This window comes from Sabethes cyaneus, chromosome 1, assembly GCF_943734655.1.
Source record: "Sabethes cyaneus chromosome 1, idSabCyanKW18_F2, whole genome shotgun sequence".
Taxonomy (NCBI): domain Eukaryota; kingdom Metazoa; phylum Arthropoda; class Insecta; order Diptera; family Culicidae; genus Sabethes; species Sabethes cyaneus.
In genome coordinates, this window is record NC_071353.1 from 51,925,877 (window position 1) to 52,032,505 (window position 106,629).

Genomic DNA, 106,629 nt, shown 5'->3' on the forward strand with positions numbered 1-106,629 from the left:
CGAGCAGTTAAGTCGAACAGTTGAGTCGAGCTGTTGAATCAAGTTGTTAGTTGCGTCGAGCAATCAAATCGAGTAGTCTAGTCGAGCAATTGAATCGAGCAATCGGGTTGAGCAGTTAATTCAAATAGTCCAAACGAGTAGTTGAGTCAAGCAGTTCATTCGAGCAGTCGAGTCGAGCAGTTAAGTCGAGCGTCGATTCGAACAGTTGAGTCGAACAGTCTACTCGAACAGATGAATCATGCTGTCCAGTCAAGCAGTCCAGTTGAGCAGTCGATTCGAACTGTCCAGTCGAGCGATTCAGTTAAGCAGTTGAGCAATCCAGCAGTCCAGCAGTCGACCAATGAGGTGACTGAGAATAGAACCCATTGCTACGAAAGCATGATATCCTGTCAGGGACCTGTTTTTAGTTACCGATAAGCCTCTTATGATGTCTTGTCAGAGACCTGGTTTTCGGTACAGACATAAGCTTTTTATATAAATAGATTATATGAATAGATTGTACTAAGAGACGTAAAAAAAATTAAAATAAGCAATGTTTATTTCAATCAACCACGGAGTTAGATATAGACTGGTGTGACATTGCTTAATTATTTTCGATTATTTGAAAAATTCCAATCAACTGATAGAAATATCTCCGATATCAATTGAGGATAGAGTGTATACAATGTTACTATTTTCATACATATTGCATACAACACAAATTAGCAAGGCTCATCAAGCAGGAAGCGAATATTTCTATTTCGACAATGCATAATTATTTTTCAATTTCTCAACAACACGCACTTTAAAATCAATAGTATTGTTTATTGGTGTTGATGCGTAGAAGATTTTCCGATCGTTTGGCAAAAATATTGAAAATCGATCGGGAAACCGCAAAGTTAAACCACGAAACTACAATTCTCCTCCCCTAGCAAGCCGAAGAAAGTCCGCTTAAAACAGACACAGTTGCGAAAAGGCAATGGAGGAGCTCGGAAAACATACACGCGCCGTCCGCAATGGCGGTGTTTGATCTTTGCTTTATCACCGATGTTTCTGGTGCCATTATGATTTTTCAATGATTGCTTAAAGGCTCGCCGCGGGTGGTGCTATGCTATGGAGTCGGTCTGGCCGCTATGCTCGCGAGAAGAAGCGTGTGTTCTGTTGATTCGCAAATTGCTGATGATCGCGTGCCCGGTTGCGGCAGAGAATGCAGGGTGATCATCACGATCCGGACCTCCGGTCCGCCGAGTGTTCAGCGTTGGCGACTCCGATGATGGTCAATGGAACGGCACCGATGACGACGCGGAGATGATGTTACCTGCGATTGCTGGCGTCAGTCGCGCATTGGTTGAGATTGGCAGAGATACATTCTCATTAAATCGCGCAAGAGGTACATTAAAAACAGGAACTGATACCCGAGCGCCGATGGAGAAATAAGTGGAGAGGTATCGTTGAATGGAAATTGGATGCTGTGGGTCAGTTACTTCGCAGCCAAAGTCAAGTTCAAACGCGTCAAGTAACGAAGCTTGGCTCGTGTTGTGCAGAAATCGGTCGTTAAACTTTTATGAGAGCTTCTGCATATTTATACGTTCTCTAACAAGTGTTAAGTGATGAAGTTTGCTTAGAATATAATAGTGGTGTTTATAGATTGTGCAACTGAAAGTTGCGATAGCCAGTAACAATGGCAAACTTCCGGTAAATTAGTATGCCGTTTAATCAATTTCATTACTTCCTCACAAATTAGATTTGCGAAAGTACCATACCTACATGCCATTCGTAAGACAGCAATTGCAATAATGGGTGAGAGTTTCAAGGAAATGATTGATGAAAGCTATTTTACTGTCACCGGTGACCAACTTGCTTATATGCAGTGTTCGAGGATTGAGAGTACTACATTGGGATATTTTTCGTGGCGTTGGTTATACTTCAATAACTTTAAGAGATGCTTACAGAGATCGATTGTGTTTGGTGAAAGTTAAGCTGAATAATTAAAGTTCAACGTATATTTCTTTGTATTATTTCTAACGGTACAGTTTTGACCTCAGCGAATCCAGAGACAAACGCAGCTGCTGTGCTAAGAAGACGATAATGAAGATCTGAAGTGACCAGAGCAGTCTTATAATAATGCACTAGCATAGACTAGCCTGGTTGGTTTTTGCGAACCGTACAAGTGGTTCTGTGATAAATTTTGTGGGCTAAAATGCCCCAAAGTGATGGTGGAAGGAGTTGGAGCAAAATCGCTCATATAATCAAGAATCAATTTAGAAATGTTTCTCCGAAGAAGCCGCTGAAGAAACACATAAAGCAATATAAAGCAGCAGGCCACCTTTGGACGTTAGCAGCGACAGCGTCAAATTGCGTTGGTGCAAAAGAGAAAGATGATACTTGGAAAAATTTGAATATTTTTTAATTTACTCTAGAAAATAGAAAACAAAAGACATTCTTGCCTGTATGAACCATATCTGATGTGATATATCATTACAATTAGGTATTCTAAATTATCTAATCGATTGCATTTTCATTGAACATTTTCCTCGCATTTTTATTGACAAATTGACAAATTTTCTGCTATTTGTATAATAAAATTACTTACCAATCACGGGTCTCAGACTTCCATGATACTTTGTACATGAGCACAGTTAGGGGACTTATCAAAGAAAACAGTATTTAAAAAATTCAAGGTCACCAATTTTATCAGAAAACTTCCAGGAAAATTTCTCTAACTTCTCGGTCATCGCTTATTTCAAATATGCATAACTCTTGAACCGGTTACCTGGTTGGGGCCAACCAATTCTCATATGAAAATATTACTACGGACTATAGAACAAAAATGTTCATACGAAAATAAATACTTACTTCCTTATGTGTCCAGGTCCGTCGGTCCGACAGAACAAAGGGATGAAATCAGAGATCTCCACTGCTGACGATTACCCACCATGGCTTTTATCTGTCGCCAGGACAGGGTCTTGTCTATAGCCCGGATGTCGTTGGCTAAGTTGCGTCGCCATAAGCCTCTGGGTCTGCGTCTTCTAGGCTGGCCTTCTGGATTCCAGTCGAGTGCTTCGCTGCAGACCTCGTTCGCTCCTTTCCTCAAGGTGTGTCTGAACCACTTTCACCTACGTTCACGAATTTCTGTGGCTATCGGTCGTTGATGACAACGACGATGGCGTTCCTCATTGGATATCCAGTTGTCAGGCCACCAGGCACGATTGATATATCGCAGGCACCGGTTAATAAATACCTGCAGTTTTTGCAATGTCTCCGCTGAGACGCACCACGTTTTGCAGGCAAACAGCAATACGGTTTTCACGTTTGAATTAAAGATTCGGGTTTTCGTATGTAGAGTGATCTGGTTTGAGCGCCAAATGTTTCGCAGACCCGCAAAGGCTGTATCAGTCTCGGTATCACCATCGGGCGTTGTCTGGCTACCAAGATATTGAAAGGTGTCTACCTCCTCAACTTGTTGTCCCGCTACTGTGAAGTTGGTGGGATTGTCAGTGTTCACTATCATAGACTTAGTTTTTGCTACATTGACTGTGAGACCTGCTGCGTGGGAGCTCTCGGAGAGGTCATCGAACTTGCTCTGCATATAGTTTCGGCGTTGTGCGGGCAAGACAGTGTCGTCGGTTAGGTCGAGGTCATTTAGCTGCTTCATCGTTAGAGGATTCCAAGGCAATCCTCGATTTGGTCCACTGTCAATTGCTCCAACTAATATCTCATCCATAACGATAAGAAAATGCAGCCCTATCTCACGCCAGCAGTAACCTTCATCGAGTTGCTGCCGCCGGAGAGTAGCGTCGATGTTCTCCTGGATCCGGTTGAGGATCACCTTACAGAGTACTTAGAGAGTAATACAGCAACGTGATGCCACGCCAGTTATCGCATTTAATTAGGTCTTCTTTCTTAGGGACTTTGACCAATATCCCCTGACTCCAGTCCACCAGAAAAGTTGTGGTTTCCCAAATATTACTGAAAAGCTGATGCATCATCTGGACTGACAAAGATGGGTCAGATTTGAGTATTTCGGCTGAAATACAGTCTATCCCTGGTACTCTATTGGATTTCATATTCTTGATGGCTGTTACAATTTCATCCAGCGATGACACCTCCAAGTTAAATACTACCTACTAAAAAATCTCCTGCTCTAGCAAAAACAGGGTAGAAGGGTGACCCTACTCGTCCACACCTATGTAAGTACTTCTCAAAATACCCATGGCCTAACAAAAATTTTGTGAGGTAAAAATTTTCCTCACCATGCCTTCTGCCGTTCCAAGACGAGATGTTTTGGTTCAGCCTATGGGACCATCTTCCATCAATTATTGCACATAAGATTGCTGAATTAAGTATTGCAAGATTACGGCGCAGTGCAGGACGACCAATGAGTGATGGTTTGGCCGTACGGTGTCGGAGGCTATGCCACTGGATCGTGCTGCGGGAACAACCCTTCCACGGGATTTCGTGCTACGTCTAATCTCTTTGTTCAGCGCCAACCTGGTCGCTCTAAACTCAACCCTACGCGGTTTGGAGCGAAGGAAACCGATGGTCTCGCTTCACCAGTATACCGAGCGACAATTGTTCGTTGGCTGCACGTTTCTAGGCATGGTTGTTTCACATGCTATCGTTAGGACGTTTGTCAGCTTATTAGTCGTCAGGTTCGAGCGGTTGCTGTCTGCACTGAGTGCTTCAACAAATAAGTCTTTATCGAAGGCTTTCACCATCGACCTGCCTCTTAACCCTAGCGACGATGGCTTCCGTCAGTCAATCTTATACCGTATAGCCTGATGGTCGCTATGCGTTTACTCATCGGACACCCTCCAGCCCATGTTGTCTAGCAAACGTTGAGCTACAGAAGGTGATATTTATACTCGATTATTGTATCCCTCTGCAGAAGGTACTAACAGAACCCTTGTTTGTCAGTTTCACGTCCAGCTTGGAGAGCTTCTAGCAATCTTTACCCCCTAGGGTGGTTATTAAGCCTGCCCAGGCATTGAAGTCGCCTATCAATGACAATCGGTTTGCGGTCCGCGAATTTGTCCGTAAGCTTATCAAGTATCTGGTCAAACTGCTCTGGTAACCACCTAAGCGGAACGTAGCAGCTACAGATATAGACGCCATCGACCGTCATACCGCGATCACGTAACTTTCTTGGTCAGTCGATTCCACCTCTTGAATCTACCCATGACGACTCTAGGTATCTGCCCATGACGATAATCGCTGCCATCCCACCCTTGTCCGTTACCAAGTTACCATTACCCCGAGGGACACGGTAAGGATCTGCGATCATGGCGGTATCGCAATTCGATTCAGCTACCGATTGCCAAAGCAACTACTGCGCCGTATAACAGTGATTAAGGTTAATCTGCGTAACCTCCACTCTATTTCTTTAGAGCCAGCTTAAAGGCCGGACGCATCTGTTCGCCTGTTGTGTGTGTGTTGTCCGCTTCTGCTGTGCAAAACAGGAATCTGGGTGGTTTGGTTCACCTATTTTCGAAGTGGTCTTATTCGCCACATCGCCTGAGATTGGATCAATCGGGGACTTTGCACTTAAAACAGCGCTCCATTCGCGTATTGCGAGCTCTGGACCGTCGGGTCTTTTTTGAGCTCGATGAGCATTTTGTATGCCTTCACCGCAGTAGGTCCACGTAGGACAGTTTGTCTGTCAACTTGATCACAATCGCATCGCACTTGTGGGCCTTTTTCGGTTTTACAACCGCGGCCTCTTTGGGCTTGTTGGTAGGCTTACGTCTAACCGCCCGCCGCTTCTAGAGGGATCGCTTTCGTTACTGCCTCGATAGAAAGCAAGCTCTGTTGCTTCTTACTATCGCTGTCTCTTGCCTTTTCGGCGGAGTCCTCAACGTTAAACGCCTGCAATCTAACAGGAGTGCTAGATTTTGGCGGTGTCTTTTAAAGCAACACACCTGATTTCGGAGGCTACCTTTCTTGGGTTGCGCCCCCAATTTCGTGGATGTAATCTCCTTTATGATCCCCTGATTATCTATGCATGCAGTGAGGCCATACAAGGCTGTACCATATTCTTCATGACGATAGTCAGGAATTTTGCATCTGAGCCTACAACCACTGACTCTGACGTAAGTGACTAGATTTGAACGTACATAGAGACCCGCAACGATTTTATTAGGATGGAAGGCAGCCGTCCCATTTGCCTACTCGCCGTTTCAGGAGGGTATCACCCTTTCTTATCTAAGGTAGTAGAATGACATAGCTGTCAGCCTTATAGCGTCTTATCCAAATATATCCCACATTTCCAGTACACCATACTTAGGATCTTCCTGGCACTGATCCTAACGTGCCAGTGGCACCCCTGACTTAACTTTTTAGTTTTCATTTCTGAGCTCTGACAGGACATTACGACGTCTACAACTGGCTTGTGGGAGTTGAGCTACGCTCACCTCTTTATACCATTGTACTACACCCCCGCAGGCGAAGTGCCCCCCTCTCCCTGTTAACACACAACCAAAGGCACGACCAACGACTGGTTTTTGGTCGACTGGTTAGGGCGTCCCAACCGGTACCACGTGGAGGTAAGGATAAGAGTTCCCCTAATCTCGTAATAGAAGCTATCTGGTTGGTACAAGGTCAAACTGGCTCTGGGTAACCCACAACAAATTGGTTTGGGGCATTCACCGACCAGCTTCATCCAGACTAGCTCGTACGATCAATCAGTAATTGGTCAGTTCCATCTTTGAGCGGTAACTTAGCATTGGTCCTAACACCACTGAAGCAGCTGGCAATGTCGTACAATAAGCGGACGTCTGCATTGGCGGCGGCGTTGTCTCTCTCCTCAGCTAGGAAGTTGACCCAGGCTCTCGTGTTCCGTCAACAAGGTTTTTCAACAACTATGTAGGTCGGCATATCGTTGGCGGACATCGCTCTGACCTGGGTTTTACATGAAATCCATTTCCATTCCATTCCGGCCACTTCGAACTCTTCCGAGGTTTTCATCTCTTGTTGTAACGAAGGAGTTCTTAATGCCGGTCCATTGTTTTTAAACAGTTCCGAATATATCGTAATGTATGTCATTTTCGCACATCAAAACCATCACCACAATTATTGGTGATAATTTCGTTATACATGCATCAATTTGTTAAAGCAAAGTTATCGGTGTTGGGGCTTCTCAAAAGAGTTATAAGTGCTAATGTTAGATCGCCGTAGGTCATAAGTCCGGTTCTGGTTCGTGGAAAGGTTTATTCGAAGCCTCCACAGGTGGGCAAAACGGCTCTTTTCTGTGAGCGACTCTGAACCGTTCATTCACTGTTGCGAACCGATTCAAATGAGCGGCTCGTGGTTCACGGTTCGTTGGTTCGCTACATTGACATTTGTGTCGGTAAACTACGACTCACGAACCAAACTTCGTGTTACCTTCGGGCACATCCAAGGAACAGTGATAATTTTTCATGAGCTATTCGTTTGAATAGCACACCGACACGAACGATAACGGCCAGAGATGCATCAACTTTGCATCTTCCCGAGGCTTAATGATCAGAAGGACTTTCTTTCCCCACAAAGATATTCACAAACTCACCTGGAGATCACCTGCCCAACGAATTTCGAATCAAATCGACCATATTCTCATCGAAAACCGATTTTTCTCGAACATCATCAGCGTACGCTTTCTACGGGGTGCGAATATCGACTAGGACCATTACCTACTGATGTCCGAAGTTTTCAATTATTCGATTACCGATTAATCGGTGAGCGTTGTCTGTACTAATCGATTAAATCAACTATTCGTGTCAGTGGTGTTCGATTACAAATATTCGAATATTTCTTTGATTAATTCAATTAATCGAACGATTATGGAGCATTATTCGGGCATTATTCGTACTCATTGAACTATTCGATTAATTCAACTACTCGTGCTGGCAGTTTTCGATTAAAAATTATTCCAATATTCCATGTGTTATTCGATTAGTTAAATTAATCGAACGATTAACGGACATCACTACCATTACCTAGTAGCAGTATACGTGCGCTCAAAACTATCGACGGTCACCGCGACAAAGCCGCCCTCCTCAGTTAAACATTTGGCAGCTAAACAACCCGCCAGTTGCCGAAAATTACGCGCGCGTACTGGATTAAGCGCTGCCTTCTCTGTGGAGCTAGATGCTTCGACCCTCGAAAACGGATGCGGAAAAAGAGCTTGGAAAAACTATCTAAGCATATCCACGATAGAGAATTTGGCCAAGTAGCGACGAGCGCGGAATGTGATGGCCACGATCTTGAGGAGGAAAAAACGCCAGAAGGAGGACAGAGATCGTGAGGAGCTGGAACAACTATTCCGGGCTAATGACACACGCGTGAGTCACGTTACGAGAAGGCGAATCAAACTCGTAAGGGCTACACACCTAAACCTAGCATGTGTAGGGACGAGGGAGAGGATCTAATCCAAACGAGCGCGAGGTGGTCGACAGGTGGAAGCAGTATTTCGATGAGCACCCCAACGGCGATATAGCAGTAGGCGACGCAACGGAAGTTAACTTCAGTGTGCCTACAAACGACAACAGCGTGCCGGCTCCTGATCTAGAAGAGATTCGACGAGAAATTCGTCAGCTGAAGAATAATAGAGCCACAGGAAACTACCAAGTAGTGGATGGAAGGTGTAGTCTGTCCCATCTACAAAAAGGGCAACCGGCTAGATTGCTGTAAGCACTACAAGGAGCTCTCCTAGATTTTGTTGCGTTGTCTATCCCCAATATCAAGAGAATTCATAGGGCAGCATCATGCGGGCTTTATGGGGGCCCGTGCTATTACGGATCAAACTTTTACTCTCCGACAAATCCTTCAGAAATGTCGAGAATACAATGTGCCCACGCATCGCATTTTCGTGGACTTCAGAGCAGCATACGATACTGTTATGTATGATTAATCGGGGGAATCTTCAACGTGAAGAGTAATATAAAAGATATGCAGCAGTTACGGTAACACTAACTGGAATAAACTACCAGTTCTTTATTCGAACTCGTTTTATACAATAGAAACTCTCCAATGAGATCTAACATAGATTGAGTACCGTCAAGCGGTGAGTTATACAATTTATATTAAAGGGTTTGGCTAACTGATCGAAAGAATATATAACAATTCTCCCCCTTTTAGTTGATGACAACCTTTCTATCTTCTCTATAGTAAGAATTAACATAACGTAATTATTTTTCCAATTACAATTAATATTAACGCAGAGTATATTCTGATTCAGCTAATCGTACAATAATAATCGAAAATTTAACATTTTTAAATTAAATATTTTGCACATACAATATTCCGAAAATTTAACATTTCATATTAAATTATTTTGCTTGTATAATATTCCGTAAATTCACTGTACAACTGGATAATTCGATCGCGATTTAGATCGCGTGACGATAGGACTCCGAGGACGTCGTAATCTGCGCTTTAAACGCTTGCGGTTGTTAGTAATTTCACCGTCCATGCCTCGAGCATTGGAAGCTTCTGCTTCTGTATCAGAAATTTCTCGTAGACGTTTACTGCGCTGCATTGGTATACTTATCGCCGTACTAGGTTTGTTCCTCTCCACCAATTTAAGTTGACTTCTGTGCGCGTTAACAGTTGATCTTGAAAGAGATATTGAGAAAACATTAACAGAGATCCTTTTCACAAATTTAGCTTCGATCCATCTTTGACTGTCTGTTTTGTTAGGATTTTTGTACAATATTTTATCACCTAAAGTTAAATTAGAAAATGGATCGTTAACAGGCGCATCGTAAACTGGACCTAAATTTGTGGATTTGCTCTTATCATGAGGCTTTTCTAAAAAATACCTAAAATTACTCTTTGGATGTAGCAAGTCTAGCAGTATTTTGGGTTTGTAACTTAAAATTTTCTCCGAAGGTAAACCGTCCTTGGAAGTTGAGTAAGTATTACGGTAATTAATCAAAAAATATGTTATTCTATCTTCAATCGGTAATGATTTCGTCTGAGAGTCTAAAATAAACTTTTTAAATACCTCCTTTACTACCCTTACCATTCGTTCTGCTTGTCCGTTACTATTAGGATTATAAGCAGGACTTTTCATAACCTGAATTCCCTGCCTTTCCATAAATGAAATAAAGATTCCTGAATTAAACGGGGGTCCTCCGTCCGAGACTAATACGTCCGGAAGACCAAACCTTGCGAAAATCATTGTAAATTTCCTAATTACCTTGCTTGCATCAGTGCCATATTTCATCAAATCAATCTCAAGCCATTTGGAATAACTGTCAACCACAAGTAAAAAATGCTTATGGTCGAAATAAAAAAAAATCCGCATGAATCCTGCTAAAAGGACGTGTTGTAGGTATCCAAGAAGAAGGTGTGCACTTTCTTGGGTTTACAGTCGTTGTCATACAAACTTGACATTGTTTTACGAATTTCTCTATATCACCGTTAATCCCTAACCAAAACAAACATCGTCTGGCCATCTGCTTCATCTTCACGATGCCGCTATGATTGGCATGGAGAAGATTGAGAACACAATTGCGCATAGAAAATGGTATGAAAACTCTATCTTGGTATAACAAACACCCATTCAATAACTCTAAACCATCTTTTAGAGAATAAATAGTCTTCCAACGTTTATCAGGTTTATCCGACCAACCATTTTCTATGAAATGCTTAATTTTCGCAAGAAGCTCGTCATTCGTCGTCTCTTTAGCAATAGCTAAATAATCCAAAGGAATTTCATTAAAGAAATTAATGTTGTTTATTTCACAAAAATCTAAGCCTTTTGGAACAGGGTCGCTCAGGGGAAAACGGGAGCAAAAGTCTGCGTTTCCCATCTGAGATGCAGGTCTGTATTTTATATCAAATTGGTAAATAGATAATTCCATTGTGTACCTTTGCAATCTAGTTACACACAATTGATTTTTGCCCTCTTTTCCGAAAATCCCTAGTAACGGTTTATGGTCAGTAAATACAGTAAACTTCTGACCGAACAAATATTTATGAAATTTCTTTACCGTCGACACTAAAGCTAAGGCCTCAAGGTGTAAAATGGGATACGATTTTTGTGCATTGTTTAAGGAGAATGATGTGAAACTAATAGGTCGTTCTTTGCCATCAATGACATGGGCTAAAACTCCACCCAAGCCATAATTGCAAGCATCAGAAACGACTATTAACGGCTTTAAAGGATCGTAATATTCCAATAGATTTGCTTTCAGTAAAGACTCTTTGCTATCCTCAAAACATTTTTGGCAACTATCGTCCCACACGAATTTAACATTCTTTTTCAATAGTCTATACAATGGAACTAGCTTGGTAGATAAGTGAGGCACAAATTTTCCATAAAAATTAATTAACCCTAGATATGCCTTAAGTTCAGAAGTATTGTTTGGAGTTTTTGCTTCTTTAATTGTTTGTAATTTATCAGGTGAAGGTAAAATACCTTTGTCAGTTAATAAATAACCCAAATAAGGTAGTATATTTACAAAAAATTTGCATTTCATAAAATTAACTTTTATGTTTGCTTGATTCAACCTATCAAGAACTAGCATCAGTTTTTCTTCACATTCCTTCCTTGATTTTCCTGCAATTAAAACGTCGTCAAGATAGCAACATACACAATCTAACCCCACCAAAATTTGATCCATAATCTGCTGGAATATTGAGGCGCTAGAGGAGGCCCCCTGAGGCAACCTGTTATAGGTATATAAGCCTTTTATGGTATTTATTACCATAAACCTCCTCGAACGCTCTGAAAGTTTCAGCTGGGTATACGCTCCTGTCAGGTCAAGCGAACAGAATACTTTGCAACCTGCTAACGATGCAAAAATATCCTGAACCACGGGTAGTGGATAGGTATTGGGTATAATGACTTTATTAACAGAGACTTTACAGTCAATCACAAGCCTAATCTCACTATCTTTTTTGATGACAATAACAACCGGAGAAGCCCATTCGCTTACCTCGATTGGAGTTATGATTTGCTGTTTCTCTAATTGATCTAAGTGCATCAACACTTTTTGCTTCAATTTGTATGGTACATCGTATGCCTTCCTAAATATCGGTTGTTCATCTTTCATTTTCAAGTCTGCTTCGAAACCTATAATGGGTTTGGTTAAGTCTCTCTCGAATACGTTACGAAAAGTGGACTTAATCATACCTAAGTCTTTTCCGTCAGATTTGGTAATATCCACGTTGTTTACCGAAAAAGCTCCCCGGAACATACCTCTCCAGTTAGGATAAAAGGTATCTAGCCAATTCCTTCCAAACAGCGGTGTGAAAGAGTTTTTACCATCCAAAATCACCAACGATGTATTTTCTTCTACCCCATTTACTCTAACGCAAACAGAAATTTTCCCAAAAATATTCAATGGTTCACCGTTCACTACCACAAGTTTGCTTTGATAGTTCGAAACAGGTAACTTAGAGAATAGGGCTAAGTAAGTAGATTTGCTAATAACTGTAACTGTCGCACCGCAATCAATTTCCATCCTAAGACTTACATTGTTAACCAAAGCGTTTACTAGGCATGGCTCACTGACATGATTGATTGCTGAAATCATCATGCAGGGATAAACTTCATCTTCTTCGCGATCACTAATTTGAAGCCTCTTAAAATCATAAGTTTCAAGGGAATCATTTATCTGTTCAACAAAATTTACCGATTTGCGATCTCTCATGAGCCAGCAATTTTTCTTTATATGACCTCTTTTCTTACACCAATTGCAAATTAAGCGAAAATGATTATTTCTGGACTGAGGATTTGAATCATTATTTTTGCGAGAAAAACTATTGTTACTAGCGCGATTCCTCTCCGAATGTCGGTTGAAAGTATAATTCCTATTACCACTGCGACTACGACTCCGACTTCGATCCCGAAACCTAACATACGGTCTGCATCGTTGACCGCCGTTATTGCGATACTCAGTCGATCTGCCGCCCAATCTATGCCTCACAGACAAAACTCGCCCAGCATCATCGCCTAGAAATCTTGCTCTCATATTAGCCAATTCGGTTCTCACTACCACTTGTTCAACCTCTTCCAACGTTAAGCCATCTTTCATAAGTAGTTTTTTCTTTAACTCTTTATTACGCAAACCTAATATAATTCTATCTTTTATCGCCTCTGTTTTATGTTCCCCAAAGCCACAATTTTCACCAAGAAGCTTAATAGCAAGGATATAGTTTTCCGCCGATTCCTCGATGCCCTGATCTCTATTGTGAAACTTATATCGATACATCATATTCGGCTCCGTCTTATCAAAACGCTCTTTGAGCCGGTTGACCATTTCATCATAGCTGATTGTGTTTAAATCTTGTCCGGGATAAAGCAATTTAAGTTCATCGAATACCACTGTTCCACTAAGAGTAATGAACAAACTACGTTTCCTTTCTTCTGGCACATTGTTTAATTGATAAAGAAAACCTAAACGCTCTAAGTAGCTACTGAAGCTTGATCCTCTGATATAGTGATCAACAGACCCAATCAAAGACATTTTATAGCGAAATATTAACTTATGTGAGAGGTGAAAAGGAAAAAAACAATTAATAAAATTGGAACGACTTACGTGACCTTGATTGCTTACTGTTCTGTGCTGTTGGCTCTTTCCTCTGGCGAATATTGATAGCAATCTGCTGCCTCTCCAACTGCTGCTTATCCAACGAAAACGAATGCCAAAAATGCTGGTGAGCGATTTCACCTCCTTTGCGGATTCACTATATCGGCTTATAGAATTATACTGTACTTGGCGATGGCGTTAAAAAAAATCTTGCCGCGTGTCACTGTAATGATCTGCTCTTCTAAAATTTTCACTGCGTTTTTACCAGATTTCACTACTTTTTTTTTTTTTTTTACTAGCTTTCACTCGGAATTATTGGCCACCGGAATTACATATAGCTACTCAGCACGCTACCTTTCGCACTGTGAATAAATTTCACGCGATTATTTTCGATTTTCGGTATTACTCAAGTAGCGAATTAACTTTCGGGGTGAGATCGAACTAAATGATGACTATTAAACCTTTAAAAGCGACTATACAAAGCTTAGTCAACCCACGCTTTAGTACAAAATGTATTTTACTTAACAAAGGTTAATAAATGTTTAAACAAAGCGCAATTATTAATCTCTATTGTATTATTGAATAAAAACGCTTTGTTTTATATCACACAATATCGTTGAATTCACGCAACCCAGACAATAACCGCTTTTGATAAAAATCTCACTGGGCGCGAATTAGCTTTTCTACAAAATTTTGCCGGTATCACTTTTTCTTTGCACGCACTTTTGTAATCACTTTTAAAAAAATTTTATCCTTATCGTCGCCACTGTTATGTATGATTAATCGGGGGAATCTTCAACGTGAAGAGTAATATAAAAGATATGCAGCAGTTACGGTAACACTAACTGGAATAAACTACCAGTTCTTTATTCGAACTCGTTTTATACAATAGAAACTCTCCAATGAGATCTAACATAGATTGAGTACCGTCAAGCGGTGAGTTATACAATTTATATTAAAGGGTTTGGCTAACTGATCGAAAGAATATATAACAGATACAATTGAACGCGAACAGCTATGGCAGATAATGCACGAGTACGGTTTACCGAACAAACTACTGACGCGGCTGATCAAAGCTACCCTGGAGCGAGTGATGTGCTAAGTGCGCGTTTCGGGGACACTCTGGAGTCCTTTAGAATGGCGCAGAGGGTTACGGCGAGGGAATGGACTGTCCAGTATGTTATCAATATCGCTATTGAAGGTGTGATCCGGCAAGCGGGCATCGAAACGAGACACACGTAGTCTTCAACAAGAGTAGTCAACTCCTAGCGTTCACAGACGACCTCGACATCATTACTAGAAACCTTGGGACGGCGCAGGCAATCCACGCCAGACTAAAGCTAGGACGGAGGCTAGGAGGATACTGCGATGCAATGTGGCGAGTTCGTATATTTGCGCTCTCTTGTCACCGCTGACAATAATACGAGTAAGGGGATTCAACTGCGTATTCAAACTGGAAATCGTGCCTACTTTTCCCTCCGAAAGATGCTTCGATTAAGGAGAATACGCCGCCGCACAAAGCTGCCGATGTACAAAACGCTAATCAGACCGGCAATCCTCTACGGACTTGAGACAGTAGCTTTGCTAACGGAAGCCATACGTGCACTTGCAGTATTTGAACGAAATGAGTTGCGGACTATTTTTGGCGGAATACACACGGAAAGCGAAGAGTAGCGGAGGCGTATGAATCACGAGCTACAGGCACTACTTGGAGAGATTTCCACCGTATACTTAGTGAAAATTGGGAGACTACGGTGGGCCGGCCACGTCGCAAGGATGCCGGACGACTGTGCAGTGAAATTCGTTCTCTTCAAAAACCCCACCGGCATCAGGAATAGAAGGGCCCACCGTGCTACATGGCTCGACCAGGTTGAAGCCGGCTTGCGTGTGTTGAGACGCGCAGCGAATTGGCGACGAGTAACCCAGGACCGAGTACAATGGAGAGGAATTCTTGATACGGCAAGAGCCACCCCGGCTCTCAGCTGCTAAAGTAAGTAAGTCAGTATTCGTTTGAATGCTCCTTACTATGAACCGGAGAGGTGGAAGCAGTATTATGGCGAGCACCTTAACAGCGAGGTAGCTGAACATGAAGGTGACGATATGGCAACAGATCTTGGAGCACGTGCAGAAGACGACAGAATACCAGCCGCCGACCTCCAGGAGGTAGCAGAAGAGATCGGTCGGCCGAAGAACAATAAAGCGGCTGAGGCTGATCAGCTACCCGGCGAGCTGCTGAAATACGGTGGGAACGCACTGGCTAGAGCGCTGCACTGGGTCATTGTCAAGATTTGGGAGGAGGAGCTACTACCGGAGGAGTGGACGGAAGGCATCGTGTGTCCGATCTACAAAAAGGGCGACAAGTTGGATTGTTGTAATTACCGCGCAATCACACTGTTGAACGCCGCCTACAAGGTACTCTCCCAACTTTTATGTCGTCGATTATCACAGTTTGCAAAGGAGTTCGCGGGGCAATATCAAGCGGGATTCATGGGTGCCCGTGCCACCACGGACCAGATTTTCGCGCTTCGGCAAGTGTTGCAGAAATGTCGCGAATACAACGTGCCCACGCATTTTATTTATTCATTTCACATTTATTCATCGACTTCAAATCGGCGTACGACACAATCGATCGAGATCAGCTATGGCAGATTATGCATTACTACGGATTTCCGGATAAACTAACGCGATTGGTCAAGGCGACGAAGGATCGAGTAATGTGTGTTGTTCGAGTATCAGGGGCAGTCTCGAGTCCCTTTGGATCTAGAAGAGAGTTACGGCAGAATTATGGGCTTTCAGGTTTGCTGTTCGACATCACTTTGGAGGGTGTGGTAAGAAGAGCGGGGATAGATACGAGTGGCACGATATTCACGAAGTCCGTCCAGCTTCTTGGTTTCGCTGACGACGTTGACATCATTACACGTACCTTTGAGAGGATGGCGGAAACGTACATCGGACTGAAAGCTGAAGCTAAATGGATTGGACTTGTCATTAATGTATCGAAAACAAAATACATGAAAGGAAGAGGTTCTAGAGAAGTGAATGCTGACCTCCCTCCCCGGATTCATTTAGACGGTAACGAAATCGAGGTGGTAGAAGAGTTCATGTATCTAGGCTCACTGGTTACCGCAGACAACGAAACCAGCAGAGAAATACAAAGACGCATTATGGCAGGAAATCGTGCTCATTTTGGACTCCGTAGGACGCTGCGATCGGACAAAATTCGCCACCGCACGAAGTTAACAATCTACAAGACGCTGATTAGACCGGTAGTCCTGTGCGGCCATGAAACATGGACTATGCTTGTGAAGGACCAACGCGCCCTTAGTGTTTTCGAACGGAAGGTGTTGCGCACCATCTACGGCGGAGTGCACTTCCATCTGCACTCCGCTGTAGATGGTGCGCAACACCTTCCTCATCGGAACGATGAGGAGGCGAATGAGCCATGAATTGCATCAGCTGCTTAGGGAACCGCCCATCGCTCACACCGCAAAAATCGGTCGCCTGCGATGGGCTGGGCATGTCGTGAGGATGTCGGACGACTGCTCGGTTAAAAAAGTTCTCAATAACGATCCGACTGGAAGGAGACGGCGGGGCACGCAGCGAGCAAGATGGATTGATCAAGTGGAAGACGACCTGCGGACCCTACGTAGACTACGTGGCTAGCGAATTGCGGCCATGGACCGAGTAGAATGGAGACGACTTCTTCGTACAGCAGACGAAACCACGGCCTGGAGCTGATGAACCGGTTCTTGAACCGTTCGTCCATCCTTACTCCACATAATTTGTATTTATTTCTGTTTTGATCCAAGCTCGGAACGGATTTCGAAGGAACCTGTCCGGAGCCTGGAGCCCGCCATATTATCTTTGGGCGAGGCATGAGATAATCACCAATCATTTTTCTGTAACGTACTGATATTTTTGATGAGCCACATGACATACATTACGGATATTGAAATGCCCCTTTTTGGGAACCGGTTCCGGATTCCTAGTGTTCCACTGAGTCCAGGTGGCGCAACCTTACTAAAATGGTCATAGTCGACGACTCATTTGAAAAAATCAACGTGTTTCAAATAAATTTAAAGCATTGATTAAACTAAACAGAAATGTATTGAATTGTTCTATCGAGCCCGCAAATTCTCGATTGCCGATCAAGTGTGACCTTTACACCACCGATGCACCCTTTTATTGGGTAGTCTAATATATGAAGCCTGGGTGCTAATTCCGTTATGCTAATTCCGTTATCGAACCTTCTGTTTTTATACGACAGACTTCGCAACCAGCTGTTAGAATACAGGAGGCCAGTGCGGGGTTTGTGCTAATATATCTAATCCAGTCTAATATATGTAGATAAAAAAAAGTTCTATATGTGCCACAATTTTCCCTAATTTAGTTTGGCGGAGATGGTACGGCCAAATAAGTATATAAGGAAACACAAAGATCAGGACAGCCCTGTGGTTGATTTGCTAAATATACTGGTACCAATAAAAATTTAATATCGATAAATCGGAAACATTTAATCCAGTTGTTAAAACCATAGCGAATAAAAATTGAAATGCGTTTTTACTTTCAGCTGGTTAAATAAACTTTTAACGACTCACGTCAGCACACAGTCAACTGGCCGTCTATCAACGATTGGCTACCCCTCAGCATGATCACCACACGTAGAAAGAGAGAAAGGAGCCCATACTCGTTTGGCTCTAAAACCTTTGAAAGCACTTAAAAGAAGCAAGCAAAAACAAATGAAAATGTAATAATCAATGCTTTACGACTTGACGCCAGGCCGGACAGGGTGTTTACAAACAATCGCGCAGTCGGTCAGTGTAGACAGTAATTCCCGGTTCCCCGCGGCAGAGCCGCAATTATCCAACACTTTTATTTGTTTTAATTAGCTTCTTGCGCCAGCATCTCTTGTCATGCGTGCGATGACGATTTACGGGCTAGGGTGGTCTGAAGGTAAAATGAGTTATCATTGGACTTTCGAATTTCTTGCCAAAATTCTTCCGTTATTCTTGTCAACCCGAATGCATAAATACGTTTTCGTAAACCGAATTCGAATTCAAATACTCGTTGACAAATTAGTCATTTTAAAAACTTTTGAAAACTGATTGGGTATATAATTATATATGTAATAACTTTAAATTCAATTATTCAGTGTTCGCCATTGAATGCCATTTGCAATCGTCTACAAACTAGAATTTCATCGAAATGCTCCACCCTAGTTGGAGTTGCGTATAACAAATTGGTCTGCTGAGTAAAGAGCCAACGTGGGTGGAGTGTAAGGCCTGTAATTAGCTAATTGAAAACGGTGTTTCAATTGTACTTTCGCTGATTCGCTCGCATATCGGCGCGTCATGGGAAAATGGGCGCGAACAGCAACACAAGAGGAAAAAAAACTATTACCTACATAGAGCAGAACTAAAATGTGGATGACTCAACATGTTCACTCCGCAATCACTAATTCGACCGTTGATTTCAGAGAAAAGCACTAATTTTAACTAATCAATTGAATGCTGAAAGTAAAGCTAAGGATTGAGCATTTCTTTTTTTAGCTGCTATTCTGTATGATTGGCTTTGAAGATCTCTATATTTTGGTTACGCTTAACAATTGCAATGTTTGTTATGTCATGAGGCAATTTGTTATTCAATTTTCCACGCTATTTGCTGCTAGGGTTGCTTACAGGCTTTCCCATCAAGATAGAAAGCGAAAGCGGAGGGCTTTGTTTTCATTCCTGGTGCACCCAAGCTATAGCAATAGTATATAAGGCAAAAATAAGTCAACCAGTACACTCGCATGAATAAATTACCGCTCTGCTAATTTCTGTTTCGTTTCTCTTAATACCCGCAGTTGTGTCATTCTCCTGACCTCAATCACCGTATTCATCTATGCCATTATCCTCGGACCGCGTTACAGTACGGAAGCTCTGACCACTTCCAACACCAACATCATTCGCAATGACAACGACGGTGACCACAGCGACGACGACGACCGACTGATAACTCCAGTGCAGCTAATTAGCCCTGAATCCATCAGCCAAAACGACGAACACGGTGCAAGCCCCCCACGTCCTCTCACAGACCAATTGGACTTTGGCGGTCAGCAGCCGGAACCGAAGCGTATGAAATTAAAAGTGTCCACCAAACGACGCAAGGCAGGCCACGGTAGTCACAAATCGAACCGGAACAGTACCGCGACTGGTAAAAACTCCTCCTCCAAACGCAAACGAAAGCCGACGATGCAGAGCGCCTTGCAGTCAGCCGCTCGTAAGGGTCTCGAAGCTATGACGGAGCTGTTCGACCAACGTGAGCCGGAAATCATTAAACGGGGTACGTTGTTTACAGGGAAGTGTTCTTTTCAAGCAATGCCGTTATTGAAATCCTGCTTTTATTTTAGGTGACGTCCTTGACCCTAACGAACCCGGTGCACTGCTATCGAAATTTAGCTCGTCGGACGATTCGCCGCAGGATGTCACCAAGGCAGGTTACGCTGCACTGGTGGCTGCTAAGCAGTTGAAAGAAAGGTAGTAAATAGTTTGTTTATTGTATTTGCGAAGGAAATGATTGCAGCGACAAGCATGACACGAATGAATCTAAGATTTAACGATTGAGGCGTACATAAACAAGAAATCGTGATTGAACAAATTTTGCACAACTAGTTAAATAGCTGCTCTAAAGATTACTTTTTGTCAGTCCTCGTAGCTCAACGGTTACGCAATACCGACAAATCATGTGGGACCAGGTAAAGTTCAGTGAGTTTAAAGCCGATATTAATTCGGATCGAATAAAAATATAAGCCGGTTCAACCCGCAGTTCTCGTAACTTAGTAAGAAGTTACAAACTGGTAATATAAGTATACGGGATGTTAGCCAGCTTGGGATGTTAGTGTAGATATTTTAGGGGATGACAGAGGACCACATATGACGAAAACAAATGCTTCTACGCATATGGTCAAATCTTAATCTTTACAGTGTTATAAAACATTTTTAGTTTTCGGTGCTGTTGTCCCTAAACTAGTTCTGGTTCTAATTAAAGTTAGTTCTAGTTCAAAACTATGCCAGCTAGCTCAATTCTGTTACTTTCATTCGAAAGCTGAGAAAATTTTGTACTGAAAATTGGTACCTCCTACTTCATGAAATTTAGTAACTTTTTAGTAGCAAACAGCTAAATTAGTGTTTCTCAAGGCGTTTTTATCGAATTTTTCCTGTAAAGGTCTGATAAAACTGATTGCTTTTATTCACTAACTTAAAGCGCTGGTATCGTTCTCCAATTCGCTTTTTGACGTAAAACGCCTATCTCTATTGGTTTCGCTTCAATTTAATGTTAAAAGTATAGTGTTAAGTGTTGAATTAGTATATGAAAACTGCAAGAATTCATACATTACGCTTAGCACACTAGGTTATCGCGTGCGACAAACACAGTCTGATAACAATGTTTTTCATAAATTGAGGGTTCGGCTCCACTTTTGCTTGCATGATCTTGCAACGCTCAAACCGCTTAGGTTTATTAGCAAGCAGCAGCTCTTCAACATGTAGCGTAGAAAGAATGCATTTTACCCGGTTCAGCACGCTCTACACCTACAGCAATTTTCCTTGTGCTTACCTTTAGATCATTTCCCTCGATCCGCAAAATTTTATAGTCAATCGCTGACACCACTTGCTGATGATGCTCCCCTCGAAGCCTTATTGAAAACAACGTTCCTTCTCGGAAGCGACGGTGCATTGTTGTACACGTTCCTAAATTAATTTGTGTTCGATTACTTGCATTAGGTAGCCGATGATCAATATATCTACAACCAAACCATACTCCCGCTGGGCTGTCGTTGCTGTACAATTATCAAAGTCATAACAAAGCTGAATGTCCGCGAGTTCTTCAGGAGAATACATTTTAATACTATAATCGTTTTCAGAAACGGTGAAGAGAGACCCGAGAAACCAGTTTCGTTAATTAACAATATTGTTTTCCATGTGCGTCTAATTATGTCCATCGCACGCGGTGATCTAGTGTGCTATGCGTGATGTATGAGGTCGTGCAGTTTTCAGATACTATTTCAACACACAAAACCACACGTTGAAAATGAAATTGCAACGAACCTAAAAGGCAGTTTCACGTTAGAGAACGAATTGTATAACTGTATTAGACACATTCCAGCGTTACGGGACACAATTAGCACTCTTTGTTATCGTGTGAATCGCCTCCTGTTTCACCATTTTTTTGGCAAATACCTTGTAAAATAGTTGTTTAAAGAGTACTTCATTTTCTACTAGAATGCCAGGGATTTGATGAAACAGGAACCGATCTGCATAGTAGGGATAGTCTCCCGTAACGCTGGAATGTGCCATTAGAGCTTTAAATTGGTAAATAAAATCAATCAGTTTCATCGCACCTTTTTAGGATAAATTTGAGAAACACTTATTTCAAAGCTTTTGCTTCTAAACAGATACTAAATTTCATAATTTCATAACACAGGAGGTTTAAAACCAATTTTCAGTACAAAATTTTTTCAGCTTTCGAATAAAAGTAATAGAATTAAGCAAGAGTTTTCGTACTACAGTAAATTTAAGGCAAACAGAACCGAAAACTAAAAATGTCTAATAACTCTGTAACGATTGAGATTTGACAGGATTTTTTCATCAAATATGGTCCTCTATTACCCCCTGAAATATGTGCACTAAGGTACCTAACACCCTGTATATGGACTCTTACCATTCCTTAATTTTTCCACTCTTTACCCATAACACTGCGTTCTATTCTACGAGTTCTGTTAACGAACCAGCTCAGAATTTCCCTGTAAATTCAGTTCAATCATTAATTTTGAGATGGTAGCACTACCGTACAAAGCTCAATTACTTAATGTGATTTTTTCTTAAAAATGGTCTATTGTTCTTTGACAAGTGTTGCTGAATGATAGAAAATTTTAATTTCTGGCGAGAAACATACAATGTGTCAATTGATAGAAATGTAAACGATTGCTATCTGCCCATAGTAGACGAAAAAATCTTGCGGATGACGAAGTGCGGTATGCCGAACTCCAGTTGAAACATGAAAAATTGTTTTTCATGCATGTATCGAAAGAAGAGTGTCCCAGTGATAAACCACTAGAGTATAGTGAGGATATCAGCCGTGTGGTTAAATATCAATAGTCATGAAATTGAAAATATGGGTCCGTTTTTCATATATCGAAGTAAATCAGTCACTAAAAGTTGGAACTGCCATTTCGGAATCGGCTCTTGAAGGTTCATGGATGGCCCGTGGGGAATCTGAGACCAAATTAAAATTAGTTTAACGGGAAATTAGCAGTCATTAACTTTTCGTCGCAGAGCTCAATTTCGGAAGCAGTTTTTGGGCCCTAAAGCTGGATTCTGTTTATAAAAATGTAAATACTGCATTCTTCTTGCCAATCTGAACACTGCGAATATATTTTCATGAGCAGAATTTTCGTTTCAAACAAAAAAACTGCTTTTGAAATTGGCAGAATCGATGACGACTAATTTCACCTTAATGAATCTGGTGAGGTAGTGGAATTAAACGATAGCATTGACGTTTTAATGATTTTTTGAACTTTTTAGTGAATCTTTCTGGTCATTTCTAACTGACATGGCTAGTTTAGTTCCGATTGATCATTTCGAAACTGGTCTGGTTTGATTATTAGACTTTATCTTGGATTCTAAACTACCGTCCCTGATTCTCTGCGAACCAGTTCCATTACATTACAAAACAATTCGAAACGTAACGCCCGCTAAACCATCTACAAGAACTTTGATACCAATCCATATTGCTAGATCCCAAAGGGCCATTTTTGACCTCACAGGAAACTACAGTATTCGTTCGCTAATTGCACGAATGAGGAGATGCGACTAGCGAATTTCGTTTTTTAATTGCACGATGGCTGCCAATATTTATTGTAAAACGTGATGCGTTATCACCGTAAAGAACTCTTCAGAGGCATTCACAAGTGCACTAGATTTTGGGAGAAACATTTAAATCTTTACAAACGAACCAAAAACTTAATGAATAGGTGTCCAATTCGTCAAAGTTTAGCAAAATTTTAATACAAATTTGTTTGTAATATATCTACGTAATGCAGAGAGAGAGTTTTTATTCGGCAACGCTGCATTTTTGTTTATAGCAACCACCTAGGAAACCACTTGTAGTTTGACAGATAACTGTTTTTTAATTGCACGATCGTGCAACTAGCAGACAGTGCGATTAGAGGACGTGCAATCAGCGCATGAGTGCTGTACTCCATTTCATCTCTTTATATGAAAAAAGTCCACAAAATCGATAGTTTTCGAGATGTATTGAAAGATTGTATCTCGAAAACTATCGATTTTACAAAAATTATGTGTAAGCAAAAGTTGTAGAAAATTGATTTCTGAACATGAAAAAAATATGCACTATAAAAAATATTTTACCAATTATTCAAAAATTTGAAAATATAACTTAAAATCAAGTTATCAAAAATATAATATTTTTGAAAATCTTTAATTTTTTTTGAAAAAATAGAAGTAATTTGCAGTCTTTTAAAATTCATTCTGAGATGGAGCAACTTTCATGGACGGACATCGTAGAACAACGACTTTCATGATTTTTTTCCAACTTGGGATTTTTCAAGTAATAGGGTTTATTTCTAATTCTCGTCATAGTAAGTAAAGCCATTCTAATTTTCATCATTTGTTGGATGGATTTAATAAATACTCCAAAAGTTGTTGTGCTGATATGACTAAAACACATTTACCTTCCGATCCGTAAACTTTGAAATCACTGAAAAGCGATTATGAAAGCATGTTATTGAAATTACGCAACTGACTTTATTTCTTAAATTCGTCGTACCGTTTTAAAATCCGTCCATCAAAATTTTTCATTGTCCGAACTAAAAATCACAACAATGTTTACGAAGCTAACGCGCATGTATTTATGTAGGACGCCATGACAAATGTTATTCTGCAAAATTTCTGCAGGTCAGGCAAGTTTTCCTGGCTGTAAAATAACGACACAGCCTTGCGTGAGTTATTTTCATTTGAATGTCGGAAATTAAAACGATTAGTCGACATTTTCTTTTTTCATTACTTTCCCCTACCGTCCCTCCATCAATTGTAAAAACCATTATTTCAAAAAATATTAATATTAATGCCTGACCGCATTTCAAGGTCCAAGACTAAAACACGAGTTTGGTCAAAGATATCACTGTAAGCTCTTAAACTATTTTGGTAAAACTCTACCGATATAAACAATACTTTCAACTATTTTTAGTCAAAGTTTCCGTTATGTTTACTCACGTGGTAAAAAGTTACTGTCCAGTTTTTTCGAATACAGTTTTCAAAATACCCACAACTCAAAAGCGAAAGGTTGAATCAAAAAGGTGTTCGGATAAGTTGTAGGAAATTTAATGTAGTTATTGGTAATTCTATAGAAACAGTGGAGCAACTGGAGTAACATATGAAATATGAATATTTCGAAAGCGGCTGCATTGTTATTTGTATTATAAATTCATATATTACTTGAAAAATCCCAAGTTGGAAAAAAAGTCGAAAGTCGTTGTTCTACGAAGTCCGTTCATGAAAGTTGCTCCATCATAGAATAACCTTTAAAAGGTTGCAAAGTACTTCTATTTTTTCCAAAACAAATTTCAAAATATTCATAAATGGTATATTTTCAAATTCTTGAAAAATTGTTAAAATATTTTTTTTAGTGCATATTTTTTTCTTGTTCAGAAATCAATTTTCTACAACTTTTGCTTACACATAATTTTTGTAAAATCGACAGTTTTCGAGATAAAATCTTTCAAGCATAATACACATGAAAATAAATACGCCGTTTTTAAAAATGAGTTTTGAATCAAAATGGTGCCAAAACCTGTGAAAGGTGCATATATCCTCATATCCTAACACGTTTGTAAAGTTTCATCTGTATCAGAAAGGTTCCAATTTTGTCATTTACCTATTTCACGTGGAACTGCTCCATACTTCATACTTCTTAGTGAAACCACCATAAGAAATAGTTACGATATAACAACCGAAACGCTGTAGAGTAAGGAGGGGTAAATGTGCGATGCGGGTAAGAGTGCGATTCAGTGATTTATCGGTGCAGATTCTGAGTAAATTTCCTACATTGGCATGGATGGGTGACTACTTTGACAGCTTGAATCTAACGTAAACTTTGGTTGCTTACGATGCATAGTTGCTGAGTTATGTGCAAATGTTATTTTAGGGCGGTTTTGATGTAATTTTTTGTTATACGGCAAATACAATATCAACAGGAGGATATTACTTCTTGAAAATTTGTAGCAGCGTTTTACATCACTCACATATCTGTTTTGAAAATACGGTGAAAATAATCAAAATATATTTCGCTTTTCCGTAATTTAATCTAACCCCGTCAAGCGCCTAGCGGGGTAAAAGTTCGATTCACGGGTGGAGCAAAAGTACGATTCTTGGGCAAAAATGTATTGCTAATTATATACAGCATAAGGCACTATATTACAGATACTAGAAATGAAAAATCTGCAGAAAACTGTGTGCTCTACAGATGTTGGCCGAAGAAAAACAATGTGTTTCCACTGATGAAACAAAAAACAAACGTTTTAAAAAGTTTCGATCTAATGGAGGCTGCAATACATCAGCGTAAAATAGAAAAGGTGCAAATTGAGAATATCCCTTACCGAAACATAACGCATATTGAAGATAATATGGTTTTGTTAGCTACTGCTGGGCTAATTTCATGGATTCTAGCTTCGAACTTTTGCCCCGTGGTATTCGCGCTTTTGCCCCGTTAGTGGGGTAAAAGTGCGAATCAGCACTTGATCAGAAGAAAGAAGAATTTATTTTGCAAAACATTATTACCGCAGATGATTTATAGTTGAATGTGAAGACATTGAGTTACTGCATCACTATAAAATATATTATGTTGTTGTCCTTCTTTATATCTCACGAAAATTAACTACAAACATCGCACTTTTGCCCCGCCCTACTCTACTGTTTCACTTCCAGTTGCAGATTAGCTTAATTATATCAACTTTGCCTTCCCAGGTTTAATTTTTATATGTCACCAGAATGTGACTAGACTGCTTGCTCTCTCATGGGTTATGTAAATGGACTTCTTTTTTGGGGTTAGTCTTTCTCTATTTTATTTTAAAGCTTTACTGATTTAAATATTATGTAATTGAACTATGTTCGATACGACGTGCACGCGTTTTACTTGGTTTTCCGAAATACTGAAAGCACAGAGAAATGCTGAAGGGCTATGGGCCCAGAACTTTTATATAACTTAGACAACGAAGTAATAAAACGCGAAGAGCGAAAAACGAGAGAGCTTTATTTGACATTTTAATACACGTTTAATGTGAAAGTTCAATTGCGTTACACTTTAAATTTATTTTGACAAACAGAAAGTGCTCGGTAGTACATCAAAAAAGGGTTAGTACCGAATGGCCGAAACGCAAATAGCCGAATTTCAATAACTATCACAGAAGCTTGAAATTGTATTCGGCCGAATCCCTATTTCCCTTTATTATTTAATGGAAAAATCATTTAATGGATAAGTTAGTTGACAAATAAGCCGCGAGTGTTCGCAGGTGACCTACCGTCGGAAGTGCAGGCCATTGCGGGGGTCAGCCCCCCCCCCATCCGCAGAAGCCACTTCTATTTAGGTGCATGCATTTTCCTACACTGGGAAAATTTTTCGTATAGTTTCTATGTGGGACACATATAGATTTTTGCAATGTGCCCAGTAAATGATCTTTATGTGCCAAACAGTTATCATTTATGTGCAAGCGAAAAATTATAATTTTTATGTGTGTAATTGCACATACTATTCATAGGGTAGATGATCCATTAGTTGCGCCACTAAGCACAATATAACTTCATTTTGCTTGTTTATTGAGGTATACGCTTCAATTAATGCTTGTGGGATATAAATTTATCAAATACAAGGTATTTATCACAAGGCAAGACAATTGCTTTCGTTGTACGAGAAGCTTTATAAAGAAAAAATGAATTTTCCGATTCAATTATTGTTGTACCATTGATTGATTTCGTACCAACAGTTGCGCTAATGTTTCCTTAATTAAGTTTGATGTTCCTTTAATTGTGTTATTCCATATACATTGCTAGGTTGCTAAGTGAAAAAACATCGTAGCAAAACTATAGATGAGCGCCTATAGTCTTGCGCTCCAACTGCGCATTAGATTTGGGAAAATTGGCATTTTAGCAAATAATGCTTTAATTTTAAATGGTGTAATCTAACTACCAATACTTCTAAAAGCCTGTTTTATATAAAGAATGTAATTGTTTTATCTAAAATGCTACGGTGACGAAAATATGCATTAATAATGAATAGTAGCGCAACTATTGGTACTACCACAACTATTGGATCAACTACCCTACGCGTATAATTTTTATGTTCATTTCTGGTAGGATCGTGTTTATATGCGGCTCACGATAATCATATGGAATTTCATATGGAAATTTACTATTAGTTATGCGCAGAATGTTTTGAGTGTAGGTTTACTGACTAGTAGGGATTATCCCTTAGTAGAATCCGAACGAGCGGCTGTGAGTAAGGACAGCATTAGTTCTATCCTGAATTGTTACGTAGCTGTTTTGGAACATTCGAAATATTATTAAAATGACGGCCATTTTTTCAAAATAAAGGTATTTTTCATCAAAAATCAGAAATTGAGAGCTGAAAACATATTTTAGCCAAAACGGTCCTCTAGATTCTGAAATACACGTACCGCCACTGAAAAAACATGGTTTCGAGAAAAGCGCGTTTAAAGTATTGTACAGTAATGACTTCCCTTGAGGTAGGGTCTTTTTCTAATTCCCGTCGTAATAAGGAAAGCCATTCTAATTTTCATCATTTGCTGGATGGATTTAGTGAATACACCAAAAGTTCTTGTACTGATTTGACTAAAACACACTTACCTTCTGATCCGTGAACTTTGAAATCACTGAAAAGCGACTATTAAAGCATATTATTGAAATTACGCAAATAACTTTATTGCTAAAATTCGTCGTACCGTTTTAAAATCCGTCCAACAAAATTTTTAATCGTCCGAACTAAAAATCACAACAATGTTTACGAAGATAACGCGCATGTATTTGTGTAGGACGGCATGACAAATGTTATTCTACAAAATTTCTGCAGGTCAGGCAAGTTTTTCTGGTTGTAGAATAACGACAATGCCTTGCGTGAGTTATTTTCATTTATGAATGACGGAAATTAGCACGATTAGTCGACATTGTCTTCTTCGTCGCACGAAAAAACGTAGGAAATTTGGCTGGTAGGACTTCTTTAATGATAAAAAGCATTTAAATAGATCTCAGCTCACTTTGATTGATTGCGTATGATAGACAACTAACTAAAATATTAGGGAATAACTAGTTTTGCATTGTGTGTCATAAAAAATGCTGATATTTTTAATAATTTGTGTTCGATAGGACGGGAATAGGCAATTACGACGATGTAGCAACATACCCTAACTCCACAATTATTTTCAACGAGATTGGATAGCGAAAATTTCTTTGAACGCAACATGAGGTATGAGCCTCCCGAAAATGAAAAAAATCGAATGTAGGGTTCTAATAAATTGTTGATTGCGTTCAAATGCTCTACAAATTTCTTCAGTATAAATAAATACACATGCATATTGATGATAACTAACACAGTGTTATCAAAGGGTTGAATTATGTTTCGAAGACCTGTTATTTCTATAATGACATATAAGATGGTATAACAAAGGTTAAAGAAAACCAATAGATGGATTGAATCGGGTGTTTAACAGTTAATGTCGTTCTAACCGACCGGTGCGTCATGTATAATTCTCCTTCGCTACAGTTTCGAACCTTAGGAGGTTCGAATATAGGAGAAACGAACCCTGATCCGATGTGGGGACCACACCTCATCCCTTTACTAATTCCTTTATGTCAAGGAACATGGTTGCCAAGTTTGATGAAGAACCTGCCAGGCGTTCCGTAGTTATGGCAGTGTACACACATTCACTTTTATGTACCAGATGAAGAAGATAATATCCCCCGTAGTACAATAATAATCTAATTTCGAACTACATTTTTAACCATTATTTAACAATAGTTTAACGTGTTTGTGTATTAAGCTTAGGATGGCAGACCCACTTATTCTTGTCTAAACACAACTGTCATGTTTTTGTCACAATTATATCTGCAACATGTCAAATTTTTGGTACGAAACAAATGTTCACCTATTTAGTCAGATAAAATACCGTCATCCGGGGATACTTGCAACACTTTTGAACTCTAACTTGGCATAACTTTCGAAGTTTACAGCTTGTGCCAACATTTGCATAGTGGTTGGTACTTTTGAATTATGATTATGAGAAAAAGTGACTCTGTAGAAAGAACGGAAAACAGGGGTGTTGCAAGTTACCCTGTACACGGGGTTACTTAAAACACTATTCTGATTTTGCGTTCTTCATGAATATAAAAGTGCTTTAAAACGCGAATGGCTATTTTTAGATATTTTGATGGTGCAGGCAGTAATACAAGAGACACTAGAGGCACGTTTACCTTCCCAACTTCATCTTTCGCATTTTTAAAGATATGCGGAGAAAATGTAGCATGTACGCGATGTACCGAATCGCCTGAAGGCAAATTAAATTTTACACAATTTTCGATTTTTCTGTAGATGACGGAAGAAAAAATAATATCGTACAGATTTGCAAACTTACCTGGTGCATACAGTCTATTAAGATAATTACAGGGGCTAGACAAAATGATCGGGACAGGCAAAATTTTGACGAAATTCTACAAAATAAGACATTTTTAAATGAAACGTTCAGATTAATCGTTCCAAAAATAGCAGGACAATCGATTCTTCCCTGCAACATATCAGCAGCAAATAATGCTCTTACGACGTTCCTTCGCACCTGAAGTGTCTCCAAATGGATCAATTGGCATCGTCTCTCGTAACTCGGCAATCGGAACGGATCTAGCCAAGGTAGAGCGCACAACGTAAAAAGCGGCGTTGAATCGACTCAATTCTGGCCATTCCGTTTCGATAATACGGATGCCAGATAATGGATCGTAACAACCGGCCCTGTAAATGTCCTGTATTCTAACAGCTGGCTGCGAAGTCTGTCGTATAAAAAACAGAAGGTCAAGTTTCGGTAACGGAATGTAGTACCTAGGCTTTGCTTTGCCGGACAATGGAACCGTATTCGAGAGTCGAACGTATGAGCGAGCAGTATAAATACCTTGAGACAATATACGTTGGTGAAACCTTTAGCAATACGAAAACGAATCCTAGAGTTCTGGATGCTTTGTCCACAATGTAGAAAATGTGCCGTCTAAACGATAACTGACTGTCCAAGGCAACGCCGAGATCCTTCACTTGGTCGACACATTGGATTTCAGTACCATTGAGCTTGTAGTTGGAAATCACAGGTTGACGGATTCAGGCGAAAGAAATAATGGAGCATTTTTCAGGATTCACGAGCATGCAGTTCAAGTTACACCTATCCATAAAGGTGTCAAGCTATCGTTGAAGATGGATCGCATCGACCTTGGAGTGAATCCTCATGCATTCAGATCATCGGCGTAGGATAAACGAGGGCCTATACGAACGTGGTTGACACCATTGAAGTATAGCCAGGAAGATTAACGGTCCCAAATGACTGCCTTGTGGGATTCCAGACGAGGCCGAAAATTCATTAGATTGCCTTCAACCGTCACAATCAATTTACGACCTGCGAGATAGGAGTTAAACCAATGCAACACACTTCCGCCGATACCGAGTCTTTCCAATTTCGCAATTGCAATAGCATGATTGATTTTGTCGAACGCCGCAGATAAATCAGTATAGATGACGTCCGTTCGCGCACGATCCGCTAAGTTTTCCGCAATGTATGATGTGAGACACAGGAGATTTGCAGTGGTTGATCTACCTGCGATGAATCCATGCTGATCATCACTTAGGTAATGTTTGCAGTGGGACAGCAGCGGAGTCATGATTACAAGCTCGAATAACTTCGAAGTGGCGCTCAATGATGAGATTCCACGGTAGTTATTGATGTCTTTCCGATCCTCTTTTTTATGAACAGGAAACATATGGGCAGTCTTCTATATAGACGGAAATACCCCGCTTGAGACGGAGAGGCTGTACACCAGCCGAAGGGTGATAAGTAGGTCAGCGATGTGCTTCCTCAAAAACTCAGACGAGATACCATCTGGGCTGGCTTTAGTCGAGGATTTTAACGTTGAGGCGGTTCTAGAGGTCATTGTTTCGTCGATGTTGAGAGTACTCAGCGTATTCCCAGTCATTAGCGTAACATTGTAAACAGCCTGAGAACCAAGATTTACTGTTTGAAGTTTGGCGAATGTACTATCTTAGGTGCAAGACGATCGATTGCGTGCCCAATTAAGTGCGGAAGAGTCAGTCCTGTGTTTTCGGCGTCGTTACAGTCGAGAACACCAATCCAGTCGATAGTAGCGAAGAATTCGGCAATGCTTCGGTGATCAGAATTCCGAAAGTCGTACGAAACAGGCGAGATGATTTTCAATTGATCAGAATGGTGATCGTGAAGGGCTAGGATGAGTTGAGGGTGGTACAGTTTTTGACATATCCCCGCTTACTAGCTTAAGCAGAGGCGATTGGCAACATTTCCAGCAGTTGATTTACTGAAATGGCCATATCTCGGTAATTTTTCGACGAATGTCTGTTCTCTTATCATCAATCGACTGGAAATGAAGTCTAGTTTTGGGATAGTCTAGTTTTTCAATCAAGCCTGATACTAGGCTATATACCAGCAGCATGGCGACTAGTACGGGTCACGTTCATTCCGAAGGCTAATAAGAAGGATAAAACTTCACCAAAATCCTTCAGGTCGATAAGCTTTCCTCTGTTGTGTTAAAAGCAATGGAAAAAATAATTGATGAGCATAATGAAGTCATCATATTTAGCCCAAGATCCTTTGAGCAAATATGAATTCGCAAATCAAGAAGGCAAATCTTCGATAACAGCAGTACAAACTGTTGTAAAAAAATTAGAAAAGTCTTTTGAAGCGAAGCAAATTTCACTAGCTGCCTTCCTAGACCTAGAAGGCGCATTTGATAATTCATCTCATAATTCAATGATTACGGCTATGACGAAACGTGGTTTCGATATATCCATTATCCACTGGATTAGCGAAATGTTATCAAAAAGAGAGATATCAGCAAACCTTGGAAGCTCATCTATAAGCATTAGAGCAGCAAAAGGGTGCCCATAAGGAGGCGTAATATCACCTTTATTGTGGTCTTTAATAGTTGACGATCTTCTTCAAAAGTTGACAGCGCTAGGCTTTGAAATAATTGGCTTCGCAGATAATATAGTCATAATTCTTCGAGGAAAATTTGATTCTATTATCGCTGACCGAATGCAAATGGCTTTAAATTCGATTTCATCATGGTGTGATAGGCAGGACCTCAGCATAAATGAATGCCTATAAAACTACTATCCTACCATTTAAGAGAAGGAGAAAATTTACATTAAACAACATCAGATTGAAAGGAACACTTTTAAAACTTTTAGCAGTAAACAAAGCTACAAATGCTCTATGGATATGTAAAAGAACTTTTGGTATGCAATGGGGACTGAAACCGAAGATGATCCATTGGATCTATTCGGCTATTGTCAGACCCAGGATTACCTATGCCTCGTTGGTCTGGTGGCCAAAAACGAAAGAGAAAGCTACCCAAAGAAAGCTGGAAAGACTTCAAAGGCTAGCCACTCTCTCAATAACAGGTGCAATGAGCTAATGATGAGGTGCTATATACTTCCATTGCATCAGTTTATACAATTAGAAGCTGAAAAGAGTGCTCTAAGGATCAAAAGATCAATGAACCTCTTTGAAGGTGATCTAACAGGTCATCTCAATACTCTAAAAACTATTAGTAGTAATCCTATTGTAACTAATAATGAAGATTGGATCGAGGAAAAATACAACTTTAATCGAATATTTCGTGTATTTGAGCCTAGACGTGATTCTTGGGAAGATGGTGGTCCCGATCTTCGTCCAGGCTCGACAGTTTTCTATACAGACGGTTCAAAAATGGACAATCAAGTTGGAGCAGGAGTGACTGGCCCAGGAATAGACATGTCAATTTCTATGGGCAGATGGCCAACTGTATTCCAAGCTGAAATACAAGAATGTACGATTGTGTGCTTGCGCAGGAACTACAGACAGTCAATATATATATTGATTTTATGTGCAACGTAAGAACCATAATTGTTGTGTCTAGTATTCGCGTTATAGACATTCAAATATATGCATCATGTCCGACAGCCAAGCAGCTCTAAACGCTCTCAAGTCGGCAACATGCGCATCAAAACTTGTCTGGGAATGTATTCAATCACTCCAAAAATTGTCTTGTCGTAACCAAGTCAACCTGTACTGGGTCCCAGGCCACTGTGGAATCGATGGAAATGAAAGAGCTGATGCGCTTGCAAGACTCGGATCATCTCATCAATTAGTAGGACCAGAGCCCTTCTGTGGTTTATCTGCTTCTGCTTTAAAAATGGAGCTAAAATCATGGGAATGTACGAAAGTGGAATCAAATTGGAATAACACTTTCAATGCTAGGCAGTCGAAACGTTTCATCTCTCCAAACGTTTCAATGGCTCGCAAAATTCTGGAGCTCTTAGCATTTATACTGGTCTTATAACAGGACATTGTCCGAGTCGATATCATCTGAAGCTAATGGGAAAACTTCAAGATGATATATGTCGCTTCTGTGGCATAGATAAAGAAGACTCGGAACACCTGTTATGCCGATGTCCGGCAATTCTCAATAAAAGATTAAGGTTCTTCGAAAGAGGGCTGTTAGAGATCACCTCTATCTAGGTTTATTTATTTTCCTAGATCTACTGACCTCTACGACTTTCCTTCAGTTGGGTCACCCCTGCGAAATGGTACTTTCTACGAAAAGATTTTCCGTGAAATGGTACATCCCACGTAAGGTCTATATTCCGCGTTATGGTCAACCGAGAATTGATGTTCCGCAAAATGGTATTCGGCGAACGGTGTCGAATATTTAAATGCTATCAGCTTTATTTTATCAGGCTAAGCAACGGGGGGAGTTGTTTTCCACTTTACTGTGAGGAAAATTTGTATATTAAAACACCCATGAACTCCCGAGAAACTTGCAAAACTCGAGATTGTGACAAAAGCCATCCGAGATTTACGATTTATGTACAACACAGATTAATTTGTGGCAATTCGAAGTTTGTCGGGTCAGCTAGTTATGTATAAAATTGTTAATTTCTTGTTAATGAACTGCACAGAACTTTGCACTTGTCTCTATGACGTAGCCGTAGCCGAAGATGTGTCGTACAGCAGCCTACGCAATTTTCAAGGCAAGTGAGATCTATCGCGCTAATTTATAATATAGTTTTTAGATTCATTTCATGTGAAAACATAGTCTTTTTTGTAGAATAAACTATGTGGATACTTTCAAATAGGTATGTAGTTCGGATTAAATTATATCAAAGGTTCAAATAAGTAAATATTTTTGTATCCTTCACTGACCTTTGGTTTTCAATTAAACCCACGCAGTTCGGTGGTGAAATTTCCATTTTATGCGTTTTTGTAATAGCAACGCAAATAGCAATAAAGAGCATGATAATAATAGGGACGACATTTGCATACAGTATTGAACAATATTTAATCCGCGTGAGGCGCAAGGGAAAACTTGTATTAGATATGTCTGCCCATTGTCGACGATACGACTAACAATCGACAGTGTGCTTCTCGATGGATTGTTCGTCGTGCTTCGTCATGAGAAATCCTCCGTCGAAACATTAGCCGATACGGGCTAGGCAATAGTACCTACTGCTGCATTTGCATAGTGATTATGGTGCCGTGGTATTAAAGTATATTGAAGAAATGAATGCGTTCGTGTCTTCTTGAATGGTCAAAACGACCACGTAGCGGTTGCGTTATTCATGCTTTATGTTTCGAAATTTGAAAAACTGCGCACATTGAGGGATGTGATAAGCATGCGAATGCGTTTTGCATCCTACAAGGGCGCTGTTAGTAAATATTGTAACCGCGGATGATGAAAACAACATTTACGTGTTCGAATTTGTCCTAATTCACAGGCAAATGTCTGCGGACGTTCGTTGATCTGGCCATCGGGGACAGAACGTTTACTAGAGCCGATCTATCAAGTGAATGTAAGACGAATCGTGTCCGTGTGCTACATGAGAATGTTTACCTAGACCATTTTATCGTCGTTTTCAGATTCTCATTGCATAACGCCCAGCTGAAAGAAGATGCACCTTTCACCTTTTCTACTTTCGCCTTTCTTTACCACAAAGTCGGATCGGGCGAATTACTTATGATGGTTGCGCAACCGATTGTTTCGTTGGTTGGTAATCTGTCGGTGAATCACTGTATTGCCCCTCGCCGCTTTTCCGAAACCCGATCGGCAGATGTCTGCGATGGCTCAGTGCTTCGTCGAGTTCACATAACTACTTGCTGGGCTTCACGTCATCACGCTCGGTATGTTACAGCATATCCACATCTTGCTCCTCTTTCCACGGGTACAAACTGCTTCCTATAGTGCTGCTTTTCTGGCGAAACTGAATCATCGAAGCCGCTTTATTTGCCACGAGCAGCGCCTCACTCGATCGTAAACCTACAACAATAGGTTTAAGCTAATGACACCGAATTCGGAGATTTCTTGTTTCTTTTCAAACTCATAAACTTGAATAACGCAGTCATATACAATAATTTTCACTGCGCACATTGCCTTAATTCGTAATCGTACAACAAGCTGATGTTTCGAATGTCGAAAGCGAAGTAATCGGAAATAACTTTGAAAATGAGTCGCTAAAATTATTGGTTTCAAAACTACTAATGGAGATAGTGATGCTTTGTTCAAACATTGTAATCATAGAGGCCCAATTTTCAACGAATTAGAAATCCAATATCAGTTCTGGGAATTTAGATTGAGAGCCTGCAAATAAAAACTGAGTTTAACGACGACTGGTTGTATACATTTTGCTGTTAGTACTTTTTGCAACCAACCTACCAATAAACGCAACATAAAACGGATCATACCCTAACCGTGGCCCACGAGCAACACATTTTATTGTCGCAAAAAAAAGTTTAATCGAATGCATCCATATCGGGAAGCACACATAACGGATGCGAATCCAACTTTCTCTTCCTTGTGGTAAGAAACCAGTGAATCCTGGCGACCTGGCATCTCATGGGCCCGCACTATCTGCAAAAGTACCGAAAGCCGCACGCGTTCATACGCAATCGGTATCCATTTCATTCGTGGGACGTATAACATGGTGACATATCGACCGAAAGACGAAGGGTGCTGGCCCGGCCTGCGTTGGAAGAGTTCAAGCTTGTTACATAACCTAACATGAAATATGAGGAGGGGCAACCTAAACGGCTAACTTCCAATCAAAAGGCCACAGGCCGAATTACGTCACATATAACCGACAATGGTTGACTCTGCTACTACACTTCCCAAATTTTGTACACAGCTTTAATAACCAGCGAAACTTTGCCGCCTAATGATGATTCGTTTGGTACAAAAGCCACACAACTTGGAGTACAATGCACACTGGGAAGGCATATGGTTGTAATTAGTCAATGTGCCACACCCCAGAAAGACCCGTCAAGACTTTTCGAAATTTTCCATCTTGCATCGGGTGGTTAGATCCCACGCCCTGTGGCTTTCTTATGAGCCTCTTTTTTCTCTCTTAACAGTAGAAACAAGCGCGCATTTATCGAATTGAAAGAAATTACACGAAAGAAGATACATGTTGATTCTCATCGCAGTTGTAGCAATTTTACTTCACCGGCGCTCATATCTACAACAATGTTATTTAATCGGCCAAATCTCACACGCTGCAGACCGACTATGCGATGAATACTATGTTTTAATTGCACCTGGTTTGCCAAACAATATCCAGCGGAGGCAAATTCCGTGTAGTAACTTTTGATCATACATATAATTATTGCCGGCGAATAGATTTTCCACCGTGGAAAAATGGTTGTCGTGGTTGGTAAACCTTACAGGATGGGTTAGGAAAGGTTAAGATGCAGTACCGAGTGGATTCCGTAAAGCAAGAATAAGCGCTGTGCAACCTTGCAGAGTTCGACTCAATAGGTACTTTACCCAGCAAACCACAAATCGTATATCAATTTATGAAAATCATCTTAAATGTCTCTAAATAAAATCGAAATCGTACACAAAGCTTATTAAATCGCACTCTAGTTTATATTCAATCGTACAAAATGATGACGACTGATTTACATACGATTTTCATCACAGAATTGTATAGCATTATGGAACTAATCATGTTGAGTCGGATCTCATCGTATACAAATACTTATGAATGTGATTTGTTTACGAATAATCTGCAGTAGGGGAAGGACGGTAAAGACGGACACTGCGGGAAAGACGGACACTTGTCATATTTCATAAACAATAATTTTTTGAAGCAAATCAATGATGGGAAACGTTTCTATAGACTGAATTAACACTTTTGAATTAAACTGCCGATTTTTAGCAGCGCAGCTGTCAAATTTATAAGCAAAACAAAGAAAAAATGCGTATATACGCTAACCGATGTAATTTTGTGTGTGAAGAAAATAGCTGGTAAATCGTTTAAAAACAACATATTCATGCTAAACCGACGGCATTGCGTTAGTTTGATCCTTCACTGAATATCCATTGGAAACCTAAGGAATTTTTGAATATTCAGTAAAAAGTTATTGAAGTTTGAAAAAATGGTATCCAAGTCGGTTAAGACGGACACCCAATGGTAGGGAATGACGGACACACAGATTTTGAATCCACTTTGCCCAACAACTATTTAACATTGCAAATACTTACATATTATATATGTAAAAGTAACCAGAAGTCATATAGCAGTTGGAATAGGCCAACTTTTAGAAACGATTAATTCGTCACCAATTAAAATATTGAAGGGAACCATTTTATTTTCTCGCTCAAAGGGGGGGGATCGGGAAGGGTGTTTTCCCAAACCAATTATTTCCTAAATACATGATGAAATATGTTAATCTTGCTCAATACTGATAATTCGACGACGCGTGACACCTTTTCGCGAGTGTCCGTCTTTCCCATATCAAGTGTCCGTCTTTCCCGCCCACGCGCAGAAACTTTGATTTATACATGCTGTTTATAATATTAAAAAAAGTTTAAATTTTGGAAGAAATTTTCCAGCACACGTTGTAACTTTATTAGACAGAGACTTAAAGGTTCAGTTTGCGCGAAAATTGCGATCAATACAGTTATATTTGAGTAGATATTGAGTCTTTACCTTAAGGTGTCCGTCTTTACCGCCCTTCCCCTACGTATATCGCCTCCAAACGCATATGCTGGTTTCATGCATCTAGTGCGTTTTTTCAAGATATATATCGGTACATATTTCTCATTTTTCACTTTGATATACGTACGAAAATGTTAGCTGGGTAGGAACTGTACTACGTGATAAAAAATTTAAAAAACAGATATTCAAACACAAAAAACAGTAATTTATTCCGATACAATGAATATTATTTACGTATGCTCCGATAAGAATACTGCCCACTTCAACATAAAGTGCTGCAAAAAAATTGTATACTTACACCGAGGATTTACAGTTGTTTTGTTCGTTTAGTAGCAGACTCCAAAATTATTGTAGCCATTTTGAGCGATCAACTCGAGCTCCGCTTATGTCGGAAGCTTTGTTCCACTTTCTCTCTGTTCCAGTTACCGACAACTCTTCCAAATTCTGTGTATACGTCCTGTTACACATTTCAGGCAAACCTTTTAATGTAGCATAAACATCAGCATATTATATATGCCTGACCGCATTTCAAGGTCAAGACTAAAAACACGAGGTTGGTCTATTTCATAGGAACGGTGCCTTTTCCCGAAATCCCGCGCTGAGAATCGCGGCTAACACGCTAACAGACGAACAGCGTCACGCGCAGCACCTTGTAAGTCGCAAGGGCCTGCATAGTGTTGTCGTTCTGCCAGTAAAAACAAGTTAGATTAAAACTTCTCGGTCGGTGGTTTCTACAGCAGACGGAGGAAGAGGAGCAATTAGTGTCTAAAATAACCCAACCAGATACGTCGCTACCTTAATAAGGGGGTTGTGCAGACTCCTTTTGTCCAGCGACTATGTGGTTCAAAAGTACATGAGTACCAGCGAGCCACATGCCCTGGCGGGTCTTCCCCACCATTCCCAAAAATTTTCATTATTTTCCCCTACCGTCTCCTCTTTAACTGTAGAACTACCATTTCAAAAAATATTAATATAGATGCCTGACCGCATTTCTATGTCAAGACTAAAAACACGAGGTTGGTCTGTCAGTATACCACATTTTTCCCAAACGTAAAATAAACAATTCAATACATTCTTTCACAGGTTAATTATAGAAATTTTTGCATTATTTATATATTTTGTGCAATCGTTAAATTTGTTTTTGGTTTACTCACATATTTTCTCATATGAAGAGAAACAGCTATTCGTTCTGTCATCTACTTACTTACTTTAGCAGCGGAGAGCCGGGGTGGCTTTTGCCGTTACAAGAATTGCTCGCCATTATACTCGGTCCTGGGCTACTCGTTGCCAATTCGTTGCGCGTCTCGCCACACGCAAATCGGCTTCAACCTGGTCGAGTCATCTAGCACGTTGGGCCTCTCTATTCCTGGTGCCGGTGGGGTTCTTGAAGAGAACGGATTTCACTGCACAGTCGTCCGGCCGCCTTGCGACGTGGCCGGTCCACCGTAGTCTCCCAAGTTCCACCAGGTGTACGATGGACATCTCTCCAAGTAGTGCCTGCAACTCGTGATTCATACGCCTACGAAACTCTCCGCTATCCGTTTGTACTCCGCCAAAAATAATGCGCAACATTTTTCGTTCAAATACGGCTAGTGCACGTATGTCCTTCGTAAGCAAAGTTACTGTCTCAAGTCCGTAGAGGACTACCGGTCTGATTAGCATTTTGTACATCGCCAGCTTTGTGCTGCGGCGTATGCTCCCAGATCAAAGCATCCTGCGGAGGGCTCGATTTCCAGCTTGAATGCGTCGTTGGATCTCCTTACTCGTATTATTGTCGGCGGTGACCAGAGATCTCAAATATTCGAACTCATCAACCACTTCCAGTTCATCACCATCAATAGTCACTGTCTGTGGAAGGCAAACGTTGCTTTCTCTGGAGCCTCTTCCTACCATATATTTGGTTTTCGACGCATTTATTTGTAACCCTATCCTCCTCCTAGCGTTCGTTTTTAGTCTGGCGTAGATTGCCTGCGCCGTTCCAAGTTTTCTAGTAATGATGTCGAGGTCGTCTGCGAAGGCTAGGAGTTGGCTACTATTGCTGAAGATCGTTGACTTTCTCGTAAAACTTGCGCGTGTCATTAACCCGGAATAGTTGTTCCAGCTCCTCACGATCTCTGTCCTCCTTCTGGCGCTTTTTCCTCCTCAGGATCGTGGTCAAATCATTCCGCGCTCGTCGATACTCTCGTTGATATGCTTAGATAGTTTTTCCAAGCTCTTTGTTTCTTCTCTATACCTCTTGTTGGCACTCCCCGTCAAACCAATCATTTCGTGCACTCGAGGTTCCCACTCCTAGCACCGCGGTTGGGGTCTCGTTGACGGTCGAGCGTATCATACTCCATCCATTTTCGAGGGTCGAAGCATCTGGCTCCACAGAGGAAGACAGCGCTTAATGGAGTACTTACTTATGTGTCCATGTCCGCCGGTCCGGCAGAACAAAGGGATGAAATCAGAGATCTCCACTGCTGACGGTTACCCGCCATGGCTTTTACCTGTCGCCAGGACAGGTTCTCGTCTACAGCCCGGATGTCGTTGGCTAAGCTCCGTCGCCATGAGCCTCTGGGTCTGCCTCTTCTACGCTGTCCTTGTGGATTCCAGTCGAGTGCTGCTCTGCAAACCTCGTTCGCTCCTTTCCTCAAGGTGTGTCCGATCCACTTCCACCTACGCTCACGAATTTCTGTGGCTATCGGCCGTTGATGACACCGACGATGGAGTTCCTCATTGGATATCCAATTATCAGGCCACCAGGCACGAATAATATATCGCAGGCACCGGTTAATGAATACCTGCAGTTTTTGCGTTGTCTCCGCTGAGACGCACCACGTTTCGCAGGCATACAGCAGTACGGATTTAACGTTTGAATTAAAGATTCGGGTTTTCGTACGTAGAGTGATCTGGTTTGAGCGCCAAATGTTTCGCAGACCTGCAAAGGCACCCCTGGCCTTCCTGATCCGTGTGGCTATATCAGTCTTGGTACCACCATCGGGCGTTGTTTGGCTACCAAGATATTGAAAGACGGCTACCTGCTCAACTTGTTGTCCCGCTACTGTAAAGTTGGTGGAATTGTCAGTGTTCACTACCATAGACTTAGTTTTCGCTACATTGACTGTGAGACCTGCTGCCTGGGAGCTCTCGGAGAGGTCGTCTAACTTGCTCTGCATATCGTTTCGGCGGAGGAGGAGTATTCTTAATGGAGTACGCGCGCGTAATTTTCAGAAACTGGCGGGTTGTTTAACTACCGAATGTTTAACCGAGGAGGGCGACTTTGTCGCGAGGTATAAACCGTCGATAGTTTTGAGCGCACGTATACTGCTACTAGGTAATGGTCCGAGTCGATATTCGCATCCCGTAGGAAGCGGTGATGTTCGAGAAAAACCGACCCTCGATGAGAATATGGTCGATTTGGTTCGAAGTTCGTTGGTCAGGTGATCTCCAGGTTGCTTTGTGGGGAAAGAACGTGCTTCTGACCAGGGGCGGACTGGCCCACCGGGCAACCGGGCAAATGCCCGGTGGGCCCCAGTCAAAATTTCGTCGTTACACAAAACGAGATGTTCCAAAATTTTTATTTCGGTTAAACTCCTTCTACGACTCACGTATGTTCAATTGCTGGGCCCCCATGATTTATGAAATCAACCGATTTGATGATTGAAAATTCAGCTTCAAATGGGACTGTTGGGGCCCCGAACTTTAAACCAAAATTTCTCTTTCAATTAAACTTTTTCTACGACTCACAAATGTTCGATTGCTGGGGCCCCATGATTCATGAATTGATGATTTAAAATTCAGCTTCAAATGGGACTGTTGGGGCTCCGAACTTTAAACCAAAATTTCTCTTTCAATCAAACTTTTTCTACGACTCACAAATGTTCGATTGCTGGGGCCCCATGATTCATGAATTGATGATTTAAAATTCAGCTTCAAATGGGACTGTTGGGGCTTCGAACTTTCAACCAAAATTTCTCTTTCAATCAAACTTTTTCTACGACTCACGAATGTTCGATCGCTGGGGCCCCATGATTTATGAAATCAACCGATTTGATGATTTAAAATTCAGCTTCAAATGGGACTGTTGGGGCCCCGAACTTTAATCCAAAATTTCTCTTTCAATCAAACTTTTTCTACGTCTCACGAATGTTCGATCGCTGGGGCCCCATGATTTATGAAATCAACCGATTTGATGATTGAAAATTCAGCTTCAAATGGGACTGTTGGGGCCCCGAACTTTAATCCAAAATTTCTCTTTCAATCAAACTTTTTCTACGTCTCACGAATGTTCGATCGCTGGGGCCCCATGATTTATGAAATCAACCGATTTGATGATTGAAAATTCAGCTTCAAATGGGACTGTTGGGGCCCCGAACTTTAAACCAAAATTTCTCTTTCAATTAAACTTTTTCTACGACTCACAAATGTTCGATTGCTGGGGCCCCATGATTCATGAATTGATGATTTAAAATTCAGCTTCAAATGGGACTGTTGGGGCCCCGAACTTTAAACCAAAATTTCTCTTTCAATTAAACTTTTTCTACGACTCACAAATGTTCGATTGCTGGGGCCCCATGATTCATGAATTGATGATTTAAAATTCAGCTTCAAATGGGACTGTTGGGGCTCCGAACTTTAAACCAAAATTTCTCTTTCAATCAAACTTTTTCTACGACTCACGAATGTTCGATCGCTGGGGCCCCATGATTTATGAAATCAACCGATTTGATGATTGAAAATTCAGCTTCAAATGGGACTGTTGGGGCCCCGAACTTTAAACCAAAATTTCTCTTTCAATTAAACTTTTTCTACGACTCACAAATGTTCGATTGCTGGGGCCCCATGATTCATGAATTGATGATTTAAAATTCAGCTTCAAATGGGACTGTTGGGGCCCCGAACTTTAAACCAAAATTTCTCTTTCAATTAAACTTTTTCTACGACTCACAAATGTTCGATTGCTGGGGCCCCATGATTCATGAATTGATGATTTAAAATTCAGCTTCAAATGGGACTGTTGGGGCTCCGAACTTTAAACCAAAATTTCTCTTTCAATCAAACTTTTTCTACGACTCACGAATGTTCGATCGCTGGGGCCCCATGATTTATGAAATCAACCGATTTGATGATTTAAAATTCAGCTTCAAATGGAACTATTGGGGCCCCGAACTTTAAACCAAAATTTCTCTTTCAATTAAACTTTTTCTACGACTCACGAATATTCAATTGCTGGGGCCCCGTGATTCATGAAATCATATAAGTTGAGCTGTTGGGGTCCAAGCTCCGAAAATATTACCAGCTTCAATTCTGAGTATTTAAAAGTAGAATTAGTATTTCATCCGCAGTTATTTGACTACTTATAAATATCGAACTGTCGGCTTAAGCTCCATACTTAGTTTACTTCAGTGGCGACGGTCCGTTAGCGATCCTGCGCCGAATGAATTATGGTCCTCCAGCACTCAATCCTGGGCTACCTGCCTTCAAACCCCTCGAACACCAGCTAAACGTGCATCATCCTCGATAGCGCACATCTATCAGTGCGATGTCTACTCCGAAGTCTACGGCCTCTTCTTGATTCTATGCTTAAAATAATATTGGTTACTCTTTCGTCGGGCATTCTAGACACGTGACCAACCCAGCGCACTGTCCCCAAGCATTCGTCGATCAGCTTCTTTTAGCGTCTATGATTCATGTCCGTAAACAGCCACCGAGAGGATTAGCGTTCTCTAGAGCGTCAGTTTATGCGAATTTGCATGCTACGGGACTTCAGCTACAAAATGTAATGCCTGCGTAAAGGCCAATTCGCAGCTGCAATTAGTCGTTTTATTTTGCGACTTACATCGTTGTCACATATCACGAGCATACCAAAATATATTCAGTTCCTCTTCGACACCAACACCATTTGGATTTCCACGCCATGTACTTCGTTTGGTAAGTCCCAATTTCTCAATAAATAATGGTAAGTCCCAATTTCTCAATAAATAACCTAAAGGCTTCTTTCGCTACTCTACTTTTGATTTCGGTGATATCGACGTCATCCACAAAATCAAGAAGCACGTGAGGTCTCATCTGCTATTCGGACTCATAATTTTTACTCATCCAGCGTCACACGAATCAAAGTAACTAGTTCTGTGGAAAAACCATGTCCTAGCGTTAACTGTCACAGCTCATTTCGTTTTACTGAATCGTATGTCGCCTTGAAATCCATAAAAATATGATGAATCTGCAAATTGTACTCCCGGAACTCGTTACTAGACGCAGGGTAAATACCTGATCCATCGTGAAGCGACCCTCATGAAAACCAGCTTGAAACTCGCCGACGAAGAACTCAGCTAACGGACTCAGCCACACACGATAGGGAGAGCACCTTATAGGCAAAATTGAGCAACGTAATGTCTCGATAGTTTGTACTCTCAAGTCGATGTCCGTTTTTAAAATTATGGGAAATGAGGCCAATCAGCCACTCCTTCGATATTTATTTTCCTCTCATATTCGATTCCCGACAATGAGGTGGCGAATTGTTTCGTACAGCTGCTCGCTCCTCGCTATTAGAAGTTCAGCCAGGATACCATCCTTTACAGAACCCTTACCGTTTTTCAGCTCACTGATTGCTCTTTTGACCTCCTCCTGTGTTGATGGCTCCACAGTTTGGCCGTCGCTCAAAATTCTTATCCTGTACCTGCTAATCTTCGTGTTTACTTCTCTATTCAACAGCGTCTGGAAATATTCTTCCACCTGGCTGCTGCCGTCAGGTTGCAGGTTGCCAGCACTATCATTGCACATCACAGGCATGGCAAAATTCTTGCACCTGACCGTTTTGTGGAAACTCCGTGTGTCGTTGCTGGCGAACCTCTCCTCTGGACTGGCGAGCATGTGCTCTTCGTACTGACATTTTTAGACGGTTCTTTCTTCCGCAGCTCTACCAGGACGAACCAAAAAGATTCGCGCAGAGTCTCGAGCATTCCTCACATTGGAATCGTGTGAAGAAATTCTGCACAGGATTCGCACAGAATACCTTGCTTGTAGAAGCAGAATTCTTATAGGAGAATCCAAGAGTTTAATCCCAGGGATAGCTATAACTCGGCACGGGAATCGCCTGCACTATGAACTGTTTTGTTCTGATGTGTAGACGCAGTAAGCTACTCATATATATTGAACTGTTGACATCCTATCATTTATAAAATCAGCTTATTTGATACTTGCAATTTTGCATGTCATTAGCCCTATAACTTAAAATCTGCAGAAATATAAATGCAGATGCAGAATGCAGAAATATAGATGCACAGTGGCACTTATCAGAATGTGGAAAGTTCTCTTCCGGGTTCGCTGAAGCACGGTCAGTAAAGAATCAAATATTCACGCTGCGGCAGATCCTCCAAAAAGTTCATGAATACAAAATTCCACGCACAATTATTTCATTGATTTCAAAGTTGCGTATGATACCATCGACCGTAAAATCATGGCCATTCTAACCTCGCAGGGTACTTTATCAACGTGATGGTCCCTCATGTGGGCTGTTCAACATGCCGTTACAGGATGTTATGAAAGGAGCAACACACAGGCACAATCTTCAGCAAATCTAGTTAGTTCGTCTGCTTTGCCAATGAAATGGATATTGTCGATAGAACAACATCTGTGGTGGTGGCTGAAAAAACTAAAACTCAAAGTAGCGAAGATTGGGTTGAAGAAAAATGCGTCCAAACTAAAGTACCGTGAACCGCTAATATGACGCACACGCTAAAAGCTGGTAACTCGGTCCTAATAACGACTGAGTGTGTTTTGTTTCGAGCATCGAGCCGCTATGCTGCCCGTTCTCCCGATACTCGACACTCGACAGTGCCTGAGTCGAGTCAAGTTGCACGGGGCCCCTAATCTCAAAGGCCCGGTGGGCCCTTTGGCTCTCAGTCCGCCCCTGCTTCTGACCACCAAGCCTCGGGAAACTGCAAAGTTAATGCATCACCGGCCGTTTTCGTTCGTGTCGGTGTGCAGGCTATAGGTCCCGATCGCCGGTCTATACATTGCTTCCCTGCCGACCTGGGCGTTCATATCCCCGATGACGGCTTTGATGTACCATCGTGAGCAGCTGTCGTACGTTGCCTCCAGCTGCGCATAGAACGCTTCCTTTTCGTCGCCGGGTCTACCTTCGTGTGGGCAATGCACGTTTATGATGGTGTAGTTGAAGAAACGGCCCTTTATCCTCAACACGCACATCCTTTCATTGATCCCTTTCCAGTCCATTGCGCGATCCTGCATTTTGTCCAACACTAAGAAGCCCGTTCCCAGCTCGTTGGTCGCTCTACCGCTCTGGAAAAATTGGGCTTTGCCGCCACGGATCCTCCACATCTTCTTGCCCTTGCGACAGATCTTCTGCAGTGCCACGATGCCAAACTTTCGGGGTTCTAACTGATCGAGCAGCACCCTGTCGCCACCAACGAAATTTAGCGATCTGCAGTTCCAGGTACAAAGTTTCCATTCCATGTCCTTATTTCGTCGCCGTAGTCCATGCCGAATGTTCTGAGTAAGATTTTCTTGACCCTTTTTTGCTTTTAGGGTTTAGGTAGGTAGCCGTACTCAGGCCTTCGCTACCGAGTCTCATGATGGGGCTGCCATCTTGCAGTGCCGAGACACACTGTGCCTTCTTCCCTGTTGGTATACGACCTTAGTTTCCATCGGGGTTGATTACCCGATCTCCGCTAAGGTTGCTAGAAATGAGCGCTAGTTCCGCCAATGCATAAGTATACTTGCCTGTGCAAGCATGATGGAAGACCTGCACTCTACCAGCAACCACAGGACCGAGACGACTATGACGAGCGCTGGCTGCAGTGAGCACGACTGGGTTGAGGTGATCGGAGGTTTCCAAAATTTTGCCGTAAATATTCAAAATAAGGTACTTGTAACGCCTGATCAAAATAGATAAATCACCCTATTCGTTCCAGTGGCTAACACATCTTGTCATTAGAATCTAACGACTATGAATCCTCCTCCAATCAGTAGTCTTGGTATTCTACACCCAAAACTCGGGGAGAATATTTTGTTGTTTTTGAGCAATAATCTATTACTTTTTTCGTCTTATGACCGTACATTAGACGAAAAGAGTAACAATCTAAAAGTAACAAGTAAAAACACTGCTGCATCTATGTATGCGTTTTTGCAATGAACCACACATTCGCAAATTGTACTATATGTGTTAGTTAGAGATTAGTTTTTGTAGCTGTATTGATGTGATATTCGCTCATTACTCTATTCTTCACTAACTAAATTTAGCGCTAGCGTATGTGTACACTAGCGCCGAAATCAAGCAGTTGTGATTTTAGAAACCTATTCCCAGTTTTCAAACCACTCTTCATGGATCCATTCGCAGATCGACGTTACTTTTGTCCGTTTGCATCTTATCCAGCTTTTTACGAGCCATAATGGCGGACGTGTTCGTAATATTTGGACAGCATTGTTGACATTTCCCTAATACATCGCACGTTTGCTTTCCGCGCGTTCACGGTAAAACTAAAGGAATGTACGGAAAGAAAACGTGCGATGTACTAGGGAAATGTCAAAAATGCCGTTCAAATATTACGAACGCGTGCGCCATTATGGCTCGTAAAAAGCTGGATAGGGTATAATAACCAGAAGAAGACATTTTTGTACTTGAGTTAATTTCTCTTATGAGAGAAAAGTTGATTGTTGGTAGTTAATTGATTACCCGAAATGCCCAAAAAGTTATGTTTACATCTTTAACAATATTGTCATATCATATTGATTGTTGAGCTGTATTTTTCACATTAAGCTTACAAACAGAATCTGTTACAAGAATTCTAACGTATTTACATGGAGAAGATTTGCAAAATGTGACATCTTTTGCATTGTAAATCGTTTAATAGATTTTGCTAAAAATACAATGATAAGTCGCTTAGAACACTATGCACCATATTCGTGCCAATTTTGTTTAAATTGTAGCTTATTGTGCCGGCAAGGTTCAGATCAGTTCAAACTTGTGCTCGTTTGTTCAGTATGACAATGTTAAAAATTGGCAAAGCTACTAAATTCCAAGATTTTAAAGTTTAGGTGTCAAAAAGGTGTCACTTGAGTGCACAGTGTGCAACAAATTGTGCAATGAATGTACCGCAATTGTGATTAATGAGCTGAATTATGTAAGACATCGTTCCCTGGAAGGTGCCTAGCACAATGTTCTCAGCGACTTTCCCCTTCTAAAAATATTCGTTTGGTGAAAATATTGACATTTATACATTGATTATCGAAAAATCGGAAAATAAATAAACTATTAATAAATAAATTTATAAATTAAAGTGTATTTGATGTTACCTTTATCCTGTTTCAAGCCGAATATAAACAAAACTAATTATAAGCTAGAAAAAAATATATGCCTGGGTTCATAATATGAAAAGGGTCCATAACTGGTAGATGAACCCTATAATTGAAACCGATTACATGTTTGTCATGACCAGAGCTGCTAGTTTGTTTAACTTTTGGAAATTAGTATTCGTTTGCATACCAATTCATTTTTTTTCAGAGCGGATGATTGAAAATAAGCTCTATAGTTTATGTTTTCTAAGCAGAACTATATTCTAGAATTCCGACCGGTAAGAATAAAATAGTTTGCTTTGCTTCTTCCGTAAGGCTTACACAATAAAAGCAATGCAAACTGTTTTATTCATATGGCTCAATAGTACAATTTCTCGTTTACTCGTTTGTACTTTAGCTAAAAAAATATACTGCAATTCAGTAAACAACCATGGTTTTCAAAATATCCGATAATGGATAATTAGTTGCTTTTTGCCCAGAAATTCTGGCCGCGCAGTTTTACTCTTTCGTATTGGAATACGCAAACAAAACTTACCTATACGCCCACACTTTACAGATGCAAACCAGGGAGCTAGCAGGCAGCCATATTTTGCAGCTAACATCGAACATATTGCTAGTCGGCAACAACTTTTCAAAGGACCAATCTGCAAAATGTAAACAAACCGAATAAGGGTTATTCTCTACTGGGTTAGCATAGGAAAAAAACCCAACTCGGTTTATTTACATTTTTCAAATTGGCCCTTTTGAAAAGCTGGTGAAAGTGTTTTCAAATGTCGGTCACGTTGCTCTCTGTTATGTCCCATCTGATGCTCCTGTCAGTACGAGTAGCACATGGTTGCTTAGATGTTTTGATGATTGCACAAATGGTAATTCTGTCATCATCTTTACAATAAAAAAAACAACAGACAGTTCCGGATGATAGTTTTCAGCCGAATAATTTTCGATCGAATACGGCCCGCGGTTGCTGTAATTTGTTATAGGAAGGAATAGGGCTGCTAGTCCCCCGATGCAAACGGTAACGGTTAGCAAATTCAACTTACAACGCACATTCACATTCAGCGTTTTTGTATTGAGTGCTATCCAACAGTCATGCTATGAATGTAAATCAAAGCGCAGGCGCAAACAGCAAACAGTTGGGCTGTATAATGTATATAATGTGCATTAGTATATGTTATTATTCAACCGGCGACGAACGCTATTACTCTTTAAGTAACAAAGTTGTTACTAAAAGAAGAATTTTTCGTTATTCCTTTTAAAGTAATAGTTTCAAGTTTTGGGTGTACCTATTCAATGTTTTAACGTTTACCAGTGTTGGTTTTAGACTCATCTCGACTCAACCTATCACCGCAATGGACTTTTCCCGACAAACCTAAATAAGTAAGGGAAATCATGAAATACTAATAGAATTCTGTAAATAATGTAAATCCGAGATACGAGAACAAAGAAAGAAGCAAGTTTTAACTAGACGTTATTGTTGTTATTCTGTGTGAATGTGTCTGTGTGAGTGTTTTGGTAGATATTTGAAAAGCCAAGGTTAACCGTTTCCAGGGTTTAGTAAAGTGGAGGAACATATCTTATAGATCTCCAAACTTTTCGTCATATCAATTTACCACGCAGAATAATTGTTTATGAAAATTGCCGTTTACGGTTAATGGATGGTTGTCATTCAAGATATGTTCCGCCACTTTTGATCTTAAATGGTGTGACAGATAGTGTTCTTTTGTACGAGTTTCTAGCGATCCAGTTTACATGCGATCCCGGAGAATTTCATCAACTTTCCCATTAACTAGTCCATGAAGTTCATGTAAGTTGCTGTACAGAAGTTTACATGATTTTTCACGTGGATGCGGCGTGTCGATTTTTTAGAGTGTGTGATCAAGGGTTCCACTGAAGAACTCAAGACTGGGCATTCTGTTAAATCTCGACGGACGGGGTTAGTGCGCCCTCTACGGATGACGGCAGTAACTTTTAGGTTGTATATGCGCCATCACTCTAGCATGACAACCACACTGACACAATTAATTGTATGACATCGTTTGATGCACGATCATACGCATGCATTCATTCAGATGGTTGCGATTACTAACACTTATAAGCAGTAGTAACTCCCTTGGGATAAGATGGCGTTAGTAGTATCGTCTATTGCTGTGTATATATGAACCTTCTACTATGCCCAGTCTCGAGTTCTGGAGTCTTCGGTTCCACAAGCACCACGTCAAACAAACCATGATAATCGCAAAGGATTTTTAATGGCCTCATGAACTACGGTAATTGTTGCTTTCAAATCAATGGTCCTTCTTCTAGAATGTATATGAGTTCTTCCAAACAATCTGCCGGTAGTTTCTCCTCAGACCATACCCGCAGTATCGCCAGAGGTATTTTAGAAATCCACATGATGACATGAAATATAACACAATAAGAAGGGGTGCATAGAAAAATGATGTGAAAGAAAAACAAACTAACATTCAAAGACTAGCGGTAAACAATCTTTGCTAATAGCGGTCAGCGATGCAAATCTGTCCGAATGAATAAAATAGTTAAACGTTTTCGCTGCCTAATTAGTATATAATCAATCACCGCAATCGGATCGACTCTTTTGCTCAGCAGCCATTCGTATGGCATTGAAATGAAAGTGACATTGTGCATTCGTAGTTCGTCTCGGATAAACTTGAATTGCACGATCAGTCTTTTTATTTTTGAACTTCGTCCGTCGGAATCTTCGATCGAGGGACTGCACAGAACTGCAAAGCCAGTTGTGCAGAAAAAACAACAACCAAAAACAAGCTCTACATCCGCTAGTCGTGGCACGTTTTTGTAGGTTATTTGTGAGGTGAATTGAACATTGAAGTAAAGGCTGTTTTTAAACTACCCAATTTTGCACGCGTGTTCGAGAAACAGCTACGATCAAGTGCAAAGTTAGTTGCCTGTTATAATTTTCTCCAACTCCCGTTGATTAACGCCAGGTGTCAATGCTAAGTTCACTACAGGGATACCTCCATATAAGCCCATTTATCATTTCAAAAAGTTGTTTCATGACGAGGTTGTCTTATATCATGGTATGACTGTATTAAAATTCTTCAAGCTCGAGATTTGTTTAGTTTGTTTTCATTGCTAACATAATGAAACCCTTCTTTTCTCCCAACCTTTAATCTGTTATCTTGAGATTACTATATGAATATATTGCCATCAATATATATGTAAGGCTATTATTGGATTATTTTTAAATTTGTTAAAATATTTAGGCATTGGCAGCTCTACCTGTTCGACATATTTTTAAAGAGTCAATGTCACGCATCAAATGATGGAAATAAATCGATTTAAGTTCGAAATACTGAAAAGTTGTTCAAAAAATGAATGCTACTTGACCAAACCTGAAAATTTAGTTAAAATAATATAAATATTGATTGCTCTTATATTTATTAACAATTAGTTCACCGTACATTAGTGATGTCTAACCAAAAAGTTTAGTAGGTTCCAATTAAATTTGATCGATCAAATGATTCGAGGTTTCCTACATTCCTATATTAAAACATTGTTGTATGATTTCGCAGTACATATACAACAACCCAAACAACTTAGGCCTAGACGTGACGCCATCGCAAAAACAGCAGTACACTGAACTTGATTGGATGCTCTTCATGGCTGTTACATGAAGCCGCCGCCCGATGAAGTTGCAGCATCTGCTGTTTTTCGCCTGCACTTACCAGTTACCACTACTGGTCGCTCTTTCGGGCATTGATGCTGTTAAATTGATTTTGATGCAATTTATTTCCACGCATTGACCGCGGTAGCGGAGTGTGCGGTTAGAGCAGGCGTGTATGCATAACGTGCTCTGGGGATCGTTCATAACAAGTGGTCAATCGAAGTTGATTTGATCAACGCTCTTGTAACAAACTGATGCAAAAACAGGCACGCCGTTATCGAAACACCATTCTTTTTGTGCACAACATTTTGATCTCTTTGTCCGAACGTAATGTTATTACACCTTATGGAGGTTAAACTGTAAATTGGGTTCCTTATTTTCCCAAAAAAAAAAATTTCGGACCTAACGAGTTAGCCCATCATTTCCTGAGTGTAACAGTATGGCGTATCAGTCATTTTCATATCAGTTATGGTGGTAAATTTAAAACGTTTCACTGTTTGAAGCATGGAGTTACAACCGATCAGCGTTTGCAAATCATTGAATTTTATTATCAAAATTCATGCTCTGCGAAAAATATTATTTTACAAATGTAGACCATTCTATGGTTATCATAACCGGCCTAATTCAAGGCGCAGTGAACAAATGTGTCGCTTTTTGATGTGACTTTTGGTCCGTACTTTTTTAGAATGAAAATGATCGCCCATTATTCTCAATGGTTCTCGGTCGATTATTGCGCACTTTTTGCTCCAAATGCTAGCATTAGGTACATATGACCAATACGTGGTTTTAACCTTCCGTTACTCGCGCCAACTTTTGTAACACGGATACTCGCGCGTTGTATTTTGTACAACACTTTTTATCTCGGAATATCTCGGAATCCTGGCTATATAGAAAACTACTGTTTTCAGCAAAGTTAATCAGTAGGTCAATACCTTTCCTTTGAGGGATAATATTTTATAAGTTTGTCACCAGACGGTGCTCAAATGCGCTGTAAATCGTACATCCTACAATTGCAGCCATATACAGGTTGTTGCATTAGGAAAGATCATTTTATCATTCCTAAATGATGTAATATTCTATTGAATAAATTTTTTTCTAATAGTTATCATGTTTTCTTAGATGTTTTTCACATAAAACATAGTATGATATCATTTCTGCTGTTGGCAGCTCAGAAAGTAGGGCTGATGGGGTGTTTTGATTCACTTGGGCAGCAATGTTTGGAGAGTTTTTTGCATAGTAATCATACATAGTGATTATTAAAAAGTGAAAATTTAAAACTTCCGTTCATCCGCCTAGCGTTTTGGTCCACTAAACTGGAAAGCAAGACCTTGCGAATAAACAGATTCCGTAGATACAACACATTCAGAAAGCTGACCTATACACTAGCGCCGTACAGTAACGAAATTGCGAACTTTTGCACACCTTCGGAATGATCATTAACTACTGAATGATTTTGCTGCATACAGAAACTATTTTCCCTTATGATAAAACGAGAGAAAATTCCAGTAGAGACCATTTGCGGCACCCCTCATACGTCGCTTGCATCGTTTCTGCGATTTTGGTTTTATGCTGATCTATTTTTCTGAATATTTAAAGCATAAAAGTATTGAATAATTATGCCATTTTGTTCATAATAAGTTTATTGAAGAATACACATTGGTTTGACATCGATCTGTTACTTTGAAACAAAATGGCATCCAAAAATCTACAAGTGTTGTACAAAATACAACAGCGCGAGTAATGGAAGGTTCAAGACAGCTCTACTTGCCACGCAGCACGCGAAACAATAATGGATTAATTGAGAAGCGAGTTTTGTAAATAAGCTCTCGTCTTGAACCTATAAATTAACTGCCTAGATTCCTAGATAGTAAATTTGACACATCTAGATTATCTTTTATGGTTTTCGTAAAATTTTGATATAATGCTTTGGAAGACAATATTACTCGAGTCAAACTAGTCGAAATACTAGAAAAAATGGTCAACATGGGTCTTTCCGTATGGACCACCTCAAGCGTAGCCACGGACCGCTTTTTCATCTTAAAAAAATTATTTTTATCTTCAAAAATTAAATGGCAGACACTATTTATTCTATAGTCTATTTATTAGGTGAACGGAAGAGAACAGCTGAAAGAGCTTTGGATTCCAACGAACAGTTGAGGCATGTCGACGTACCGTACGGGCAGCATCATAGTTCGAAAAATGTAACACTTTTGCAAAATTTACCACCTTCGCTAAAATAAGCGCCGCTGATGGTGACTCATGACGTGAATATGAACAAATCACAGAGATGTCAGTTTTGGTAATAATGGGGTCTTTGATGTAGCTCATGATTCATACGCCTCTGCCACTCTCCGCTTTTAGTTTGTACTCTGCCAAATATTGTTTACAATACCTTCCGCTCCAACAAGGCAAGAGTGCGTATGTCCTCTGTAAGCAGCGCCACGGCTTCAAGTCCATTAAGAACTATCGGTCTAAGAAGGGTCTTGTACATTGTAAACTTCGTACGGCGGTGTATGGTTCTTTATCGTAGCGTTTTGTGAAGGCAAAAGTAAGCTCGATACCCTGCTTGAATGCGCCGCTGGATTTCTTACTAGAGTTGTTGTCAGAGATCACCAGCGATCTCAATTATATGAAATCATCTACCATTTCTAGCTGGGAGGCACGCATTTTTTTCCTTTGAGCTCATGTGTTTGGTCAACGACGCAATTATTTTTAGCCCAATCCTTCTAGATTCCGCTTTCAGTTAGGCGTAAATTTCCTTTGCTGTCGCAAAGTTCTTGGTTATGATATCAAAGGCATCCGCAAAGCCTAAGAGTTGATGAAAATCGTGCCTCTCATTTCGATGCTCACTAGTCGGATAATCCTCTCAAGAGCCATGATGAACAACATGAAGGATAAGGCGTCACCTTGTCTCAACCCTCATCGTGTCTCGAAGGGACTCGGTAGTGTCCCCGAGTTGTGCACGAAACACATCACTCGATCCAATATAGCTCTGACCAGTCGCGTCAGTTTATCCGGGAAACCATGATTGTGTATTATGCCCCATAGCTGGTCTCGATCGACTGTATCGTATGCTGCTTTGAAATCAATAAAGATTTGAAGGGTGAGCACGTTGTACTCCCGACATTTCTACAAGATTTGATGGAAGGCAAAAATCTGGTCCGTAGCTGCACGAGCCCCCTGAAGCCCGCCTCGTAATTCCTTACGAAACACCGTGATACCGTGGGAGAGTACCTTGTAGGCGGTGTTTACCAGCGTTATGCCGCGACAGCAGTCACGCCAATCACCGTTTTTGTAGATGGGACAAAGCACTGCTTCCATCCATTCCTCTGGTAGCTTCTCCTCCTCCCAAATCTACCCAGCGTTTCTTGGCCGTGTTTATAAAACTTCACCAGCAAGCGGTCCTTACAGCGGCTTCGATGATCTTCAGCAAACCGATTTCTCGTTTAACTTCTTGGAGATCAGGTGCTGAGATACTACTATACTACTACTTCCATGGGCACTCCTAGGTTAACTTCCGTTCCGTTTTCTTCTGTAACCTCGCTCTTGAGGTGTTCATCGAGGAACTGTTACCACCTCTCGCTCGACCACCTCGCGCTCGTTTGCAGTGTTGGGCACAATTTCGCTAATTCGCTAAATCACTTATTAGCGACGCTAAAGACTTTACCTCACCGTTGCATTGGTCAAAAATAATGTCATTAACAAGTTTGTACGCGGTTGAACCACCAAAAATATAGTATTACTGTCTGGTGAATGATAGAGGGAGTATCATAATATACCGAGAGTTCCGCTCATTTTTTCCGGACAAGTCGAATTCAAACGAGTTTTAATTGAATCTAAATTTGATTTCCGGAAATAATAACATAAGAAATAGCTACTGATAAAGCTTGTAATATGGAGCTGAACCACGAATAATTCTGAATAATAGATACAAAATACTAAGTTTCTTTCTTTAAGGACAGCAATACAAGTTGCGGCGATAACGTTACAAAAATGAACAAAGTACGGACGGCGATGAAAAAAAAACTACAAAAAATTCTTCAATGGAATAAATTTTCCTTAAATACTTCTTCTATTAGGCCTTCTACAACAAATGCTTGAAAGCCCTGCCGGTCGGCCTTACGGCAGTTAGCCAGAAACTTATAGCGAATTCATAAATTAACCTGGGTTCGTGCTAACTCGAACCCGAAATTTACGAACGATACGGGCAGTTTGACAGATCGACCCGTAAACCGTAATGCTAGACAGTTTTAACCTGCGCTTCAAACTGAATGCTGTCAGTTTAACCGAGCTGCAATCTCGGTTAATTTATGAACGCTTTGACAGCACTTCGATTAAAACTGAGTGCTAATCGACCTGAGCCAGGTTAATTTATGAATTCGCTATTAGTCATGGTCGATGAAACGACGAAAATGTTCTATTGTTTGCAGCTGGGGGACGTTGGGAGAGTTAGCGGTATTCAGTACAACGAGTATCTTTAGCCAGTCTATCTCTTCCAGTGATTTTTTTGGCATAATGGGGCGAGGTCAGGCCGGCCAAAAGACCGCTTCCTCCAGGCGGTAACGTCCAGCAAGCCCTTCATACTGCATATCTTCCCGTGCACCGCAAGCCCCGAAGGAAAGATCACCAGTTTGGACATTTCCTTCTCGCTGATCATCAGTTATGGAAGGACCTTCTTTGGGAACTTTTTATGGGAGTTATATTTGGTTCCGACCTTCCCAAGGCGCGGAAGGCTGAGGGCACTTTGCTCTCGGTGTCCCGTTTCAACTTCTGCTGCACTTAACCTTTCTCTAGAAGGGAGAGTTTGTTGTATGTGCCAGATCGGCTATAACCGGCGGACACGAAGTGCCTCACGATGTCCAGCTTCTTTACTCCGGGCTGCAGCTGGTAGTACGAACAAAGCATTGAGTGAATGCTAACTACTATACCGGTATTGACCCCAGATGCATATATTACGTCCCAAAATTAACAATTGTTGACCGTTATTTGCGCTGTACAGTATACGCTCAAACAAAAATGTGGTAATTTTTGGGTAATTTAGATTTAGCGATTAGCGAAATTTTCGCTAATTTGAGCGATTTGTTTAGCGATTAGCGTGCTAACTTTTTCGGTTAGCGGATTAGCGGTTAGCGACGCTAAGTTTTCGGTTAGCTGTGCCCACCACTGCTCGTTTGTGATTGGGTTCCCTCCCTCATTCCTACACATGCCAGGTTACGGTATGTAGCCCTTACGAGTTTGGTTCACCTTCTCGTGAAACTTGCGCGTGTCATTAGCTCGGAATAGCTGTTCTAATTCTTTACGGAATTTGTTCTCTTTTTGGCGCTTTTTACTCCTCAGGATCAAAGGCAACTAGTTTCTTGCTCGTCGGTATTAGACCAAGTTCTCCCTAGTACTCAGATAACTTTATCCAAGATTTTTTCTCTCTCCACTGCTTGTTGGTTCTTATCAGTATATTATAGATAGTTAGTTGACTTTGCGGTGCGGCGAATTTTACTCGACCAGCGCGTTTTTAGGGTGCAAAGTGAGCACGATTTCCTGCCACAATGTGTCTGCTGGTTTCATTACCGGCGATCGGTAATTACTTCAGCTCTTTCGTGACCATGGCAATCCGCTGCTTCTTCATTTTGTTCACTAAAACCAGAAGTTTCAGTTTGTTAAAATACGTAAATTAGAAGAAAGACAGGAGTGAAAGACAGAAATACAGAGAGCTTGAAGGAGGAAAGGTAAGGCGTGTATAATAAAACAAACCAAAGGACCCCTTAGTTTCTTGCGTTTAACTTACGTTTTCCGACGTAACCCCGAACTACACCTGTGTTGTACCGATTTTGGTCCTCACGTACGCAAAGGTCCGCCGTTGCACTATGAGATATCAGGCGGACAAAAATCAGAAAACTGACTTTCACTAATCCGCTTAATGAAATTTTCTATTGATAGCAAATACTTCAATTAAGAAAAACCCAAAATAGGAAGTCTGTAGTCGATGTTGTTTCTGAGATAGAGGCTGTCAAAGTTGAAAAACGATATGACATATACGCTTTTTGCCATTCAAACACGTTTACTTTCAAATCAATTTTTAAACACTATTTACAAAATTAAATCTTATGTATTATATATCATTAGAAAGGTAATGAAATGAGCTTTCCGAAAAATAAATGGTTTAGACGGCTAGAGGAGAAATTTTAATAATAAAAAGCATGAGAAGCAGGCAAATATAAAAAAATAAGAGAATTTTCTGCTTTCTTAGTCGAGAACTTTTTTTCTCCAGATATCTCCAGGTTAATTCCTCCTTCTGGGTTAAGTCTCAGGAATATGCTATCAACTAATAAAAGAATTACGTGCCACCATGCGCCACTCTGCAAAATATAGTGTTTTGAAAATTTCTAGTCACCATGAGAGATTTCAAGATTAAATATATTTCCAGCGAATAACACACACACACACACACACACACACACACACACACACACACACACACACACACACACACACACACACACACACACACACACACACACACACACACACACACACACACACACACACACACACACACACACGCACACACGCACACACACGCACACACACGCACACACACGCACACACACGCACACACACGCACACACACACACACACACACACACACACACACACACACACACACACACACACACACACACACACACACACACACACACACACGCGCACGGCTAACTGATCAACGTGAAATTATGTCAACAGAAGAAGCATTTAGTATAATCATATTTAGAAACTGGGTTAAACAAATTTCAATATGAAATAATTCATAGGGAGTCACCATCGAGATTTCCTCTATACAACGTTAATGGAAATAAATGAAGAAAACATGCGCCCCTCCTGTTAAGTTCATCGAAGAAATGTCTTCGAAATTTTTAAATTGCAATCCATATTGAGTAGGCTGAATTTTTAGACCTATGGCCTATTTCAAGATATGTTCTAGATCTGCTGAACTTATGGACCAATATCGGTAAATCTTACAAAGCTTATATGGGACGAATAAATAACTTAACTGGCCTGATAAACTCCATTAAGTTAAAATATTGTTAAGAATACGGGAAAATCAGCAAAACTTAATACTTTCCGATGACAATTAAGGAAGGGGTGGACACCATGAGATTTGCCGGAAAATTTTACATAAGGTCAGTTATATTTGATCAATTGCCAGGCAGTTTCTGAATTTCGTTCGTTTTAGGCTAGGTTTTCCCGTAGTGCTAATAAAGCCATTTTCAAAATTACTTCGAAGTTTCGAATAATTTCAGAAGTGAAATACCATAATAATTTTATCAGTGAAATGCACAAATAAATAGCACAATTAAATAATAGAACTATAAAAATTGGTACGAAATTATTACTTTTATTTAAATACATATAAAAGTATCCAGAACCTCAAAATTTATTATGTTGATTCTATGTTGAAAATGCATCTTTTTCATTAAAATACATTATTTAGTCATACAAATGTCTGACAGCTTCAGGTAAACGTATTTAAACATACTTTTACTAATAATTCAGATAGAATAACGCATGCCCCGGATATTCAAAACACCATATCTCCCGAACTACCAATATTGTCTTTTCTAGTTAAGTGATTCTTATGTAGAACTTGTCTGGGGAGCATTTTGAGCATATAATTATACTCGATTGCGCGGTCAAAAACCCATAGAAAAAGTATATTGGCATGTCTTCACATCAAACTGTTGCAGAGATATTTAAAATGACCCGAAAAATGACTTTTTTTGAAAATCTGTAAAAAAGTAAGCAGCGTCACTGCTAGGGGAATTGATCAATCGGCGTATAACTTCGGGAAATTGGTTGTGAGGTCGAAATGAACAATTATGCCAACTTTGGTTGAAATCGCTGATGGTCGAATCCAAACGTTTGAGATGGAATGACCCATATTAGTTTTTCACATATGACAAAGGTAAACAGTTAAACCCTTTTCAAAATATGTTCGTGAAATGTTTGCAAATGTACTCTAACAACATATTTTAATCATATCAACTAGAAAAACGTCAAAAATCCTAGAAAAAAATCGAAAATATTTTTGTCCGCCTGCTTGTATGGAAATCCTCCATAGTGCGTTGCCACCACATTTGTCAACCCCGAAGCTGAAAGAGCGTTCCTGCCATCGACGCCATCGCAGTTACACCGCGTCGTCGCCATCGAACCCCGCACCAAAAGTCGCCGACCTGACAGCAATCGGATCCCGATCAGCATCTCCGCCGGAAGTGAAACCCAGCTACCAAAAGGTAGTAATTACCGGAGGGAATATCTATCCTATCTTCTATTATACTTGTAGTAAATAGATTTCTTCCGCGTTCAGAATTATAGCCCCTGCGTATCACGTTTGGTCGAACGGACAATAGTCTTTTGTGACTAGATTCGGCTGGACAATAGAAGCTGACTGCGAGGGAATATTACAATGCGGCTTTCTGCCGCAACACCCAATGCGAGCATATAAGCATATTGTTTCAGTTTCAGGCTAAGACTCTTTTAGGTTTGTCATTTTAGAGTTATATTATTGTAATCGTAAGATCTTCGCATGCCGTGATGCAAATAAACTTAATATAAGGCTCAAAGAACTAATTTAAAATCTTCGCAAACACTGGCAAATGGAATGTCTCTACAGTTTTCTTGACAGGCATCTATGTTTTCCGGATCGTAAGATTCAGGCTCAACTAGTTAACGAATAAAAGGGAAAATAAAGCAGAAGGTTTACAGGTGTTTTCTTGACAATAAATCGTGAACCTTTGCCGTCCCTGAGGGTTGGTACAGGAGGGTTGGCGGTTCTCGGTACAACGTTTATCTTCTGCTGGTCCATTTCTTCCAGTGATCTTGGCATAATGGGGCGAGACCAAAAGACCACACCTCAATGATACTTCTTGATGAGAAGGTAACTTCCGGTAGACATTTCGTACTGTATATCTTCCGGTTCATTGCAAATCTGGAAGGAAAGAATAGCGGCTTGGCAATTCCCTCACAGTCACAGAAAGACCATCTTTGGGAACTTGATGTGGAAGATATACACATGACTTCATCGCTAACTTCCTTGGTGAGGGACGTACCTGGGCCCCTACCAGTCGTTATCGTCCAGCGTCAAGTAGGTGTTATGATGTTATTATTTATGACCACGAAGTCTCGCTTCGCCGGAAAGATGTTTTTCATCAGCACATTCAGTAGCTTCTTCTGAATGATTGCCTACTGCTCAATCCCGGCCCGCCTTGACTGACGGTAAAAGCAAAGCAAAGCCTAGGTGCTACATTCCGTTATCGAAGCTTAATCTTCTGTTTTTATACGACAGACTTCGCAGCCAGCTGTTAGAGTACAGGACAATTGCAGGGCCAGTTGCTACGATCCTATTGACTCTAACAGCCTCTCCCAGCCGAGATTCGAACATACAACGACTGGCTTATTAGGCCAGCATCATACCTCGACGCCAGCTGGGAGGCCTTGACTGACGGTTTTGTTCCTAATTAAACTATTTACTAGAAACTCAAATCTATATTCGTTATTTTGATGTCTCTGAGCATTGATAATATCAGAGAAATTTTTTTTGTCTGTTAGTGCGTAGTCGATTTCATTTTCTGTGTATTGATCAGGTGATCTCCAAGGCTTTTTAGATACTTCGCACTAACAGACCACGGGAAGCTGCAAATTCCTGCACACACCGTTATTGTTCGATACGACAGGCAGGCCCAATCGCCGGGTCTATCTGAGCATTCATGCAACCGATGATTATTTTCACGTCCTTCTGCGGACAGCCAGCACATACTTGTTCTAACCACACATAGAATGATTTATTTTCGTCATCGCTTTCCCTTCGTGGGCAGCGCACGTTGACGAACCTGTAGTTGAACAAATGGCCCTTAATCCTTAGTTGCATATCCTGGTACTGATCGGCTGCTGCTCGATTACACGTTGGCGCATCTTGTCCATTATTTCAAAGCCAGTTTCATGCCCGTTGGTTCTGCAGCAACTCTGATCATGTCCAGTATATTTCTTGGCGCGCTGCTTCAGGAGTGCAAGAAGTTCGTTATTGATTATCCTATCGGAACCCACAAAGCTACAATATCTCTAGTTTTATGTTCAGAGTTTCCAAACGTAGCGCACACTTCCCCTCCTAAAGAGGGAAGGGGTGTCAATTCACCATAGAAAAAATTCTTGCCTCCAACAACACCCTCATGCCAAATTTGGTTCCATTTGCTTGATTAGTTCTCTAATTATGCAGAAATTTGTGTTTCATTTGTATGGGAGCCCCCATCTTAGTGATGGGAGAGGTCTCTAACTATTATAAGAACCTTCCCTAGCCCCAAAAACCCCTGCATGCAAATTTTCACACCGATCGGTTCAGTAATTTTCGATTCTATAAGGACAGACAGACAGACAGACAGAAATCCATTTTTATAGGTATAGACAAGTAACTTTTTTCATTAATAGGAACTTACTGGCTGCTATAGGTGGAACCCCTTGAACCGCCATAGAAGTGTGCCTAAAAATCGCGGCCAGGTCTGCCCGGGCATGTTGGATTTTCCACCAATCATTTTGATTATTTGAGTTATGAATTACATAGTTATTTGCAGGTTTTAGTATGTCATTAGCGTTTTATTATTTGAATATGTTTGTAATGATTTCATAAGGCTTCGTTTTCGTCTCTTTCGCTATCTGTTTCAGAAAATTCATCCTGGGATTTTTGGAAAAGTTTTTTTGCTGCTGGTCCTCGGGTACGGGTACGGGTGAGAGTTTCGGGTAAATTTACCCCTGCCCAGGGCTTCGACCGATCCTTTTTTTCTACCGCAGTCACACCAACGCGCATTCAAGTTCACACCGTCCGTTTAGAGGTGGAATACGAACGCTATGCATAAAACAACTGGCAGTTTGCTCAGTCAAACGCCGAATGCACGCAACAGAATGAACGCTTTTTGACATTTTCGTTTCGATCAAGTTACCTTTACCGTTTGGAGCAGCGAATGACTGCAAAACAGTCAAATGACTGGCAATCACCACGCTAACGAAAAGCAACCGCACAATCGTATGATTCAATACTACAAAAAAACAACCACTACATGTGCATGGAAGAAGTCGGTCGGACTCCGTCCAATACAAACGAATATTTTGCTTGCGTCGGACCGACGTCCGGGTGACAAACTATTACTGTGAGCAGCCGATTTGGAGACAAAAAGAGAAACGAAAAAATACGTCACCGTATGCTTCCAGTCAGTTTGCAGTTTATATTCTCAAAGCGCAAAGCAAAACGGGAGATTGACTGTTTGCTTTTGCTGAGATGCCGCATGAATTGTAAGACGGCAGCAGCGCAAGCGGCACATTGACTGGATAAGAAAAACAGTCAAATGATCGTTCAAAAAGCGGAGTTTGAATGCGGAAAGTTCGCATTCACGGCAGTCACATTCAACTTGCGATCCCTTTTCAAGCCCTGCCCCTGCCAGACCAATGCCCGAGCAAGGATTGACAACAAAAGTATATCAAAATTATTACATATTCTGCTGTCAACTCAAAATGGCACTTGTGATGTATCAGACTTTGCTATCATTTTGCTCTCATTTTTATTGAAAGAAAATGTGTTGGTAGATTCTATATATGATGTAAATAAACCTTCAATATTTAAATTAATCTATTCTCACTTAATTTTTTTTTCTAGTAAAATGGTTGGTTCAAATTATATGATGATAGCAAAATGATGATGATATGATAGTAAAATGATAACTAATTCTGCTTTCCTATTAATATTGTGTAACAGCAAGATTAGTATTCCGTTTGATATTTTTGATAGCAAAAGTAGTATTCAATTTAATTTCACGGCGTGGAATTTTTGCAATCAATTTTGATATTTTAACCGCTAAGTCGACCAAAATGAAATCACACCGAGTATTCAAAATCCGTTACATCAAGATATCAAATTTTGTTTTCAATTTGCTCTAAAACCCTGCTCGGGTGACCATCTATACTGTGCACTGAACAAAATGGGACTTCCAAACAGACATCTCGGTGCACTTTTATTTTTTAATAAATCTTGTAAACTCAAAAGGAAATATATAACCCAAATAACCAAAATAATTAGTGAAAAATCTAAGTAGCCGCAGACCCGGCCGTGATTTTTTGGTACACTTCGGTTATATTCTATAGCTGTTCAAGCGGTGTTAACTATAGCTGCCAGTAAGTGCCTCTTAACGAAAAAAGTTTCTTGTAAAAGCGTTAAAATTTTAGCTTGAAATCAGTATATAAGGCAAATAAAGTAGCTTACGATATTTATATCTTCTAGAAAGTCATGTATTTCGATGATATCAAAAAGTTTGTGGAACATGTCAAACCAATTAGATAAGGTTTTGTGAGCAAAAGGGTTAATAAACTGATTTTAAGGGGTCACGACAAAAAAGTCAATTTTATCTCGCAAACCATACGACGTATATTCCTAGTATATTCGGCAAAGTTTGATAGAATTTATAGTTCTACAATTTTGCTGAACACATGAACTTGCTATCTAATTTCTACAAAAAGTTATTTTATTTTCAAGTGTGACATCCCCTTAATATCGAATTGTACGAAAAAATAAAAAGATGTAAAAGAGTCTTTTAAGTAACTTCTCCAAAGACACCTAAGCTCAAAAACATCAGGAAAGGCAAGAAAATACTGTTGACCGTCTTTTTTCAGAACGGTCCCCCTGTGTAACGTGTACAAATGATATTTTGCCAAACTCACGTTTTAGTATTTGTATGTTTTAAGCAAGCAACGGGCTAACGAGGAAAGCTTCAGATTCAAGTTATATTTTTAAAATTGAACGCTTCAAGAAAAATGCAAGCGTTGATTTACAACAATTATGCAACGAACTCCGCAATAACTCGAGTTACTTAATAAACTAGCATATGCTGATGAGAAAGGTATATTAACTATTGTTTTCTAAATGCAACGAAAATTTATTTATGCAGAAATTAAACCACTATATTCGCATAACCTGCAAACCGACAACGTAAATTACTTTTCACCGGAAACAGTAACCGAGCCGTGGAGAGTAAAAGTACCATAAATATTTAATGCTTTGTTAAGCCATCACAGCAGTTTTTATGATCAATTTGCGAATTCTTTTAGGTTATACGGGCGTATAATGATGATAGTAATATACCAAATCTTGTTTCGAGTCGTAAAACATAATTTTCTAAACCATGCTCTGCATCGAAAAATAAACAGAATTGAAAAACATATTTGATTGGAAGAAAATTTAAGCGAAAGCCAGGTAAAGGTATAGTAGATTTTAAAGAAGAAAAAAAAGTTCACTGATTGAGATCCAGCAATCGATCGTTTAGAAAGTCAGTCAACGAAAAGTCCAAAACATAAGTGTACTGCAATCAGACCATTAGCGATAATCAGGCTTTTTTAAAAGCGCGTTATGCCCAAAGTACGGGCTCCATTAGCTCAATAAGTCAGTTAAGCCGAAATGGGGAAATGGCAGAGCATGCGAAAAGCGGAAAAGCGACTCCATGGTTGGCAAATAGTAAAAACCAAACCCGTCCGGACGATGCAGGTTAAAAGAAAGTGAAATCTACTGACGTCGACCGTTGGCGAAGCTGCCGTTGATGGCGACGCGACGCAATTGATTTCTCCGTACGCGCGTCGTCATAGACAACGCACCACGTGTATAATCACCGGTTTTATGGTATCGAACTTTTAACCAGAAATCCAGTCAGGATAATAATCTGTTGCTACTCCCTTTCGTTTGACTTTTTAACGGCCATTCGCTGTTTCGTGATTTCGTTTGTTTCAAAATTGTGTTCAAAATAAAGAGAACTTGATTCACATTTACTTATACATTTCACAATAGGCTCAGATCCTCATATGTGCAGTAATCTTAAAAATACGTTACTGGCAAAACCATTATGAATGAATCATTAGACTGCTTTTAGCTAGCACTGTTTTGATTTTTTAATGCCGCAACGTAACCGAATAATGGTATGAAATACGATATTTTTGAAAATGCCCGAAAAGAGTTCACATGTTACGAAAATTTAATTTTCACATCAAGCCTGCTGGTAGAAATGAACAATCAAAATGTTGCGAAGAGTCATCCTGAAAACGCGGTCAGGTCGTCAAATGATGTCGATAGCCAAACTTCGCGATGGCATAAGGTTTGTAATTTGCATGTTTGCTCGGCGTGTTATGTTTATATTATGCAGCTTTATGTAAAACGAACCCTAGTCAGCCTAATTCCAGTTGAGAGTGACGTTCTTTACAACCAATCAAAAGCTAAACTTTTCGCTTCAAGTAGGTATCACGAAATCGAGTGGTTATACAACACTGTAAAATTTATCTTCTTGTCTGCCTAAAAACATGTCATTAAATCAAGTCAGCGAAAGAGCCATTTTTTCACCAGTAAACAAAAGTAGGTGGGAAAACAAAGGTAGAAAGTTTTATCAGCATCTCTGTGCGCAGTTCCTCGCGAACGCAACTCTCTCCCGCCATGCAAAATGGCATAAAATGGCTGGTTGAACCGGTCGTGGTTCAACGTTTACGTTGTGACTACAATGGTCACTGAACCGTACTATTACGATCCTGAAAAAGGTTATTACGTGCACCTTTGCCCGAGAGGAAATAATACTCGAGCGATTGCAACTATATTGGAAAGGGTCATAATTTTCACGACGATAGCGACAAGAAACTGTGCGTTGCATAGAGTTTCAAAGCGATTGGGACATTTACATATTTTATTTTATCGCGATGCTTTTCACAGGAATGGGAACGACCTGTTACGAAGCAATAAGAAAAGTGCGAAATAAGAAAGAGCTGCACTCGTACCTACTCGAAGAGATCGACCGGTTGGTCGATCTTGCATCCGAGCCTGACGGCAGCGGAAAACCGAGAACCGGACCGCTACGTAACAGGGGTTCGTGAAGTGGTTAATCATGCACAGCACTAACAACAACAGCAGCAAAAACGACAATAACAAACACAACGGTCACGGCTAAAAAAGGTGACAAGCAGGTCGATCTGCCACTTTCTTTTTTCACGACTTTACTTCTGTAAGTCGATCGGTGAATCATAAACGGGGTTCCGATGGAAACTGTCCACTGTGAGCCAATCCAGTGGTACAAGGTACAAACAGTTAAGCAACTTGGACATGTTTACTGTTTGCCTGTTATATTGGTTTCTAAGTTTTGATTAGAGCTGAGATACACTCAAACGATTTAAGAGAATCACGAACATGTTAATAGATATTTGAATTTTATTTTGTTAGATTATAGTCACTTTAACAGCTCGGGCCATTCGTGACTTAATATTGGTATTTGACTTGTTTTCAGCTCAGAAGTTTTTTTTTTTGTAAAAAAATATGTGGCGCAGTGTGTGACTCTAACCTACTGAAAACCTTACAGGTGCCTGACCTAAACCTCCCGGAACTATCGTTAAGAATTACTTTGGGGGGAGACTGTGTCTGTAACGGCTGGCAACTAAAATTTTGGAATTTTTTTGAGACCCCTCAACTCAACAACAAACGAGCTCAGAGAGAAATGAGAGTATGCATGTGTTAGCTCCCACTCTCTCCACTTTTTGTCAATATTTTTTGTTTTGTTTATGCTTGCCCAGTTTTGCTTAAAATGGGCTCGAAACAAGAAGGATTTCGGGAGCGCGTTGTAGGGTAATGTCGTTATCGTCGGGCCACTGTTATGGTCGGGTCACCACGATTTTTTCAGTTTTAGTAACTAGTGATACGTATGTACAAGCATTGTAAAACTTCTTACTTTGACAGCTAACTTTTCACAATATTGTGAGTTTCAATCGTGTATTCAAAACACGCGTACTGAATTCACTGATTGAATCAATACAAAAAAAATTTTGCAGGTGCAGTGAACTTTTCTTCAAGAAATGATTCATGAAATGCAATTATCGGGATAAATATTGAAAATTTATTAAGTGTTTTGTGCTCTATTCGAAGGCTATTAAAAATCCCCTCCAGTTAGGTGTTTGGGTAGGGTAAGGGGGTAAATGCTACAAAAACGCTTATTGTAAAGGTCGGGCCACTTGTGTAGTCATGGTTGGGCCACCATAATTTTAAGCACAGAAGCGCAATTTTCGCTAGAGAACGTCAGTCGCGGGAAATGTGATGAAATAAAGCAAAATTAGTATAATGAAAACCTAGATTGTTGCTGATTTTTAATTGCAGTAGTACACTTCGAGAAACGCGATTGTAGTAATATTGATTTTACAAGATCACCAAAAATTTCGCAAAGATGTTATTAAAAATAGGATATTTATACTTATATGGGCCGTTGCTTACGAAATTAATTCTTTTGATGTCTCTACATAGAATTTCAAAACGTATTTCTTGGATTAAGAGCGGTGGCCCAACCTGTACAACGTGGCCCGAGTATGACAACATTTTTTGTCTTCACGTAAATGTCTATAACTTTATTATTTTTTAAGCAATCAGTTCAATATTTTCCAGAAATATAGCTTTTTCTTAGACCTTTCCAACGATCTATTTAGATTTTAAAAATTCTTTTTAAAACGGAAGTTATGGGCGAATGTCAAAAAGGCGGCCCAACCACGACGACATTCCCCTACACTTTTACGAACTGCCACAGATATCTCGGCAAAAAGTATATGATACAATATTTAAAAAGCGAATATATTGCGGCTTCGACTGTTCCCAAGATCCATAACAACCTTTCGCACGCAAGGTAGTGGAAGACCAGCCAAAATTATGGACGCAGAAGGACATCGTTCTGTTCCTCGTGCCTTCAACAATAAGCCCTCTGGATTGGCTATAAATTAAGACGTGCCAGACGAATGTTTGAAAAAAAATTTGATCCCGTTTCTACAAAGACATCATGGATTATGCAGATGCACAATACGTGTTTTGAAGCATCATCGCATTACGCAAAAAAAACACAATCGTCCCTGAGTACCCATTCGATCCCATTTGTACCCACAAACCACGACCCGTCAAATCTATCTCAGTGCGCCCAATCGAAGATTTCTTCGGGATTTTGAGTTCCTTGATGCACAGAAATAACTGGAGAGCCACGAATTGCAAACAGTTGACAGATGCATTCGCAAAGTTGACATGACGGCCGTACAACGCTCCTGTTCGGACATTCGCCGAACAGCCGATTACGGACCGTTTTCAAATGTTCACTAATTTTTTTTTCAACAATGGACAATGTATCTTTAATATCGGTAAATCAGATCTTCTTCGTGTATCTTTGTCTTTTTTTGACAGCCTGAGAAAAAAATTCCAAAATTTTCGTTGTCACCCGTTACACTGCTCCATAAACCTGTCGAAAGGTGTACCGATCCAGAGATGGCCACTGTCATAACATCCATTCCTTCACAGCTACCCTCGCAGGATTTTTCTTATGCTTAATGCTACTCCATGTCGCTAGATCGTCCATTTTCCCTGCACCGATCCAGGGATAGCGACCTACATAAATTCCATCCTTTCATGGTCAACCTCGTTGGTTTCCTGACCATCCACATGTCGCTGTTTCATGCTTGCCTCTCCGCTTCCACTACGTCTATCCAAGCGTCCTAGTTAGCGTAGCTTATCCGTTGGTCGCCTCTCCATTTTTGATGTAGCTGCACCATAAAATGTGCTAAAACACTGTTGGCGGCATTCCAAGTACTCTCCTCCGGACACATTTCGTGTATCAACGGTCAAAGGCACCGCGGAAAATCTTGGGCATTCGGAGACAACGTGCTCCGCTATTTCCCCCAACTCTCTGCATTCTGAACAGGAAGGTGCGTGTCCGAACGGGTGTAGGTGTTGCCTGAAACAACCGTGCCCCGACCGTTCGTTCGAATACGGCTAGTGCACATATGTCTTCCGTAAGCAAAGTTACTGGCTTAAGTCCGTAGAGGATTACCGGTCTGATTAGACACATTCAAGCGTTACGAAGTAGGGACCCCATCCCTACTTAGTAAATCAGCTCCTATTCCACCAAATCCCTGGTGTACAATTGCAAAACAAGGTTCCCTTTTGTCAACTATTTTGTAAGCTATTTCCCAAAGATTTTATGAAACAGAAATCAATTCACACATTAAAAATGGTTGCTAAATGTGTGTCGTAACGCTGGAATGTGTTATACGTATACTGTGTATACTCCTAGATCGAAGCGTCTTGCGGAGGGAAAAGTAGGCTCGATTTCCAGTTTGAATGGGTCGTTGGATCTCCTTACTCGTATTATTGTCGGTGTTGACCAAAGATCCCAAATATACGAACGCATCAACCACTTTCAGTTCTTCGCCGTCAATAGTCACTGTCCATGGGAGACAAACGTTGCTTTCTCTGGAGCCTCTTCCTACCATATATTTGGTTTTCGACGCATTGATTTGTAATCCTATCCTCCTAACCTCCGTTTTTAGTCTAGCGTAGATTGCCTCCGCCGCCGTCCCAAAGTTTCTAGGAATGATATGGCGGTCGTCTGCGAATGCTAGGAGTTGGCAACTCTTGCTGAAGCTCGTTCCTCTCGTTTCGATGCTTGCTCGCCAGATCACACCTTCAATAGCGATATTGAATAACATACAGGACAGTCCATCCCGTTGCCGCAACCCTCTATACGATTCGAAAGGATGCATTTGCCATAGCTGTTCGCGTTCATCTGTATCGTATGCTGCTCTGAAATCCACGAAAATATGATGCGTGGGCACATTCATTGTACCCTCGACATTTCCGGAAGATTTGTCGGAAAGTAAAAATTTAATCCGTTATAGCACGGGCCCCCAAAAAGCCCTCCTGATACTGCCGTACAAATTCTCTTGTTATTGGATATAGACGATGCAACAAAACCTGCGAGAGCACCTTGTAGGCGGCGTTGACCAGCGTAAAGGTACAGCCATATAGCCGGTCGCCCTTTTTGTAGATGGGACAAACACCTTCTATCCACTCCTCTTGTAGTTTTTCGTCGATCTCTCACCGGATGTCTTCGCGATCAGGAGCCGGCACGCTGTTGTCGTTTGTAGGCACTCCTAGGTTAACTTCCGTTGCGTCTGCTTCTGCTATATCGCCATTGAGGTGCTCATCGAAAAATTACTTCCACCTGTCGACCACCTCGCACTAGTTTGCGATTAGAACCCCTTCCTCATCCCTACACATGTCAGGTTTAGGTGTGTAACCCTTACAAGTTTGGTTCACCTTCTCGTAAAATTTGCGCATGCCATTAGCTCGGAATAGTTGTTCCAGCTCCTCACAATCTTTGTCCTCCTTCTGACGCTTCTTTCTCCTCATGATCGTGGTCAACTCATTTCGCGCTCGTCGATACTTGGCCAAATTCTCTTTCGTGGCTATGCCGAATGTTTAGCCGTAGAGGGCGGCTTTGTTGCGAGATATAAACCGTCGACAGCTTTGAGCGCATATGTACTGCTACTAGGTAATGATTCGAGTCGAAATCCGTACCCCGTAGGCCGTAGGGAACGTACGGTAGTGATGTTCGAGAAAAACCGGCCCTCAATAAGAATACGGTCGATTTGGTTCGAATTTTCCCGACTCTTTTGAGTGTTTTGAGACAACACTGTGCCTCCTTCCCTGTAGGTATATGACCTTAGTTTCCAACGGGGTTACCCGATCTCTGCTAAGGTTGCTCGTATTCCAGCTGGTACCACGTGGAGGTAGGGATAGGAGCTTTTTTAATTAGCCCTCCGCTCTACGCCACACCAAAGAGCTCACACAGAGAGCCCCCTCCCTGGTAATGGACATATTCAAATTAAAATATGGTTGCTGGATAAGAGGTTAAGGACCAGTATGGGGTCTGTTTTACGCATTACTCAATCATTTGCCAACCCGGTTTTGGAAGTAAGTCTTCAGAATTCTGCACAGATATCCAGGGACATGCATTCTGTGCAGCGACTTGGCGACGGGAAAAGTCTCTCAACGATAGCCTTCAACTTATCCGAGCACAGAACCCTAGTTGTTACAGGACCTTTGATCTTTGCCATCATGATGTGTTATCTTTTACCCCGCGAGCTGTGCGCTCATGCTGCTGCTAGAGTCGGAAAGGCCGTTGCACTAGCCCCGTAATTATTCTGTACTCTAACAGCCGGTTATGAAGTCTGTCGATAAAGAAGGGCCAAATCTTAAAGATGAAAGTCTAGGGTTTTGCAGTGGAAATAATTAGCGTAGTAAATTTTGCATTTATGTTGGAAAAAAATCTTCCGAATGATCCGAATTGCTAGCAACTATCAGACAATTCGCTTTAAGTTTAGGAACACTGAAATGAATTCAACATACACGTCGGAGGAAAATCCAGCAAACCATGTTTGTTGCCAAGACGCTGAATGGAGAAACCGATTCGCCGAGTATTCTTTCGTTGTTGGACTTTCCTGCTCCTCAACGTTCGCTTCGTTCTGCTTTATTGCTACAATCACAACTGCACCGCACAACATTCGGTTTCAACGGACCTATTGCTGCGTGTATTCGTACGTTAACTTTAGTTGAGCACCTGTTCGAATTCGGTGCATAGGTTTTACCAAAAAATTTAAACTCAAAAATTTTATAAGCTGACTATGAATTTTAGTTGTATTGTTTATGACAATTATTTATATGACGAAAAATTAGTTAGGTGTCGTGATATTTGTACTATTGTAACTTATTTATGTATGTTCTGTGAAAAAGATGATGGGGTTTTTATGTCCACATGAGGATGGCTTCAATTGGGCTTTTCCCCATCCAGTTCAATCCATTGAGACCATTCAGGTCGGATGGATATAAATCTATATATAAAAAAGTGAGCGTGAATATGTTTGTATGTTCCACCGTAACTCCAGAACGCTTTGACCGATCTCCACCAAACTTAGCACACATCTTCCTTGATATAAGGGAATCAGCACTGTGGGGTTGATAAGAGGGGGTTCGTAACTGACGGGGGGTGGAGGTCCATAACTCCGAAATGCCTGGACGGTTCTTCACCAAACTTGGCATCAGGGATGCCACATATAATTCTGTGTTTTTTGTTGGGAAAATCTGACAATCTGTGCAAAAATCTGACCAATGCAAAACAATGAGAGTGAAAGAGATAGATAGTCATTTTGGCGACTATTTCCGTCTCTTGGAGGGCTCAAAAATCTGTTCAATCTGTGTAATTTGGCGAAAATCTGTACAGGCGATTTCTTTCAAATATCTGTTAAACACAGAATAATCTGTGCATGTGGCAACCCTGCTTGGCATACATGTTCCTTGACATAAGGGAATCAGCACTAAAGGGTTAACAATAAGAGGAGGGGAGTGGGGGTTCATAACAGGGGGGAGGTCATAACTGCGAAACATCTGGATGGTTCTTCATCAAACTTGGCACACATGTTCCTTGGCATAAGGGAATCAGAACTCAGGGAGTTGACAAAAGAGGGGGGTTATAACAGGAATGGGGGGTCATAACAGCGCGGGGGATTCATAACAGGGAGAGAGGCCATAACTCCGAAATGCCTGGACAATTCTACGTCAAACTTGGCACACATGTTCCTTGGCATTAGGGAGGCAGCGCTGGGAAATTGACAAAAGGGGGGGATGACTAACAAGGGGGGCGAGGTCTAAATAAGTAAATATAGTATATAAGGGGTTGCGTTTCTCTTGCATTTGAACCGATTGCAGTTGTGCAACTGATTTTGAGAAAAGAGGGGGGTTGCACCGAGAAGGAATATATGGTAAATAAACTTTTGTTTCGTTTCCATTATAGCGATTTTCATTGAGCAAACCGATGCATAATTAGCTACGTGACAGAAGGGGGAGCTGACTGGGAAGGAACCGACATATAGGGGGACGAGGAACGTAAGTATGAATGTATGTTCCGCCATAGCTCCGGAACTTCTGGACTGTTCTTAATCAAACGTCGTTTGTCAAACACATGTTTTTTGGCATAAAAGAATCAGCAACAGTGGGTTGAAAAAGGAGAGAGACGGTCTCTTACAAGGGGAGAGAAAGGTTTAAATGCGTAAAGGGGTGCTCTTGCATTTGGAACATTAGCAGTTGTACACATTTTATTTCTGAAAAGGGGAACATGGTGGCGGTCGGGATGTTCCTTGTAGAATCAAAAACTACTGAACCAATCGGCGTGAAAATTTGCATGTAGAGGTTTTTGGGGCCAGGAAAGGTTTTAGTGATAGTTAGAGACCCCTCCCCCCACTAAGAGGGGGGCTCCCATACAAAGAAAACACAAATTTCCTCATAACTCGAGAACTAATCAAGCAAATGGACCCAAATTTGGCATGTGAAGGTTTTCGAGGACAAGAATATTTTCTATGGTGAATTAGGACCCCTCCCCACTTTAAGAGGGGGGCCTCCTGTACAAATGAAAAACAATTTTCCTCATAACTCGAGAACTAATCAAGCAAATGGAACTAAATTTGGCTTGTGGGTGTTTTTGGAGACAAAAATTTTTTCTATGATGAATTGGGACCTGGGACGTAAAATGTACTGGTTGATGACAAAAATTTGAAGACATTTACCATTCTTTGTGGCTACCAGTCTTGCGACATGTTACTGGTACACAAGCACCGAAAAGAAATGTGAGAACAACGAAAACATCTCTTGGTCTACGTGTCATACACTCTTCGATACCGGGGAGAACATGTCACCAGTCCTGGAGACACTTTTTTGTATTCTCTTTTGCTGTTGCGCACGTAAACCAAACATACAGCTTTCCCCTAAACAACACGGTTTTAAATAAGAAGGTCCCCAACACACCTTATTCTCTATCACTGCTCCATACTGTTCCAACTACAACTGTAAGCAAAATGCGACTAATGCATGTCATTTCTATATGACATTTTGTATGAATGGTCGGCTGACATACGAAAATGTTTGCTTATTATCATGTACGTATTCGGGCTAGTCTCGACACGTGCAAGAGATAGGCACTGTCGATACAGAAACAGTACAGAGCGATGGTATTGATTAGAGTCTGACATGGCATTGCATGCTGGTAAATGTAAAGAAAAAATGTAACCGTTTCGGTCTCTGATTGGGACCCCTCCCCAGTTTAGGAGGGGAGGCTCCTATACAGATGAAATACAAATTTCCTCATAACTCGAGAACTAATCAAGCAAATGGAACAAAATTTGGCATGTGAAAGTTTTCGAAGGCAAGAATATTTTCTATGGTGAATTACGACCCCTACCCACTTTAAGAGGGGGGGGCTCCTATACAAACGAAATACAAATTTCCTCATAACTCGAGAACTAATCAAGCAAAAGGACTCAAATTTAGCATGTGGAGATTTTTGGATTTTCTAAAAAAATACAAATTTCTAAAAAAATACAAAATTACAAACATACATTATGGCATTCGTCTGTATGGAATTCGCACGTATGGCTATCGTATTTATGGCTCTCGTCCGGTCACCCTCTAGAAATATTTCACGTTTCACTATCGAAAGACTGAAAACACTGTCGAGTATTTTATAGAGAAATGAAAATACGGTTTCGAAAAGTCAACAAAATGATGTTTGTTGAAAACCTTTTAATCTCTCAAGAGGAAAAACGAAAACTAAAGATTTGTTCCTAGATTTAGTGAATTTACAAAAAAATATTGCGAATTTTGTTCGTGTCTATTTTATACTGCAGAAGTTTGAGTGAGATTCTTGAGATTTTAAGTCGCACTGCATCTTTCTAATAACCCGCTTGCCGCTTCTATATAACAACAGCATGTAAACTCGAAAATTTACTTCAAAATTACTTAAGATCAAAAGCACAATAATTCATGTTTTTCACGTAATCGCAACTGCATTTGTATCACGCCACAGACAGGAAAAAAATTAGACACTTTACCACTAACCAACCGATATCCGTCATCCGAGTGAAAACTGCCTCGGAGGCCTTTCGCCAGGCAGGGTAGCGGCAAAAAACCCGCTAATTGCGATCGAACTTTGTTTGCTGCTGTCTCTGGCTGTTGATACCTAAATTATCGAACCAACCGGCGGAAACCGCTACTCTCGATCTAATATCAGACGTCCGTGATCTAGTGGCAAGGGTACTACGGTCGGAACTACTGAGGCGCAGCGGGAGGGGTGATGCATCACTCGCGGATAGCGGCGACGGCTCGAAGATGGATGACAGCGAGCACGGGCAAGAGTTCCGTCGACCGACGCCACCCCTCCGTAGTACAACCGAAGTTGGATCCGGGAGGGCTTCTCTTCTGAACACTGCCGCGTAACACCAATGACGGCACAGTGGGATATGTGCGAATCGATTCGTCATTTTATTATTATTTGCTTGGGGTTGACGCATTTACGAAGACCTTTGATATAATTATAGCGATATGTTGTTTTCAAGTAGTAAATTCAATAGTTTATCAAAGAAAAAAAATTTTTTTTTATATGTTCACACAGAAAATTCAAAAAAAATTTCTTGTTACGCTATCCATTCATCCGTATTTTGAAGCTTATGCTGCAGCTTCGAGAGCTGCAAGTTGCCTCTTCTGCATTGAATGAACCAATAGCAATGGTGGTAGTGGTGGTGGAGCTTGTGGCGCTTTTGGGTTGTGCTAGGTGATGCACCACTGCGCGGGGTGTGTTTCGTGTTGACCGACTTGCCGATGCCTCGCGTCCGCGTGGTGTTGCGCGTGACTTTATAAATACAATGCGCCAGACGATCAGCACAGTCAGTTTTATTTCTGCTTTCATGTCACGAGCACCTTGAGCTCAAAACAATAAATAAACAAAGAATTCAGTGATCAATCTAGTAAAGTAAAGCTGTCGCGGTGAACTTTCACTCGCCGACCTCAGAAGAAAGTGAAATTCGTTTGCCAGCAGCAAGACAGAATGAAAGTGCATTTGAATGATCGTTTGAAGCGATTCGAAAGTGGCTTCACTGCGGACATTACCTAATCTCGTGTTGAAAAGGGAAACTAAGCGATCTTTTTCGATCACAATGCAGCACCAACGTCGAGTACGTGGCCGTGGGACGCCAGCTTCCGCCGAAAATTTCACTCAAGCGGACCCCCCTGGAAGGGATGTGCCCATCGAGGGAGTCACCACCGTGCGTCCCGGCCAGTCGACGCTATCGGACCCATGACGGAACGTGCAACAATCGGAAGAAACCCCGCTGGGGATCGGCCCAGATGCCATTCCATCGGTTCCTTGCGCCGGAGTACGCGGATGGCGTTGATGTGATAAGGTAAGCGGCCGATTTTTTTCCTTTCCGTCAATTAGTAGAGTCAGTTTAGTACGAAATTGCTAATTTTTTAGGTCTTGAAAGCTGGTTAGAAAGTAGATTATTTACGACGTTAAATGTTTTCAAAAATTCTAGAAGCAAAATTTGGTTTAAAAAAATGCCAGCATTTCGATTCTAAATTAACGAAAAATTTGTTCAACAAGTAAAAATCAAAAAAATTGAAAAAGGAAATTGAAAGTTTTCGATTTGCTTTTTTACGAATTTATAACCTGCAATTTTAAATGCAGGATATTTAATTTCTGATACCAATCACTGATTGTTGAAAAAGAAAACTGCTGCTACTGCTAAAAACATTTAGTGCTATTGTTTGCCAGTAGTGTTTTAGAAATTAAGTAGTGTTTTAGAAATGTGTTTGAGTGCAATATAGTAAGTTTTTTTTATTAAAATACGACAAACAATACCCATTTGATCTTTCTTGAATGAACGTGGTTTTATTTCCCCCAACACCGACTTGAAAAATATAGTGAGTAGTTCCAACAACATAATTTCTAACAAAAGCTATCACAATAGATCCAAATGTTAATCGCAGTTATAATATCCATACAGAAAAATGTCTCTAACAGGCTGTTGTTTGTTCTGTGCGCAAATTTGTTTGTCTAGATGGCTTCCGTAAAACCGAACCAAGAGAGAATCAGCGTGGAATTTTTTGATCGTACAGAGAATAAAGAGCTTGCTAAGACCTGCGAAATACGGTGTGAAAACTTTAGCATTAATTTTTGCAATTGTGCTCACCGGGGCACTGGCCTCACCATCCTTGTTTGTTTATCTGTGCTAAAACTGACTTTTTTCAAATTTATTCTGCTCCTAAGTGAACGCGATTTAACTGCACGTGGCAGAAGTAGCGCCAGTTCTCTTCATTTCTTTCATTACACTGTACTTCCGTGGCTCCGCCTTCATTACAGTGAAAATCGTATTTAGAAAACCGAAACCGACACATGACACAGCTCTGTTTGCTGATTCTTGTTCAGTGGAAATTAGCAGAAGATTCTGTAACTACGATTAGTAGCAGCGATCAAATTCAAACTCAGCATTCGGAATTTTGCTGCGGGTAGATCATGTCAATTCAGTCGCAAGTTTTATCTTAAAAACTACAGTTAGAAGTTATATTAGAAGGCATGCTACTGAGTCAAACGCAAAGTTTTTGTAGTTTTGAGTAAACTATGCGTAGTGTTTTGGATTCCACCCTTCATCCTTTTCCGAAATGCCTCATAAAATACACGCATTTTAAATATATTGCGACTTTGAAAACAAAAAACTTAGTTTGACGGCCAAAGAAACGCGATTTATTAATAACTTTTTTTTCCAATTGAGCGCCTTAAATTTGTTTCATTTGTAGAATTTTTAAACTAAAATAGCTCGAGTATTTTCTATCAAATCAATAACACAAATTCTTATTTCACATATTTCAAGAAAGTTCTTACCAATCTTCATAATATGTTCGTGCCAATCCATACTATTTCGGATCATAAAAAGCACAGCATTTGGTTTGATCCTAGCATAAAAAGCGAAACGCGTAACCAGGTAAATGCATTGTAAAAGTAATAGTGGAAAAATCTTGTAACTTTTGGTACATGAACACCAAGTCAAGGTTTGGGCTTTCCGATCATGTTTCAAATCTGTTTAAGTTACATTCAATCGGGCTGCATTCAACAGTGGCAAAGTTCTACAAGGCTCTGTCATAGGACCAATTTTGTTCCTCGAGCAACATGCGAAAAAAAATAATGTGAAAATAAGAGATACTCTTCGATTCTCTCACAAATATATTTTATTGTTGCGCTCAACGGATGAATACCAATTGATTCAGAACAAAGCAAATCGGAAGAAATTTTGTAATTTCGTACTCCTCTAATGTCATCTTTCGATGTGTAATTATAAACTCAGCGTAGCAAGCTCACTAATCACAGTTTTCTATTGGATCCAATCACAGGCGTTCGTCAAACGGCTCACCGCTACCTTCGGCACGTTTCGTCAGTCTGGTGGTGCACGGAACCCGCCAGGAGGAAGCCCCCGTAACGATGATGCTTGCCCTGTGGGGACAGCTGTTGGATCACGATCTGACCGCAACGGCGCAGCCTCGCAGTTTGAACGGTTCAACGCCGCGCTGCTGTGGGGGGAAAAATGATGACGCATTGCATCCGTCCTGTTTGCCCATCAAGGTTCCATTGGATGACCCGTGGCTGTCACCGCTTGGTGTGCGGTGTTTGGAGTTTCTGCGTTCGGCACCAGCCCAGCGACGTGACTGTCTGCTTTCGTGGCGCGAACAAACCAACCAGGTAACAACGTACATCGATGCATCTCCGATTTACTCGAGCAACCCTCGCACATCGGACAATGCGCGAATCTTTCGATCCGGGTTGCTTTTGTTTGGACGGGGGCCACCGAGCGAAGACGTATGCTTCCGTGCTGCATTAGCCAACCAATGCATTCGGCCTGGCGATGCCCGGAGTGGCGAACAACCCGGACTGCTCATGCTCCACATGGTTTGGGTCAATGAACACAACCAAATAGCTACTCAGCTTTCCGACATCAATCCGCATTGGAGCGATGAGAAGGTGTATCAAGAGACACGGCGAATAGTTGGAGCTATGTTTCAGCACATCACTTTTCGCGAGTTTTTACCGATCATCTTAGGAAAACAAGTATGTCGATTGTTCGACTTAGAACTGGAGACCAGTGGCTTCTACACAGGATATGACCCAAACATTAACCCCACCGTGACAAATGAGTTTGCGGCCGCAGCTTTTCGTTTCGGTCATTCCTTGATACAGGGATCCTATATGAGAGCGGACCGATTCCATCGTTTTATACCGAACAATGTGACCTTGCACGAAGAATCCGCAGAAGGTGACCTCGGTGGTCCTGGATCATTGCACAGACTGGTGCGAGGTATGGTCAACCAACGAGCCCTAAAGCGCGACGAGTTTATAACAGCGGAATTGACAAATCATTTGTTTCAAACCAGAAGTAAGTTGGATGCCTGGTTTATTGCGTAAGCGCGAATTAGCATGTGCAATTTATTGCAGGTTTCCCTTTCGGCTTAGACCTGGCGGCAATCAACATACAACGCGGTAGAGATCACGGTATTCAGCCGTATATAAATTGGAGAGTACCATGCGGACTTACGCCCATCAGAGAATGGAACGATCTGGAGCGAGTCATGGGTCCAGCTTCGGCACATCGTTTACGTAAAGCGTACCGCAACTTGGATGACATTGATCTGTTCGTAGGAGGTCTTGCCGAACGACCGGTTGTAGGAGGTATCGTAGGACCAACATTTTCCTGTATTATTGCTCAGCAATTTAGCAATCTGCGCAAGGGAGATCGATTTTGGTACGAAAACCCAGGTTTTGAATCGTCATTTACGCCAGCGCAGCTGGACGCGATTCGACAGGTAGCTTTCTCGCAGGTTTTGTGCAGAGCACTTGGAGGGGGAACCCTGCAGCCACATGCTTTCCTTCCAGCTGATATAATACAAAACGAGAGACTACCATGTGACTCAAAACTGATGGCACCTATCGACCTGGAACCATGGACCGAACGAGACCCGTTCACTAGACCAAATGACGCAACGAACACTGGACAGAGCGAAAACCTGATCGACCTTGATGCAGTACAATCTCTTGCTACAACTACCTCGACAACTAGACAGCCTACGAAAAAAGCAAATATTGTGAGTAATGTGGACTTCATACCGAACGGAAACGTTGGTCTGCAGATACCCTCTAACGGACACATTGTTCTAAATTCCTTGACAACCTCTATCAACAACAAACTAGACATTGGCACGCCGACATCAGCCAGTATTTCCCACGTAACCAGACCTAGTACGAACAAGGAGCCGACACTGCTGGCTGCTCCTAATATCGATGACAAATTGGACCTAAGCAGTACGACTCAGCTTCCGCAGCGAAAACCGACTCGAAAAACTACACCGAAACGACGACCGACAGCACCGACAAACGGTATTATCACTAAACTAGATTTAAAACGAGATTCAAAACTAAACATAACGGACAGCAACAACGAAAACAATCATACAATAACGAAACGCGACCTTACTTACATCAACCTGTCAAAGTTATTCACAGAAGACGATAACGCAACCCTACTTCCGAAGGACATCGCTCTTCGACGTGGCTACTATCCGGCACCTGCTCCGGCACCACCCTCGGACTATGACAACTATGACTATAACTCGGACGCTGACCCACCCGTGTTTGTGAATCCCGGATATGGATATGACGGACCTGACACTGAACCACCACCACCGCCACCGAATCCTTACTATTACAAACCTACTGAAGAGCCACCCCAACCACCTTATTGTGGCTACAATTGCTACCCACCATTAACGACATACAATCCGTACGGACTAGACACAAAACGTAGACCCACACGACAGACGACCCCGAAACGAGGACTTTCCAACAAGATTATCAGCGTTAACTACTATTACGATACAAATACCAAACAGAAAACGACACGACATCAACAGCAACGCAAAACAACTCCGAAAACGGTGTTCCAAAGACCTGGACTTGTAGTAATAAACGATAACAGACCAAACGACAAGCCTATTTTTCTATCAGCTTCTGCATCTGCTCTCAACTCTAACGTATTTCTTCAGAACTCAAAGAATCCTTCCCCTTCCGCTGTCTCTCAATCTGTCTTTTCCGTAGACCCTAGACCGCATTTCTCGTCTCAACCTATTGCTCAGCAATCTGTACCTTCGCCTACATTTTTCCAAAGACAAGCGACTTACCTGAAACCGCAAAAAGAACTAAGAACCAGTCAAGACGGGTTTCCTTCTGGACTTATATCTACGCTAAAACACGACTATGACTACGACACCTTAAACGTTCACGAACATGACGGATACCTTCGACCAGAACAAAACAAATACGAACCCATCAAAAAGACGAGTGACATTGAGACCTATCGCAATTACAGTCTATTTAACGTGCGTGATCCAACGACCATGATGACCTATGAAATACCAAAACACGCCAAACTTTGGACACAGACAGACTCGTTACGATACGCTACTAATTACACCCAATCACTAGAACTGGAAGACGACCTGGACCAATTCGTACGACCGTACATTTACCAGGACAAAACAACCAACGTACCAGACAGAAACAATCCTGCTGACCCTACCGACAAAGCTCCGCAAACGACGAATAAAACGCAAGATGACTTAAATACGGGAATTCTGTTGACTGACAAAGTTGATCGAACAGAACTTGGAATAGACCACTACACAGATAAGACAAAATCGACTACCAAAGTGCTGTGTCAAATCAACGTTGACTCACATGGACCATGTACAGAGGAACATGAATACGAAAGACTACAATCAACTGCCAACGTAAACGATGAAAAACTTCTGACGAAACTAGACAACTTCAACGAGACCACGACAGGCACGATAGACTTGAATGACAATACAAATTACTTAACTGACAGTGTGTACGATAAAATTGAGACAACGGTCTATACTGACAAAACAAACTACCCGCAAGACAAATTAAACGAGGACCAAACAGGACAAGACATCCCGCTTTCAACAGGACAAAACCAAACTGAAACAATCTACAATAACGCACAACCGACAGTGAACACATACGACAAAAACTTTCTTGGGACTAGAACTCGACCGCACGAACTTCTTACGAAACCAGAACGTTCACCAGACAAAACTTTGACCACAACTTCCGACGACAGTTTCGATTACTACACCGACCACGACAGCACCGATCCAACGGACGAGACGAATTACGGAGAGCTTCCGTTCTCGGACATAGCGGACCCTATCGACGCAATGAGTTTAGCACTGTTCGGTGATGTGCATGGCCGATCGCCCGCTAAGGACACCATACAAGCAATTCCGGACGAAACTGACAGCACTGTCGAACATGCGACACACCTGAAACAGGATGTAACTTCTGACAGACTGAAGGTCGACCGACGACCGACCAGTAACGCACCCCGAAGACGCAGACCGACAAACTCGAAACGACCGACCGTTGTTAACCACGGATCAAACCATGACCGAAGACAGCAAGGAATCGCACTGGTTCCCTTCGTACTGTTAACTAGCATTGAAAGGTGAGTCATTCCATCACTTGAATCGAAGAATTCCCATCAACTCAAGTTTGGTTCTTTCTATTTTCCTCTATTCACAGACCGGATAACTGGGTGATGTTCAATGTGGCCAAGTCGAAGAAGCGAAATCCGCTGCCGGAAGTTCCACTGCTTAAGAGCGACGTGTACTCCCTCAGTGAGCTGCCGAAACCAATTAGTGCGGAGGATTGATTTTAATTCTGACTGGGTGACTGACGGCTAGACTAACTATTCGACTGCCTGCCTCACTGACAGAACAAACGAAAACGAAAACTGAACATTACATACCGAACTTTACATACCGACAGACTGGAGACCTTTTCGACCATGACCATGAGCTTACCGGAGGCCACAATTCCATACTACATTCTTTCATAGCCGTACTCAATTGTTTCGACAGCGATATTTTGTTATGAAATATTTATTTATTTATTTATTGATATTTATTAAAATGAATTTGTATAACAGAATTATTCATATTTTCTGACAATATCACGAATAACCGAACTTCTTTGTGTGAGGTACAGGTTTCTTCTGTGCTACAAAGATAATCTTAATGAACAACCTAAATAAAACATAGAAGAGAAATCGATTTGCTCTTGCTCCGATTGGCGAAAACCATTTTTCAAACGATTTTTTGTATGCCTTGATGAACGAATATGTTATTCCAGGCATACATTTTGTACATCATCGAGGCAAGAGGTCTTGCTCGGGATAAAAACCTGGGTATATTGTGCACAGGTGCAAATCGCTAGCCAGATCATTAGTTTCCATGAAAAATTATCACCAAAGACAAAAATAAATATTGCAGGTACATCATGCTCGGGCTATGGCTAATAAAATTTTAACCCTTAGTGAAGTACTTAGTTGTTCACCCTTGATTCTACCCTTGACACTCGATACGTATCGGAACGCCGAAGTAACGGACGAACCGCGTTAGAGTTCTCATACTGGGTATAGCTCTGACGCGTCAAAGCAGGGAGGATATTGAGGAGATTTGTTAGCGTTGTCGGTTGAGTAGTTCTCACACTGAGTGGCATTGGGTACGATTCCCGATCAGGTCGCATGTATCCCAACCTGAGCACGCCAGCGGTGTCAGTTCCGTTATATATAGCGACAAAGGGTAAGGCACTATAATTACCAATCATTCGGAGTTGGTCAAACGTTGAAAAAAATCAGACTTCCAAAACGAAGCACGTGACGAACGATAAAGAACGTGGTAACCTATCGATGTGTTGGTGCTGCGGTAAGCGATGGAGATACTTTTGGAGTAGCCGATAAATTTATTCACCTGAGTACGAGAGTGCCATGTAAAAAGGTGGTGGAATCAAAATGATGAGGTGAATACCTGCACTACCAATGGTCAAATATGCAAGCTTTTAAAGGTACGACCAAAAATGAAAAAAATCACCATTTTTATTTCAGGTTTTGGTTCTACAGACTTTCCACTTATTTTGATACTTACTTACTTAAGTGGCTTACCATCCAAATACAAAGCCTGTTGAATAAGGTTTCTCAAGTTAACTCATTTGTGGGCTACCTCTCTCCTATCGAATTTGAGGCAAACACCATCTTTGCAAAGAAAGTTTTCCGGCACTCTTGCAACATGCCCAGTATTAGTCATCTTTTGGATACTGGGTTCGCCATAGAGCTGTGCGAGAGCATGGTTCATCCTCCGTCTCTATACTCCGTTCTCCTGTACGCCACCGAAGATCGTTTTAGGCAATTCTCTTTCAAACACTCCGAGCACTCACAGGTCCTCCTCGAGCATTGTCCATGTTTCATGCCCGTAGAGAACAACGTATTAACGTGTAACTAATTAGCGTATTGTACAGGGTACACTTTATACGGGAGCTTAGTCTGCTCGACAGCAATTACTTGTGAAGGCCATAGCAAGCACGACTTCCGCTGATAATACGCCTCCGAATCTCACGGCTGATATCATTGTCCGCCGTTACCAGTGAGCGAAGGTAGACCAATTCATCGATTACCTCAAACTCATCGCCGTCGATCATTGAATTACTCCCCAAGCAGCGTCGGTCGGCTTAACATCCGCTGGCCAGCATGTACTTTGTTTTAGACATATTTACCTTTAACCCAATCTTTACTACTTCGCGCTTTAGGCTGGTGCTGGTGGGGCTGGGACTGTTCAGCCACAGCCACAGATGCTCTGCCGACAATATCCATGTCATCGGTCAAGCAGACGAATTGACTAGATTTGTTGAAGACCGTGCCCGCGTGTTGCTATCCACTATCGGTTCATAATACCTTGGAGCGCTATGTTGAACAGCAGGCATGAGAGACCATCACTTTCACGAAGATCTCTATGTAATTCAAATGAGCTTGGCAATGCACCCGAAATCCGAACACAGCATTGTGTACCGTCTATCGTAAATTGAATCAGTTTGATGAGTTTCCTAGTGAAGCTGTTCTCGTCTATGATTTTCCGGTCGATGGTGTCATATGCGGCTTTGGAGTCAAAGAATAAATGGCGCGTGGAAACTCTGTATTCAGATTTTTAAGCATCGCATTTCTTAAAAATAATCGGTGGAATGCCATACGGTCCAGGTTGCCAAGATGATTTTGGTTTGTAGATCGCATTTTTAATGTCTATTTCCGTAAAATAACATTTCCAACATTCAAAAGAGCCTGGTCGATTTGCAGTGCAGGAATAAATCCGTTTTTAAAGATACTGGCAAAATGCCAGGCAAACATTGATATTCTTCTGTCCACGTGGCATCTGGATGGCCCCTGTGCTCGCACCCCTCAATTGTGCTGTGTAAAACTATATCGGAACACCAAAATCAATAATAAGAAAAATATTAATGGCGTTCGGAAATGTTCGTGTTAAACCACATGTCAGGCTTAAACTGTACGGTTCATCAATAGTAGCAATATATTAACTATTATCCTTAATAAATACGGCATCTCTAGTTAAACATATCCACATTCGAATCAAAATCATCACAAAGGAATTAAACATTGAATAAATGTTAACACTATTCTCGCTTCTCATTTCATACTTCACCGTCGGCAAATGATTATTATTGTGAACGTAAACAGAACTAAAATATAAACGCATGTTTAACGCTAAATCTAGAACCCACGGAAATTAATGCTCGCATCTGTGCGGACGGAGGGCTTGACTTCCATGGGTTTCGCTTGTAACGCTCAACTGAATGCTGAGGAATGCTCACCTAGACGCAATTAAGTTAATCAATCGACAAAAAAATATACTATTGCAGTCGCGTATGTTATTAAGCCCCTGCAGCTACGCCTAACATATTCAATTGTAGGACAAAAAATGTACACGTGAAAAATAAGTCTGTGTTTTGCTTGAATGTAAGGTTTATAATCACATATTGAAAAGCAATTGCTTACTGCACAATCAGTTAACCGCAATAAGAAATAAATTCGTTTCATTTAAACGTCATCTACACACCACTCGAACTTTACAGAACGTTGCGCCAATTCAAATTCAAGTTTATATTCAATCACAGTTCATATCGCTTTGCTTTTCGTGTTTAATTTCTTCAACCGAGTGCTAAATAATTAATTTGCTTGTTTACATTTGCTACGCTATTTCTTAATTTGTTACATTTACAATCAACAACGGTATATTAATGTAATAATTTGCATTTTTACACTGGCTAATTCTTGGATTCACGAAACTCATTAGTTTGAATCGTTATTATCGGATGTATGCAAGTTTATTGAAAGCCATAGAAGCGGTTAGTTCAGACTTCGCGCCAGACCCAGGATAGAACACCTCAAGTCGAATGACAATTGTTCAAGATAATTTTAGGGCTAAAGGAATATAGTATATGAAATAAATATGTTAATAATACGAAAGGTTTCATTTGATGAACTTTTTTGCGATCAAGTGTCACTCGGTTTCCGACGAAATATTCTGAAGTCGCTGCTTTAATTGTATTATTATTGCAAAACATCAAGAGATACAGATTAACTTTTTCATTTATTTATTATTATTTGTTTGGGGTATTGTTGTTAGTTCATACTTTGTATAATCTCAACATTATTATAGCATTGATTAGAATAGAATAGGAAATTTTCAAATAAAAGTATACTTTTTATATTTTTATTTTGTTCCGAGACTGACGGATGCAATTATGTTGATTGGGCATTTAATTTCTAATGTAGATCAACTGAACCAAAACGTCTAATAAATTTATTTAGTGTTGGGGAGGCAACAACAATAAGAAATCAAATAAAAAGTCGATAAATTTGGAAGTAATGGTCAAATAAAAATAAAGTTTAAAAACAGTTAGTACCGGATGATACCGTTTTCAAATAATTTTCTGTAATTTAATTTGAATATTGCATACTGGCATGAAATATCATGCAAGAGAACATAAGATTTTGCAGAATTTTTCACTAATCAAGATCTTTATTTCTAAGCAACGTCTCTTAACACGATTTTCTTCTACTATTGCCGCAGCTTACGTGAAGTACATTCACCAAGAATCGTCTTATACGATGGATTCGTACAACTGGTTAAAAGATTATCTACTATTTAGATGCGATAACAGTATAAGAATTTTGAAAGTTCTTAAATATTTTGCTGGCAAGTCACAATCTGTTTCGGTACTTACTGTTGTCAGTTTGGATCTAATGAATTTGACGCCGCGGTGATGACTTGTGTCTTGTGTGTGATAAGGCGCCAGTAGTTAGAGCACACTAAGGCTTCTAGAATTAACAGTATAGTACACGCCTTCAATAGAGTATCACTTAGTTGGCGAATAAATTCTGCTGCGTGGCGTCGTTTTCGAACTCACTCCAAGCGTTGTTCAGTTCCATAAAAATCAGCTTCGCCATACTTTCGTTCTCAGTTCCCGTGTGCTGAAATGATAAGAGAATATTAAAACCAATTGTCTCGATATTACCAATCTACTAGCACGAGTGCACTTATTGACTACAAGAGAAAAGAATACTAAGAGCAATACTCGCTTACCAACTCCTCTAAATTTCGATAAAAATCTCTTTGAATTCGAGCATGTCGCAGTCGTTATTGAATACTAAACGATAGGAGTGAAGTGAATATTTCTTCGTTCAGGATATCTAATTCCAATTAGTAGTTAAAACGATTAAAATCCGTGACAAGACAGAAGCAGAAGAAGTTCCTTCGAACCCAAATCATCCGAAGGAAAACCCCTACCTAATAGAGGAGGAAGATGCTGTATTGAAAGAGCTGCTACATATGAAACTTCTACCGGAGATTCAACACGGAAGAGATGCCAGCCCCTAAGATAGATGAAACTAAGGACACCATCAGTCAGCTGGTATTAACTGGAAAACAGCTAGATAATGCGTATCGGCGGCGCCTTACGTATCTGTAGGTATAAAATATACTCCACATGGGTTCTCAGCTTTTTCATTCAGCAACCAATCGGGACACGAGCGACGGAACTAAAGTTCTCTGCTGACGTGGAAGGAGGCACTCATGCGAATATTGAATGTGGTCAAAATTTAGGACACTGAAAAACTGTCGGACGGAGGTGTGGCAAGATGGAGCTTTTCGCCTGATCTACAAGAAAGACGACAAGCTGGACTTTAAGAGCTATCGTGCGATCACCATTCTCAATGGCACCTATAATGTGCTTTCCCAAGAATGAGTGCACAAATTCGGTATACAGAAGAATGGAGTATGGAGGCGAAGGATAAATCATAAACTTACGCAGCTCTACGTCCACGTCGAACCCCATATTGAAAAGGTGACTGGACGGATAGGGCGCGCAAACCATGTTGTAAGCACTAGTAAGAATACCTTGAAAGATGGTGAAAAGGCAAAATTTGGAAGCTACATTTTGACGGAATTTGACTTTCTGATTTTTTGTTTGACACACTTCGCAACCAAAGAACAAAATAATAACAGCGAAACTAAATAATAAATAAATAAATCAAATTGAATGAAAAATAGAATAATTTTAGTAGCATCAGTTTTTTAACTTTGAGTACGAATTTCTCTTTTTCTTTTCCACTGCTCATATTTTGGTTTGACCTATGAGTAAAATTCGTCTTTATCATAGATGCAGCCAGATTCGGATGCTTGCAAGCAGTGATCATGATGTAGAGACCAGGCATGGAATATCAGCTATTTTGATCAAACCTGGGAGCTATCGTCACACGCACAGATCGCGATCCGTACAGATCATGAGAAACAGTAAAACTCTAGCGATTTACGATTATCGGTCTGTCATCACTCGTACTTCTTCCGACGATGGACTTTATTTTCGGCAGGTCTGGCCAACCTGTAAGTATTTCACATTCAAATCTACTCATTCTTCCTGCTGTTCGTTCTACGATCTATTGATCGGTTTATCCAGCTTTCTGACGTTATCTACTGCTACACCATAAGCTTCCAACCGCTGGGTGTGCGTGATTTTATAATGTTCGAAATGCGGATTTTACAACTGATGAGATAGTGGCTAGAGTCGATGTTCATATCGATGACAACCGAAAGGTGCCGGCTGTCAATAAAAACAACATCGATCTAGCAGCAAATGTCTTTGTGTGCATCCAGGCAAGTTCGCGAATATTTAAACGTGAAAATTAAGTTCTACAGCCATTTCCTGGACCGCGGCAAAATAATCAGCATCGGATCGTTGTAATTGGTCGTAGAACGACTCCTGTGCCTTCTAATGACGTAGTAGAAGATGCCCTCCTTTCCGACGGATTTGCTGTTTGTCGGTAGGTACAAATTGAACAATTTACTCCTAATCCTCAACGTGAACAAGATTATCTATTGGAAGGATCTTATTCGAACTTACTAGTTTTAGTAAGCAATGCTGATAAATAAACATAATAATAATACACCACACTAGAGTTTCGATTCTATCAAACACAACCCCGCCCACACCAATTACAAAGCACATACTATTAAAAATTCAACGATTATTTACCTTATCTGGGTGTACCGCTAAGCAAGCCTTGCGGTAGGTTTTCTTCACATCGGCGGCGCTAACCAATTGATGCATCTCACACTTGGTCCATTTAGCCCCTGGCCACAGAACAGTGTGTACCGTGCAGAGCAACGCTCGAATATTATTCTTTTTTCCTTCAGTCTGAAAGACAAAACGAACAAACCGGTGCCTATATTAAAACCCCTAACATGCTCAAAAGTGAACAGTAGCTGTAACTTACCCATTCCATTAGTTTCACCCGCTCCGGATCCATTTCTTTGACCAGTTCTTCCTTCCGCATATCGTTGATCGTGCGCGGGCCCTGATTTTTTCCACTTCCGAAAGAATAGCCCTGTGAACCAAGGATATCACCGAAGATATCGCCGGATTTTTCCTTCGGTTGTCCGTTTGTTCCGTTACCGCCGGTAGCCGATTGTTTCGACGGTTCGAAGTGCGACCGACTGTAGTCTGGGCGTTGTGCATCGCTGGGGCTTCGCATTTGATGGATCGGAGTCGACGGCGCTCTCGGTGAAGGATTCGCAGTGCTAGCTCCGCTATATTGATGGGTCGGGCTGGAGAATTGTGTTGAGCGGGGACTGGGAGTCGTGGTTGGTGGAGCACCGGATTTTCCCCAACCCGTCGCTCCTAGAGTAGTACCTAGATTACCAATATCAGCAAATGGATCCTTGTTTGCTGCTTGAGCCTGCTGCGGCACCTGTGTTTGGTGGCTACTATGAAATGCGCTTGCACTAATTCCAGCAAATGGATCAAAACCAAAGCTATTGTTGAATTGATTGTTGATTACTCCATTCGGAGCTGTTTCATTTGGAGCCGCTGGTTTAGCGACGCCACCAAAATTTTCGAAATTAAGATTAAGCCCGTTTAGATCGCTGCTTGATTTGGTAGATTGTAATGGGACTGGCCCAGTAGCATTTCCATCATTATCAATGTCTCCGAAAATATCGTCCAGACCAGCATTCGGAGGCTTGTTGATAATATCTGAATCACTTTTATCTGTAACCGGAGGTGCAAAGCCACCGAGAAGATCGTAATTAGCACTTTGTTCTTCGTGATCTGATGGTTCGGGTTGCTCTTGACTAGGATTGCTCAAATTTAGAAAATCTGCATCACTAGAAACTGAAGCTGGCGGATGTTCAGTTGTATTTTGGGGTGCTTGGCTTGCTCTAGAAGGTTGTGGTGATGGTGGAGCCGGACGCGGTGGAGGCCGGTGTGGTGCTGATGTCGGGTTGGAAGAAGGTTTCGAAATGAAATTGTCAACATTTTCTTCGTACTCTAATTGGGAAGCGAATAGGATCTTGGGATCTCTGGTTGTTTTGGGTGATGCCCACGGAGGTTGGTTTGACGGAGGACGTTCCGAGTCTCCTACAAACACCGACAGCGCTACATTGAAGCCATGAGGAACGTGTTCCAAATCGGGAACATCATCTAACTCAGATTTGCTAAAGTTAATCAATGTTTCCTCTTCCGGTATGTAACCGGTATTTAACTGGAATTGACAGATTTTTAATCCTTGTGGTCGACCCATGCCGCCAAGTGCATTGCGAGCGTGATATAAAGTAACAGTGACATCACCACAAACTGTGACATTTAGAGCGATAGATATTTTACCTTCCGCAGCGCTGTACAGACGCATGCGGTCATAGTCTTGTAAAGTGCTGAAGACTATTCGGTCGCTTGATGCAACTTCCACATACACTCGACATCCATCCCGAGCTTTCGTCATTCTAGGTACGGGACTGGCCGTAACTGAAACCAACGTGACAGGATTGTAATGCGGTAAATGCGGCACCGATCGAACTAGATCGCCCATGTAATAGAGATACCGCAATTCGGATGCTCTCATACCAGGTGGAGTTCTCTTGACAGCAAAAATTTGCATAGCATCTTCAGGCTCTGTTACCAACTGGCTGTATATAAGCAATGCACAAACTATGGTCGCTGCTAGAGCTTTTCCTGAATCGGGACTTTGGACAACAATCACTGTTTTAGGGTCCGCATTTAAAAAGCCATACATATCTTCGGCCAACGAGTACAAGCCTACTAGAGTGGGTGCTTTATAGGAGATCGGAACCGCGGAATAGATGAAGCTTCCTTCTACGGTACGCACTGGTGGAGGCAGTCTGGGACAGTTGCGAGGACCTAAATTATAGATACTGACTTTAGTTGGTAGATATCGACTTTCTAGGTATATTTTCACATCTTCAATGTGATTGGTCCGGTAGGTCGATTCAAGTCCTTCAGAGGGACAAGGCATTACTAGGATCCTTTGCGTGATGTAGCTAATATCCAAATCAGTACGAGCAATGCTCTGTTGAACGGTTTGCATGACCTTCGACGATGTATCTTTTAGGTTTTTGAAAAAACTTCCCGCTCCACCTTTTATTGATGAAAGAAGACCTCCTCCACCACTGCCAGCAGCACCAACGTAAGCTCCAACTGATGGAGGTTGATGAGGATAGTGATGAACAGCCGGTGCAATCACTGGAGGGGGCGGGCGAACGGGATCCGGAGGGCGCTGCGGATTTTTGCGCTCCTGAGGAGACCCTCCGATGTTTCCAACCGGAGCCGGCCGTGGAGGAGCAGGCCGTTGCGGAGGAGCATGGTTACCCGATACAGGAGCGCTTTCTGATGGAAGATGCATTGGGCTCGGATTAGGCGACAAGCCACTAGGAGGGGTATTAAGCGGTTTTCCGTGCAGTCCTAGCGGAGCTTTCAATGACCATCCTTTCGTTTCCGATATCGCAGCTAATCTATCCAAGACCATTGAAATATCAAATCGTTTGAGCGGGTCGACCTGTAGGCAACCTTTGATAATCTCACTGTAGCACGCATACCGAGAATCATTCGGTATGTTATAATTTGCGTTAATGATACGCAACTTAGCTGAATCCTCGAAAGGATGCTTTCGGTAGCATAGACAAAATAATATGCATCCTAAAGCCCAGATGTCTGTCTTAATACCGATGGGGTAATTGGCCCAGGTGTCTAGCTGCTCCGGAGCTCGATACATCGGAGTTGTACAGCGACCAAGCAGATCTTCCAGCATATCTCTTTGATGAGCATTCCAACTCACGTCCGGTGCATAGGTATCTGTTGAAGCTGATCCGAAATCGCACAGCTTCAGTTGCCCGTCACATCCGATAAGAAAATTTTCAATCTACGAAACAGTTGCTCTGTACTCCATTGCTTTGGTCATTGTCATTGATACTCACCTTGATATCCCGATGATTGATTGGAACTGCTTGCGTATGTAAATGAGCTACCGCCCGGCAAGCCTGGTAGAATACCCGAAGAACAGCTTCCGGTGCTAGATCCTTCTCAAGACAGTCATACAGTGAACCACCCTTACACAGCTCTGTCACCAGCAGATATTCCGCACGTTTTGCGGTGGCATTCTGAGTACGATCAATAAATGTAGCCGCTATGAATTTGATAATATTTGGATGTCCGGACACCTGCTTGAGTGTGTTTATTTCTCGTATAATATTGTTACATTCTTCTTTGTCCGCTCCTAGCAAGCGCTTCAAAGCATACTCGTTGCCGGTTTGAGAGTCCTGCGCTACGTAGACATACGCGAAACCACCTGAAATGAGTATATTGGCTATATGAGATTTTTGATTCTTGGCCAATGAAAGATGCAACGTGCAATACGCGTAGTCATCACCATTAGTTGTAGGATGTAAATTGATGTTCAAAAACACGCCGAAAACTTGTTGGATGTTACCCTTTCTAATCAGACTTGAACCATTCTAATGAAATGTATCACGATAAACAAAGCAAAAACAAAAACAAATGCCACATACCTAACAGCGAGCTCTACAAACTCTCTCTCTCTTCGCAGCGTCGAAAATTTGATGTGTCAGAAACAGAGATGTCAAATCTACTGTTTGGGACTATGCATGAATCTTCCAGGTTTTGGCAGTAACATGTAACATAGGTCAAAATTTTGGTAAAACATGAACAACATGAACAAATAAAATTTACATAAAGTTTATGTACATTTAATGTACTGCTCAGATTTAAAATCAACGGAACTGAAAATCTGAGGTTCCAAATTTATGCATGCGAAAATATTTTTAAATCAGACACTCGAGTTAATCATTATCCTTGTCAGTTCTTCAAAAACAGAAAACGTATTCATTTGCAATTTACATACTTCTTTTCAAGAACTTCCTCTTCAAATAACATTATATCATATTACACAAACCGAATCACATCTCGTACTGGTTTTTATCGAGCGAAGAAATACTACACTATATGCTCAACACTTATGAATGAAAACTCTGCGGGATAGTCCACTCTGATTCACTCCATCAATCCTTTTTTTCCACCCACCTTCAGCGATAACACGTTTGATCCGCAGCTTGACATTGGCGATTTCCACTGTCTGTCCAACGAAATCGTTTTCCTGTCCGCAGCCAGTGGGTCCGGCATTGAAGTAATTTATCGCTGACTTGAAGAAATCACTCATCTTGCATCAGCCTACAGCACTTTGCGCACGGAAAACTACGAAATTTGCACCAATTTTTCACTAGAGCAAGATGCGACAGCTTTTTTCTTCGATAATGCTCCGTGTTCTTTCTTCCAGCCGCAGCTCACAATCTCTCCAAGTCCAACAATGAAAGCATTTGACAGAACACCAAGGTTTTCACATAGCGCAGGTGTCCGATATGCACTCTAATACTAAACATGACGAAGTAACATTATTTATAACTTTTCAACTGCTTGAAACAGGAATTAACGACGTCACGTTGAAAACCGTAATAATCGACGAGCGACATTCGGTTTTATTCTTGTTCTGTGTGTCGCAACTATACGTCGCAGGTGGTGCGCTGTATAGTGCATCAATGTGCGAACACAGCGCACCACGAGCGATTGCTTGACACTCAAAATCCGCTATTTTTTTAAATAAAGTTACCTTCACTTTCGTTGAAAATTTAGCGGGTTTTGAGTGTTTCGGCGCCTCTGTAATCTAATCTATAGTCTCCAAGATAGTTTCTGTAATAGACCAAATCATCATACCGTCAATTGACAGATACTGGCGCCCTTGTTTACATTTTAGAAAACTTTCCTTTCCGTTTATAGCGAATGTAGCGTGTTTTTTAACATTTTACAGGCATAATGGCTTTTAGATTTAGTCCTAATGCTGTTTAAACTCGGTTTAAACAACAAACTTGTTGTTTAAACAGTTGAAACTTTTTTGGATTCTACGGTCTGTTTGTAAACAAGGGCGCCAGTATCTGCCAGATGACGTCATCTTGATTTGGTCTATTAGCAATCCTTATGGGAGCGAGCTTGATGGGCCCGATTGGCTCGAGGAAGAATTGCCAGTCTATACTTGATGGAATATTTATTATATTTAATTGCCACACCTGTAAAATTATTCATTGCACCAAACCCGTCAACCAAAGTGAACTCTCCCATCACCGTCAGCATCAGCACAGCACAAAATTTTCGTCCGCCAATCATTGAATATCTTCGGTCAATTGTCTGTCGGTTAAGTGGTGCTATAGAAAAAGTGAAACTTTTAGTTAAATTTTGCAATAAACTTCTGCGGAAATACTCGATTTCAGAAATTTTTTGTCAAAATCAAGCTGTATAGTGTTCCATTGGATTTACATTGGCCCAAATAGTGTGAAAAAATGTCTCACCAAACCGGAATTAAAGGTTGGTAGTGAATCATTTTTCTTTTTCAATTTTTTCCATCGGCATATATTTCCCTCTCCGTTGCGTTTCCATTCTTCCACCGGCCAACAAAAAGTTACTACGCCTTCTATCGTGACTTATCACCCTCGATCAGCAATTGATTTACCCAACAATTACAATATACATCGTTATATACATATAGGTAGACATCCAGTTAATTGTGCAATCTACATTTTCCAGCAAACGCAGAACTGCTCAAATTTTTTGGAAAATGCAAGGACGGAAAAACGCGAGTTTTAAAAGTTTCTATTGAAAATGGTAAGCATAACATTGGAAGTTCAATTTTTGCTGTACCTGCTCAACCTGAACTGGCTGGCATTTCGACGATTTCGACTTTAAGCAAAAATCTATTTTTATATTGAAAGCTGAAATGCTTTCGCAATTTGAATTCTCAGTTTTCGTATGGAATTAAATTTTTTTCTGCTGTATTAGAAAAATGAAACGGTACGAGGTTTCCATTGAACATTCGTGTACCGATCGTCACGGGTCAATGGTTAAACCTAGTTGTAATGCTTTTCACTTTTACAGAGGAACTCACTCTAGTTGATCACAAGGGTGTGAAAAAGGATTGGGAGAAAGACTACGATGCACTCGTAAAACCACTGATTGAAGATGAAATCCCCTGTTATATTCTGTACCGGTGAGTATCGGTGGAAAGTTAGAAGGTGTACCGTTAGGTGTACCGCCCGACCACCACGTTACTAGTGCGGCAACGATTACAAAGTGTGTGTAACCACTTCCGGTTCAGATTAGAGTATTGGTTGTTGGCAATGAAATGCGATTTCTATAAATGATTCGGCTCCATTATTTTATGCTTCATTTGACTAATGAATGAATGTTCCTATTGAAATAATATGTTTTATTTTTTATTGTTTCTGTTCTGCCGGTTCTGTTTTGTATTGTTTGTTTGACATATTATCTGTGAATTATTATAGGTTAAGACCGTCATACACGGTGTTAATTGTATTTACGTTTTAGACTTGATTACAAAATACCAACTGGCTACGCCTGGTTGTTGCTGAGTTGGGTACCGGAAGCTGCCACAGTGAGACAGAAAATGTTGTATGCTTCCACAAAAGCTACGCTAAAGCTGGAGTTTGGGTCCGGGCACATCAAGGAAGAGCTGAACGCGACTAGCAAAGATGAAACGACACTACATGGATATCAAAAACACAAAATTGATTTCAGTTCTCCTGCTCCGCTGACTAGTCGTGAAGAAGAATTGGCAGAAATAAGAAAAAGTGAAGTAAAGACAGAATTTGCCATTGACACCAAGCAACAGACACTCGGCGGAATTAATTGTCCAATATCGGATCCAACTGCTCAAGCTTTGCACGATATGCGAAGAGGTTTATATAACTATCTACAATTTCGAATTGATTTGGAAGAAGAAAAAATTCACCTAGTTAATGCGGTTAACATTGATCTCTTAAAGCTGCCAGCTCAAATCCCAACAGATCATGCCCGTTATCATCTGTATCTCTTCAAACATCTACATGAGGAAAATCATCTAGATAGTATGGTTTTCATCTATTCTATGCCAGGCTATAGCTGTTCTATTCGCGAACGAATGATGTACTCAAGCTGCAAAGGTCCATTTTCTGCCACCATTGAGAAACACGGCATCGAAATAGCTAAGAAATTGGAAATTGACAGTGGTACGGAGCTAACAGAGGAGTTCTTGTATGAGGAATTACATCCGAGAAAACTCAATTTGCGTCCTCAGTTTTCTAAGCCTAAGGGACCGCCAAGTCGAGGTGCAAAGAGGCTGACCAAGCCGCAGACAGTTGAGTAAATGGACAACCGATATGTGATCCATCCGGGCCCGTCCAACCGGAAGAGAAGTGCAAGTTTTTATAGTAACAGCTTTTTACACAGAAATGATTTGAACTGCTTTGATAACTGAACACGTGTCGGAATCGATGCAAGAAACTAGTAATTGGACTTTTCTTATTTCAAGGGTATTTGGTTTAGAAAGTAATTATTAACCTATGTCTGGAAAGAAATGAATGTAGGGCATGTTTTATGTGCTCTCTGAATAGCAGACGTCATTATTCTAAAAAAATCTAATTTGTACCAATATTGCATTGATTTTTGTATTCCACCTTAGGGACTTCTTTGTTAACTAGTCTCGGACAAAGCAGCACAGATTGACTGTATTCGTTTTCGATCTCTAATGAAACAAGCTTGATAAATATCAACCTAAAGCGAGAGTGTTGTTTGGTTGTTCACCTATCACTATAACATACCGTACATATTTTACACCTAATCCTATGTTCAATGAGATTGCGAGGCTGATAATCACAATAATCCATCGAAACGATTATATACGCGGTCCTTACATAAACAGTTGATTTGCACTTTAGGCTTCCTTTCACAAATTATTATATGTGATATCTTTCTACAAAGGTTTGGCGTTTTCTTCGGAGCTGACTGTCATAGCATAGAATATGAACACGTATGATGACTGGTTTGCTAGAACACCGTCATTGCATGAAGCCTGGCAGGTTCTCCGCAGAAAAAAGCATATGCTTACTGCCAAGCAACTTTACAGACAAAAATTGTAGTGTATGGGCCGCTAAACAAAATCACTCCAACAGTCATTAAAGAAGATCGCATTAACTAACATCTTACAGCCCAACATATAAGAGAACACAAGTTCCAAGTGGTCATATTGCATTCTGAAAATTTTGATGGAATGAAACGATCGAACATGCAAGAATTTTAAATGAGTAGCATTTTAAATGAATTTGAATTTGCCTGTAGTGATATAAAATTAGCATATAAATCGACGAAAACACAACAGAATTAGAATAAACAGTATATCTTGTAATATTCTTTATACAGCAAAGAATAAAAGTGCTATTTATTGAAGTAAACAATTTGTTATGCATATTTTTAATTCTTAGATGACTAGCTACTCAAGTAACATTTTTGTTGTATAATAGCTTATCAAGCACTTGTCCTTCGGGAATTAGCCAGTAAACCATTTGGTTTGTATATCTCGATTGTAACTGAGGTATAAGAACATATATGTACCAAAGTGGAGGCGATATACGTGCGAAAATTTTGACAATTATTTGTAATTCTATTTTGCGTAGTTTTTATAACACGCAACTAAATACTCCTGAATATATGATTGAGATATAATCAAATATTGCAATCGTCTATACTGCTTTATAATTCACAGTCATGAATTGTATATGAAGACACGCACGACTGCAAAACAACTTATTGTTCACTTCGATTTGACATACTCTAATCATTATACAATTCCAACTTGAATTTGACATCAAAACGATTTAATGTGAACTTTCTATTACGATTTTGTGTTATCTGGGACGAGAACCGCTCGAACTGAGCCTCGATGAGATGGACTAGCTTACCTGGAACTCTACGCCTAAGTTCGTCCCAGATGTTTTAATGGTTGAGACGGTCGACGCCTTTTCGAAGTCAACGAACACCAGCAGAAGCGAGTCCTGTATTTCGTTGATCTGCTCCAATATAGTGCGGAGCGTTGTAATATGGTCTACACATGATCGGTCAGCACGGAATCCGGCTTGTTGCTGCCGGAGAGTAGCGTCAATCTTCTCCTGGATCCGATTGAGGATTACCTTACAAAGTATACTTTTACAGGGTGTTCAATAAGTTCGAATACACTTTAAAAACAGGGTGTCGATTTCCTGGAAAAACCTGGAAAATCAGGGAATATCAGGGAATTCATTTTTGGATCAGGGAAATCAGGGAATATCAGGGAATTTCGAAATTCAATCAGGGAAATTTTGTTCACGCGGCAATATTGTTGATCAACTTTGGAATCAAATCAATTTTCGTGTAAAATATACGCAGATTGATCGGTTGAATTAAAACTTGTTACATGTCTAGTGGCGATTCGATTATCTTTCAGTTTGCCGTAAATTTTTTATTTGTTTTGCGCCGTACAATTGTCAGACTTCACTCGCTGTAGTAAATCGGCAATGGCAGGCCTCACGCACTTCACGGTGCAGACATCAAGAGCACAAAGCGGGACACATACTGTTATTTACACGCGATCTACAGTGTTTTCACCAATTGCAGAATTTTACACTCAGAAGCCCCAAGCATTGATCATCTTCCTTCAGTATCCATGATTCATGTCCGTTAAGGGTTACCGGGAGCATTAACGTTCTGTAGAATTTGCGTTTATGCGAGTTGGCAACGTTCAGGACTGGTTCAACTGGATGCGTAATGCGCAGAAAGCTTACATGTTTCTCTGTTCTGATGTGATCCGCAGTAAGCAAGCGACTCTTGGCCTGGTTCTTCTCATCTGTCATTTTCTGGCATTCGAGATCAAACAAGCTGTTACACTCACCCTTATCTGCGAGGCGAGTGACGTAACTAATTTGGAGTCATCGCGAATGAGGTGACAATTGTCACCTAGGTGACTCGCTTTGTCACCTGGCGAGTCGCGGCGAGTGACAATTGTCGTATTGAGTCACGTGACTCGCAGAATAAGGGTGATTGTCTTCCCCACGTCGTGCCTATCACTTCCCTCGTAGTTGTTGGCGCCATGGCGGATCCTCCACAGCCTACTTAGACTTAAGTCTTATTCCCTGTCGTCATGCTGTTCTGCGATTCGTTGATCAAGCTTTCTGGTGTAATCCACTGCAACGTCATATGCCGTAAACCGCTAGATGTTGAAATGCAACATCCGCTCAGTGCGAGCCTTCGCCGATTTCGATAACCTTGCGTGGATCTTACGACGAGATAGTGGTCAAAGTCGCTAAGAAAAGACTGTATATTGTGACTTCCAAAAAGTATTGACCGAAACAGGATCGATCTGGGAGCTAGAGTCTTGAATTTTCAAGTTGTGCGCACCCCATAAATCCTTTCGAACCTGTCATAGAATTCGTCCCTAGCAAAGCAAAGCAAAGTCTTGAGCATTAACTGTCACTAGACATTATCCTTCTTTTTCGACAGACTTCGCAGCCGGCTGTTAGAGTACAGGAAAATTACGGGGTCAGTGCAACGATCCTACTGATTCTATCTAACAAAAACCGGCTAGCCGAGATTCTAACACAACTGGCTTGATAGATCAGCATCGTACCTCGAAGCTAACTGGGCGGTTCAATTCGTCCCTAGTATCATCGAATTTATGATTTGTTGGTGACTATACGTTGATTAAGCTGTAGTTGAAGAATTTGCGTTAATTCTCAACGCCCATATACGGTCATCGTACCAAACGGCCGGCCACCGAACTACCTTCGAGTCAATGTTGCTCTCAAGCCTCGATAGTTGCAATCCGAAACCATGACACACAGCTTTAGTCTTAACCCAGATAACACAAAATCGTAATAGAAAGTTCACATTAAATCGTTTTCATGTCAATTTCACATTGGAATTGTATAATGATTAGAGTATGTCAAATCGAAGTGAACAATAAGTTGTTTTGCAGTCGTGCGTGTTTTCATATACAATTCATGACTGTGAATTATAAAGCAGGATAGACAATTGCAATATTTGATTATATCTATATCATATATTCAGGAATATTTAGTTGCGTGTTATAAAAACTGCGCAAAATAAAATTACAAATAGTTGTCAAAATTTTCGCACGTATATCGCCTCCACTTTGGTACATATATGTTCTTATATGGCGTGAAATATAACTTTTTCGTTCAGATATGATTTCGTATACCTCAGTTACAATCGAGATATACAAACCAAATGGTTTACTGGGAACTTCGCATACTGTCCACCATTGAGGGTTAAAATATTTGCCATTTGGACATTTTCTAACAATACATCTAGCTAAAGTTTTGCCGTACCTCGAAGCCAGTAAAACGCACATGTTTGTGCCAAAAATCTTTGGGGAATCATCTCCTTAACCCCATACTTTTTGCAGCAAAGATAACAAGCTGAAACTTCCAGGAAAGTTTTGTTTTAGTTTAACTGAAAACCCGCAGTCCCCTCCCATGGGTAGGTGGTTTGACGAGTACTTCGGCCAAACGACCTAAAAATTCTTAGTTCCGCATGTAGAATGTTTATAGTTTAAGTTGGATATATGTGTAGTATGTAGTATTGCATAATTTAGCTTTATGTGTAGCATGTGTCTCGTAAAGCGGAATGGAGCGAAATCGAACGGATTTGATTTTAAATTCAATCCGTTTGGGCCGAAGCACCGGGAGGGCTTACTCGGTTCCCTAGATGAATTGCTGGTATGCACAGAAATTTCTCTAGAAAACTGAAACCAAATCCTACCCACCATTCATGAGATTTTGACTTACTCATGAAAATTAAAATGTATCGCTAGTTAGAACGAACGAGTGTTCAAAAATGATGTGATGTCTTTATTTGCGTAATCGAGACATTTTCTATGAGATTGCCATAGAATTTGTGGCTGTTATGCGATTATGGACAGCACAGCACTGAAAAATATACACACACGTACATGTATACATGTGTATGCATGTATGAGTGTGCATGGGTGTATAGGTACGAATGAATATATGTTTGAGTGTTCTATGATGAGTCGGAAATTCTTCTTATACCTATGCTGCCAAATTACAATTATTAATGGGCAGGAAGTTATAGTCAGTAGCTGTGTTTCCTGTATCAGTTTCCTATGCTATTACTATTATTACTAATATTGCTATCGTTGCTGTTACTGTCACCTCTATTGTATTGTTTTGGATGTAATTATAATTTTTTTTTTTTTCTTTTCTTTTTTTTTCTTTTTTTTTCTTCTTATTTCCCTCCTTTATTAGAATGATTTGCATGTCTTGTGACTAACCGCGTTAACGGTATTCAACTAACAACATAAAATGATCATGTATGACGCTGTTTGTCTCCCAAGGGCCTTCCTAATGCTGATGAGCCCCTGTCGGAGAGTCGAACGGTGGCAACTCACCGGCGGCCTGCTCCTCTCCATTCTTGCGGCTGTCGTCGCGGTCGGACTTAGTGGATCACTCGAAAAGATTTATAGCCTCGATATATATCTTGTTCTGTCCATTGCCCAATTCTGGCAGACTTCAACTGAAATTCCATTTCTAACTAAATCTTTTTTAGAGTTAAAACTTCTTCAAGTAAAAACAGGTATTCGATTCTCTGGCTGATTCAAGCGATAGCGAAGGGCTGTCCTCAATCATTTCCACTTCCTAAAATGGGGTCATAGTACATAATATATGGCCGTGGTATGAGGATTTATTTTTCGATTCAATACCATCCTCACAGAATTATCAACGTCGTTAACATCTTATTAAGTCTTGCTTTAGTGACAGCTTGCACTTAAGACCTAACACGGCATATATACATATCTCCAAGTGAAGTTCTTTTTGATCCACCTCATCCCTTCTTAGTTACAGAATCATTTCAATTGACCACAGTCTGAAGAGCATACCGACAAATCGGTTGACTACCGCTACAAATATGCAATTAATGCCACCGGGAATAATACGAGCGAGTACCAGTCCCCATTACATCGCATCTGCTCTATTTTTCGGAAGTTCAAGTAGTTTTTCGATAGTTCTGAGCGATAATATTGCTCTTGAATAATATTCCGCACAAAATATTCGAAAATTTACGCCATCAGCTACAATACTGCAAAGATGGTAGATAAAGAGGCGGCTGTGGCTTTTAATGAGCATAGGTTGTGGAACAGCGCTGGGTCAATCGTGATGACATGGGTATTTGGGAGATGAGTAGCGTCCAGCCTAGCGAGTAGTTAGTCGGTAGTAGCATAGGTGATGGACAGACATAGAATTCTCGTGATATTACTAACTTGAAAATTGCAATCAACATGTTGACTAAAAAATTCCTCTTTTCTTTTCTTTTCTTTTCTTTTCTGCCTGATCTCTATCGCTTCTTCTCACGGCAACAATAATGTTGCCGTGAGGGGAGGCAAGAGACCAGCCACAGATGACCACACTGGTGACAACGATGGAGAGGACAGCCGGCGTGGAGCCTGCTTCAGGTTTAAGATTGACTACGAACAAGATGAGGAAACAAACAAAGGAAGGAGAAAACAAGATAAGTGCAAGCCATCTTATGCTATATTGACCAAGCACACAATTATATCAAGCCAAGTTCTGTCACTCTTCTTCCGCCCATTAATCCATAATCACCAATACATTATGGAGCTAGCGTAATCCGCACGGATTCTTTTAACATTATCACAACCACCTTATCTCAGCCCTGGACAGACTTGGCTCTAACTGCCCCACCTTGTGCTGCAAACAGAAACAGAAACAGAAACAGTTTAACTGAAAACCCGCAGTCATGTGTCCATCTGCCAGCGGCAAAGTTACTAGTTTGAGCTGACTGAAAATGAGCAAGATTTGTTATGTTTACACGGCTGTAATTTTGTTGTATGTAACATCTAAGCTTTGTGCAAAAACAGGTCGATTAGATTATTTCTCAATCTTTGTTTCTTTGGATTCAAGTTGATACCTCAAACATAACTGTCCCTAGACTCGATAGAAGAGGGCGTTTTCGAAACGCTGATAAGAAATAGGTTAAGAATCTTTGATATGTGTTCTTAAAACATGAAGAAATCTAGCTTTAGTTTTCAGCAGCTCGCATAAACCATGCTAAAGGGTTAAAAACTTAAGCCAGAAATCGCCCAAATAAACTTGATATTCGATTTTTGAGGGTCAGGGAAAAATATTTAAAGCATCAGGGAAAATCAGGGAAAGTCAGGGAATTTTATTTTTGGATTTGAGTCGACACCCTGAAAAATGTGTTTAAAAAATGAAAATATCAGATATTCTTTTCTGAGTCAATTTTTATTGAAGCAGTGTTTATTGAGATCCTTTACGACATATTTGGCGGAAGCACCCCACCTTTGTGCTTTATGACGAGCTTGAGACGTTCCTCAAAAGAATCACACGCGGCACGCACCTGGTCCATGGCCATCTCGTCCCAGATCTTGGAAATGAGCTTCTTAAATTGGTGCATAGTGCTCACCTTATGTTCGCTCTGCTTGGCCAGCATGTACGACCATACATAAAAGTCCAGGGGATTAAGATCCGGGGAGCTGGGAGGTCACAAAGTTTATCGAGAAAATCAGTCAAATTCTCCCGACATCACGCTTGGACGATATTCGCCGTGTGGGCCGGTGCGTCGTCCTGTTGAAAGACGTAATGATCTTTCCCGTAGAGGTCACGAAGTGCCGGGGTCACAACCTTTTCCAGAACCTCGGTTTTATAGTAAGCGGATTTGATTTTCACGTTTTTCTCGACAAACACCAGTGGAACGCTTGGATATGGCCCCCAAACCATCACCGACGTGGTGCGTCCAACGTCCAACGTCGGCGCCCACAGCCGATCATTTTGAACATTGTACGGCTGTTGCAAGATGAAGAGCTTCTCATCAGAAAACACCAATTCCTGACCAGCGTGCCGCGAAAGTATCAGTTTTGCTCTGTCCAGCCTCTTCTTCGTTGTAGCCTCCGTTACCCCGTGAACCTTGCGTTTTGTGTACGGCGTGCACCCCAGGTCCTTCGCCATGATGGTGTGGGCAGTCCCGAACGACACATCCAGGTCAACAGCGGTCTAGCACGGTCCTTGGCCGAGCCCGTCTCTCGGTACCGACGGATACCCAGATAACACAAAATCGTAATAGAAAGTTCATAATAAATCGTTTTCATGTCAATTTCCCATTGGAATTGCATAATAATTAGAGTATGTCAAATCGAAGTGAACAATAACTTGTTTTGCAGTCGTGCGTGCCTTCATATACAATTCATGACTGTGAATTATAAAGCAGTATAGACGATTGCAATATTTGATTATATCTTTATCATATATTCAGGAGTATTTAGTTGCGTGTTATAAAAACTACGCAAAAAAGATTTACAAATAATTGTCAAGGCTTTCGCACGTATATCGCCTCCACTTTGGTACATATATGTTCTTAT

General features: G+C 40.9%; 3 protein-coding genes across 3 annotated transcripts; 2 read left to right on the plus strand and 1 right to left on the minus strand.

Annotated features, from left to right (window-relative positions):
- Nucleotides 1–17,896: 17,896 nt before the first annotated feature.
- Nucleotides 17,897–84,279, plus strand: LOC128745689 (uncharacterized). The gene is made up of 7 exons (XM_053842767.1): nt 17,897–17,913; nt 19,342–19,820; nt 19,888–20,014; nt 77,665–77,904; nt 79,889–80,925; nt 80,985–84,072; nt 84,150–84,279. Exons 1-7 carry the CDS (start codon nt 17,897–17,899, stop codon nt 84,277–84,279), a joined length of 5,118 nt encoding a protein of 1,705 aa, XP_053698742.1.
- Nucleotides 84,280–86,968: 2,689 nt separating this feature from the next.
- LOC128733211 (cyclin-G-associated kinase) lies at nt 86,969–95,611 on the minus strand. Its single transcript, XM_053826909.1, has 5 exons — nt 95,364–95,611; nt 94,241–94,611; nt 91,249–94,185; nt 91,008–91,169; nt 86,969–88,947 (listed from the first exon to the last, which is right to left on the minus strand). Exons 1-5 carry the CDS (start codon nt 95,497–95,499, stop codon nt 88,837–88,839), a joined length of 3,717 nt encoding a protein of 1,238 aa, XP_053682884.1. The 5' UTR covers nt 95,500–95,611; the 3' UTR covers nt 86,969–88,836.
- An 892-nt stretch (nt 95,612–96,503) lies between these two features.
- Nucleotides 96,504–99,592, plus strand: LOC128740737 (twinfilin). Its single transcript, XM_053836305.1, has 4 exons — nt 96,504–96,695; nt 96,915–96,992; nt 97,263–97,374; nt 97,713–99,592. The coding sequence occupies exons 1-4, from the start codon at nt 96,671–96,673 to the stop codon at nt 98,527–98,529; spliced, it is 1,032 nt and encodes a 343-aa protein (XP_053692280.1). The 5' UTR covers nt 96,504–96,670; the 3' UTR covers nt 98,530–99,592.
- Nucleotides 99,593–106,629: the final 7,037 nt, after the last annotated feature.

Bases quoted from the DNA above. Each gene is read 5' to 3' on its own strand.
- LOC128745689 (XM_053842767.1), top strand. The intron at 19,821-19,887 runs GTACGTTGTTTA...CTTTTATTTTAG, and splicing joins GCCGGAAATCATTAAACGGG to GTGACGTCCTTGACCCTAAC. The intron at 20,015-77,664 runs GTAGTAAATAGT...ATCACAATGCAG, and splicing joins GCTAAGCAGTTGAAAGAAAG to CACCAACGTCGAGTACGTGG.
- LOC128733211 (XM_053826909.1), bottom strand. From the start codon at position 95,499: ATGAGTGATTTCTTCAAGTCAGCGATAAATTACTTCAATGCCGGACCC. The intron at 91,170-91,248 runs GTAAGTTACAGC...TTTGTCTTTCAG, and splicing joins GGGTGAAACTAATGGAATGG to ACTGAAGGAAAAAAGAATAA. The intron at 88,948-91,007 runs GTAAATAATCGT...TTATCATTTCAG, and splicing joins TAGCGGTACACCCAGATAAG to CACACGGGAACTGAGAACGA.
- LOC128740737 (XM_053836305.1), top strand. From the start codon at position 96,671: ATGTCTCACCAAACCGGAATTAAAG. The intron at 96,993-97,262 runs GTAAGCATAACA...TCACTTTTACAG, and splicing joins AAAAGTTTCTATTGAAAATG to AGGAACTCACTCTAGTTGAT. The intron at 97,375-97,712 runs GTGAGTATCGGT...TTTACGTTTTAG, and splicing joins CCCTGTTATATTCTGTACCG to ACTTGATTACAAAATACCAA.